The following is a 121,896-nucleotide window of genomic DNA, read 5'->3' on the forward strand; positions in this document are numbered from 1 at the left end:
CTGAAGAAGAGAAGCCAAATGGTAGGTCACTGGATGCCACTTCTCCCATAAGAAATTTTCTAAGGTTGCCTAACCAATTTTTTTCACCAGTTGTCAGCTGTTCTGCAGAACCTTGCCATGTAAACTCAAGCAGCGTTCATACAGAGACAGCATGAATGCATGGGCTGATGCAGAGATGTATTGGACAGAAATATGATGTAAATCTATGCTATTTTTTTAGTTTTTTTACTTAATAGTAGGTTATCCTGACCAAAAAAAAATGAAAATGAAGCACAACATTAGAATGAAACTAAAATAATGAAAAAACTTGAGCTGCAATGGAAGGAACGGGGGAATGATTTCAGAACTTTCTCATTGTTGAGGATGTTGGAGCAGAGAGTTAAGAAACTAAAGGCTGTGTACTGTACCTGGGGGTGGGAATGGAGAAAAAATGTGAAGGAACAGATGAGGGTAAGATGGGGAAGTGGGGAATGGAGACAGCAGAAGTTTCAATGATGTGTTACTTGCAGTATCTCCCAATGTATTTACTGTTGCTCATTTCAATCTGATACTGGGAATTTTCAGAGTGATTTGCAGGGTGTGGTTGAAGGTCTGTAAAAAGTCCAGATCCAGAGTTTTTGAGGAAGTAGCCTATTGTTAGTTCCCAAGGGCAGTATGCATGCAGATATGATCAAGGTGTAAACATAGTGAGTAATTTCCTAGAGAAACAGTGGGCTTCTGTTCAGTTATAAAAATTTCCATTTAGAATTTATTTATAAGTCTCACCTTTAAAGCCCTAAATACTAAAGGGTTTGAATACAAACTAACAAGCAGAACAGGATCTGTCCAATCATTCGATTTGCTTTTCCTCTTTGGGGGCTCATAGCAGTATGACAATGTGAAATGTTTCTGACAAAAAGGAACAACAGATAGTTTTGCATTGAAAAGGGAGAGTAATATTTTCTACCACAAAAAGTACAAGAAAGTTCTTATTTGATGAGATTTTTTCACAAATAAATATCAACAGGGAGAAAATCAACAAGAATCAAACAGAAAAATGCAGTTCAAAGGTTATAAAGCATACTGTACTAGTTACTGCAGCAGCTTGATATTGCCCTCACTCCTTCAGCTGCCTGGCTCCTTGTGTCTCTGACATACAGCCCAACTTTGTCAGTGAGTGCATGGAACAATATCTCCTCAAACACTTCAGCACTACTGTTAGGCAGAACCTCAACTGTGATATAACGTTCAACACATTCTTACCAATGTACCTCAATGACAGGGAATTGTTTGATCTTTGAAAAGGAAGGGAGCTGATGGAATAGTCTCATAGCTGTCTGAAATAAATTAAAAACCCAAATCATCACACTGCCCATCCTGTATTCCCTGTACAGTACAGTAAACCCTTTGTTTAATAGACTAATAGTGGGTAAGGGGAGTCTGATAAATCATGAATAACTATTTTTTACCCCAAAGACACACTATTATATGAGAACAAATATATATATGAAATATATTATATGCTTTCTGGATCTTTTGACTTATTTACACAGCAATTGTAATTAACACAGTCAATGAAAAGTATTCCTGTGCCTTTTTTATCATAAATGTACAAGCTTTTTGTAAACATTCAACAGGAAGAATGTGTCATGGAAACACATTCTTTTCTTTTTTCAGTGTCAAAATTTAATTTTTCTTCTTTGCATCTTAAGTAGCCACTCCTGCTCCAACTAGGGATTAAATGTAAGTAATCTGAGAGAGTCAACTTGGGAAATGTCAGTGTGGATCATAATTAACGAAATAGTGTGTAAGTTAAAAGGTACAGTACATACTTAAAGAGATAACTTGAAAAAGATTTTGAATCTATGATTTCAAAGTATTGAAATTTGGCTAATATTATTCAATTCAAGGTGAGTTTCATGTATGTATGAAGTGGAAGTACTTGATGGACTCCTATTTAAATTTAGGCAATATTTTTTCCCCAGTAACAAAGAAAGCGAGCATGATTAGTATAATTTACATTTCTTCCAGGGCAAAACAAAAAGATGAATCATAGGTATTAGAGACCAAATTCAAAGTCAAAGAGGAATAAATAATATTTTCAATAAAAAATGCATACATAGCAGCTGCTAAGCAACAGAAATTATATCTTTAATAGATCACCACCAACCTCCCACTCTTCCCACTTTTTTCCGAACAGCAACAAGAGCAAAAATAGGAAGCCTGCATCTAAAACTCCCTTCCAAGGTACAGTAACAGCTAGAAACCCCGCAAGTACACACACATCCCCTCCTCCTATGGAATGTGTAGACACCAAACCGATCTCTGACCATTACTCTGTCATGACTTCAACCACCAGTATCGATGACTCTTGAACTATTATTGCAATGATTCCCTCTATCTCTATGTGGCTCTGACACCATCCTGACATGGAGCCCTCCCCTCATCTCATTTTAGTCAAAATGGAGTTTACAGCGAAAGCTCATGAGTGATGTGTGTATTCTAGTTCAAGCCTCTCCCTGACCCTGGCTCAAGTACCCACTACCCAGCTTCTGCATCTTAACGAGGTGTTGTTATTATATTGTAACAGACACTTCAGGTTCAGCATTGGCAGCTTTGGGAATGATTGCCTGGAGATGATTTTAGAGGCTCACAGTTTTATTGTCTGTTTCATTACAGCAGGTTGTGTTTATCTTGGAGGCAGAGAGAGTAAGTGCAAGCTGGGCACAGAGAAGGGACTCATGTTGTTTATTTTTACTGATTACTATACATTTGTGTTTACTTTTGTTTCTTTTAGTTATTCAATTGTGACCGCCACAGTTCAGTGCGGGCTCATGCCCTAGCCACTCCACCCCGCCAGTTCATCCCACAACACCTGGGCGTGAACCTGGGTTTCCAGTGTAATGCAACAGGGAATCAGCCAAATGAGCTTAAGGAGACCTCCCTCAGCCCGAGTGGCTGAGGTCCCTGCTACGTGCAGGGAGGGCGATGAATTCACCGTGTCCAAACTAGCTCCGCTACACAGTGTTATTTTAAATAACTTAATGCTTATGCATTAGTACTTTAATTATCATAAAAGACTGGGTGACTTATGTCTTTCAAGCATATACATTATACTATATATTTTAGTACATTATACATGGTATAGGAGTGAACTTGGTTATATCTGATTTTGGCTAGTCACAATGGTTCTCTGCACCGAACTCTTGTGACCCTACCATATATGTAAGGCCTTTCCTTCTTCTACATTCTCCTTTTGCATGGAGTTCCAACTCTGCATTTCCCTACCAGCTTCGCTGGCATTGTTTTTTCAGTTTTTCCATGGACATTCAGATTTCCCCTCATACAGTTGTAGTGTGCTCTCACAAGGCACCAGTTCTGTAGGGGTTTGGGCATTTACTGGGACAATTATTAATTGTGGCAGTAAATCACAAAATTGATTCTTTTAATGGTCTTAGAATCCAACCATGCGATATAACTCAAACAACGCACACACACAGGTACTTATACACGAGGATACATTTATTAATACATAGAATATGCATGTAAACCTAACAGATCTTATCGTGAGGGTTATCAGAATACAAAAGATATATATTCATTCAGTTACGAAAAGTTACACATATCAAGAGGACATACGTTCGGTATATCATTCATTTAGACCGTTTCGTAAATGAACTTGGTTATAACTTCTACATTGGATACTCAAAACAAGTACATAACTCTTAGGAATTAAATTGATATCAACTGGTTGGGATAACAATTGAATTCTTGAGCTGTAATGCAGTGAAGTTGAATACTCATCCAATCTCTGGGGATTCAGATCTCCTGCGGGCTCTCTGGCTCCGTGCCAGGCTGTGCTGTGCGGCTTGCGACGGTGCGCTGCTGATGCTCACTGACCGGCTAGTTAGTGTTGGCTTTAACTAGCAAAGTTTGTGCACAGGAGAAAAGATGACTGTGGGTCCCAGCAAGTCAGGAAGAGGACCGGTTCGTTCCTGATGAAGCGCTAGTTCTGAATAGTGATTCAGCTGTCCACAGTTCCGACCTGTTCACGAGGCTTGCTGCTGGTGCTAACCTCGGGTGGATCCTCTGGTTACTCTCTGGCAACCTCTGCTCTAGACTCTTAGAACAGAGGAAAGTTCTGGCTCTCGGACACACTGGCCGTTCCGTGGTGGTCCGGGCTGAGTCTCAGGATGGTCAGGAGGCGCGCTGCGAGAATGTCCTGCCCTTGGGAGCCTTCTGCTCCTGGGCCGTCCTGGCCTGGAATTGTCTCGCACCCCTGGAATTCTCCTTAGAATTCTCTTTTAGAATAGTCCTTAGAATAGTCTCAGAGCTCTGTGTTGCCTGTTTTTACCTGGAGGAACTTCAGCTCGTTCATTGGCTGAAAGTTTCATGGGCATCAGAATTCCACGTGGGTTACTCAGCCCTACCAGTCCCTGATTGGTTGATCAAGGTGAGATATGAGTCACTTACTCCTGACACCTAGGAATGCAGTCCAGATGTCCATCTGGCAATCCCTAGACAGATAGGCGCCAATGGATGACCATTGATCATGATAGCCAGGCTTAGCTAAGTGCATCCCCATTTGGGAGCTGTCCCTTATCAAAAGAAAACATCTTTAAATCAGCCTACATGAATAGTTTCTCTATGGCTGCACCACAGAGATGAAGAGAGAGATGGGGCCTCATTTGGGAAAGCACAGCAACACTTAATTCTGTCTTATTAATAAGCCTCACCACTACACAGTACATTGCACTGTATCAGTTACCTACATATATTATCTCAATAAGAGCAAACCACTCAGTTCAACTCCAGCACCCACAGTATACTGTATATACTATTTCAAAATACAACCTTACATTGGTCTTTTACTCCACTAACTGCAGCTTCTAATCTCTCAGGAGCATTTCTCTTTCATCCATGAAGTTCAAACAAAAAGTCTGGATTTGTAGCCAATCAATTCACTGGCCATTATTTCCGAATTGCAGCTGCCTCCTCAGGAGCTTATGAAGGTACAGTATTTCTAAATTTCATTTAGCAACTCGACCTCTGGTCATCAGAGGCCTATCTTGCCCATATTAAAACTAATACGCCTACCTGAAAAGAGCATTGCTCCAGGTTTCTATTTAACTGCTGAATCAGCTCAACAGTTCAAGACATTGTCAAAGAACTTTTTTCTCACCTTCTACATGCTTTTCCTTCAGTTCAGTTTTGATGGTTTGAGGTCCCGCTTGATTCCTTTGGGGGGTCATAGCCTCCTTGTCCAGCAGCCAGGAGGCTGGTCCTCAGTCAAGTGGGTTAAGCCAAATTTACTATGACTAAACACCCAATAAACATTTGTTGTTCTGCTTTTAGTGTCCACTTTTTAAATACACGTGACACATGATCTGCCTCAAAAATAATTTCAGAACTGTTTTAAAACATTTGATCCCCTTGAATGCTGAATTGTTATATATGAAAGCAAATTAACAGTGATTCAAAGGGACATCAACACACCACACAAGCACCTCACACAATAAACACATAAACCGTCAGTTTTATTAGAACTGATCTTCCTAAATATGCTCTTATAACAAAATCTCATTTGTTCTATCCCAAGTATATGGCTGAACTACCATAAGTAACTTCTGTTACTTAAGAGCAAAATGATTCAGCAGTGAAAGTATGTTTTGATAAGCCTTTCATCTCACACATGCCAGCAGCTGTAAAAAGCAACACCTCTTGTCTTTTGTTATTAAATGTTATACTTATCTCTTTGTTCCTTGTGGGTATTGTAAGAGATCAGGACTATTTCAGTGGTGGAAACCTACCATAAGCCATTAGTGTACCAATGTCTTCTTCTCCTTCCCAATCGCTCTCATTGTGTGAAATACAAAAAATCTGTTGTTACACCTACAGAGCCTATGTGTTTTCTCACAATGATCTACATGAGTGACATGCTGGCCCTTTCAGGAGGAATACAGAAAAGAGACAACGGCCTTTTTTTAGTTTTTCACTTTTGATTTGCTTCAAAACATCTTTTAAAACATTACTTTAAGTAATTGAGTCTCAGCCCATTAATTCTTATCAGCATATTGATAAAAATAAAAAAGTGTTCTACATTTGCTGATGATTTTCTCCTGCAGTACCTGTTATTTAATTTTTTAAAGTTTTAACTATGAAAGTACAAAGCTATGACTATATTTAACTATAAAACTATAGAAGTATAAAAGTTACTTTAAAAGCCTTCAGGAACTTTCTCAGGAGTTCTGTCATCTGCCAAGGGATACTTCAAAGAGCAATTTAAACAAACAAATATATATACCAAATAACATGAACTCTGGAACTGAACACAAAAGCAGAACAATCTTCATTTAGGAAAGTTTTTACAAGGCCAAAAGGTAAAATCTTGAACATCTTATACTCAGGATATACAGTATATTTATATTATAAAAAATGCAATATTAGCTGACTCAGAAGAAAATAAGACTCAGTGACAGACAGCCTCTGCTGATTTATTTTTTTAAAACAAATTAAAATAACCCCTTATTGTTACACCCACCCAATTTGAGATTGACAGTCATTTGTTTCCATGTCTCAGATGGTAACTCTGAACGGCATGACCACACTCAGGGGAGAATGAAGAAGCACAGGCTAGATAGATAGATACTTTATTGATCCCGTGAGGGAAATTGCAGAAATTTGCAGGCCACAATAACGCTGATTCCTCTAACACACCCACCTTCATGGAGCTTGCAAGAGTCACTGTGTCCATGGGAGCTGAGAGAGTCCCTAGATCTCTAATCCCACCTATTAGTGCGAAACTGATTGGGCAATCCCAGTCACAGCTGGCAGATGACCAACTACATTGGTCGTCTGTTACCATCGTGCAGGGACATGGCCAAGGCATGAGTATGTGACACCTTGATCATAGAGCTGAGCCAGTGCTTGACAAGGACCTGCTCGAGATTAGTCAATAGGCCACAATAACATTAGTTGATTTCTTACTTCCCAAACGTCTCTCCAAACTTGATGCATTTTCAGAATGTCTCTGTTGTTCTGCTGTCTCGGTGATTTGGATGGGACAATGCCAAGGAGTACAGTCTTGCAGTAACCCAGGCAGACCTTGCTGTCCTCAGCCTCACCCGGCCTTCTGTACATTCTAGATGTTATTTTAAGATTTTAGAAATTGTTCGGATACCAGGAAACGTTTGACCCAAATTAAGAAGTAATTCAAGTGAAGATATTTAATTCTTTTTCAATATTTGACTGTTTTTTATTGCTTTAATCTGAAGCAATCTGAGATATGCTAGGTGTAAACCCTGAGTTTATAAACATCATTAATCTGAAGGCGCCAGAGTGATGCACTAATGGCAGGAATCTGTCAAGGCATGCATTTCCTTCTCTTTCTTAAAATCCTTTTTGTGTTTATCGTGTGAGATTCTTTCTTAATTGCAGCTTTTAAAATGTACGGACCACAGTCCTCATAAAGATATGCACCGGCATGAACTGCTGAACTGGTATGTACTGAAACCATTGTGAAGAAACAAATAGGTCCAGGAATCAGAATATCAAGCCAAAATCGAAACCTTGAGTGAGGGGATGTTGTCATCTCTGTTATGTGATGGAAGGACATTCAAATCTAAGAATAGGAGGCACTTTTTACCCAAAGCATTTTGGGAGTCAGGACCCATATCGTTGAACCCTGGTTTCTTTCAAGAAATGGCTAGATGAGATCCTGAAATCAATTAACTACGAACAACCAAGCATGTTAGAATTAAGTGTTGCTTCTGTTTTTGTCAGTTTTTATGTGTGTGGTAAAATCAAATCATGTTGTGTATTTAAGAGATGAAATGAAGACATTTTTTAAAGAAATTCATTTTCTATTTAATTTTAAATTCAGATCTCATTTTTTAAATTCGTTATATATTCATCAAAAACTAGAACACAAGTCATTATAATCCAAGAAGATATTAGGGTTCTTTTATTTAGGGTTCTTGTTCTCATATTTCATATCAGAGTTGTTCCTTAATTGTATGAAACTTTATTACGAGCTAGTGAATAATTATATATGAACAACGAACATTTGCTTTATTTAAATTATGAATATGAATATCATTTGAACTAAAATTTAACATGAATCTATGAGAAACTAATCTGTAACCTAAACTTGCATATTGACAAGATATTTTGATATAGAAAAAAATATACATGCTGTACAAGCAAAGCTTTTTGTTGTCTCACAACATTGTACTCTAGGATATGTACTGTAACACACATTTATGAAGAAGAAAATACAATCTAATAATAATGTTTTAAGAATTAACAACCATTTAAGCTCCAATGGCCTAAATCCTTCATATATCATTGCTATGTTTAATGAAACATCCATTCAGTGAAGCTGATTCTTTCCTGATTAACTGTTAAAATGGTTAAAATCCCTCTTCCAGAAAGTGAAAAGCATGGCCAAATTGAAAAAAGGTGTTACTCTGCTTCAGCAAGTCTGGATCCATAGTAATATAAAGCCCTGTGTGTAGCGTAGTGACATTTTGCATTGAGGCTTCCTTGAAAGTCTACAGAGATTAGAGAGAACAGCACCTAATAATGCTTCTGCATTACTGTTCCTATTCTTTCAAGTACAGTAGGTAGCTGTGTCAGCATGCGTAGGCTGCCAAGGAACAAGTAAAGGTTTATTCCATGTTGAAAAGAGAAGACAAACGCAACGTTTCGGCTATGGGGACTTCTTCGAGTGTCACACCTGTTCTTGTTTATTTTGTCTGTTCAGTGGTATTTTTTGCAAATACTGGGAAGTCTAAATTACCCTGATTTGTGCCATATAAATCAACACATTTGGAGTCTTGTAGCAGAAACTCAGATTCTGGAGATATATTTGACCCCTGCGTGCTCTCTCACTACTCAGTCAAGTGTGCTCTAAGACACTGGTGTCAATAGTGGGTTGCAGAAGGAATTTTGAACCAATTGTTGATAGACCTGGGTTGTGGGAACTTTCGTACGAGCTGCAATCCACAAAACAGCTTATATCTTCAACCCTGTTGAAGACAGTGGAAGAAGATTTCACCTTCATAAATAAGTATCTCCAGAATGAGGTGGCCAACACTGAATGTGTCTCAGCTACAGCAGATGTTTGGATCATGTAGCAGTAAACGCTTTCTAGGAGTCACCATCCACTGGATTGATACGATATCTCTAGCAGTTCAGTAAGCAGCTTTGACCTTTTAACAAGTTTCAGAACATCACACTTAAGCTGTTTTTGCTCCAGTGCTAGAAGCCATCCATGTGGAATCCTTACCTAGAACAAGGTCAAAATGGCAACAGTCAATGTCCCCAACTTCATAAAGGAGTTCCACTTGTTTTCAGGGAAAAGAATAAGGGCGATGAAAAGGGTGAACATCATTTTGAAAAGCTGTTGTTTCAGAATATAAGAAATGTCTTTTATGACACTAATACAGAGGCACAAGATAAATGTGCAAAATCACCATCAATGTGCCTATTACTCTCAATCTTATTGCCACCACTGATGTAGAGGAAGCTTTAATTTAATCATATCTCAAGGGCAGCATTGGGAAAGTTTCCAGGCACTGTGGAACAAACAGCAGAACTGTATCAGTGCCAGGCTTGGGCGTACTTTCCGACTACCATGTATTAAATGTAACACTATGTTTAATATATTATAGAACAATGGAGAGCAGCTACTGCACTTCATTTGCTTAACCCACTATGGATTGAATGTATGATATTTGTAAAAATATGGTGCTACTATACTGTAAGAATCTTGTTTTACAAGTTTTATTAGTAAACCTTTCTTGTTTTAAACCTTGTTGTATACATAAGGTTCAGTTTTATTTTTCAAGGATGTGGAAGGTGGGAGATGAACTGTGGCCTGTGTCCACCCTAGGTTAATAGTCTGATATCTTTTGACTATTAATTCATTGACTTTTTCTACTGGTCGAACCTTCAAGTCCCAACAAGCATTTTAAATGTAATTATATTTTGATATGTTTGTAAATGTAGCTTAAAAAAGACCAAGCTATTTTTTGAGCAGCAGTATAACTACAGTGAGCTACTTTTTCAAAGTAGCTGGTGACAAGGACATAAGTTAAATCTCTGGTGAATCATCCAGCACCAGGGATGGGGTGGTACGTGGAGTTGCCACAAGGCTCTATAATCCCTGGATACTGTTCAGTACTGTGGTAAACTGGAATAAATGTAATGTAAATGGAAATTGAGTGTTCCTCTAATCAGCGGAAGTGTGGCCTTAGTCCAGAAGATTAGGGCAACACTCAAAGAGCACCACCCAGATAGCAGTCCTAGTGTCTGCAGTACATTGTCTGACCAGTGTCTGGCATATGATGGTGATGCACACTTTGTAAGTGTACATGTATTGTATGTGCACGTGTCTCTTTGTACGTAGATATGCAAGTGTGCACCATTAATTTGCCAATAAATGAAGCATATATTTCTTTAAAATGTGTAGATTGATTTTTAATGGAAGCTGTAATTTTCCCATTGACATGTTATGCTGGATAAGATGTATTCTGTGATTTAACTTAAAATAAACAAGCTATATATTAGTATTGTTGGTCATTGAGAAGGTGGTCTGACAGATTTGTATGCAGGACTGAATGACAGGTCTTTACAATTCAGAGGGATATTGTTCAGTCAAGACAATGTAATAGCTTGTAAAATTTAGTGAGTGTTGATATTTTGTTCATTTCCTCTATTAAAAAAGATGTCTGTAAATAGTTTTGTGTTATATTCATTTTGTATTTAATAATAGATTTGAGGTATTTCTTTCTGATATATTTATATTGTAATGGTCCTGCCCCCAGGCCTGGACACTTGGGTCACAGAGATACTGGAGATGGGCTGGTAATATGGATGCTAAAATGCATGAAGCGAACAAGTCGCTCACCAGAAGGTATCTCTCAAGTCATCTGACACCATCTCACCTTGTAAACTTTAAAATCCTGCGTGCAAGTACCTTTTGTGTCTTAGGTTCATTAATTTTTCTTGGATTTTCACATTCTATCCACAGCCAAGGAGCCCCGATAGTCTCAGATTACTTAAAACTTCCTGAGAACACTCTGAAACTAATAATTTCAGTATAATATGGAGTTTATTAACATATACTGGGAAGGATTCTAATCTTTCCATCTTCTGTTCTCCTACCTATATATATCACCTCCTGGTCTTACTATCTCTCTTCCACCCTCCCTCCATCCCCTCTTCATTCTTGCAGCAGCTACCTGGCTCATTCCTTACGAAAGTCATTATAGTCTCAGCTAGGAGACTTACACTAATAATAATAATCATTACTTACATTTATATAGCACTTTTCTGGACGCTCCACTCAAAGCACTTTACAGGTAATGGGGACTCCCCTCCACCACCACCAATGTGCAGCATCCACCTGGATGATCTGATGGCAGCCATAGTGCACCAGAATGCTCACCACACATCAGCTATCAGTGGGGAGCAGAATAATGAAGCCAATTCATAGAGGGGGATTATTAGGAGGCCATGATTGGCAAGGGTTAATGGGAAATTTGGCCAGGACACCAGGGTTACACCCTTACTCTTTTCAAGGAACACACTGGGATGTTTAATGACCACAGAGAGTCAGGACCTCGGCTTTACATCTCATCCGAAGGACAGCATCTGTTTACAGTATAGAGTAGTGTCCCCATCACTATACTGGGGCTTTAGGGTCCACATGGACCACAGGGTGAGCAGCCCCTGCTGGCCCCACTTACACCTCTTCCAGCAGCAACCTTAGTTTTTCCCAGGAGGTCTCCCATCCACGTACTGACCAGGCTCACACCTGCTTAGGTTCAGTGGGTGACCAGTTGAGAGTTGCAGGGTGATATGGCTGCTGGCTAGGTGACAAACAACCTCCAATACATGTTGCCTCTGTGAGGGAAACTGCATTCCTGACAGGACTGTCCCTGCTGAAGCTGAAGTGTCCTTACCTAGCTACCACATATGCTGAATGGCCTGTTATTCTTCTCCTCTCTTGTAATCACTGTAAAAAAGTTTCATAATAAAATATTTTATGTGCTGTTCTGTCTATTGGAGAAAAGAGGTGGAAGACACCATCACAGATTAGGATGTGAGTTTCAAACACTTGGATTTTCCTAGCTAAAATGAAACTGGTTTAGAAAACTTTTGACTTCTTTTAAATGTTTGTATTCTCAGTAGCAGCAATCAATTTGTCAACAGCATCTTTTTGTCTGAGAGGAAAAGCAGCAACTGTTTCATTTTCCCAGAACGCTGACTCAGGGCATTAGTTCGTCTCTCCAGCACTACAGCATGTTTTCCCTATCTATAACATCTATTCCGCTTAAAGGCATACAGTTACAACTACATGCTGTTGCTCCACTATTTCACCTCTTAAAGAGCAAACAATTATTTTTACCATAACACGTCAGGTTTTACAATTTCTTCATATTGCCTATAAAACTTTGGTTTTAATGTAATTTCTTATTATTGCTACTACAAATAATCAAGCCATCTGTGTGTTGGTGGTATGGCAGCGTGGTGGTTACCCAAGGGCTAACAACAGTATCCCAAATGGTTCAAGAAATCGATTATGAAAAAAACCTAATTGGGAAAAGAACATAAAATGTATTAAAAAACAAGATCCATTTACATAATATAGAATAGGATACAGTATATCTGAAATCAGATTCTGTCTATTTAGTTTGGTATCTATTTTCGATACCAACAGTTTAAACAGATTACATTTGAAACAGAGAACACATTTATCAGATAAGTGAATAAATCAAAAACTAAAAACACTTCCCAAGCAGTTCAACAAATACATTAAGAAAAATATAAGGGGAAAGAAAGTGCTTTACAAAATTATTACAAAAATAAGAATCTAGTGAAAAAGTAGTACAGTGAATTACAAGCACAGGTGAAAAAGATTTTAGAAAGCCAAAAGCTTACTGCAACAGAAAAAGATACATCAAGGTTTCATCGAAAGTGTTGCCAGTTGTATTATTTGGTATTAGATAGTATCAGAATAAAAGAGGGGGAAGATTTTGGTCCTAAAAGCTCTCAGGATTAATCAGTCCAGAGGGCATGACGTATCTTCATTCATCCTATTCAGAATAGGAGTAATTTAGAAGACATGCAACTCTTCCAACAGTCTCTTAAGATAATGGTCGTACCCATGGACTGGAAAATTACTAAAGTTTTACCCATCCCAAAATAGTTGAGAAAATTGAACCAATTTAGATACAATTTGGGTCAACGTTGTAGACAAGATATTATTGCTCTGGAATCTGTCCAGAGAAGAGCAACCAGATACATTCTGGGCTTAAGGGAATGTCCTACACTGACAAGCTGAAGGAAAAAAAACCCTTTAGTTTTGTACAGATTGGACCTAGTACTGGGGAACTAAAACAAGTTTACAAAATCTTCAAAGGCATTGATAAAGCCAACCCTGCAGATTTTTTCAGAATCAACAGCAAGAGACAAACCAGAGGACTCAAGAGGAAACTATGTGGAAGTGCATTTAAAACCAAGAACAAGAGACATGTCTTTACTTTGGATCAATTACAGTAACTACCAAACATATACAGTAGATGTCCTAAATGTCTCTCTCTCATTTGTAACTTTTTTATGTTCTAATGTTCTAGGTCTAATGTCAAAGCAGCAGCACCTGAAGAGTTGGGAGAAGATGTAATATAACAGGTGGTCCATATAAGAGGTGTAATATAACAATTGGTCCATTTTAGCCAGTTACCAGCTGGTTTAGGTCATTGAGCTGAGCTGGAATGAAAACAACAGTCCACCGGGATCAGGATGGGACATGCTTGTTTTAAGCCTTGAGACAGTGCAAGGGCTTGGAAGCAGGGCCTAGAATTTCTGGAGGTTTCAAATGATACCTAGATATCACTTTCTAAAGAATCGTAGCTTGATTACCATATCAAGGCTTTGTTTGAAAGTACTAAAAAATGTAATTTTCATTTCTGTTTTCCCTGTGTGCTGCACGTGCAAGGCACTGTTAGAAATAACTAGCTAGGGTCAATTATCTTTATCTTTCTTCTCTAAGGATATTGATACCCTCAGTGAAGATCACTGTCAACACCCTGAAGCTATCAGTTGAAGAGGTGGCATGAAACCTACAGTATAACACGCTGAACTTCCAATAGGCATTTCCTAAGACATTAAGGAGATGTCCAGGACATAGTACAGCTTTGTCTCAACACCTCACCTCTACTCAACCACATGTCTAGTGTGCTGTCTGTCTTTCTAGGGAAGTTTAAATATAGTTGGTATATGAAGAGGGAAATACTATAAAAATAGTTATTTCAAACATCTGTTGCTTTGGGGTTCTTGAAAAGCTCAGATATTAAACTTTTTTATTTTTAAAAAGGGAGATGAACAACAATACATGTTTCCCTGACAGATTTGTTTAGTCAAGACAAGAAGATCAACACAGGAAATAATTCAGTTCTAATCTCAGAGCTAACAGAACAAAGGGAGGACATTGTGTCAGATGAGATATGGTACTTTTGTAAAACCCCTAAAAGCAAGCTTTGCCCTCATATTTAAGATGTATGTTTTTAAAAGTTGTATGTGAAGAATGTATTTTGCAGGTTACTTCAGATGGCCATATTGATTCTACTTTCAAAGAATTTCAAAATCACATGAGACTGTAATAATAAACACTGGGCATACATTTACTAGAAGAGGAGTCCATAGGTGTGTCAGTGTTTTAAAGTTTGGATAATGAATATGTTATGTCTTTAGCATGTCAGGGCTGAAATAAGAAAGACTTGGAGGGTCAGATCCTTTTGTTAGGTGAACTTGAATAGAGCATTAAGTCAGTTTTAACTACTCACAAACAAAAGATGTGTACTGTAGAAAATACAGCACAGGCATACTGTACATAATAGGTTCATAACAGATTAATACAGTTTTCCTTCCTTGCACCACCATGTCTAGGACAGGTGTTGGATTGATTATAAGGGGTGGTAAAAGATCAACTGATAGACAGCTGGAGAGGAAACTGAGAGGCTTAAGGAAATTTTAGTTTCTTATGTTTTTCTTTCTATTCTCCCCACTCATCTTAGTAGCCCCCTGATTTTGGCAACATTGACCATCCTGGTCTGCAGCTGTGAATGGTTTATTACTGTGTGTCTGTGTGCTTCTTGATTTTCTCACATATCAAGCCCGTGCGCCAGAAATTTCCCCTGTGCATTACTTTGTTAGTGGAAGAAAGAGAAACAATAGTCTCCAGGAAGAAACATTGATTTGTGAATTCACACCAGAAGTATACTGAGGAATGAGCTCCATCATTGGAGAGTTTTCTTTGCTCATTAATGTGTATCTCTTAATGCTAAATGATGGCAAATGTTATTCCAAATTATAGCCATGCAACTCTGATACCACAAAAAGAACCAAGAAGCTTGTTAGTACTCATTTTAATCCACTTTACATTGTGTACGCTTGTAATGAGAAGCTAGGCATTTTGGCTCACGTGGCTACAGAACAAAGAAGTCAGGATCCCCATGCAGACTGAGGAGTTAACCAAGGGCCGGTGAAGATGTGGAGATGGGGAGGATGAATAAAAGGAAGGAAGAGGGGTTCACTGAGGATTTTCTGTCTTTTTGGGAAGGGATGTGACAAAGTACTGTACTGTACTGTAAGTTAGGCTAGTAGGGGTGAAGGGGTACTTGATTCCTGTTTTCCTTCCCAAAGTTTGTTAAACACTTGATGATGTACCCATTTCATCCGGCATACTTACATGCACAGTAACCCTTTACCGGAATGAGACCACTTTATAATGCATTTGTTGAAAATTTAAAGGATTGTAGATGTAGAATCTACAGACACAACCAGTCGAAAAGTGAGACATCATTTCTTTTTTTTTTCTGGATAAATCATCAAGGATTTTTTTTATCAAGTTGAAACAATAGGAACTTTCACAGAGAGTCTGTTGAGCATTACATTTCCAATAATTAAACCAGTATCTGAGTTACTGATAAAGGAGTAACGCTGGGAAGCTTGAGATTGTTATGCATTCCACACGTGTCTCTTTCCCGTCTCGCATTCCCACGCGCGCCGTGTTTGACAAACGCTCACGCCGCAAGTAATACACCTATCACCGTTTACTCCCATCACTATTTTCGTTTCCCTCTTTCCTCACTTCCTCGCTCACTCTTGCGGATTCTCCTAGAGCGCGTTATTTCATTACTACTTTATTTTCGGTTTTTGATTTTCTAGCTTGCTCCTCGGGAGTGAGATTAGTTGACGGCATCTGGTATAAGCAGTCCAGTTACATGCGTCTCTTCGCCAGCAGGAAGCCTGACTTGCGTTTTGGATGGTTACTCTCTGGTTTTCTTTCTCGTTTCCCGACTTTCTTGCTTGTTTCCTGGTATACATTTTTGCTTAGTGATTTCGATTGGTATTCTCTCTCTTCCCCACCCCCCCCCATACCTCCTACCTGCCCATTGTTACACTGCTGATGTGAGTGTGTACAGGTGTGTGTGGGGTCCATGGAGCAGGAAAGTCGAGAAGGAGTTCCATTAAGCAACACATAGTTTCAGCTTTAGTATTTCAGATTTTTTTTTCATTTCAGTGTGGGATGATTTAAGTGCCCTTAATGTAGTAAGAGAAGAGCACAACCTGGTAAATTATTCTCTTATCTCAGATGGTTTGGTGGGAGTGGAAAAGCAGGGCAGTGGGCTTTGTGTTTTGCAATGAAGGCTTTGTGTTGAAATGAAGTGCTTTTTGTTTCTATAATATTGGAGCCTTCTCCGACTGCAAAGCCTGGGACAGGAATCACGCTTTCAAAATACAGAGGTCATAGTCCAGCAGCGTCAGCAGGTCTCTGATACAGTAGTCTATCACAGGCCACAAGGCTGGAAGACACTCTGGACAGGATGCCAGCCCATAGCAGGGTGCACACACATACACAATACAGTGAGACACCAACAAATCTGGCTAAGTGGGGGAAAATTTGAAAGTGGTGGTAAATCAGAGCACCCAGAGAATACCCATATGAATGCGGGGAGAACATGCAAACTGCACACATAAAGAATCTGAGTCTGCAATGACTCAAGAGCTGTGAGGCAGCAGAGAAACACACTGTAACACTGTACAATTCTTGACCAGATTTATTTCTCAAAATGGTTCAGTGAGTTTGTCACACTTAAAAAATAAAGCGTGGTGTATATAACATTGCCAATATAGTATATGCTGTCAGACACTAGTGCAGAATAGTTGTTTGAAGAGCCAATACTGAGCAATGGAGACGAGAGAAAGTGAGGAAAAGCAGCACTCCTCCCTCCCATCTGACTCACCTGCCCTTTTCAGGCTGTTTTTTTAGTTAAGAAGATAAAGCTTAGTTTTTATTGACACTTCAACATTGTCCTACTCACACAGTAAGCAGACTATTCAGAGAACCAAGCACAGATTTGGGTCTGAACCAGTCTTGGAATTACAGCGTAAAGGGTGTAGGCTGTATGGGAGAGTGAGATTAGCTGACGGCATCTGGTATAAGCAGTCCAGTTACAAGAGTCTCTTCGCCAGCAGGAAGCCAGCAAGCCCTCCTCCAGTCATCCCAACGAGCAGACTCCCAGCTACAGCGCCTGGAAGCGGAGACGACTGGCTCCCAGTCTGCTCTTCTGGTTCTGTGAGAAAAAGTGTATCTCAGCTCATCCTGTGCTCAGACTGAAATCTTTCTTTACAGAACCCCGGCACCTCCTACAACACATTAAAACTATAGTGTCCTTCATGGACACACTGTGCATTTCACTAATGAGAACTTTCAGCCTGAGAAAAGCCCAGTTTTTCCATGATGCTGAGCCGTTGTCAGGGTTTAAACCGAGTTCTGCATGACCATACAAGGGTGCTAGAGTTTGTGCTTAATTGGTGTAAGGTGTGCCCATTTATAAAGGGACATTTACTAATTGTATGCATTGTAGCTGAAAAAAACATTACGTACGCCCTGTCAAAGGATCAAACTGTCTCAGTGGCTGGGTGGAGGTCAGGAGACATTTCTAGCACATTCCCTAGCCAGAGCCATTCCCGGGTCTCAATTCTATTGACTACGGCTGGAACAGCTGGAATGCACAGTTCAATCCCATGAGATATTACTCTTATGGGTCTGGAATGTTATATGTCAAAATCTCCTCCTTTAAGCTGTTACTGCTGCTTACAGGGTCTCAACAAGAAAATGAGTCATTGTGGGTTAAGATTTCACTGGTGAGTCTTTACTGACAGCACATTGCCAAACCTAAACAGTGAAGTCTTCATGAAGAAAAGATTTTCACTTAGACATGTGTTGGTATATTCTGTATGTTACGTCATGGGCCTGAAGTATCTGTAGTCAAACAAAACTCCCAAGTACAATGTATATCACATTAAAATGTATGTTTAGCTGCTCTTCTGATCAAAAGTAAATATGTTTTATTGACTATAATGACATCTAAATCTGTTTCATGATATTTTCAAAGTATTTCAAAGTTTCTGAGCACTGCAGCATGAAAAATAATCTTTCAGAATATTCTCCTTTGCACAAAAATGAGGATATGGAATAAGATTTTAAACCAATAAACATTGAGTTAAGAAAGTGCTTCAGGCATTGACTGTACAGTATGTCCCCTCTCTTAGCAAACAAAGGCTTTAGAAAATGAAATTCCCCAAAACAAAGGAACAGTGAGCAAGGAAACACATGGTTCTGTGCCTCCAAGAAGGTTTTAAAAGAACTGCATTGCAATTATTCATAGTCCTGACATTAAAAAAGTAGAGTAATTGTTTAATTTTCCCATGTTATGACTAAGGTACAAATTGTAAACTGTGAAAAGTGGAATAAGGCATTTCTTCTTCTGATGAACTAGAGTTCTGCACCACATGTACCAAAGTCTTACCTTTAAGGATGGCATTAAAGTAAACCCTCTCAGTTCTACCACGCTGGTGCACGACTTCACATTCATAAATCCCCTCATGATGTTTCTGGAAGCTATTTATAATTAAATAACTGTTGTTCTGAGTCACATCCTTGGGCACAGCCTGTGCAGGGATCTTCTTCCACTTGTACTGCTGGACTGCAGGATAACTGTCTGTTACACAGGTCAAATTCAATAACTCTCTGGTTCGAATGCTTGTTTCTGAGGCATGTATGGAAGTGTTCCTGGGACCATCTGCAGAAGGAGAAAGAGAGATGAAACATGCAACTGGAGTACCACACATCCATAGCGGGGCTTTAACACTATGACACTGAATACAAGTGTCTTTGTATTCACAATCGCCTTTGAATGTAATTCAAATTATCACCTTTTTGTAAACTTTCTGGTTTTGACAGGATGTGGCTGTTTAAAGGGAAATAGCAACTCTATTTTTACATTTGGGGTTATAAAAAATCGGCACTGATTAATGCATTTCAAACCACAAAGAAAGTACAAAGTACACATTAACCTGTAAAACCTTCAATTTACATCACAAAACAGATGAAATGTCCAGGTACTGTATGCTAAGCGCCATATTGCCATCATCATCTGTGATTCAGAACGAGGAAACAAATCTTCTGGTGACATGAAGCAGTCCTATTACATTGTTAACAAGCACACTTGTGAATACACTTTTAATCCAATTGAAATATTTTTTTATCAGGCACTGATATCACCCTCTCACTGTGTTCACTTCTCATTGGTTGCTTTTTAATAAGCAAAATGATTGGAAAGGCACCAGGTTTGAGCACAAGTTTTGGTTCAGTATCTGAAATTAATATATATTTCATATTAAGAACTGTCAGGCTTATTATGTAAACTCCATGCAGAGAAAAGTTCAATACACGTCCAATCTCAAATTGACAATATTTGAAAATCAATCTACTGTATAACTGTTGAAATAAAGCACATTCTTTAGACTAAGCTAATTTTGCTACTGTATTAATTTATATATAATCTTATAAAACCGACACATACAGAGTTACATGTTTTTAGCTATTTTATCTAGACTGCTGATTTGAATGAGAGCAATTTAATTGAATATATCATATCAACTTCAATACAGTTTTGCCAACAAATGCTACTTAGTAACTCTACATGCAGATCACATTGAAACATTTCTGATTTGAAACATCTGCTGCATAACCTGTAATTCGCTCGTACATTGTGCTGAATCTCGAGAAATTTGTTGATGAGACCCACATCAGTGTCTATGTTTGTTTTCCATCTCTTGGCTAGTTGAATATCTCTTGGAAAAGGAAACTGACTTTCTGCCGATTTGAACCTCTGTTATGAGTTGGACCTATGTGTTGCGCTAAATGCTTGACACTGAGGCATTGTTTAAAACATATATTTTTGAGAAAGCCAAAAAAGGATTAACATTGTTTGGAGACCAATTTCACTGTTTGCTTACAGGTACTAGTGAGCAGGAAGGGCCATTTTACATCACAATTTGTGTCAATGTGCGCTCTCGCCCACTGAGTCCAGTGGTTTGCAACATGGCAAGGCAACAATACAGTACTTTTACAAATTTAATGCTTTTGTGCTTAATTTGTAAAATTATGTTATTCTGTCGATGGATTTATTTTGTTGTCTGAAAAACTGGGACTGCAGTTCCCCTTTAAAACTGAGTGAAATCATCTATAGATGATGCATCCCAGCTTTGAGACCCAACATTTTCAGAACAAAGGAGCAAAGTGAGAATGTCAAAGAGGCTTCACCATGACTGGCTGTGCAGTGTAATACCTGATATCTCTGAGGCATAGCACCTGTTCCACCTGCCAGAGAGTGTTTGGATCTTTTAGAATCCTTATGAATCTCCATTGGGTAAATGAAAGCCATTCATCCTTGACTATGAGGAACAGCCAATGAGTGTCAACTACTGTCATAAAAGCTTGGTCAATAACTCCAACCACAAACTGTGCTTCTTAGTAATTGTTTAGGTGATTTTGTATCAATAAGTGGACATTTCATAAAATTGTAACTATTTTATGGAGTTTAAGATGCAAGTTTAAAAGTTTATTTTAAAATATTCCAGGACTATGAGAACTAACTACAGGTATGTGTCTTGCATTGTAATGCTATCTCATCTTATTCATTTAGTCTACTAAGCCATCTTGCTTCAAAGTTTCTGGGGTAATTGGACCAGATGATCACCCTACTGTGAAGGTTTACATGTCTTTCAGTCTCTCTTGTACAGTGACAATTTTCCATTTTCCAAACAGCAAACCTATGGGTGGCACAATGGTGCAGTGGTTAGCATTGCTGTCTTGCAGCTCAGGGGCCCTGGGTTAAATTCCCAGGGTGCTACTTTTGTGGAGTTTGTATTTTCATGCAGGTTTCCTCCGGGTGCTCCAGTATCCTACCACAGTCCAGTGAAATGCTGTTAGGTTAATTGGTTTCTAGGAAAATAAACCCTGGTATGAGTGTGTGTGTGAATGTATCTGAGTGTGCCCCGTGATGGAATGTTGTCCCATCCATAGTATATCCTTACAGCCTTATGCCCGTTGGTTGCTGGGATAGGCTCGGGTTCCCCCATAATTGTATATTGGATAAAGCTGTTTGAAAATGGATGGATGGAGTAAACTTACACTCCACTTCCAAAGAAATCTGTTTTCTGTTTTGTCCCATGGTGTTATTAGCAATGCATTCATACAAGCCACTGTTTTCTGGGGAAAGCAGGCCAGTCACTGTGCCATTGGAGTGCCTCTGCAGGTTTGAAGGCCAGGGTAGGTTGATCCTGTTCCAGCTGATGTCAGGAGACAGATGCCCTTCGCTGGAGCATTTCATAAACACTTCTTGACCCTCCAATAGGGGAGCAGACACATTAATCTGCACATTTGAAGGTGCCTCTGAAACTTCAGAACAGACATTACAGAAATTACTTCAGTTGCTATTGATGATGTGATGATGATAGGCAAAAAAACGATTGAACTAAGTTCAATTGCATTCTGATCTGCAGAAAGACGTTAACTGTGATGCTTAAGTAAATAATTTGTTCATCAATTATTTTAATTAAGATTAAAACCCTTGAGAGCTGGCATTGTAGTGCCTGGCAGAACAAATTAGTGACTGGAAATTTTAGGTAGCTACTTCAGGAAATGGAGTACACCTAGAGAAGTTTCTCCCGTGAAATTGGGCATAACTTCCTGGAAGAGATTTCTTTGCATTTAAAATAGCAATAAAAAACAGCCTTTAGCAATTGGCATTATGAAATACTTGCACTCGTCAAACCTTTTCATTGTGATTAATGTACACAATAGCCTGTCTGAATCAAGTGTGAAGACCTTTGGAGTTATTTTTAAATTCTAGGCAGCCAGTTAAGTCTATTTTCAACCAGATGGAGGAGTCTAGAACCCTTCACCTGTACAACACTGTTCATCGTTTCTCTTGCCTACCTCCCTCCACAAATAGATCTGTTCTAGGGTAATCTCTCGTCTCCTCCTGTTGGACACACTCAGAAAACTCTTTTCAAGTTGTAATGAGTTGAGGACACAGCAGAGGTCCTGTCCACTCACTCAAGACACTAGATGTTAACCCACATCTTGGCTTTCAGTTAAGGTTGATTTTAACATTTTCTGTTTGGCACATAATGTCTTCACAATCTAGAGCCCTCTTATCTGTCAGAGTAGTTAGTCACTTCTGCTCACACTGCCTTAGTTCCAGGAGATGTCTGGACTTGTATTTGTAAATCATTAAGCTCCTTTTGTAGTGTATGTGCACAACATTTATGGAACTCACTACCTTCTGACATCAGATGTGCTCCTTTTCTAACTTTTTTAAGATCTAAGTTAGAAACATACTTTTAAGCAGACCTTTATTGAATGTTTTGAATGCACTGTTGTATTGTTTTAGTACTGTCACTGTAATAACTGCTCTGTGTTGATCATTCCAAGATGTTTCCTTTCTCACTTTGTGAAATGCGTGGAGAATGTCTTTCCATCATGAATCTTGCTTTCTAAATAAAAATGAGACTAAAAAGGGGACTGTCATGTTCAGGAAAAGATTGGCCTGAGTGAGCATATAGGAGTAGGGTGGCAATAACAGGGTCCATGAAAACCCTTTTCTTATTTTCCCAAAATGCCAGCTTTTCAATACATTCTGTGATGACTCTTTAAAAATACAGCTGGCCTGAATAGAAGAGCACTTTTTTGTTTCACCTGCAATCTTTACAGACATGTGAAAGATTTCTGGTTTGGGTCGCATGGCTCAGGGACATTTGCACATGAAAACTATTACTATGCAGATGTAAATCAAGGTTTATTAATATGTTACTAAATAAAACAAAGACATTGTCAAAATACATGGTCTACAGGACATTCAGCACAACATTCTACCACCATAAACCCAACTGCCCAAACTCTCCCTGGTCTACTTACACCAGCCTTTATTTAACCAAAAAACACACTAATTAAACCCATGTGAGTAGTGCATTTTTATTATTCAATTATACAATTAGTGAGAGTACACCCAAATGAACTTTGAGGCCCTGTTTGGTGGCTGACCCATGAAAATTACAGCCCTTCCTTGGGACAACCTGGCACAACAACCACAAAAAAAAAACATTTTCACACAAAAAACAATTCTTCCAATTGTTTCCATCTTTGATTTGAAAACAATTAGTGTTTCTGTGTTTGTTATTTGTAACAACAGACGTGTCTACATACTCATTGTATTTGCTTTATGTGCCATGGTGCTAATGGGTTAATAAATTCTCAGTCCAAACACTCGGATTTCCCTGAATGCCTGCTATTTGCAAACTGAGAATTCATCTTTTATGTAGAATTTATTAAAATCCTTCTGAAAATCTAAATATACCATCTCATATGCCTAATGTGAATTCATTACTGCTGTTACTTGTCCAGAAAACTCAGAAGTATTAATTTTTTTTTTGTATTAAGTACAGCCAGAATAACACACTTATTTCAGAGCATTTTGTCACTGACAGACAACTGATATGATTTTGCTATGTTGACAACAGCTGGATAGGGAGGAAATGGGACAACGCTGTTAGTGTACATGCCTCAGGAGTGTCAATAGAGTGATACTCACAGTTTAGTTTCTGAGATTGTTCTGTACTGAAATTGCAATCAGTCCTTCTTGCAATGCAGATGAACTTTTTTCCTTGATCTTCCCTTCTCAGACTCAAAGTATGTATCACAGACATGTGGTCTAAAGTGTCTAGTGTTTCGTTTCTCAGAAGCTTGTTTCCAAGGTACAGTTCAACATTTACAAATCCATCAGGATAAACGTTACTCACGTGACACGTAACATTAATTGTGTCATTTCCATTCAGATTAGACTGCGTTATTTCAGGGATACCAAGTGCTGTTCCCAAAGGAGAGAGAAAACACAAACTTTTCAATTGATTATTCACCGAAACTGTCACATCTTACAAAACTTGCTGGTTTACTTACATGCATATGAAAGCTAAGCAACATAAGAAGAAGAACATAGAAAAGATAACAAATGAAATGTTAATTTAGAACTTTGAGACGAACAAAAAAACAGATAGTTTTCCTCCTCATTCTTCAGAATGAAGCATCACACTCATAGACATCCTATCTACATTTCCTTTCAAACCTTGTCGCATTTTACGACACTCTGATAATTGTCACAAAAGGGTCAAAGTTTACAAAAAAACTAATAAAATACAAAAAGTATATTTTGGGGTCCTGCAGTAAGGGGGTGAGAATGTAGAGGCAGTGAAGAGCCAGCTGTACTACGGTTTTCACTTTGTCAATAGACGACAACACTGCACTTAACATACACCTAAATTCCAAAACTGCCTCCTCAGTTGAGGATTCCTACAATGATCCTGCTGTTCTAATCCTCTCAAAAACATGAGAAGTTCAGTACTCCTGAACCTCTGGCTATAACATGATCCTCAGACTTTGGCCAGATGGTATTGGTAAAAAAAAACACTCCACAGAAGAACAACAAAGAAGATCACAGAACTAAAAATGCTGTCCTAGTGTACACAACACAACTGACAAAAAATAATAATGTAATCTAGAGCAGGGCAAAACTTGGCCTATCTGATGTTTGAGAGTGGTAGGTACATGGAGCATATTGACCAATGTGAATGGAACCTTTTACCAACAGCACAATGGATGGTAGAGAGATTAATGTATATCAAGCGGACCGGTCTCCTCTCATTCAGGTTTCCTTTCAAGCTTTGTCACACTTACATTTAATTGTAAAAAATGTTGCTATTCCAAGATCTGAAATACTTACAGAAAACATGAAGTTTGACTTGGCTCTTCTCTGTTTTACCACCACATGTAACTTCACACCTGTATAAGCCTTCATCAGAAGTTTTCAAATCTGGAAAAGTGAACATGCTGTTCCTGCTGGATCTGGAGTTATCATCAGTACTTTCAGCTTTGTACCAGGTGTACTGCACCGCAGGACATGGCTCATGAAAGTTACAGGTCAGGGTGAATGAAGTGCCGAGTTTTACCCAGAGTGGGTTGTCTGCTGGAGTAATCTGGATGACAGCCCTGTTCTGGTAACCGGCTAGTGAAAGCAAAGAACCTGTTACAAAAATACTAAAAGAACTTCTCTGAGGAACTGCATGACCTGCTTAGACACAATTTGAGATATTATCCAGTGCAAAACAAGAAAAGCTGCTACACAATGCAAAATGCTAGACATATTTTATTGTAGACAAAAAAACAGATGATTTGGACCTTATCTGAACACTACATTGAGAAAACAGCTGCATGGACTACTTATATACACTAGCAAATGCACCTAATTAATTGCTAACCTGTATTCTCTAAGTACATCCATTGGTAATGACACTTCTAATCAGTCTATTCACATTAAAAATGTTAATAGTCCTTTCCTGACTATATAGAGATATACACTGTATAAACACTGTGTTTTCTTTTTTCTTTTTTCAGCATGGAAGAAACCCATTACTTGTTCCTACACTGTATAAGTTAACCAAAAAGAACAAATTCCTTCAAAACCAGGGGATACTTCAAATCTCTCACAGACATTACATCAAAAGAAATATTCCTATTCAAATTCCTTACAATACTCTTACTCCAACACTACTGATCCAATTTAATAAAAACTCAATGTGATCATATCATGATGTTGATTTGAAACAAAACTATAAATGTGCGGTCTCTGATGTTTTGTACAAACAAAAAATGATATTCGCGAATCCTGTTGTAGCTTTTGAATTGAAATTGCTTTAAACTATGTTTTAATCGTATCAAATTACACTGAGTTACAGTTACCACATCTGTAATTGCAGTTAGTCAAAGGACTTGATCTTGTTTGTTTAAAATCATTTGTTTATAATAAAATTGCGTGAACTATTTTATTCTTTAAATTACAAATATGTTTAATCATCACGAGAAGTCCTTCAACCGAAGACATACTGTATAATTCTTGGCGTAAAACCGTCGGTGTGATTTCAATGATATGGTACAGAAAAAACCTTCCGTAGATATGCATATGATCCCAATAGTTTTTGCGCTTTTAGTAAGACAAGTGGAATGTTTACCTGAGCTTTGGAGGATAAAACACAGTCCTAGAACAGCGAGATGCTCTAGATCCATCTTTAAATTGCCTTTTGATGGAAAAAACACCCCCTTTGCAATGCTTACGGAAGAAGACTACTCAATAATAATTCAGAACGACTAAAATGCTTTCGGTGGACAGGAAACTCCCAGTGTACACCGTACCCTTCCTGTTATTACGGTCCAAGTTGCATAATGAGTAAAAGTATGATCATCGCGAATCCTAGTTAAGTCCCAGAACAGAGGCCATGACTTCGGCGAAAATAAGTGACCTCGAAAGTAATACTACAGCATAAATACAAAAGTACTTTAAATACACCAGCTTCAAATCAGTTCGAATTTTACTATGATTTGCAGGTATCCAATCACAATATAAAATATTTTCCACCTGTGTTCTCTGGTTCTTTTTGCACGGTTCCTACAGTTCCTTCTGAAGAAATCCCGTGGGTGTCTATGTCAGTGACTTTGAGGATTCTGAATTCTTGTATCATGTCCCCTCTTTTTCTGCTCTGTTACAGGCCGAAAAGGTTCAGCTCCTTCAGCCTGTTGGTGTAAAACACTCTTTGAAGCCCCAGAATGATTTTGGCTGCTGTTGTGTGGACTGATTCCACAGTAGCAATATATTTTCTATAACGTGTAAAATTGTATATAGTATTCTAAATGAGGTCTTACTAGTGTGATATAAAGTTTTAACTTAACATCCTTTTATATAAATTGTATACTTATAACTATAATGTATTTTATATATTTGTGCTAATTGTATTGTTTCCCCACATTGTCTGGAAGGTGCACAGTAAATTGTGTGTCAACAAAAATAATTAAGACTCTTTCATTAACAGCTTCTTCAGAGTCACTATTTCACATTTCATATCTATAGTTTTTATTTTTGCAGGTAATTCTTTTCATGAATCTACATTGAACTGTCATTACCTGCAAGGTGTTTTCCCAGTCTTGAATTAGATCTATTTTTTGTGAATTCTCTCAATTCACTTTCACCTTTAACTGGAATTGTAAACAACATGGAGATCTGGAGACCTTCTGTTACTGGGACATCTGATAGGGTTCCCAGCCCTCTGCGTGTATCCAGCATAAAAACATCTGGAAAACCTTGTCTAACAAATCAAATTCATTTATTAAAGCTGCTAAAACTCTAGTAAAAGTTATTCAAAGTAATGGGACAAAAGCAAATCTTACTCAAATGCTGGTAAGTGTGGCAGCAACCCTGTTCTAAACTACAACATAACAGCTTCACTGGCATCATACTTCAAGTGCAACTGTGAAACAGATGGAAGAACTGGATTGGAGATGCCGGGCTCTGTTTCACTGATGAGATGGTGTTCTTTAGAACATCTGCTGTTCCTTTCATTCTCCACACATTAACCCTCTCATTATTTTGATAAATGTGTATCTTGGCCTTATTTGTCCATAAAGCTTTGTTCATTCCAGCATCCAGCAATACACTTAGGAGGGTCACTTACAGGATAATAGTGGGATTGCATGATCAAGATCCCTAAATGAATAACACAGACCCAAAATAACATGTTAAATGCCCACTTATATCTAACCAGAAACTTTTTCAAACCATTAAAAGCACAGAAGGATGGAGGAGGTGGGTTTGAATAGATTAAGGATGCCGTTGGTTTGCTGAACAGTGTGAAAATCCTCTTTAAAGGATCATTTATTCCTTCTGTTGATTATCTACATGTGTATCAGGGACCTCAAACAGACACTGTCACACAGTGACAGGTAATGCACGATTTTTTGAGGAGCACGGACTCGACTTCTGTCACCTTGCTTTGCAGGAATGTTATGGTCATCTTCCCTCCTCTAGAGGACGCGTCTACCTTCTTTGGTATTGATTTTAGTTTCATTATCCCCAGCTGCGTCTTGTTTCTTTTGTGTTATTTAAACCGGGTGTCTCTGTAGTTCTGGGCTCAGCATTGGAAGATGGATGTCCAAAGGCCTGTCGATCACCAGGCCTGGAGTAGCCTGAGGGCATAGGCCTTCACCACGGTGTCCTGAACTACTGAGTCCGGGGCTCGGAGCGCCTGGTCCCGTTAAGGTTTTATTTCTCTGTGTTCTTGGTCTTGGTTCCCCTTTTTAACTGTCTTCATCCCGGAAGGATCTCCCTTTTCATGGAATATGGACTGTATCCTGACAACCCTTTTAGACCTCCCTGAACTTGGTTGCTTTTGCTTTTCACCGTGCACCGGATCACTACCGTCACCGTCTCCTGTCTGTCAACTCGTCCTAACCCTGCTGTTTCTTCCCCGATGTCCGTCTCCAGATTTTACCGTCACGCATGGGGTCTTTACTACACACTTCACGGGAGTCTGACCCGGCTCCTTTGACAAGGACGTAGTGCAAGAATGCCCAGTTCAATCCCACAAACCACAACCTCAATTAGATTGTGCTGGATGAATGAGACTAAGATGAAAATGTTTCAGAACCTTGTGGAATACTTGTAACATACTGTACATCCTGTACAAACTTCTTGCTTTGAAAGCCTGATCACATTATTTGTGGAAGTTCCTAGCATTTTTGTCAATGAATGCTTATCTTTACATACTGTAGGAGCACACATCTTTGTGTGTCCTGGTATTGTGTAGCCTCCATCATTTTCATCTTAGTTTATTTTAATTGTATTGTATTTTCATTGTTTTTTTTCCCAGGTGTGGCAAATCATTCCTGGGAGAGCTGCGTTATGAATTATTATAGGACAATGGGTTTGCTGGCTTTGGTCAGACAGCTTTTGATCACACAACAAATATTACATTTAGTGTGTGTCATGCATGGTGTGTGGTGGGGGCAGAGAGTGTGTCTGTTTTCAGTTGTCTGTTTTCAGCATGGGGGACAGCTCATTTTGTTCATTAAAAATAATAGTCTAATGTTCTTGGCACAGTCAGGCAGGTGTCAGTGTCTTGCTGGGGGAACAGACATGGTGTGCAGATGTTAGACTTCCCACACAACCCAAGTCCAGTCAGATAATCGCAATTCTGGCCTAGGCAAAGGGCATCAATACAAATTCACCCTCATTAATGTTATTACAGTGCTTTCTTGTCCCAGAGTCAAGAGGTATTCTTAAGGCATGCTTGGGAATATGTTGGTCCATGCATAATCTCTTTAATTTGCCATCAAATTTAAGAAATAGCATGATGAAAAGAGATCTGGCCACACAATATGATACAATGTTAACTATACTACAGTTTGCTAAACTTTATTGAATAATGAACGAAATAAACAATTATGTATGATTAGAAGAACTACCAATGGTCACATTTTGACAAAAAAATTGCACTATATTGAATTTATTCTATATTTTATTTTTATGAAATATCATGGATTTGTGAGCAGCAATGTGGCAGAGTGATTAGCATTACTTTTTCACAGCACTGGGGCCCTGGGTTCAAACCCTGGTATCTTCTCAGATAGAGTGTTCACATGGGACTTTGCTGGATGCAACTGTTTCTTCCCACAGCACAAAGACATGCTGCTACTGTAGGTTTATTGGCTTATGAGAAGAATGATTGTGTGCGTCTTTGTGTCTGTATGTGCCCTACGATGGACTGAGGTGCGGGCCAGGCCGTATCTCGCCTTGCGCCTGTTGCTTGCTGGAACAGGCTCCGGCTCCTCCACGATTTGGATAAAGTTGTTAGAAAATAGATTGATCATTAATTTGTGCTGCAATGTGAATTCCACGTTATCCTTTCTTTCGCCAGTTCAGTTCCACATTTGACTAGAATTAAGACCTACAGTAGCTGCTCGTATTGCAGGTTCCGACTTTGTTTCTAAGTTTCGGTAAAAACGCAATCTAACATTTATATTCGTTACACTATTTAAAAATATCTATAATAACGAAACAAAAAGAGAAATTTCGTGACTTCGTTGTACCACCATAATACGCCGTGTTTGCTTTGCTAAATAAAACAAATTGCGAGTTCAAAAGAACGTGTAACACATTTTGAAAAAAACATTGTTTACATTCATAGTTCTGCGTTATACAGTTACACAGGTAAATGTGTCATTTGATCTCCACAATGGTGCTTATAAAATAGTTTCAGTTAATTTCTCCCGAGAAGGCTGCTCTGTTGCTTTGTTTTGGAAAGGACTGAGAGACGGTGTGTATCGCCACAGGCTCAACACCCACAGTGGAACCTCTCCATACCTCCCGCCTCATCACAGACCTGAAGGACTTGCGAAACTCTTCGTTTTTCCATGTGTACAGAAACGGGTTCACAACAAAGAGAGCAGCAAAGATCATCCAGGATACCGTGTGAGCCACCTTGGGGACTGCCCCAAAGAGCCCGAGAAATAGGACCCAGAACAGGGGCTGAGTGGCGAGGACAAAGATACAACATACAGCCAGCACGTAAAAACCCAGGCGCTTGTCTTTTCGTGAGAAAGAATAAGGGAGATTGTTCACAATCTGAAAATTTAAAATGCTGACTCTTTTCACACTGATTTGCACTTTTCGAAATATTTTAAAATAACAGTAAAGAATCACAATTGTCTGTGCCAAGATAGTTAAGGCTAATGTCCCGCCAGCATATGGGTTCGAGAGCATAGATTTTCTCCTGGCGAAAGGAGCTAAAGAAACCTGTGGCGCTGCGCATCCTGGATCCGGGAACCGCGCCGCTGTGAGCCACGGCAGGAGGATGATCACCGCTGCCAGCCAGGACACCACTATCATCCATTCGGTGTTTCGTTTTTGATAGATGGACAGGTAGGTAGCTGGGACTTTTGTTATTAAGACGTACCTGTTCACAGCGATTAAAGAATGGGAAAGAAGTGAGACAGCAACCCCGAGGAAGAGAAGAGCTTCTTTGAACGTATGGTATCCCCGTGAGAGAGGGATATCTGTGGATATCAGGATCGCTTCATGTGACATCCAGAAAGCGCACACCAGGAGGTCCGCCAGGCATCCGTTCACAATGAATGCGTTGCTGGCCGTCCTCAGTTTTTTAAACGACAAGACCAGGTAAATGACCAGGAGGTTGGAAGCAGTCCCGGACAAGCACATTAAGGAATAGACTATAGCGAGGGATATTTTCGAACTGTACTCCTCTTCACATTCAAACAGTTGGTTTGATGCGTTTTTCATTTTTTTTCGGATCAGTTTATTTAAAAGAGTAAAATATAATCAACGCTCCTTCAGCGCCGGAGAGCCACGCACTTTCATCTTAACAAAATGCTGACAAGCTTTGCGATGTTGCGGAAGGAATGAGCAGACCGCAGCGCAGCTCCACCAAGGCGTCTGTTCAGTGACGACTCGAGCCAGCGAGAGAGCAATATCCATCTATTACACCTGCTGTATGCTACTATACCCGAATTCATGAATAATTCAGAGGAAAACAAATAAACCCTACTTAGCAATCAGTGAGCCTGGGGCTAAAGAATATCGTACCGTTGTCATCCATCTATTGAAAATATCAACGTAGATAAAATGCATCGCAAGGAACTGACGATGCGCTGACAGTTTATACTTTACTGAACCCCACTCTGAATTTGTTTCAGTACAAGAGATTTTCATTTTAAAACTTCACCAGAAGTAATAAAATGTAGCTGCGTTTCTTATCTATTCTACCATTCTAGAAAAATGTGACCCATTCAAAAGGCTTTTTCATCCGAACTCTGCATAACTCACTTTTTCCCAACCGCTGGTTTTCCTGTTGCACTCAAAAAACAGCTTTATCAAGCAAATGGTCCGAAATCCAGCGCCAACAACGTATCAGCCCTTTTGAGCAAGAAGAGAACTTTAAAGGATGAAATAAATATACCTATCAAAAACCAGATTTTCTGACAGTGCACTCTTATGTCGCAGTGGACACACTGACACCCTGTCTGTCCAGCCCCGAGCTTGTACAGGCACAATCCAAGCCCAACCTTATTCACGTTCAACACCATAACTTTCTTTTTTGTATTATTATTCAACAACCCTTTTCTTTTCTTTGCCCTCAGTGTCTAGAGGCCGTAGTATTGCACTTCTGGAGTTTATAATGAAACTTTGCGCGGGATGACAGGAGTCAAGTTCAATCGACCTCACTTATCCCAAATTGTAATGATTCCAGACGTAATTTCCTCAAGTTAAAAAACACGATACGTAAGCCCCTTCTAATCTTCGCTTAAGCCAAATTTAAGATAATTAAAACAATCAATACATATTTTCAATATACCTAATTCCTGGGTCTTGTTATTCCTAGTAACCTGGTCTTTGTTGAACGGAAGAGTAGAAGTTCATACGTTAAAGACCTGAGGGTATCATAAGATCTCCAAGAGATACAGAGCACCCTGAACCTGAGTGCTGAAAAGATGGAAATAATGTAACCAAGGCCAGCACCCCACTCAGCTACTGGAGAGAAAGCAGAGCTTCCCAACGAAATGCCAATTATTATCTGTGTTGAATCATTATATAACGAGCAGCAGGCAATAATAGGTAATGTTCTTGTTTAGACCAGTGCACATCGAGAACATCTCTAAAACGTAACCGCTGCTGGGCTGTGCTGGAGCACGTGTCAAAAAATTCCTACATCTCTCTCTGAACAGAGTGTATATAAGTGACCAGGGACAGCTGTTCTAAAATAGTGTGTATCCCAATCGGTCTCTAAAAATTAAAGTGAATCGATACATGTTGTTCCAGACATTTTTCCTGGTAAAACAAAATCACCATTTTCTGCAGACTGGAGACAATTTCATTTCAATGATTTCATAAATCTGTACTGGTGGTGAGTTGACCAGAAGAGGAGTTGCTTTTTCAGTTCAAAAAATCTTGAGATCATTAGTATGGACCAACATTTTTGTGAAAATTGACAATTGACATTGACAGATTTATAATTTTGCTGGGGCCCAGGGACCCACAGACTGTGGCTTTCCAAAAGCATGGTTCAGCAACCCTGATACAGACAGTGCACCTCACTTTCCAGTGCACTCTGGCTCCATGGCATCTACAAATATATCAAGACCCTAACTGAACAGGAGCACCGCCCAGTGGTGGGACAGGGCACCATGGGCAATGGGACATGAATAAATGGAGACTATAGAAATAAAATAAAAGACTTTGTGGATGTGAGAAATTGGAGACTGGAGTGGATCTTGGCTACAAGTAAGGTTTTTGGCATCTCTGTGGAGTTTGCATGTTTTCCATTGAATCTGGAGAGCTGTGCTGCCTGTCAGATGTTAAAAGATGTGTGGCTTTAATGTGAACATGAGAAGTCTGCCTGCTCTTCATCATTCTCCCCTATCCTGTCTGTGGCTGCGGAGTTCATAACTGCATGTCAAGATGTTAAAAACATGCAAATGATAATTTCCCTGTAGAACTAAATGGTGGAAACCCACATGAATATGGGGAACAAATACAAACTCTATGTAGACAGAACCCCAGATTTAGAAATGAACATGGGGCCCCAGCACTGCAAGGCAGTAATGTTAACCTTTGTGCCTCCATGCTACACCTTTCTAGCTCCTTCATGGTTTATTTCATGATATTTTGTTTTTGTATTTTCTAAATATTTGACTACAATTGACTACACATGGTTTGTGAAAACTTGACTAGAGTATATGTGACATCTTTTATATTTACCCTAAATATGTAAAGTATTTATCCCTTAAACTACCACTGAAAAACAAGCGTGCTGAGTCCCAAAGCATTACTAGACCCTTTAGCTAATGAACACAATTCCTAAATGTGCATGTTAGCAATTGCTACTATGAAGAAGCAATTAGGACAAAAAACCATTAACATTTCAATGATTTACTGAATTTATTAGCTTAGTCTTACCACTGGCTGATAGTCCTTTCAGCCTCCCACAGATAAACATTGTCAAACGGTAGGAGCAAAAAAGATTGCAGTTCTGTGCAGCATTAAAATGGAAGTGGCCTTTTGCACTAAACAAAACATTATTATTTAAAGATCTGCAAGAAAAAAGGCAGATTTACTATTATTACAAAGACAAAGGAAGACAGGGTTTTTAAACACTGAACAGGACAGAAATACATGAAGACATTGTTATAAGAGTCACTTACTGTAAGCTGTGGTTCTACATGTAGGAGTAAGTGAAAGCTCCGCTGATCTCTGCACTACGATGTGGGAATTGTCTATTGAAGGGCTAGAAAGTCAATGCTCACTGGTTGTGCAGAAGTGACCATCTGTGCTGGAAAAATATGTATTTAATGGAAACAATATTATACTCTCAATTATTAGGAATCAAAGAAACCATAGACGTAATGTAATGACACCAGGAATGGTTTTGCTGTCTTTAGATAAAGTTTAAAAGCCAGGAAGAAGAACAATGCAGTGCAATCAAAACCAAATCACTAACAGCAGATTTATAGCCTTAGTGCAAGCTGGCCAAGTAAGGATGCACATAGCCAGACTGGCACCAAGGTGTGTCAGTGATACTCTATTGTTTCTTTCAAAGTTAAGACTTTAAAAAATGAAACTAATCCAGTGCACGTGACATTTGAAATTTAGTACATACAGCATCTCCGGGTAGCCTGCATTGGTCATTTAAATGATTACAACTAAAGGCAAGATGAAAAACAAGAGATGTAAGTACTGTAGCACGGAGAGAACACAAAATGCAGTATGTGATTTGCAAACATCTGTACAGCACATTCCAATTGCTGCTGCAATAAACATTTAAGACCGCAAGATGGGCTACAAATGTCAGGAGGGCATTCACTTCTTTTTGCTCATTTAGTTGCAAATCATGTGTTGATCCCAGAACCTCTTCAAAATGCTTCTTGAAAGATCCCTGTAAATCAGATTTCACAGTGCTCTGTACTCAGACCTGTAACTCTGTAACAAAGTGCCAGATATCTTCTAAATTCTCTTGCAATTAAATTCCTTTGTGTCTGTCACGATCGTTACTCCTTCTCTGAAAGGCGCTCCAGCCCTTCCTCATTCTGTCCCATTCCCCACACCTGTTCCTTATTCCAGCCCCTCTTTAGTTCCACCTTTAAAGCCAGACGCAGGCGTTTGCCTGAGGCTTCTCATTGATTTCCGCATTGTGAGAGCCCAGGGTCCTGCCGCGTCTGGCTCCGTTATGGTTTTAGTTTCCTGTTCCTGATTCCCGATTCCCTGCCCCGATGGTCCCGACCCGGTTCTGGTTTTAACTTTGGATGGATCCCCTGGTCTTGGACTAAACCTCCCGTCTTGGATTCCCCCTCTGTATTTACGCTTGGATTGTTTGCCTTGGATTCACTCCCCCCGGACACCTGCACTCCTCGGACACGCCCCCCTGTCTCCTGACCCTTCTCCTGCATGACTATTTTCCCAATTGTATCCTCACCTTCCGGATCGTGTCGTCCGCATAGGGCCCGGAAAGAACTGTTCGTGACAGTGTCCCTTGATCCTCTTGTAAGTTCAGATTAAATGAAAACTTTGACTCACTCACTACACAGTTATAAAAAGTCCATTACTTGGGGATGCATATTCATGAATGGTTTTTAGCTATTAAAAAGTTTTTTCTTTATAATATAAAAGTACAAGAATAAAGGTGAAAGTTTTATCAGTTTTTTTTCCTGTACTGTAAAGAACAGTTTCAGACTATTAAGCCTGTTTTTTCTAACCTTAAATGGGGTTCTTCTGACTTCTCAGTTTGTGTCAAAACTTGCAGTCTGAGACTTATTCTGGATGCTCTTTAAAAAAATATATTCACTGAATATATTTAATACTTTTAAATAGATGAGACTGAGATGTTGTCTAAGCAATTTTACCTTTAGAGAAGTGAATATTTTGAGCAATTGATCTTATGAAAAAACCCACCTATGTTTAAGTAAGAAAATAATGAGGTGAATTTTGACTCAAGTACTGAAGCTGGAATAAAAAACCAAAACACACCAGACCCTCGATGAATTGGGTCTGAGGCATCTGTACTAAAGCCCAGTGAATTCTGCCAGCTATTAGTGTGAGAACTGAGCTTGTATTTAGATCTCTATCAAAATTAAATATAATTTTGCATGTTCCACCGCTTTCACTAAATTACAGCTTGTCCATCTGTTTTGCATGTCCTTGAAATGTCCTTGCATTTGTTATTCCAATCTTTGGTCATTTCAATGATACAGACACAATGAAAACTATTATTCTAAAGGAGCTTTGCACATCATTATGACAAAATATAAAACCCCAAAATGAATTTATGCTAATTCACTTGGTTAAAAAATATCAATCACTTTCATTCTTTTTTTCCCCAGAGGATGCTGATTAATCAGTGTTCATTCCAGCTCTCCAGTTTAATGCCCTTTGGCAGGGTAACTTTCAATCCCATGCTCAAAAACCTTATGTATAATAATATGTATCACCTCTCCAAATTATCTAGTCAATGACTCTCACACCAGGTCTTTTAGTGGCTTGTGGACACAAGACTGGCAAAGGTTTGTGAAACACAACTTTCCAGCTGCACCACACTGGTTCTCATTGAGCCAAATCCCAGACGTCTGCCCATCCTGAATGGAGTAATTAAGGAAAACCGATCAGGCGGTTACAGTATTAAAAATCAAATAATTCAATGATTGTGTACCACTCACATGTGGCCTGCATTGCCTTCAAGAATGAGGGGAAGCCCAAAACTGAACTGACAAATACCTTTATGGATTAGTGCTGAATGGATCAGTGAACATGATCAAAGAACAACACAATACAGTTGTGTTACACTGAGAAAAAACATCTGGTCTTTGAGTATTTCAATAAATAGTGCTCCTTCAGAGTCCACTGCTTTTAAAATAGTTTTCTACAGAGGATGAAGTCAGTTCATAAGAAAATTTAAAAACAATAAGAGGCCCTTCAAATCATCTGGCTCATGTGGTTGTTAGCAGGTCATTGATCCAAGGAACTCATCCAGCTGTTTCTTGAGGGAAGCTAGTGTCAGATTTGACAACACTGTCACCATTGAACAAGCTGGGTAGCTTGTTCTATAACCCCACATCCTTTTGTGTAAAGAAGTGTAACCTGTTCTTGGTTCTAAAATCCACTTCCACATAGTTTCCACTTGGGGGCTCTGGATCATCTTTCATTGTTCACCCTGAAGAAATCAATTGGGATGACATTGTCAAGGTCTGTGAAGACTTTGAAAACTTGTATCACAGCCCTTCTTGTTATCTCAGTACAAGTCTAAAAAGACTTTCTTTCCAGATAAAGAATCCAGAGCAACAATATTTTGTCTACAATATGTTGACCAGAACTTTAGCTAAATGTTTTAAATTTCATTTCTAGTTTCATTTCATACAGTGTATGCTAATCCTTTTAATTTGGTATCATCTGCAAACTTTACTATCTTTTTATTCCAGAATTTAAACCATTGCTATCAAGTAAGAGCAGTGGTCCTTGTACAGATCTCTGCAGTACGCGCTAATTACTTCACCCCAATTCACGATCTGTATCCTGTTTTCTGTTGAATAAATTATTGATCCAAACACCTGGGAATGTATGTAGTTACTCTTGTCTGGATTAATTCAAGAACGGCATTATATTTCTGTAACGTGGTGGCTACATTTGTGCACAATATTCTAAATGAAGCCTTACTCGTGCCTTATACAATTCTAAATGTAGCAACCCTTGATTTTAAGGTTTTGAATTCCATTGCTTTCCCACATGATCTAACAGTCTTGGTCTCTGCTTTCCTTTAAAAGGGCCTGGAACAGTGCTGTTAAATCATTTCTTCAGAACTGAACACTTGTTTTTCAGCTCCTCCTCACCTTTAAGCCATTTGTCTTTGATCCCATCACAGGCAGCACCTCAGTCACTGCTGACTGGAGAAGAGTGCCCCTCCCCGACAGCACTACCTGCCTGCAACCACTCAGGAAACCACAGGGGGCACTGTGGAACTGAAGGCCAAGAGCGCCCTTTTCCACTAAGCACACCCTACATTTGGCCGTTGTCAGCCAGCTGTGTACAGGGGTGTTTAATTGCTTCAGGATGACTCCAGACAGCTGGAATTTAACTCAGTTTGTATATCCCATTTTGAACATAATTTCCATCAACTGGAAATGGTAATTGCTTTTTGAAAGACTACGAGAAGCACTACTTATGTTTCTCGCTGTTCACCTTTCAATGTCCTGGTATCAACATGAGGGTGAAGGTGACACATGAATATGGGAGCTTTTAGGAAAACCCAACAGACACCACAAGTCTTACAGAAATTGCTTCTGAATTAAGCTTAACAGATGCAGTTCAATTCAGTTTATTTATTTTGCAAACTCTTTACATTTTATGCAAACTCTTTACATTGTTTATATAAAAGAACAGCAAAATACTGATCTACAGTAATGAAGTTATATTTTTTTATACACACCTCAGCAAAAATAAGTATTTTACAGCTATTCTCTGTATGGTTCAAGAGGTAGAGTTACCTTTTCGGTAAGATACTCCCATAGCTTTATATACATAGAAATCCATTCCAATAATAGGAATGTACAGTTCTACAAGTACAATACATGTCAAACAATGATTCTGATCAGCAGCTGGACACAGAAAAGATTCTGTCTTTAGATTTAAAACATTACAAATGATCAAAAGAAAGTAAAACAATTCTAGTCAAACATTAACACTTTTATCGTTGTCAGTCTAGTTAAAAAGTTCAAAATGAAAGAATTTGTTGATAGATGACGAGTCTTCACTGGGGAGGTGAGAACAGTTATTTCTTCCCCATTATGATCAGCTAAAAAAAAATCCCCAGATCCATTCAACCACACCTCTTGCTTCTGCCTGAACACATAACAATGCCTCCAATAACTTTCATAATCACCAAAAGTTAAAAATAAAACTGGTGTTAATGCACATAGACATAATCAGTAAATTAAAACACAAATAAAAACCGTAGCGTAATGTATTATACTGTTGCTACACATACAACAGCAATCAAGCCAATTAAAGCAAGGGAAGGTGCATAGAAAGATGACTAGATCAGATGTCCAGGACGCACCAGCAGGTTTTGTGCATGCGGACTGTGGATCATTGTCAAGGACTTTGGACAAGAGCAGAGCCACTACCATGGTAAATTATACATTTTAAAAGAGAAGGCTGGAATTGAATTGTGTCAGCCTCATGGCTAAAATAGTATGTGGCATCAGTGTTAAGCCACAGAGTGCCTGTCTGTGTGAGGAATACGAAAGGTGAGGAATTTTCACTGGATATAATTGGTTAATAAGCAGAAATTAACTGGTTCAGTAATGGCTCTGTATAAAATCAGATGATGGTGTAAGAGATTCCTAAAATAATAAGAGACACGCAAGGAAGTCCACCGCCACAATGTGCTGCAAAGTTCTAACTTCTAACATCAGGTCTGAAACTCTCCTTTCAACAAATGACAACACCTTTAGTTACATCGGCTTCAAAGGATTATTGGTCACATAGCAAAATGGGTTCCCTCCCAAAAATAGCACATTAAACATTAACATAACATTTAAATGCACAGTCTCTTCAGCGTGTGCTTGAAAATACTTCATGTTCAAAAATAGTTTGAGGATGCATTATTCTTCCTAAAAAGAAACACAAGTGGCTCCATGAAGCACACTCATGAAAAAAAACTCAAAACCTCTGTTTATATATGTATGTAAATGATATAAAACCATTTAAAAAATATCCTCTCTTCATATAAAAACATTCGTACCCCAGGCTTGGTGAAGTGAGCCCGGGGTGGTACTGTAAAGATGCACTGATTAAGTAAACGGAGCTACAGCAGCAAGCCCACAGTGCCAAGGGGGGCAGGGGCAGGGACTGGAGCCTGCACCTGGGCTTCCTGTGCTCCCACAGACAAGTCCACCCACATATTGGCTTGCACTGCTTTTATTCTCTACAGCAGTGTTCCACACATGGAGGCAGAAGGAGGAGGGGAGCTGTCCAGGCTCGCAGGGTCTCCGATGGGTCCCTGTCCGACGGCACTGTCAGGGTCACTGCAGTACGGCTGTTTTAGTATTGAACATATTCAGACTGAAGGGACTAAAAGGAAAAAAATGGAAAAGCAGAAAAGAGCAGTGTAAAATTGGAGAAGCCAACTGAAAATGTAAAGGCAGACAGATGAAGTGGGTGCAAAATTCTGCTGAAAAGTCTGTAAACTATCTTCATGTCAGGGGGAAAATATTGCAGTTGTGGGTAGATGTATTCTGATTCACCATTTACATGTTTGAATAATCCTGTAATTGTGGCCAATAATACCCAGATTTACACAATAGATTTGTACCATACTTGAGGGTAATATTAGAATCACACAGAAATGGTGGTTTATCACATTCAGACTAGAAAATAAAGTTTATCTGTCAATGGCAAGTTATTCTCACAGTATATATATTTAGAAAACAAATAGTAAGTTCCCAATACTTCTCTTTTCTTCCCTGCTTTTGACAAGAGCCAAGGCTTGTATGCCCAATCTTCAAGTTAAAAAGCCATGTAAACTTCAAGTTTTCACTTGGTCAAGCCCATTTTTAAAATAGTAAACAGTCACTTAATATTTCCGGACTAGAAAAGTAAATGGAACAAGGACAGCCTTGTGTCTGGCTCTCCAGCAGCTGCGGGGGGTTAGAAAGGAAGAGGATTAGTTTGATGGGTTCCAGCAGATGTTGGCACAAAATGGAACTGGCAATTTCTACAGTACATGAGAAAAAAGGAGATGGACATGGACTGAACAGCACAGAGCATTCATACAACACTCCCTGACATATTCCAGGCTACTGCTTTTGTTCCCTCTTTCGCTGTCTAAGCTGAAAAGTAAAAGGTAAAGATCTGATAAAGGAACCTAAATGCTTTCCTATATTTGCCTATACTCCTATACTTTCCAGGGTACAGGAGCCTCCAAGGGTCAGTTTAGATCAGGGACTCTTCACAATCTATAGCACACTGCCCACAGGGCCTCTCATGGTTCAGAAGATGCAGCCAGAGTAATCGCACTATACTGCAGCTTCCCTCACTACCCAGTTGACATTTTACCACATCTTTACTGATCCTTCCTCTAACCTTTATCATCAGCAATGAATGCTAACTGATAAACTACCTGCCTTTACCAGTGCTCATCCTGTGCTCTGTCTGCACCCCTTTTCTAGATAGAATGTTTCAGTACATGCGACCTTGAGGTGCGGAGGCCTGGGACCTTGACTTTAATCAAACTGTCCAGCAATCTGGTATGGATCAGCTGACCAGCTCCATTACTTCATTCAGAATGGTGAAAGTAGCAGCCACTAAAACCTCAAGATCATGGTCTGCAAGAAGTCCAAAGTAACTAATTCACAAACATATACAGTACATGTGCAAACTCACCTATATGAGGTACTAAGAGGTGGCATTGTGAACAAGCCGCCTGTTGATTGGAAAAATTAGTCATAGCTGGTCTGAGTAATTAGTACTCAGAGGGAGTGAATACGAAGGAAGAGAGCTGCTGGGATAGGCTGTGCATGGAATTAACCACATCTCCAGTCTAATTAAGAGTCTTATAAGAATATTTTGGAGGAAAACAGTTTCAGTCTGAGTCTAGTCTCCATCCTGGAAGGATGGAGAGTCAGAGCACCAGAAGAGAGTTCTCATTAGTAACAGACTGGGCTGGCTTACAGGCCTGTGAGACTTAGTGAGCGAGAGATGCTTGAGAAATCACAACTTCAGGTGCCTAGTCTGCAGGTACTAGACAGGCAGGCTGTGTCGTAGTTTGACAGGCACAATGTGTTGAAATATGCTGCAAAGGAACAGGGTTGGCCATCTGTATAAAGACACACTAACGTACTAATCTGAATGAAAATGACTGTGCAGTCTTCCATAGGAGGGGAATACTGAAAGAGCTAGAATCCCAGAAAGAGGACCGAAAAACAAAGACAGACCTCTTAAAGGTCAAATGTCAATGTCAAGGTAATATGCTGCCATTGTTGGGATAGAGATGACATGTGTGATGCCATGCATCTCAAACCATACAACTCAGGCCCTTTTTATAGAAGGATAAGCCTGAATGTCGTCCTTCAGCAACATACTATCTATAACTGGGAAAGCTGATGATTGAAAACATCTGTAGTAGTCAGCTGAACTAGTAATGAAACACACTTCTAGTGCTGTGAAAGTCTGCCTTTCCCAGTGATAAAGAGCAACACTGGAGCTGTGATTGTCCACCTGTGGTTGAAAAAATGACTAGACTACTCCACTCACTCCTCTGTAGCTAGGCCAGGCACCATAGGTATGCAAGACATTTCAAGTCCTTCCTGGGCTCTGCTGCCACTGTCCTCGTGAAACATGGAACAAAGTAGGTACTGAGGGCTGTACAAATGTTCATGATCTCTGGCCAATATGCTGCCAAAAACGGTTACAATTTTCATCTTAAAAAACTGCACCAACAAAGAAATATTAGCAGCAGAACAGTGACTAAAATAATAATGCGATACCACAGAAGCACTTAAACTTTCAGTTTGATATCAAAGCAATTACTGTCATGGAGTCCTTCTCCACAAGAAAACAATTTATTCACATGTCATTTCTTAAGTGCTGCACTGCATTAATGGCTGCCAGGTGGAAAACAATGACAATGACACTAAGTTTTTTTTAGACTAACATACAAAGAAACTAGTCTTTGAAAAGATTAGATTTTCGACCCGAACCAAATCAAGAAGCCTGTGAAAACGGAAGATAAATCAGAAAAGAGAGAATAAAAAAACAGGCAGCAACCAGAGGTCGTTCAACAAGCAGCTGCAGCCATACCAAACACTGCTCAGTGTTCTATGGTTTTGCCACTTGAACCCATTCACATTCGTCTAGAGCTAGTGAGCTCTTCAGTTCTGTCTGTCCACGAGATAGACATCTGTCTTTCACATGGCGATAGCCCTGTTCTAGGGCATTCACAGGAAGACCTCCTGTGGAAGTTTGAGCTTGTTTACAAATAATGTCCTGCAGAAGAGAGGTGCCCTTACATCCCGGGACATGATGGCAGGCCTGTCATCCATGTGGATAGCGAGAGTGAATTACAGAGAGTAGGCGTTTAAAATGCACTAAAAAAATGTGGTCCTAAAAACCTTCAGAAAGAACATTTATACGATATTATTGGCCAAACCATAACTTTCAAAAATCTTTCTAATTACATGCAATTAGTAATTAATATATACTGCATATTTCCCAGATGTCTTTTTAGTTTCTGGAGACCGAGAATAACTTGTGTAAATTCATGATCAAATCTATTACCATTTTTAGCCCTTTTAAAATATTATGGGTTTTATTGTGATAAAATTTAAAGAAACAGTTTAAGTGTAATACAAAAGGTGGATAATACACCTACAGTATTTACAGGTGTTTCCAAAAGAAGCTTTTACAAGAAAGGTAGCCATCTCACTCAAGGTCCAAACACTCCTAGTCTGTCCTTTCTCATTAAGAGTCTGAGCTTTAATAAAGCTAACTGTTCATCTGAGAACATTCCTACTGCTTGAGCGGTATTTCCTGTACAGTTAACAGCAGCAACGGAACAGACATGTTAGTAGCTTTTAGTGTTAAAACACAAGAATGAGAGCAGAACATGATGTTCCTGCATCGACAGCTGAAGAACGGTCTTTTAGCATAGAGCATCACAGAAAGTCCAAGGGCAGAGAGCTGCAGGGCAGCAGCGTCACCACCAGCAAGACACCTCTCTTCTCCAAGTCCACAGCAAAAGAAAAGCTCATCTCTGTCCAATTTATGTAGTAACTATTATTTATTGCCTTGTTTTCTGTTCCACATCCTATGATCTGTGATTTAAACCATGTGCACTACCTGGAAAATTGATTTGCAAGCTCCACTACCATACGAGTTAACAGGCTCTACTACTCTGATGTCATATCAGTCAACAAGCTCCACTACTGTGATGTCATACCAGTCAACTCTGCTTCTCAGTAGGCATACTAGTCAACAAGTTTCACTACTCTGATGTCATACCACTGAACAGGCTCCACTACTCTGATATCATACTAGTCAACAGGCGCCACTATTTTTGATGTACAGTAATACTGCTCAATAGGCTCCACTACTGTGGTGTCCATCCAACAGACTGATCTACCTAAGAATCACCAGAAACATGAGCTCTTTGCTCTCTCGCATTCCCCTGGTTGCCTGCTCTGAGACATCAGAAATCCTTGTACTGCTTTATCACTTTATGTCTATAGCAACTTATCTCACTTTCACGAACCCTTTCTAAGGTATCTGCAATGTTTAGAATTCTGGAATGATTTAGTATAAATTCCCAAATTTCGTAGAGTTTTTGCTTTTTCTAAATCTGGTCCCAGACATGATTCATGCTGGAGAACACATACTGTATAACCCAGTTTGAAATGTTTCAGGCAGATGATATGAAAATTCATGAAGCCGCAGCTAAAGTGTATATATGTGCCTCTTTCCTGATGTGGTCTATCTATTATTGAGGTCCGTTTAACTGGAAGTGCAGTCCAAAAGAGAACAAATCTATATATTATAGATTATTATGTTCCAATACCACAATGTAATAAAGGGATAACTGTATAGGTTCAATGATAAACAAGAAACTGAAAAAGTAATGTTCAAAATAAAAACATCAGTTCAAAATCAGTTCAAAAATAAGAGTTAAGACATCCGGGAACTGACAAAATGAAATCTGTACTTGTGAAAGAATTACAGAGCAGGGAGTTAGGGGTCATTTCCTGATAGAACATAGTTCTTTCTTGAGCTCACAAGTGGGGAGGGTAACTTGTGGCAGAAAGTGCAAATGGAATTCAAACACTTTTTTTTACACATGCCCTAGAGCAGGGGTTTCTAATTCTGGTCCAGGACATGATTCATCATGTTTTGTAGACGTTTTCAGACAGTGTCTGAGCTAATTAAACATGGATATACACTTACTGTAGTTCTCCAATGTTAAGATCAAATTATGACAGCTATGTATACCAACATACACAATCTGCAGCATTTTTTACATTGTGAAGATGCAAACCTTGTAATAATTTAAGAAATACTTTTCTGTTCTTTTCTTCTGAAATTTCTCACAGCACTTTTTTCTTTATATTACTAGATAAAGCACAGGGTAAGGTACCCTGAAATTGAACACATTAACCTGCAATTACAAAGCCAATAATGTAAGCATTTGAACTCAAATAAAACTATACTACTTCACAGGGAATATATTTAAATGCTAAATAGAAAACTATTTTAAATGGCTTGATTTCACTTAAGAAGGGAACGTCAAAGAAATCTAATCATTTTAGCAGACAAATCCATGAATTTTGCAAAGAAAAATCAACACCAAAAAAATCCCCCCAAAGAGGAAATTAATGAAACCACATATACACCATTTCTGAATCATTAGGAATAGTCTGAAAAGTTTATTTTGGAAAATGGGAAAGTTTGTGTGGGCCAGGAGGTGGTGGGTGGGTGGAATAAGGCAGGTTGTTGCAACACAAAGGCAAAGGACAGGATCCAGTTCTGTGTCACGTCACGAGCACTGAGACTGTTAGAAAGGGAAAGGCAGCAGCCGCAGGAGAAGTAGTCATAATAGTTGTAGTGATAATGGTAGCAACGTCAAAATTGTAATAGTAGCAGAAGCAGCACCTGCAATGGTAGCGTTAGCAATTTATTTTAGTAAAGAAATTATTAATTGGGAAAAGGGGAGGAAAGTGCAAACAGCTGTCCAGGAATTAAAATAAGAGATAGATGCTGCTTGGAGAACTTACAGGAATGGACCGGCTCAAGTACCGTGCTGTTGAAGAGCTGAGGCCACTGTAGGAAGGTCTGTAGCTGCCGTAATCATCTGCCAGTCGGGTGGGGTAACTGGCGAGGCCATTGTGGTGGAAGGCACTTTTGTTGGTACTGCTGCTGTTGGTTGTGGTGGTGCGGTTATACTGATTGTTGTTCAGCTCATGATAATTTCTAGCAGCGAGTTGGGTGCTGCCATTTAAGTAACGGGAGGAAGGGCTGAGGCCGAAGCCCGTCCTCGCGGGGGACGGAGAGGAGTAGGAGGGCGGCTTCCCTTTGCTCTCTGTGTCATCGACAGCCGCATACAGGTTACCTAGGGAACTGGCTAGCCTGGAGTTTACGGAGAAGCTGAATTGAACACAAACAGGGGAGGGAAGGTCAAAAAACAAAAACTAGACAAAGAACACACAAGATGTGGACACACTGAGGATCAGGCCTGAGCTAGCAGCAGCAGCATGTCATGGTGCCCTACAGGGAACGGAGGGGAAACACAGTAGGGATGTGGGTAAGCAGGGTTTAACTCATGTTTTATTTAAGGCACAGAGCTTTATATAACATTGTTGCAGAAGTAAACCAGCTTGTCTTCATCATAACACACTTTATTTCAGCTGGGTATCACACACCATAAATCACAGGTGTAGAGCTGCCACTCTACTAACATCATTTTAGCAATCTAGGGCTTAACTTTATGAGACTGAAAAAGCAATCTGCACCTGTTAACTTCCTTTTATCTGTGATGGGAAAGACTGAAAAGGAGGAAACAAAACAACTTACTCTTCCTTTGAGGCTAATTAAAAGATTGCGATTTTGCTGAATGAGCGGTGTTAAAAATGACATCCAAAAATGTGAAAATAAAAAAAAATGGTAATGGTTTAAAAGGAAACTACATGCCTGCTTACCAGGTATAAGTGATCCATGTTTCTACACTTATGTTCAAGCAGTATCACACAGCATTACAGCAGGAAGCCAGCATTTCCATAAAATCCCTTTTAGTTTAGTGCATTTGTGACCGTGACAAGCACATCTTTAACAGCAGACTGCGGAAAGCAAGACACAGAGAAAGGCACAGTAGGAGATGGAGGCAGAGGAAGACAAAGAGGGACCATGGGTACAGGAGGAACATGGAGATGAAGAGAGGAAAAGCAAAGGCAGGAAAGAAGAGCGAGGTGGCGGGTAGAAGGAGCAGTGCAGTGGGCGTGCTCACCTCTTCAGGTTGGAAGTGGAAGAGGTGGAGCTTCTGCCAATTCTCCTGGCCGTGGCCGAGCTGGAGGGGGGGACTTTGGAAGACTTGAGAGGAGACATGGATCCCTGGCCACTCACTGTGGGGGTAATCCTGTTTTAACACAAACAGCCACCACAAAGGAGTCAGCATTTTATATTTCCACAGTGACCTATAGGGCAAGATCCATGAATGTACTGTTTTACAGGTCAGGAATGACCTACAGCAGAGTCAAAGGTTAAAAACAAGGGTGGGGAGCATCACAGATTACCAAAACAGAGCCCCAGCCATTTTGTGCTTGAAAAAAATAATTTACAACACTTAGCCAAACAGAAAATATTATTCCTCTGGGCAATGTGATACCACTGAGAATCTCTGGAAGGGCCCAGTAATATTCAAATTTTAACTTCATCTTCTGCATAAAACTACAGATGACTACGCTAGCAGTAATTGGAGGGACAATTCTCTTATTTTAGGCCAAGAACAGCACAGGGCATTTATCTGCTTTCAGACTCCACTGTGTAACTCGTTGCACCAGGATTCAAACTTTAGTTAGAACACTCTTTTTCACGTGCTTTTGAATGCACTTACCAAGTGTTTCTATTGCCCCTTACAGGTAATACAATTGCAATAGATCTGGATGACGACCTAGTCCTTAACAAAATCAACTGATTGAAATGCTTTTAAATAATACATAGGCTCACACGTATTAAAAACGAACACCAGACTATACTACTTCACTGGAGATCACAAACAGAAGATGGGAGAAGAGGGTCACCAGCTGTATTCCCTCTAAGCTGTATGCATTTGCAACTGTGCAGTAACCTTGAACGTCCCCTGCACAAAATGTTTTGGGGTGTGCAACTGTTTAGGAAGTAACACCTTCAATACAGCATATATCATATTGGCTAAGAGAACAATGCAGTTCATTCTTTTTGATTAAATCAGTGGTTCTCAAACTTTTTATCAACTGGTCTCGCTGGCCGCATATATTAATCACTACTAGGCCTACCTTATCTGCGTGCGTAATAGCTATTAACCATGTGCATGCATCTATACAGAAAGGTTGGAAAAGTTATGGTGTAGTACACAAGGTTTTTTGAGAAACAGGACATTTCGGACAGAAGTCATTCATCATCTGTGCAACTTCAGAAGCACTTTACTTGCACAGCTGATGAAGGACTTCCGTCCGAAATGTCCTGTTTCAAAAGAAACCTTTTTTACTACTGAAGTTCACTGCAGTTACTCCCTGGATTTTCTTTTGTATATATATAATATATATATATTCTTAACTCTGACAGTATAGTACTCACATTAATGGGACACTTGATGCTGTCTGGAGGAGGCCAGATCCACGTAGTTGGGCTCTAATTGTGTGACTACACAATGAAGTTGAGATTCCAGGTGAAGGTCTCTCAAATGTGCACGGAAGCGTGACTTGATTGCGGAGAAGTATTAGCTGTAAACTTTTTATCCTATGAATTATCTCGCTTTTGTTGCTCAAGTCCTCAAAGAGACATTGTGATTCAAGAAACAGTTCTTCACTAGTTCACCATCACTGATTGGTTTGCCATGTTTAGCAAGTAGCCATGAAATTATGAACATGGCTAGTGTCACCGCCTGGGACACTTTTAAAATCGCTTGCATGATTTTCTGCTCAGCAATAGCAGTCTTTTTTAGATTACTTATCTTGAGAGACCTGTCACTTGAATCAGGTGGGTGTTGCTCGTCAAAATGCTATCCAAATTGTACCCAAATGTGTTTTTAGTGGGGCTGTGAGTTTAACCTATTTTTTATTTTTATTATTTTATTATCAAAGGAATGGACTGCAAACAAATATAATTTATGAAAAAGGGTTTGGACGTTGCGGGGCGCACTTTCGTGTGTGGCGGGCTGCAGGTTGAGAACCACTGGATTAAATCAATGCAGTGAATCAAATAAATTGAATTACGAGTCACGTGATAATTGTTTTATGTGATTCACCAAGTAACTGGGGCTCAGTGAGATGTATTGAGCACAGAAAAAAGCAAGTCAACAAAGGTAGTACTATATAGTAAACCCTTGATTTAAAAGGGTGAAAGGGGTGTCCACTATTGCCAATTATACATTGTATCACAAATGATGTTTTTTACCAGCATGTCTTTGGACCTTGGGAAGATACCAGAGCACCCAGAAGAAATCCATGCAAACAGCATGTTCTCCCTGTAACTTCACACAGATAGCATTTTGTGGACAAAACACCCCTTTACCAGAGTTTGTCTGTTAAATCCAAAGTCTGTTAAAGTGAAATCCATCAAAGCGATGGTTTACTGTAGTCTTCATCTTAGAACTCAGAGAATGAAGGGGATGACCTGGAAACTCAAGTTAACTGCAATACTGTAACTATTAAACCAACAAAAATGTTCAGATTTAATAAAATCACACTCTCATATTGTTTGTAAGGCTCTAAGGGGATGAGCATGTAGAATCTATTGTGTTCTATTTGTGTTGATAGACTGCTGAATTGTTTTGATTTCCCCAAATTACATCAGACTAAAACAATACATTGGAAATATCCACTACAAGAGGAATGCAGTATTTTGGATGTGTTTTAAAGTTTCAATAATGTATATGTAATGTCTTCCAGTGTAAATGCAAATAATTCCTTAGAACAGGTAACTGATTTGTAATGGAACAAGTAAAAGGTTTATTCCATGCTGAAAAAAAGAAGAAAGAAAACACAACGTTTCGGCAGTGGAGCCTTCCTTCAGGTGCTCATGCTGACGCAGCTACCCACCTGAACTACTGATTTGTAATGTCATGTTGTGGTTTAATTTCCATTCCACTGTTAAATATCTGATAACTATGATATATAAAATATCTGACAACCACAATAAATATGATGAAATTAACAATTTAAAAAATTAACATTTTTCATTATTTTCTATTAGTTACCAATTTATTACAATGAGATGTTTGTTTCCAAATAATAAATCTGAATTTGATATTGTTGATGTTTCATTATCGAATCATCAGTTACTGTAGCAATCATAGTAATCGGTTACTATTATGGGTTAGTGATAAAGTTAGTATAATAAAATGAGTGTAGTTATTGCAATATTTTTACTTATGGTTTATTTTGCTGCTTTTACCCTGCAAAAGATGATTTCCTCTACTTATTCAATACGGTATTCAGTGGCACTATGTCATTGGCCTAAATCTGCTACAGGGAAACTTCAAACTAAAGTTGTTTTGTTGTTTGAACCTTACAACAAAATAAGGTTGTTCTACCAGTCTAACACAACTAAATGTAAGGCAAACATTACAGCATTTCAACAAACTTAAATGGCTAGTTCCTAGCTACAATTTGACACATTCTTACTGACGTTTATGCTCACGAGACACCTCAGTTTGCTCAGTGTGTACAATTGGTCATCAGGCCAGACATTATTCCAGAGCCGTGGAGTGAAGCAGATAGAGAGCATGAGACCATCCATGGGTGGGCACTTAACCTCTGTTGGGCTGCCCCACAGTGAAACAGCTGGGTGATCTAGGACACAAAGAGCCTCATGCAGGGAACCTGAGCCCTTTGCCACAACCCTGACCACTCCCCTACTCTGTCTGCAGCTCCAGGTAAGGAAAATGAACATTCAAAGCCATGTCCATAGCAGCACTTTTCTTCAAGCTGCAGTTTGAGATTGGCAACAGTGGAAACAAGTGTAATGGCAGTGAGATTTAGACACAAATGCCATTTCTGATAATGAAACAATTTATCTGAAGGAAAAACCATACTGTGATAAACTCTAGGCTTTGGAAAGAAACTTGCCTGATGGGTGAGAACAGAAGTGTCAGTAAACAAAGAGAACAGATGGAAAGTACACAAGAGATGGTTTTTGAAAATCTAATATGATAAGATCTAACTGAAGCAGGAAGAAAGGGTTTACTGCCTGTCCCTCACAAAAAGTCCTTTCAGGCTAAAGTATTGGTCTTCGTAATGATGCACTTGGGGAAACTCTCTCCAAGAAGGAGAAAGAAAATCACCTAGTCTTTCTACAACAGCAGACTCCATTTGTGGGCTCGTCTGACAAGTTACTGAGGGTCATAGAACCTACAGGCACTTCTATCCCTCTTCCTTTGTCGCCACAGGATCATGTCAAAGGTGACAGAAACAGCCAAACCACAACCCTATACATCTTATCCCTCCAGAGCTTTCACATTCTTGTTTCCCTCTGTGCAATGCATACACTTTCCTGCTTACTTAACCTAGTTAAAATAACATATATATGTTTCGAGTGCTTCCGATCTCCTGATCTGTTCTACCTACAGATTGTTTCCAGTCTGTTTTATCTCTAGTCACATCCATGGGAACAGTGCAGGGGTGAACAGGGGTTACGTTTCGTAGAACTTGGTCACCTCCGAATTGATAACGGTTATCACTGGCACATTAGCCGTTTTAACATCTGAGCTGCAAGTTATCAAGTCCCAGCTGACACACTGGAAAAGAGTTAACCCTCTGCAAGGCCTGCTGAGTAATATAAGCAAAATGAAAAAAGACCATGAAAGTACTAATAGCCTGAATTTTAAAATCAGTCATCCACATTAGATTCCTCTTTTCCCTGTGTTTCGTTTGACTAAGCTATGGAAAGTAAAATAGCCATACCTGAAAGGCTGAGATGGGGATCTTGTGTGCATTTTCAAGTCTTCTAGTCTGAAAGAGAGAACCCTACTGGGGTTAAAGAAATCCACTAGAAACTTTACACTCTTATTCCACTGAGAACGGGGAATTCTTTAAGCAAAGTTTGACTTCAGTCTAAGGATGAAGATTTGTAAGAAATGCATCTTCTGCTCAACAGCAGGTCATTTCTCATTTAGCTGGTGTGAAGTAAAATTTCTGAGTATAATCTCTTTGGATCTACTAAGAATCAGTTGTAGTAAGTAATTTATTCTTCTTTAAATGCTTAACAAGACTTTGTATGGCTGCCACTTGAAGGACTGGCACTGCCACATAGGACATCCCAGTCATAAATGTGTATTAAGTAACTCACGACCCCACTTGGAGCTGACCTTATTGCCTCACTGTTGTAAATGAAAACTGAATACAGTTTATCGTGATCAAATTGCAGTCAGCCAAATGAGTCGGATATTTAAGGACTCATATAAAATGGATTCTCTCATTATTGTGAGGTTGAAGGCTCACAGTGTCTCATTACTGTCACATTCAGAACTATGTCAACTTAGTTGCTCAATAAAGCAGCAACTAAGCACTGCTTGGCATGTTCTATATGTCTTACTCTAACTTCACATTTCTTAAATGGAAAGTGAGAAAGCAATTTAATATTTTTCTGATGTCTATCTTAAAAATCCTTTCTGACTGACCAAATGCAGTGGTTCATGCATTTAGTGTTCACATCTTCAGAGAGAGCATTGCTTTGCCATAGTCTTGTTTTTATAGCCTGTTTTTCATCACTTAAACAAGCTCTCATCTGAATCTCACTTTGCTTTCACAATGTACTTCTTCAATTGATTACTGTCAGCTTGTTCCATACTCACAACACCCTTCTCTGGAGTTCATTATTCCCCATATCTTGAAAAGAGCTCAAATCAACACCAAAACAAAACAGATTCCCCTTCATATTTCACAGTTAGCAAGAATGCCAACATTAGCTTCACCGTTTTTATGTCAAACATACACTGAGCATGTCCAAAAAGCATAATTTTCATGATATGCTTCCCCATGCCTTTAAAGTATAGTTCTGCAAGTTCAAGTTGCCTCTTTCAGTGGTCTGCCCTTGAATGCCACATTCAAGCAGGCAATGTTCAAAGGTAGTTCTTGACATTTTGTGCTCTGAGTTTGTGCCAGTTTGTGTTGGAAACCTCCAACTGTTGCCTTTGCATTTACAGTTGCCTCCCAAACCGCTTGTCTCATGATATGCACTTGTGTCATTTTCCAGGCAGGACTACCAGTACACCAGTAGCTTTGCAGTTAATATTAATAATAGAAACTGTAGTAAAAAGTGGTAGATTTAGCTTGTTGTGGATTCTTTTATAGTTATCCCCAAAATTCGGGTAGTTAGTGAATACTGGCCTGCAGTTTTCAAAGAGCTCCCTATCCTCTGCCTTCTGTGTTACCTCTATTTGTACTCCAGTGAAACAAGGACCATTAATAACCAACCTCTTTATAATCCCTTAAGCTTCTTTAACACTTCTTAAAAAGCATAATGTTGTAGATTTATTGTTGTTGTATTTAATTTAAAGCAATAGAGGTGTGAATAAATGTTATCCTAGTGTTTTTCAGCTATTCAATTAAAATAAATGTAAGATTTTGCTCTGTGCGGTGCTTTTATAATTAGTATAATGTTTTTAGATTTATTTTGAGCAAGTAACATATTGTAATCTGTAAATCATTCTGTCATGTATTTTTCTTGCTATGCTTTAACTAGGGCAATGAATAAATCTACAGGGCACTGTATATGACTTTTGTTAGGCAAATGTCTTTATCATTGCAGCTGCCATTTTAATCCAAGACAGCAGTTTGGAGAGTCTGCCCATCCAAATATTAGGAAATTAAAGGAAATTGTGCAGCGTCAGTAAAATGCACTGCTATCTTACACTCCCTGGCTACACGGAACAGACTGTGCTGCAGTCAAAAAACCTATTTGCTTTTCCATTAAAGTCTGATTAATCTTATCGGTGCCTGTGCCCCCAAACTTCAGGTCTCAATAAACAGTGAACTGACCCCCACTTCTCCAACTCCCCCATTTCAACTCCGTAGAAAAACAACTGGTGGAAGGCAACAGTTTAAGTGTTTTTGGGGAGAGAAAAATGTGGTATGTGAACCTCCTAGAAAATTATACTGTAGAGCTTGTGTGTTTTGTCTTAAAAATACAAAAAACAAAACATGTTAAATTTATGCATATAACATAGCATTATATATAACATGAATGGTAAATGTTTTCAAAATTGTTTCTAATGCAGTTTCTAATGTTTTACACCTTTGCACATGTGAAACAAAATATTTTAATGATTCATACAATGCAATCGGGAAACATTTCTTCCAGTTTTGTTGGATTTCTAATGCCTGCATGTAAGACGTGGGAGTGGGTTACACTGTAGGAATGCTACAGATGATCCTAAACTCTACTGCGAGAAAAAAGAATAACCTGGCTGACTCAGACTGTGCTGCAGTTGCCTGTGTTTTTTCTGCTTTTCTTGTTATGTAACCAGCATGTCACAAAAATCTTATATAACTGAAAAGTGGCTTATGGAATAAGACAAGTTAATTTACTCCTGGAAGCAGAAAGACGGCTAAAAGGAGCTACTTCTGTTTCAAAAGAACAACTGCAACCCCAGCAGTGTGCATGTTAACACTAAGCACCCTGCACAACCCCTGTTTCTATGACTACCAGGTCCAGTTTTGTCATGCCTTTTCTGAACAGGCTTTATAACTATGGCCTGAAACACTCAGGGCCTATCACAGGAGGAAACACCAATAACCATTGCAGCTAGAGCTACTTATAGCAATAGTGAGTGTACTCAAAACAATTATCACAATATTCTATGAGGTTTTGTTCCCTGTTCTTGCTGCTAAAAAACAGCATTGACCTCAGGTAGAGACGTGAGATGCGATTCTCCTCTCCTTTAAGTCATCAGGTGACCTGCAGTGACGTCAGGGAGAGACTCGATTCTCCTCTCCTGTAAGTCATCAGCTGACCTGCAGTGACGCGAGGGAGAGACGCGATTCTCCTCTCCTGTAAGTCATCAGGTGACCTGCAGTGACGTGAGGGAGACATGCGATTCTCCTCTCCTGTAAGTCATCAGGTGACCTGCAGTGACGTGAGGGAGACATGCGATTCTCCTCTCCTGTAAGTCATCAGGTGACCTGCAGTGACGTGAGGGAGACATGTGATTCTCCTCTCCTGTAAGTCACTGGACATCTTGCAGTACCCAGAGATGAAGAGCAGGATGGGAGGGCAGGCTGGAGGAGCTTGCACTCCCATCCTCACTCTCTCTGTACTATAGGAGTTGGTGAAGAGAGCTGTGGCATCCCAAAAACACCAATAATTCCAGGCTGAGTGGAAATAAAGGGTAAAATCCAAAACCACGTCGTAAAAGGGGCAAAAAGCATAAATAAATGACCACACAATCCCCCACCTGGACTACAGGTGGCCGAACCTCTATAGTTGTGGTGTTCTGTCTATATTAGGCAGAAAGACTTTTCAACTTTTTTTCAGAACACAACATTTCAATGTAGCCCTGATAAGAGCATTTGTGATGCAGATATAGACAATTATAGTGTTGGCAAATACGCTAAATGTTTTAGTATTTTTTTCCACAAAGCTGGCATTATCAGAAATGATTCAAATAACATTTAAAATGTTTCACAAAGCTAATATATTAAAATATTCAATTTTTATCACATATTCCAATTAACTGGTGAATGAACTGTTGTTAGATAGAAGACTGTCAAGGACTAGCAGTTAGTGTGCTCTGAATACAACAAAATTAGAACCAAATTACTGTTTGTCACAGTGGCATATGTGACAATAACACATTTGTGTTACGACTGCCAGATGTAAAAAATTAGTTACTCAGCCTAAGAAAAAGTATTTAGCCTGTCACTTGTTTCTAAACTTATTTGAGGACTTGAAAGACTTTCATTTTTCAAAAACATAACAAGTCTCCTTGGTTTTCTGAGTCACCTCCCTGTGACATTTGCGTAACTGGGCTGCAACATTAGTCTGACCTCAAAGCTCCAGTGGTGGCCGAACGCGGCTGTCTTCTGCTCTTTAAGGCACGAAGTTTGTCTCCCTGAGTAAGAGAAATTCCATCCTCCCCAAATTCATTCTGCAAAGAGAAAGGTGTAATATTTCCATAAGTTATTACATATATACAGTACAAGTGAATGCTTTTTTCAGTCCCCCAGTCAGTGAAGATTTTGTCTCACTATGCTAGAGACCAATGTGTCAGACACAGCTAACCGTTTCTTTTTTCATTTTTCTGAACACTACAGGTAATGTCTGTAATGATTTTGTCTTTTAAAGCAATCAAATATAGTGAAGAACAAACGGTTAGGGAACTGTTAGAGATCACAATATGGTATGTTTTGAAGTCTCAAAACCCAAGATAAATATTTACCATTTCAGGAGATAAGACTTAAATAAATGTTACTTAGCTTAGGAAATGTGAAATGGGACATGGAAATTGTACAGATATATGGCAATATTTTAAAGAGATTCTGTTTGATAATAAGAATAAGAAAATCAAAGACTAGAAAGCAGTGGCAGAAATGGTTTAACCAGATCAATAATGGAAAATATAAGAAGAAATAAAGCACTTTATAAAATGATTACAAAACAGCAACATCCATTTAAAGAGATGGAGTACAATACATTGCAAGAAGAGGTACAAAATTAAGTCAGGAGAGAGAAACATTACAAAATTACATCAGCAGAGTAACAGTAGATGAAGTTGGGTGTACATAATAGGAAACTTTAAGAGAAGGAACAGGAAATTGTTAATTTAACTCAGGTGTTCACTATGGGAGAAACAGGGAACATGCCTCATGCCTCATGCCTCAACATGCCTTCCATATTAAATAATTTAGCATAAAAGAGACCTTACAAGTACTAGAAACACTTAAAATAAATGTCCGGGGCCTGAGGGTGTTCTACTGAAAATGAGAAATGTTATTCATAGACCATCGACAAAACTCTTCCAACAGTCATCTGGAATTTATTCCTCAGATTTTCATGTCCTGCTCATTCTCGCAAGCTCCTTTATCTGATCTGCCTACCCAGACCTCAGCTTCATACTCCTGCTCCTTTCCCCTTCCTTTCTCACACCTCAAGAAATGTTGTTTATTCTTTTGCCTTTTGGGAGTACTTAATTAGACTAACGGACCAGGAAAAGCAGAGATTGAGAGTTTTACAGATAACTAAGTGAGATATGCTGCTGTCCATACCAGTAAGGCTCTAAAGCAGTGGTTCTCAAACTTTTTATCAACTGGGCCACAACCGTGGCTAAAGGCAAGGCTCGTGGGCAGCATATATTAATCACTACTAGGCTTACTTTATTTGCGTGCATAATAGCTATTAACCATGTGTATGTACGGTATATATAGAGAGAGGTTGGAAAAGTATTGTTGTAATACACAAGGTTTCTTGTGAAGGACGTTTCGGAAGGAAGTCATTCATCACCTGTGCAACTTCAGAAGCACTTTGCTTGCACAGCTGATGAAGGACTTCCATCTGAAACGTCCTGTTTCTCAAGAAACCTTGTGTACCACACCATAACTTTTCCAACCTCTACATTTACTGCTGAAGAACACTAAAATGTGATCTGATCTTCATCTAAGTCAAAATAATAAATAAAGACAGTCTCATTTAACAAACAACAAACACAACATTTTACATTGCCATATCTTTATTGAACATATGGTTTAAACAATCAAGGTCATTGATGGAAAAAGGATGTGCTCCCTTATATTTAGCAACTAGTGGAAACTCCTTTATTGGCAGTAACCTCAACCAAATGCTTTCTGTAGCTGCTGATCAGACCTGCGCAGCAGTTAGGAGGTATTTTGGCCCATTCCTCTATACAAAACTGTTTCAGTTCATGTATATTTTTGGGATGTGTTGCTTGAACAGCCTGCTTCAGATCTCACCTCAGCATTTCAATGGGATTGAGGTCAGGACTCCGACTTGTTCTAAAGTGTGGAATTTCTTCTGTTTGAGCCACTCTTGTTGATTACTCCTGTGTTTTAGACCATTGTCATGTTGCATTACCCAGCTCGTTTTGAGTTTTAGATCACAGACGCCCTGACATTCTGCTGTAGAATTTCCTGACACAACTTGGAATTCATTGGTCCCTCAGTGATTGCAAGCCATCCAGGCCCTGAGGCAGCAAAGCAGCCCCACACCATTATACTCCCTCCACCATGTTTCACAGTTGGGATGAGGTTTTGGTGTTGGTATGCAGTGTTTTGTTTTCTCCAAACATAACGCTGTGTACATTTACCAAAAAGTTCAACTTTTGTCTCGTCTGTCCACAAAACATTGTTCCAGCAGTGCTGTGGAACATCCAGGTGGTCTTTAGAAAACTTAAGACGGGCAGCAATGTTTTTTTTTAGAAGCAGTGGTTTCCTCCGTAGTAACCTCCCATGAACACCATTCTTGTTCAGTGTTTTTCTTATGGTAGACCCATGAACACAGACATTACCAAGTGCAAGAGATGCCTGCAGATCCTTAGCTGTCACCCTAGGTTTTTTTGTCACCTGTTTGAGGACTGTACGGTGTGCCCTTGTACTGATCTTTGTAGGACGCCCACTCCTAGGGAGAGTAGCAATGGTGCTGAATTTCTTCCATTTGTAAACTATATGCCTTACTGTGGACTGATGGAGGCCCAAGTATTTAGAAATCCTTTTGTAACCCTTTCCAATCTTATGAGCTTCAACAACTCTTCTTCTGAAGTCATCTGAAATCTCTTTTGATCGGGCCATATTGCACTTCAACAGAATTCTGTTGTGAAGAGTAGGTAAACAAAATTGTGTGATTTTTTATTCTGCAGGGCAGGTCAAACCCCTTAGTCAGTTTTCTGTGCATTCCATAATGCCTCGAATGTCACCAGAAGCAAGAGAGAGGGCCACTGGCATGCTGCAGGCAGGCATGTCATGTGCCAGCATTGCCAGACACTATCTACTCTCTACTGTGTCCCGACTGCAGAGAAGGTTTCAGCAGATTGGCAGGACAGATGACCATCCAAGATCCAGTTGCTATTGAGTGACCACACCAGAGCCAGACCGACACATCAGACTGGTCATTCTGAGAGATCGTTTCAGATTTGCCACCTGTACTGCTGCTGAAACTGCTGGCAGACACAATGCCCGCATCAGTGACAGTACAGTGAGGCTCCATGCTGCTGGCTTAGACCAAGGCGACCTATCAGAGGCCCTCTGCTCACACCTCCTAGATGTCACACCCAACTGGCTTGGACCAGACTGATGATGCAATGGACTTGTCAGCAGTGGTATCAGGTCCTCTTCACGGATGAGTCACTCTTCAGCCTGTTCCACACAGACGGGAAGGCCAGAGTGTGGAGGAGGAGGTGTTGCGCTTCTTATACTGTATATATTCTTAACATTCATAACTCTGACAGTATGGTACTCACATTAATGGGACACTTGATGCTGTCTGGAGGAGACCAATGAGGAGCACAACGAAGTTGAGATTCCAGGTGAAGGTCTCTCAAACATGCACGGAATTATTACGGAGTATTAGCTGTAAACTTTTTATCCTATGAATTATTTCGCTTTTGTTGCTCAAGTCCTCAAAGAGACATTGTGATTTAAGAAAACAGTTCTTTACTAGTTCACCATCACTGAATGGTTTGCCATGTTTAGCAAGCAGCCATGAAATTTTGAATGTGGCTAGCGTCACCACCTGGGACACTTTTAAAGTTGCTTGCATGATTTTCTGCTCAGCAATAGAAGTTTTTTCGAGATTACTTATCTTAAGAGACCTGTCACTTGAATCAAGTGGATATTGCTTGTCACAATTCTTGCGAGTAGTATCAAAATGTCTTTTTACACTGTTACATTTTGACAATAATTTTATTACAAAGCAAAGAGAAAGGCTGCCCATCTCTATCAATCAAGGCAAATTTGCTCCTCCATTCTTCCAGTACTTTCCTGCCCTCATCGCTGATGCTCCGACTCTTTTTTCCGTTTCCACGTTTCAGTGTCTGTATTTGTTTTGTTGACATTTTCTTCCTCTGGCCCTTGTCGTTTTTCACCTCTTACAACAAACTTACCACAATCCATTTTCTTTCTTTTTTTAATGCAAACTAGCAGGCTACTAGGCTGGGCAACCCTGCTGTGAGTGGGCTAGTCTTTGCGCTCAGACGTATGACGCACGACGGTGAAGGCAATATGAAAGCGTGTTCTAGTGATGTGCGTTATAACCTAAATGCAGCACATTAATGAAATTAAAAATTAATGAAAATGAATCTGATCACCTGCAAATCTATTCAGAAACGGTTTTACGTGACTAGAACACACTCTTAGTGGGGCTGCCTATTTTTTTTTAATCGAAAGAATCGACTGCAAACAAATGTAATTTATTAAAAAGAGGTCAGACGTTGCGGGCCGCAGGTTGAGAACCATTGCTCTAAGGCCAGACTATGGCCAGCAGCCATATCATCCAGCAACTAACAACTTGCAACCCACTGGAGCTAAGCAGGTGTGAGCCTGGTCAGTAGCTAGATAGGAAACCTCCTGGGAAAAACTAAGGTTGCTGCTGGAAGAGGTACTGTATTAGAGGGGCCAGCAGGGGACGTATAGCAAGGACGCTATACTGTAAATAGGGACAGTCCTTCATGTGATGTAAAACCAAGGTTCTGACTCTGTGGTCATAAAAAAACCCAGGGTGCTTCTTGAAAAAAAGTAGCGCTGTTACCCTGGTGTCTCGGCCATTTTCCCATTGGCCTTTACCAATTAATCCCCATAATCCCCATCTTTGAATTGGCTTCATCAGTCTGTTTTCCTTCCCGCTGATAGCTCATGAGTGGTGAGTGTACTGGTGCACTATGGCTGCCGTCACGTCATCCAGGTGGATGCTACACATCAGTGTGGTGGAGGGGACTGTCCAGAAAAGCACTATATATGTGTAAGGAATTATGAATTATTATTAAGCACAAGGAGCTGTAGTTTTTCTGTTTGTTTTCACCATAGTGACCAGACATTAAAGAAATAAAGCTTTCATGTTATAGCTACATACTCTATTGGTGATAACCATTTTTGCAACAAAAGACATGGAGATAAAAAAAGCCTCAGAGACTCTCACCGGATGACTGACTTTGGTCTTGGGTATGCCCTCTAGTCAAAGCATTAGATTAATTTTGCAAATGACTCACACTTCCTGAACACAACTGCAAGAACAATAAACATTCAGTAAAAATGTGCCAGGTAAGGAATAAGGCAGACTAATACAGTATCATCGGAATTGTAAACCACATAGTTTACCTCTATTGCTCGGTTTGTAAGAAAGAACAATCCTACAGGCTTTTCCTAGAAACACACATAATGAGCATAAGTTATTTAACTTTTAACCATGTGTTCATTATATTCATTATTTACTTGAATTATCTTTAGGCAATTTAATCAGCAGACTTGAAGGCTCACAAGGGTGGTTTAAAGGGAAAAATCTGACTAGGGCAACAACGTGGAAACTGACATTACCATAGGCACCTGTCACCATGAAACACAACAGGTCTGTGTGTGCAACTGAAACAGTTTCTTTAGAGATTTTTGAAAGTTCAGATTCCTCTCAGATTCAAAATCATAAGTCCACAGATTGAGGATTATATTAGAAGAGATACGTGCAGTCCACTGTAACCTATCCAAGTACATCAGAGTACTATGTTTTCTAATTTACATGATTCTAGAAATAGTTTCTTTTATAGTTTACAGCTCGACAATGTACAAGATTCCTTTATGCTGACAGAATATCACATTGCAACTTGGTTTGTACAGAATGTTTATGTCGAGTTCCATCACACTCATAACCCTCCTGAAGACCCTTTAAAGCTGATTTGTCTTGATGTTTATGTATCTGCTGGTCTCACAAAATGAACTCAGCTCCTGGGTCTCCTTGCTCTAAGGTTAGGGAGACCTAGATAAATGTGATGGTGCACTCCTGTGTATGACTTAAGTGCTAAATGTTAAATGCTTTCTAATGTGACCAAATTAAATTTAGTATTGAGTAGAGCTCTTATTCTCACTTTTTCCAATACTTCAACCCACTGTTCATGTCACTTATTTGCAAGCAAATACACTACAATATTGAATTAGTAGAAAATTACCTTTTGCCTAATTTACACCTCAAGTTTTACACTTCCTAAACTCCAACAGGCCCAGGAGGACTATGTTAAAACAGATATGTGAAGAGCAGGGGGCATAGTCACATAACCACATTACCATTAAGAAAAGGTGACATAAGTGCTTCACTATCCAACTGGTAAATCCAGTGAATGCCTAATTGCCATTCTGAATATACAGTAGCCTTTCTAGGAAACAGGGCTTTTTAGGTAATGATACTTGTATACAATAAATTATTTTAAAATCAGCAAAATCTGAAGCCCTCTGTATGGTGCTGGAGCTCTCTTTGGAGCCCAGTTTTCAAGTCCACATTTAGGAAAGGAGAGTGCGCTGCCAGCTTTGAATTCACACCTGCTCATGATGTCTAGCTTGAAAACTCATGGGTTCTCAGATCCGAGGTTGGTTGTACAATGCAGAAGGTCTTATCAAGCTTTCTTCTTTTCCTCAGGAAAGCAATTTATTTTTGGTTGCTACCAGAATCAACAGGTTTTGACAGTGAGCCCAAGTACACTATTGTACATTCTAATAAAAAAAGATGAGAAAAATACACAGGATAAATAAGTTAAAACCTACAGCTAATAGATCCTTGTGCTTTATTTATAAGAAGTTGTTCTTCTGTAGACCAACAAGACCACTGTGGGGCTACGCTGAATGTATCTGAGCTGACTGTCAGTAGTGCGGATCACTGCAGTCAACCTGGCCCAGGCAGGCTAGTTCTGAGGATCACTGGTTTCACACTAGTCTTTACACAGGCAGGAGGTTTGGATGCTTCTATCAGAGCTTTCCATGTTAAATATCCTCAAAGACCATCCAGGGATTCCCAGAAACATTTAATCTCAAAGAGTGTATAAAATCACTGTGACAGAGAACACAGTTTTATTATTGAATTGTATCATTGAATGGAATTTGACACAGGTTGACTTGAAAGTAATGCTAGATGATTTAGATAGCATCATCATGTAGATCATTTAATTCCAATAACAAGGCTGTGTTTTACGTCCTTTTAGATCTAAGATGTGGATCTTTATGAGAAGTGATTGAATCAAAAGTACTCACTAGGACAGGAAAGATTGAGATCTCTATTCTAAGGCAAAAGGGACACCTTGGTGACACCACGATAACCATACAGTATATATAAACTACAAGAAATGTTATTAAGCCATGACAAAAGTGCTGAAGACCCTTAGAAATCTTTGATTAAGGTTGCAATGTGTATCAGCACTTTTTATAGTTATGATTCATAGAAACAAGGCAAAGAGACTGAGTAAAACAACTAGACTGAAACTCAGAGATTAGAGTTCTGAGAATGGCTGGCCACCAAAGTGGGAATAAGGACAACAAAGGATCCGAGAGGCACAGGACAAGGTGCTATAGAGCACATCATCAGTCGGCTGGCACCAAGCCGCTGATTTCAAGGAAAAGCAGAACAAAACTTAGAAACACAACTTCTTCCGTGCATTTCAACACAGAGCAGACTGGTCAAGAAAGCTCCAGTTTGTCAGTAGGATAATCTGAGCCAAAAACTGTCCAGCAATACCTTTATCCCAACCCTTCCTTTTCCTGCTGTTCTAAACATCCAGTCACCCTATTAAACCTCACCACTGAATGTCTGAAGTACAGAACGCACTTTTACAACCATATGGACACTGTTGTCTTTAGCTACCAAGAGACACAAAAGGCACGTGTAGTGCAGCCGTGAAGAGAGTTCAGAGAAGAGCAACCAGTTTTGTATCCACCCTGAAACGTCTATCAAATTCATTGAAGATAAACATTTGAAAGGAAATGTTATCTTTTAACTTAAAGATTAAAAGATTGTTTTTTTTAAGGTTTGACAGCTCTGTGGAGATCTCGCTGAAGATTTTAAGATCCTGAAAATAAGTGGGAAATGTAATATAAATGATTGCTGTTTAGCAAAATCACCAAGGATACCAGAACTTGAAAATTGGAACAGGAAGTGAATAGAGGACAGAAATAAAAGAGTCAACACCTTCGACCATCTTGTAACGGACCAATATTGTGGGGGCTAGATCATCAGGGTGGATTCACCCAATGAATTCCAAAAAAACCTGAAACCTGTATGAAACTAGGCTCAGCCCTGCAAGCTGCATACCTCAGGCACATGGTCCCCCCCATGCGATTTGTAAATGCCGGTGCTGATGGACAGGTCATCCATGCTGGAGATGATGTGGGACACTCCCATGTCACTCATATGTCTCTGCTTGTGTTTGGACCGGTGGATGTCACCCTGCACCCATAGGCTGGCCTGCTTCCTGGTAGGGATGAAGGAGAGGGCAGGTTGATCAGGATCATGATTTTACATCTGCTGAAAAAGCATGAGCCCAAATTTATATTAACAGACAAGATTCATGGCTTCACAAGCTGCAGATACAGAGAGAGACTATAATTTGCATTTCGGCCTGAAAGCAGATATATGGCAGTCATAACTGTTGAGAGATAAAGGATAAGAGCTGACGGAAAAGTATAACACCTGACCGAGTAATCTCTAGCTTATTTGAGAAAGTCAGTGATATAGGATATTAGATAAATCTCTGATGGAGCCACAAAAATTTCCTTTGAGGACTTACTAGGGAAGAGAACAATTGTACGAAACAGGCTGAACTAGGTCATCTACAGATTTGCTCACATGAGTATTGGCACTTTAAAATAACTTACAAGTACATCTCAACTACAAGATGCTAGATTGAGGGGGTACTTAATAACACTCCCTTTCAATGATTTGTAATTCAACAAAATGACGATGTATTAGCATTTCAAAATGGAAAATAATTAAAGGAGGTTAAATAGTTCTGCAAGGCAATGTGTATATACTGTATAGACATTAAGTAGAATCATATGAAACACTAATGTAAAAGTACAGCAGTGTATCTATCTAAAACCTCCAACTTCTGTAACTTAAATTACTGATCCAATCAAGCTGCTGTTGAAAATTGTACTGAAGAACCACTGCTATAAAAAACAATGTCACTGCGAAAGGGTCTGTGTAAAGGCACTCCTCAGTGAGGGAGACTCCAGCACAGAATCCAGGCCTATGTACTCTAAGTACCCTCAAAAAGTGTACAAGGATTATGCAAACAAACGCATTACTAGCAGAACAAATCTGTTATTTTTCAAAGCTGAAAGACTCCACGTTTTGTCTCAGATGTTATTTTTCTGACAAGAGAAAGACACAGCTGGCCAGGATCCAAAGCTTTCCAGAGCAGCTTGCTCTTCACTTCCCTTAGCCCTTCAGGGAGGACTTACAACTCACTGCACAATGCCAGGGTCTCATCTCTGCTTGTACAGGCAGAAGCAAAGAAAATCATTGTGACCTTTAAAAGACACTGACTTAGCCCATGGCCGGGTATACACCTGGTGAAAAATAAAGCACTTGTTTTGTTGCTGTTGTCCATATTAAAAGTGTAATTATGAGGCCTGCAGCTGTCCCCAGGCTAAAGGTTTTCTAAGTATTAGTGGCTTAAACAGATTTCAGTGAGCAGCAGACATATCAACAAGGTATTCACAGGTTTACCCGCAGGTTACATTTCTCAATGAGAACAGTGGACCATTTTTTTTCTATGAAGCAGGCAATGATATCTTTACTGTCCTCCCATTAAGAGCTGCTGTTGTGGCACTTCAAATTCTAATACGAAACTACTGTAGATGTCTTTGAACAAAGTCTAAATGGAGACTGAAAAATAGATGCTTATTTTCCCACAATGACAACAAAAACATGAGAAAGGAAAGTTCAAGTGGAACTCTACATTGTGGATTCAAAAAGCAGAGTGTCGCAAGGTGTCACTACTCATGATTCCACAGCAAAGTCTGTCTGTCTGTCTGCTGTCCCTTTAACACATACGCTGTGCTCTGGCAGTTTCACTACAGGCAGAGAACTGAGTTCAGGTTATCTACGAAAGTCCACTGCCACTGGAAAGGCATAGCAGCTTGTTAGTTTGAATGGCATCAGTCAATTTAAAAATAACACGTGAGGCAGATGTGGCTCACTCAGTCAAGGCCCTGCTAGAAGAGAGGACAGAGCTGCTCAGATCCAGGAACACACAAGTAGGCAACATGCAACTCATTGCCATGTGGGTAGGTTGGGCAGGTGGAGCAAGTTTAGTTGCTGCAGAACAGCTGCTGTTGAAAGGTGCTGTGAAGCTGCATTTGTACTTTCAGAAACTTCAATGACACAAATCATAGGCCACATGTGAGAAGTCTTAGTCTCTCTCAGGCTGGTTTGGGACCTTAATGAGTATACGGATTAAACTATGACAATTTAGATGGGGATTAAAAAGTGGGATAACAAGGCAACCTATGTACATATGTACATATATATAATCTGCTTTATACTTATTAACAAGAAAAACACGCAGAAGGTTTTCAAAATATATGGTGAAACGTTTTTGCACTACAGGCTGTGAGTGACTAGTGAGTCTAAGAGTTTTCCAGACCAGGGTGACAGCCTTTGTCAAGTCTCAACCCCAAACCTACCTTTGGCCAAACCTACCTTAATGCCAGCAGCCATATCACCCTGCAACTCACAACTGGCAACCTACTAAAACTAAGCAGATGTGAGCCTGCTCAGTACCTGAATGGGAGACCTCCTGGGAAAATCTAAGGATGCTGCTGGAAATGTTAAAAGGGCCAGTAGTGGGCACTCACCCCGTGGTCTGTGTGGGTCCTAATGTATGCTAAATGTGACGGGGACACTATACTATAAGAAGGTGTCGTCCTTTGGATGAGACATAAAACCTCTGTGACTCTCTGTGGTCATTAAAAATCCCAGGGCGTTTCTCGAAAAGAGTGGGGGTGTTACCCCCGGCATCCATTGGCCTTTGTCTATCATGGCCTCCTTATAATCCCCATCTATGAATTGGCTTTCTCACTCTGCTCTCCTCCCCACTGATAGCTCATGTGTGGTGAGTGTTCTGATACACTATGGCTGCCGTCGCATCATCCAGGTGGATGCTGCACATTGGTGGTGGTGGAGGGGATCCCCATTACCTGTAAAGTGCTTTGAGTGGAGTGTCCAGAAAAGCACTATATAAGTGTAAGCAATTATTATTATTCAGCATACAGAACCAAAGCGTGAACACTCACTCTTCCAGGAAGTGCTGCTGGGGCCCGATGATGGAGCCGGGCCGGCAGATCCTGATCCAGGCAATGGCTTCAGAGGCAGTGAACCTGTAGTGCTTCATCAGGTAACAGCCAATCAAGGTCCCAGTCCTGCCCAGGCCGGCTGCTCACGACAGCAATCAATCAATCAATTAATCAATCAGGTCAGTCTGCCCTGATTTTCTCTCTTAGATTCCAGTCAGCCTGAGATTCAGAAAGAGCATAATCCCATCTATGGTAATGCTCTTTTGGACTCCCTATAGCTTGAACCTCCCTGTGTCTGCCTGGCTCTTAACCCAGATGGATCATATGACTGTGGAGCCTGGATATAATCTTTTGGTGTAGTCCAAGCTTCTGTGGCACCCTGGCTGGGGGTTGTACCGCATCTGTCTGTGTGCGTGACTGCTTGGCGCACTCTGGCTGGTGCCCAGGCTTCCTGCCCGTCTTGGTCTGCTCTGGAACTCGGTTGGCTGGGCAGTCATGTGTGCGGGTGGGTGTGGTGCCGCTGCCAGCTGGGACACATCAATTGGGTTCTTTCTCATTCCTCGACTGTGCTCCGAGTTCTGCCTCAGTAACAAATTATAATATTTATATATCGAATTATTAAACCTCTGTGTAAAACAACTGAATTACACTGTAATTATGAGATATGAATATCAGCTCTGACAATTTGCCACACTACAAAGAACTGTCTATAGGAAGTATTCTAAATTCCTAACTTAAAATTTGCTATTAAAAAACATCTAATAAGGGTTGAACACATGTACATACCCACTTGATTTGATTTAATACATACAAAAGAGAATTTGAAATGTTTTGTTGCATCTGCTTATGGTCAAAGTCGATATCCACAAATCCCATAATCCATATACTGTAAGTATCCAACTTCTGCTTGTTCCTGAACACTATAACCCTAAAGGTTTATGCTGCAGAAAACAGGTATTACGGAGGATTGAATAAGGCCAACACTGCCCCCTAGTGAAAAGAGACCCCATTTATAGTCTTTTCTGAATTTTAAGGCTCTCATATAAATATTATACATATATTTGTTTTTATTCTTATATTCTTACATCTTACATCATTGTATTAAATATATTATACATTCTTTATTTATATTTACATAAAAATGTTTTTATTTTACATTACTTTATTATGTTAAGTATAAGTAATCCCTGTTCAATGGCTGGGATATTTTACCAGTTCTTACAGTCATTTGTTGTCAGGTACTATTATAACTCCATTCTCATCTTACAGGGTCAAAGTGGGTTAAACCAAAAGGGAGAGATGTGATGAATATCTTCAATTTAAGTTTGAACCCAAGCTGCCGAGTGGCAGGTCATCAGTCACATTAAGAAATTGTGTAGTACTGATTCAACAAAGTCAATTCAGGATTTTGGCATTAATGTTTCTGCTTCTGTGATGTCACCCTCAATACATGTCTAAATTTACACAGCTCGAGTTAGAATTGGCTCACATACTGCAATGCTACAGCAACTCACTCTACTGTCGGAATAGAAATCTCAGGACTTCAAAGACTACCTTAAAATATTTAAAGGCTTAAACCCTTTTCTTGGCTGAAACCAGAGAATGTATCAGCAGCTCTATGTCCTCGATAAGTGTGCAAACAGGCTTGGGAGAACATTTGTTAAATCTTCTTTTCTACCTTTACAGTGCACAGCGATGGCGCCCTCTGTGCTCTCGCAGATGTGCAGGAACCGGCGCACAATGGCATCGCCGGGTGTGCTCCCGTCCACAAAGAACAGGTCGTAGTGGTCGAAGCCAGCGTCCGTGAAGCGCTTGGCATCATAGATCTTCTTGTTGAGGCGAATGATGGTGCTGACGTTGTGCTTGCGGAAGTAGGGGAAGTAGGCTTCTGGGGCATGAAGAGGGTATCCTGCAGAGGGAGGCAGAAAAACACGTCTTGTTTTTACATAACCAGAAAAGTATAAGTGTACTATATCAGGCGCACTGTTGCTTAGTTCCCAACAACAACCGTCCTGGTTCGTAAATGGAGACATTTCGCCATCTGCTGTCAAAGGACAAGCACAGCATTTGATAACTAGAATCACAAAATTAAACTTTGAAAGATAAAAGAAGAATATAATATGACACAAAATATGACAGACCAGGGGATTAAATCACGGTGTAAAAATACACCTAGGAACAACCCTATAAGGTAATTTAGGATCACTTACAGGACGTCTTTAAAAGCTTTTGGCTCCAAACCAAAAGCCGCTCAACTTTCCTTAAAAATAAGTTTTAGCTAAATTGTGTTATCAAGATACTGTGAATTATTTTGCTTTCACTTTCACAGCCTTCAGCATTTAATTTTTATCTGCAGGTTCTCAAACATTATTGACTGTTCCTCACGGTGACGCTGTCTTCAGTATTAATCAACTGCTTCAGCTCAAAGACTTCTGAAAAGACTTCAATCAAGGGGGTATTACAAAAAGCTCACAACAGTAATACTCTTACTATCAATTTACTTTGAGAAGTCTTAAAGAGAACACCTTGCTGGTGGAAAAAAACAACACTGGACACTATATGAAACAGCTGACCAATGATTAACTGAAATACCTAAAACTGGGCAGAAACTGATATACCTAAAACTATGATCTATCTTAAGATTTTCCTTCTTGTGTATGAAATACAAATGAGACTGTCCCAGCAGGTCTTTTGCAGTCCTAAAACACTGGGTGTAGCTGAAAACATCTGAACCTGCCACAGTGGTGTAATGCAAAGACCTCAAAGGGAAACAGGAACACAAATCCTGCCTTACCATTCTCAATTTTACTTTTAGGATGCGGTCCACTGAAAGCCAAGAACTTTCCTGGAACAATCCAGTTAAAATCTCCATTTTCTACTCGCTGCAGAGAGTAAAGGGGAAAAGGTAGAAAGGAAATATTTTAAATTCATGTACAAAAAGTTACAGTACATACAGGAGCAGGAAATTTGACTCATTTCACTGGTATTATCTTGAAGATCCGAGAATTCAGTGTATCTGTCTTTCAAAGGATCCTGCAACTAGTACACCTTCAGGATGACATTTTTTTTCAGCATACATTTTTCCAGCTCAAAATAAATCCTGCTATTATAGAACAAGTTAAATGAATAGAACAGAATTTCTTTGGCACACCTAGGATTCTCTAGAGCAGTGGTTCTCAACCTCTGGCCCGACACGAAAGTGTGGCCCGCAAAGTCCTACCCCTTTTTAATAACTTAGATGTGTTTGCAGTCGATTCCTTCGATAAAATAATAACAAAAAAATAAAAAATAGGTAAAACCTGCAGCCCCACTAAGAGTGTTTTCTAGTCATGTAAAACCGTTTCTGAATAGATTCGCTTGTGATCAGATGAATTTTCATTAATCTTTAATTTAATTAATGTGCTGCACGTAGGATATAACGCGCATCACTAGAACACACTTTCATATTGCCTTCACTGTCGCGCCCGTCATACTGTATGGCTGAGCGCAAGAACTAGACCGCTCGTAGCAGGTTGCCTAGCCTAGTAGCCTGCTAGATCGTATAAAAAAAAGACAGAAAAATGGATTGTGGTAGATTTCTTGTAAGAGGTGAAAAATGACATGGGTCAGAGGAAGAAAATGTCGATGAAACAAATACGGATACTGAAACATGTGCAAACAGAAAAAAGAGTCGGAACATCAGCGATGAGGGCAGGAAAGTACTGGAAGATGGGCAGCCTTTCTGTTTGCTTTGTAATAAAATTGTCGATAACAAAATGTACAGTGTAAAAAGACATTTTAATACTACTCAAGAATTTTACAAGCAATACCTACCTGATTCAAGCAACAGGTCTCTTAAGATAAGTAATCTCAAAAAAACTGTTATTGCTGAGCAGAAAATCATGCGAGCGACTTTAAAAGCGTCCCAGGTGTTGACGCTAGCCACGTTCAAAATTTCATGGCTACTCGCTAAACATGGCAAACCATTCAGTGATGGTGATATATATAGAGAGAGGTTGGAAAAATTATGGTGTAGTACACAAGGTCTCTTGAGAAACAGGACGTTTCTGATGTAAGTCCTTCATCAGCTGTGCAACTTCAGAAGCACTTTGGTTATACATATATATACATACACATGAACAAGTAATAGGTTTATTCCATGCTGAAAAAAAGGAGAGAAAACACAACGTTTCGGCCGTGGAGCCTTCTTCAGGTTCTTCAGGTTCACCTGAAGAAGGCTCCACGGCCGAAACGTTGTGTTTTCTCTCTTCTTTTTTTCAGCATGGAATAAACCTATTACTTGTTCCTTTGCAGCCTACGCATGCTGACGCAGCTACCCACCTGAACTATACATACACATGCTTAATAGCTATTATAATATTATATATTACTATTATAATATTATATATATATTATAACATAATATTATAGTAGCTTTTACGCATATTACATTATAGTAGCTATTATAATATATTAATCATTAATTTATGCGGCCTGCGAGATTTGCTTTTAGCCATGGTTTTTATTATTATTATTGGGTTTTAGCCCATTTGATAAAAAGGTTGAGAACCACTGTTCTAGAGTAATGTGCTTTTAATCTTCTTCAATGATTCTGGACTTTTTTTTCTGAAAAAATATTAAAATTGACAATGACTACTTGCATTTCTGAAGGAAAACACCACATACTGCTGAATACATACTTCAGGTTGAGTTTTTTTAACGACAAATATCTTTCCACAGTGGAGACAACCTGAAGCATACAGGACATCCACAAAAACCATTTAGTTTTTAATCATTCACTAAAAGTGAAAAGAGTTAGCATAATGGATGAGGAGTGCATGAAAGATGAGTAGGAAATTGTGTGTACACACAACAGAACAGGAACCCTAAACTTCATGACAAGCCTAAAACACAAAGGACTTGTGTGAGAAAAGCACAGGAAAATGTCAGTTGGGCTGCAATTGAGCCTGGGTAACTTAATCCTTTTTAAATAAAGTCAAGAGGAAGAACTCAAACACAGCTTTTGCCTTTATACCCAGGCTGATGATCAAGACACTTTAAAATATAGTGACACTGGTGATCCTTATGGATTAGTCTGGTGATTCAGACTACTATTAATTGCTAGTCAAATGAAAAAAGGTCACATTTTGTCTGGCATTCTATCAACAAAACATTTTCACAGGACATTATGTTTGATTATTAGGTTCCATATCTGTAGTAAATTACTATTTAACAGTTGTGGTGACTACATTTTTTAACAATAGACACATATTCTGACATATACTGGGTCCAAATGCTCATAAGAAACCTGCTCTCAGTCCAAAACTTCAAGCAAAACAAAATGGAAGCAGTTTACAGTGTTGGAGGTTATGTGGAGATAAAGTAGCAGCTCGTTCACCCATATTCTGGTCATGCCGAAAACACAACAATATTGGAAATTCATACATTCATTTGTTTACATACATAATTCTCTGTTATTTATCTGGGTAATTTTACTTTTCATTACATGGAACTAAAGGACAGGTATATACAAGGAATTCTATCACAAGAAAATGGTTTACTAAAGAACTCCCAACACCGGAACAGTGGATCAATGTTGTGAAGGAGATTCATAGAACAGAAAAGATCACCTTATCTCTTAGGTTACAAGCAGAAAGGTTTGACAAATACTGGCAAGCCTGGATTGGGCTTGTGGCCCCATTGAGGCCTGATTTTGTTCTGTGAAAGAGGATGAAACAGTATTTTGTTGTGTTTTTGATAAATATTTTTCTAGAACCTCGCACCCATGCTGGCTTAATGTAACTAGTTAATTATATAACAAATAATCAAAGATGAAAGATGACAGCTATACATTAATTTACTTCATACTGTATTTGTAAATCCTTTCATCTTTAAATAAAAAATTAAAAAAAGAAACAAAAACATGAAGAACACCGTAAATCAGGCTCGTGTAGAAGAGTTAGCGTAGCCAATACAGAGGAAATGTTATCAATACAGGCAAGTAATGCAAAATATACATGGGAACATGCAAAAAGCCATGCCAAACTCTGGCTTATTTCAAGAAATTGCTGGCATCAACAGGCAAAAGGGTTTGTATCATTCATGTGCAAAGCACTGATGTGTCTCACAAATAAAGTGAAGGCTGGGTGGGTGCATGACCTGGATTATGTTTGTGATGAGTGGAAGACAATCTGTGAAAAACGACAATTCCCTTTTAATAGTAGGTATACAGTAAGTTTTTACAATTTAACCCATTGGACTTATTACTTATTACTTATTACTTATATACTCTAAAATATGCCCAAGGTGCAAGAGAGAAACGTGTTCCCATATACATATGTTTTGGTCCTGCTCTCACTTAGAGAGATACTGGAGGCAGGTGAAAAGGATTATAGAACTACAGTAGTAGCTGGAACGGAAATTCCAATGAATCCTAGGCTGACATTATTGGGACCTCTGACCAATGACATCAATTTAAGGTGTATTAAAATGGCATTAAATGCTGCCAACAAATGCACAGCCCAGAACTGGAAAAACAGCATTTAAGATAAGAGTTGGATTTCTGATTTGAAACATATTTGAAAAAATCTGGGGGAAATTTGTTATTTTCATGTCAACCGTTCCTTCTGTGATCAATTCAAGTAATTGATTACTATTATATATTGAACATGTTTTATCACAATTACAAGGGCTACAACCTGGATGTTAAAATATACTGTATATTGTATGTCTTGTAACATACTTACTTAATCTTGTAATTATTTCATTTTATTGTTTTTTTTCTTTCTTTCTTTCAGAAGGAACTTTACTTAATGTCTGATTATTAATGTGAAATCCCTTTCTTTCTTTTGGACTGAGAATGGGAGGCATGAGTACTATATGTTTAGAAGTACAATAATTTAGCATCTTATTGTTATATGCATGCAAGATCTTGTACCTTAATAAAAACAATACACACATTGTTCAAAAAATAAAAAAATGGCTTGATAAGGCCCTCTGATTAATTAGCTACTAACTACCAAACTGGAGAAATAAGCTGCATGTTCTCCTCTTGTTTGGAATCTTTTTTAAGTTCTTATTAAGGGGTGTATTTGATACCATCCTCCTTATTCATGAAACTTCGTCCCCTTATGGCTTTGTAAGATGAAAGCAAAAATAGTAAATAGTAAATAGCAAATAAAATAATATTCTGTTATTAATAAGGCAATTATATATTTAATCTCAATAATGTTTTCCCTGAAAAACACAGGACCCAGTCTTTGGATTGTACCACACAGAGTTTTATAGTGACAGGCAGAAAGTCTGCCGAAGAGCAGCAATATCAGAGACATGTCTGGGAATATGACAGGACATGAGGATGGTATCCTGCCTCCTGACAGAGCATCAGATAAATTGCTCAGACACAACAGAAAATACCAGTCCTTCTTTGGCTGGGTAGTCATTGCTCAAACAATTAAAAAATTTAAAAAATTGTCATAGGCCTAACACTTCTGAGCTTTTCATCAGTTTTACTTAGGATTTTCCCCAGTACTTTTAGATTTATTTTAAGGAGCAGGTGTGTATCTCATTAAAGGGAGCAGCATCTCTTTTGTGCCTACTTTTATTTCCTAAAAAATCAAAGCCTTATACCTTGAGCAAACACTTTAATTAGATGAACATCTAATGTGCCCCCCTCAGTCTGACAGGACCGTACAGACAATATAATTACCATGTCTCAAAGCACACAGTAATCACTCCTTCTCTGAGAGCAGGAGGAGAGAAGAGAAGAACAAACTCACTTCGTAGTGTTCATACTCATCCACGTCGAAAGACTCAAAGTCAAAGAAGCCATGTTGCAGGGCCTGAAAGACAGGTTAAGTAGAACACAGGTTAAGTTAAGTACAAGCTATTCTTAGGTCACTCAAGGTAACACCTCAAGATGTAACAAGAAGGCTTAAAAAGAAAAACAAGTAAAGCCAGTGTTACAAGCACAAGCACAAAATCTGGTGCATAGCTTAGATACTTATTCATACAATAGAAATGAAATGTAACAAGACCTGTAAAAGCGTTTTGTTATGGAATGTATTGTTGTCTGACATGAAGCTCTGCTCAGTTACATGATCTTTCATGAACTTACAAACTCTTCATTTCAAAACACCGTGGTGGTTAAGTACTTTCACAACATTTTCTTGTTGATGTGAAGACCACACCGGGAAAGCAGTAAAAGGTCTATTAACACAAAGTAAATTTAAATATATGTAAAGAGTTACATATAACATAAATGCAAACAGCAGATCCTAAATTGTCAGCCTAAAATAATTAACAAATATCACAGATTTTAATTTTTTATTTTAGCAATCACGAAAGCAAGGCTTGATCGGTGAACACACTTTTGTTTCTTAATTATGAAAGCAGGGCTTGATCGGTGAACACACTGTTGTTACTTTAGAGCTGGTGATTAAGACAATGAATGTGTCCATCTCAGGACGACCTCTCCCGTCGGATAAGCACTGAACTACACAATCTAAACACATGAAATCTGAACGCACAGCTCCTCTGGCATAGACATAAAACTTGCAGCATGTCACACCTCCCTATGCGTCCATCAGTGACTTCATTGTGCACCCCTGTGACTCCAGTGGGACAGCAGGAGCCTCTCAACACTGCAGATGATCTGATGTGTGGGAGGCTTGAAATGCAAGATCTCCTTGTTTAAATAAAATGGTCTGAAACCATGTGGGGGATATTATCACCATCAGTAGCTATAATAAAAAATGTCCACATAGATACTGCCAATAACCTCAGCAAAACCTTTTAAGAACTGGCCACACTGTCTAGTAGGGCCATACTGAATCTCTAGACTGCCTGTGCAGCCCAGGAGTCTCCTGTGATGACAGCTGGTTCTGAGGGCCCTCAGCATCAGCTGTGCACTCTTAGATGTTGGTTATGTAACATACTCCAGCTTAACCCTTTTCCTGTGCTAAGAATTTCAAGCCCAATGAATCCAGTCAAAGACAGGATTGAACAACCCAGGTCCTGGAGAATGGGTATATCTGTGAGTTTTCAGACCAATTCAGTTTAATGAGTGAAACCAGCTGGATACCAATAAAACCAATTTAACACGTTCTCCCAGCTCTTCTGGTGGAAAGGACTGGATCAGCCCTGTACTAAGACATTAATCTCAAAATAAACTCCTCTTCCCAATCTTAAATCCACCCAATTTGAGAGAAGCCTCAATTAACTCTTATTAAAGAATCATACAAAAGCTGTTGTGCAACACTACAGGCTACTATACAGCTGATATTTCAATCCAGTTCCTGTTGGTTTGCACACAGAAAATAAGATGAACTACAGACAGGAAAAGTGTTGCTTTTCACTAAGAGATCTAATGTGCCCTACATACTTACACCAGCTGCTTTCCAAATGCAGTTCTGTTTTTTTTTATTGGATTTATTTCAAGGAATCTTCATGAAAAGCCTAGGCTCAGTCCATTGAGTAATGTGCGCTGGGCAAAACATACAGTACTGCTGTGCCTACTGAATTTACCACATTTATAAAGACTTACATCTACTAAGGACTATTTCTTCCAAATGACAATAGAAAGCTAATCTAAGTGGGATTTGTCAAGAATAAACCAGTGACACAGTGCTGGTATCCAGGGAATACTCTGGTCATGATACCAGCACCACACTCCTGCTGAGCAGCAGAGAGACTAAGAGCAAGGACAGCTGGCAGTACAGGTACAGCACCATGCCCAAGAGTGGAACACAAAGGGTGATGTGAGGGGGGCTCTCAGAGTAAGGGTGAATAAATGTGTATAAATGGGTGTATAATGACTACTGACATTACACAAGCGGTCAGGGGATTTGAAAAAAAAATCCCAAAATTACATGATTGTTGAATGAAAAATTGTTGGTATTTTTTTTACACCACCACTGGCTATATTTCACAAGAAGATGCAAAATATTCTTGCTTTAAGGGTCGAAGAGTATTGCCACCTTCTTACCTCTCTGAGGTATACTAAAGTTATCTCTCAAACTGAAAATGGTTCTCAGCAGACACTGACTGACACTTTGGTGCTAGCTACATTAGATGCCTATGAATTATTAACTATGAATTACTCTTGGCAGTGACATTATCTTCCATAATAGAACTAAGAGACTGAGTTTGATCAGGCTTATACTAACTTAAGTCAATAAGTAATAGTGAATTCATTATATACAAAACACGCAGGGAACACGTAAAACAGTTATGGGCATGAGAATAAAACAATGTGGGTTGGTCTTTCAGCCACTCCTGTTGGTCTGTTGGACCTCCTCATCGTCCCAGGAAGAGCTTTCTATATGGAGTCGAACAGTAAGACTGACTCCCTGGTCATCGCATACTAAGGAGCATTGCTGCAAATGGTAATTCAGCCTTTACAACAAGGACATGATGAATAGTGGGGAGTACCAAAGAGGAAACTGACTCCAGAACATAGTTAAGCGCAAGAGCTTCTATTTTTCTTAGGAATTTGTGTGTTCTTTCTAAAGCTGTAAAAGCTGCAGAGAAAAGCAGGTGCTCTGGGTAAACTGTGGACTAATGTGAGGAGGAATATGCAGATCACCTGCAATTTGACCATTTTTGTTTGTTGTGTCCATCCACAAAGAGATCACAAAAGGAGATTGACATGGATTTAAACAGGTTACATATTTATAGAGGTTTAGCAGCACTGCAAGCAAACCTAATGCCTTCTTTTTGCTACCATTTAGCAGAACTATATTAAAATTGTCAAGAAAGTAAAAACAATGCTGATGATGAAACATACCTTACTGAAGAATAAGCAAAATAAACTTTTTACTAATTGTAGACATAGGATCTTGGAGATGATTGCGATTCACTGATAGGACTACAGTCACTAACCACAGAACTGTAATACAATTTTGAATTTAAAAACACATACACCATTTACAAATGACCTTAGCCTTCTCTTAAATAATTTCCAATGCAAATAGTTTTAATGGTATGTCCGATGAATTACGGTGTTGCCAAAGCAGATATAATAAACACATTTACAGTACAAACATTTATTGGACATTTCCATAAAAATATAAAACATTATTATGAGACAGGCTCATTACCTGTCCTCATGTTGTAATAGGAGATCACATACTGTGCTACCAGCTCTATTGAGTTCCCCCCTCAAGTAGAACTGGAAGCTGTTCTGTTTCTAGCAGGGGTGGGAATTCTGGGATAAGATCCGTTATTTTATGGAAGAATGTTTGTCTAATCCCAGAATATTTCTCACACTGCAGCAGGAAGTATATCTCTTTCTCTGCTTATCCCCAATGGCAGTGGAAGCACTCCCTCCCCTCTCTGGGCAGCCAGGTCCGCCCATGTTGCCCAGTTTCTATGGCTAAACCACGGTCATTGAGCCTGTACTTTGTCAAGGTTGGTTTCTTTTTGCTGTCTCATACCCTGGTCATATACTCAGCTAGCCTTTTTATGTGTCCATGTGGGTAATGTAGTGATGTTTGGCTTGTGCTGCGATTTGTGTTTTTTTTGTTGTGCTTTTCTGATGATGATGGTGTCAGTGACTTAATATCAACCTAATTTGGCCCTGCATGCACTGTTAGGTTTTTTTTCTCTGCACATAGAGAATGTTTTTACAGAACTCTGCATGCAGGGCTTCTATGGGGTGTTTGTCCCATTTATTGTTATCCTGGTCTGTGATTGGACCCCATACTTCTCTGCCATATAGGGCAATTGGTACACTTTCAAATATTCTAATGGCATAGAAAGCCCTGCATGCTTTCTCCTTCAGTGTCTTCACTGCCAGGTCAAAACTCTCAGATGAACCGATTGTCATTCTGAGGTATGTATAGCTGATTGTGTCTGCCAGTGTGTTGTTCAGTGTGAAATGGTACTGGTTTCCCTGAGATCTGTTTTTTTTTCTGGAAAATCATAACTCTTCTCTTGGTCATCAGACATGTCATCAGAGTAGAGAAGAAACAATCTCTATTTTTTGTACTGTGAGGCCAGGCATTGCAGACCTTTCTTTCACATATGCTGCTAGATATTGAACAGTGTTGACCTCAGCCTGCAGCCCTGTATCACCCCATGACCCTGACTGAAGGATTCTGTTACTGATTTTCACTGCGCACTTGTTCTCTGAATATACTGACTCAACTACATCATAGACTTTTCCTCATACACCACTTTGTAAAACAGAACTTTATGCCAAATTGAATCTAATACTTTTTGGAAAAGCAGGCAATTACTGTTCCATTGTTTTTTTGGTGGACATTTTTGGTTATAAGTGTGTGTTGGGTGTAAATGTGATCGGATTGTGGCAGTTTGGTAGGAAGCCAATCTCAGTCTGTCTCCACTTTTATAGATGATGGCCTCAGGGAAACACCTAGCTATCAGCAGAAAATAGCCAAGATAAATAATACAAGTTAACCCCCTCCCCCCAAAAAATTATACTTTCAGAAAGCCACATAAACTAATTTTTTCCTCCTAGACACACTTAGATGGTACCAACTCACTTATGAACACCCCGACTCACATACTCTGCTCAAGGTCAACTGTTCAAATGTGCCAGAACTCAGAAACTCAGTGTGGGATGGCATTGCCTCTAGCAGGAAACTGGTTTTCAAGTCTTTACTTCTTCAGATCTTTGCCAAAACTGGAAGCGCAGCAGCTTTCTCTTTCTCCTGTACCAGCAGCACACTGCACAGCATGATCATCAGGGATCAACCTACCTGGGAGTGGTTTTGGTACGCAGTACTCGGAGCTCATCTTCCCCCTTTTTTACTAATAGCTTTGGACTCACCTGGTACTAAAAGGTGGTGGGTCAGTCTCACCAGTTTCATAAACAATTTCTAGACATGTGTGAACATCTCCATATAAGAGAACAACAAAGTTAAAGGGTGTTACAATGTTAGAGCCCTTTAAACCTCATAATGCATACTTGGACTTTGAATCATTAAGAGTTTGTTTTTGCATTTTCGGAAATGTGAGGCAGACTTCAGAGGTGTGTAAAAAGACTCAGTGTTCACTTTCTCCTCATCTAAATTTGTGCCGTCTTGTTCACCCACATTGGAGCGTGCTTCAGTGGCAGATGAGGATCAAAATTAATGGAACTTCACAGAAGTCCGGATCAATAACAGACACAGATAAATTATGACTGGAATGCTACTGTATGTATATTACATTAAATAGCAAACAAAAATAATGTTTAGTCTCCCTTACCTTTCTGATGCCTTGTAAACAATCGAGAATTGTCAGATTGTATGTGCAATTTCCAAATGAAGCATCCCTGAAAATTGAAAGAAAACTCCATTATTCAGACTGAATATTTCTTAGGACTGATAGCTGCAGGCATGGACTTCAGCCTGGGGAACCATTTCAACTGATGGCAAACCCACCTGAGCGCCGCCACTCAGACTCCACAGTTGGGATTAATAGCCTCTATGAAGATGTACTGTTGCCCCAGGGCCTCACACCATGCTGTTCCTGTGTATTTACTTTTCTTTGCCAGTGATTCATACAGACCACAAGACATTTTACCACGCTGGACGTTTGCATACCAAGCTTTCAGCAAAAGTTTTCTTTTCTTTTACCGCCGATTTACCATTTAAAGTAAAATACACTACTACTGGACAAAATTCCAGTGATATTCAATAAAATATATATTCATGCATTACTTGGGCACTGAACAATTGTTACATGCACATCACACCTAACGCCTTCCCGGGAGAGATTCGGTTGCCACATCACTGCCGAGTGCTGGGCTCTGGGCGCTGGGCTCACGGACTATCAACAGTCCTACACAATATCTAACCATGCATGTGTCTTCTCTTTGGTTCCCACTGGCTCCAAAGCAGCTGTTCAAACAACACATCCTCACTTTCTTTTGGAATTAAAAAATGAAGGCATGAGCACGGTCATTATCCTGTGTAGCACAAAGAAAACACCATGATGTTTATGTGTCAGCAGGTTTCACCCTTGGTGAAAGGTTTAATCACAGACTAAGAGATCATCTGGAAATGACCATGGTATTTATAAAAGAACAGAAGGTGACCCTTAACTCAATCTAATTTCTCAACAGTCAAAAGTTAAGTAATATTCCTTGGGATTAAAAATGGAGTGGGACTTGAATTTCAATATGTGCCAAAGGAACAAAAGCTTCCTGGTACTTAAGTTAACTTCTCATCTGTGAGAATTCCTTCCTGACCATCATATTCAAGAACATGAATCCACACTTCAGAGAAGAATGCTACTTATAATTTACTGCCTACATTTAAATAAACTGGCACATTTCTAACTTAGTTAACTTTATGTTTGTCAGAAAGTGAACTTTTAGAAATTCCTACTTCTTCACACTCTACAGGATATGATCACTCTGAAGTTCATTCAAGTGTAGTTATTGCCTTGTCTTTTGAAGAGCTACAGTTATAGCTTCAGGAATTACATTTCCCTTACACAATATGCTTTAGGACAGACAGCTCAGGAATGTAAACTTACAATCCACTCTAAAAATCACGGGACTTTCTCACCTTTTTTTAGTTGTTTTAGGCAGCTTGTGCCAATTTATTAAGGAGTACTTTTCTAACCCCAGAAAAAGTTCCCTAACAGGACATTAGTGGAGTGAGGTCTGCAGTCCTGGAGATAAAGGTCCACCTGTGGGGTCTCTAAGGAAAGAAGTTTGGGTGCTATAAGCTTAGGATGTTCAACACAAAACAACTAAAAACAACAAGATTCCAGGCTGATAGAGGCTGATAACCTGCCCTGCGGTATAAAAAAAAAATCACACAATTTTGGTTACTTGCTCTTCACAACAGAATTCTGTTGAAGTGCAATATGGCCCGATCAAAAGAGATCTCGGTGGATCTCAGAAGAAGAGCTGTTGAAGCTCATAAGACTGGAAAGGGTTACAAAAGGATTTCTGAAGACATGGGCCTCCATCAGTCCACAGTCAGGCAGATAGATTACAAATGGAAGAAATTCAGCACCGTTGCTACTCTCCCTAGGAGTGGGCGTCCTACAAAGATCAGTGCAAGGGCACACCGTGCAATCCTTAAACAAGTGACAAAGAACCCTAGGGTGACAGCTAAGGATCTGCAGGCATCTCTTGCAATTGATAATGTCTGTGTTCATGGGTCTACCATAAGAAAAACACTGAACAAGAATGGTGTTCATGTGAGGTTACCATGGAGGAAACTGACTGCTTTAAAAAAAAATTGCTGCCTGTCTTAAGTTTTCTAAAGACCACCTGGATGTTCCACAGCACTACTGGAACAATGTTTTGTGGACAGATGAGACAGAAGTTGAACTTTTTGGTAAATGTACACAGCATTATGTTTGGAGAAAACAAAACACTGCATACCAACACCAAAACCTCATCCCAACTGTGAAGCATGGTGGAGGGAGTATAATGGTGTGGGGCTGCTTTGCTGCCTCAGGGCCTGGACAGTTCGCAATCATTGAGGGACCAATGAATTCCAAGTTGTATCAGAAAATTCTACAGCAGAATGTCAGGGCGTCTGTCAGTGATCCAAAACTCAAAACGAGCTGGGTAATGCAACATGACAATGGTCTAAAACACAGGAGTAAATCAACAACAGAGTGGCTCAAACAGAAGAAATTCCATATTTTAGAACAAGTCGGAGTCCTGACCTCAATCCCATTGAAATGCTGTGGTGTGATCTGAAGCAGGCCGTTCAAGCAAGACATCCCAAAAATATACATGAACTGAAACAGTTTTGTATAGAAGAATGGGCCAAAATACCTCCTAACTGCTGCACAGGTCTGATCAGCAGCTACAGAAAGCATTTGGTTGAGGTTATTGCCAATAAAGGAGTTTCCACTAGTTACTAAATATAAGGGAGCACATCCTTTTTCCATCAATGACCTTGATTGTTTAAACCATATGTTCAATAAAGATATGGGAATGTAAAATGTCGTGTTTGTTGTTTGTTAAATGAGACTTTATTTATTATGATGACTTAGATGAAGATCAGATCACATTTTAGGAGCCATTCATGCAGAAATCCATATAATTCCCAAGGGTTCACAAATGTTTTCTCACAACTGTATGCACATTATGTTTCTTGAGTTGTTGATCTGGTTATTGTAGTGTGCTATGTCTTATTATTATTCATACAATCTTAGAAAATAGGACAGACTTCAAAAGATACCCACTGTGATTCCCAATCTTGCTCTAGGTTATTACCACATGAATATGTGCTGCTTTCAGGATTTAGCACCTCCCCCCTGACCTCCCTCTATAGTTCAGGCCATGTGCAGGGCTTTCAGCACTTGTCAGGAGATCCCCGTCCCTCTTCAGTACTGTTGTGGACTCCACACCCCTCCCTTTGTGCCCTTCAGCGTTGTGGCACCATGCATTGCCCTTTTTCCAGGGCATTAGAACTCAGAGATTTGAGGATATTAATTGAACCCAGCTTTCTAAAAAATACAGAGGTACTAAATTTTGATTACCCCACACATCTAATTCCAGCAGTAGAAAAAGAAAAAAAATAACATCACAGTACTGGTTTAAGTGCACTTATTTAACACTCTGTAGAGAAAAATCAGGGCTCAATACAGAATTCAGTTTGAATGAAATACATTTGACCCTGCCCTGGTCACTCTGGAGCACGTTTAAGTCAGAGCTGCATGTACTGTGGGAAAAAAAGAAATACTAATACCATAAACAAAAAAAATGCCTGATTATGCCTGATAATTATAATTAGTTTATTTAGTGCTTTAAACATTTAATAGGGAGACCCACTCTGTCCACCTAGGTGATACCTTTCAGGGATCAGGTAGAGAAGTGAGTAATTACCAGTTGAAAGGGAACATTTGGTACATCTCTGGTTTTACAAACAATGCCAACATTATCTTAATGGCCAAGTAGTCAGGATATCAAATCTCATCCAAAGAACAGTACAGTGTCCACATCCACTGTATACTGACTCTGGTTTGGAAGTCCTGTTCCAGTGGGAAGAGTGTCACTTAGAAGTCCACCAACCACAAACTGGGTTTTCCACTTAGATATCCCATCCCAGTACTGATCAGGCCAAGCCATTCTTAGCATCTGAGATCTGACAAGATCAGGCTACTAGGAAGAAATGCTGTAATATATAACTGGTATTATGTCACAGCTGACACTGACAGAAAGAGTCTCTTCAGTCCACTAAAGAGCATCACACTGTTGAAGACCTGCTTGAAACAACAGGCTTGTGAAATCTGTTCTGCTACAACTGCAAGGTCTTGACTTGGGCTGCAAATGCACTGACTCATCTCTTCCTAATAAAAGAGTGCTTTTAATACACATGGACTTTCTAGAACTTAGAACAGGGGACCGGGTCTGGGTGCGAGCTCTTGTTCACAAGTACCTTAACCATGCACAGCCACAGTCAAGTCCAGGCTAATGTTCGGTACATATTCACAAGAACAAGATCATTATTCCTTTAATACAAGTACACGTTTAAAATGTCCATGGACATCAGACATAAAATATTAAATTCAAAATGTATTAGGCTAATTAATCTTACTTTAATTAAATTCTGAACTGAGCTGAAATGAAATAACCCAGCCCATAAAATACAAAATACCTAAAAACTTTTCACTGCATCGCCCCAACAAATATTATATCTTCAGTAAACCCAGGTAAGTGTTTTGTCAAGCTACACAAAAGGCTTCTCAAAAAGAGCACAATTCTTCTTAAAAAAATAAAAAGTGTTTTAGAGAGAGTGGCTACCACCACCCCTCAACTGCTACAATAGATGACTACCACCCAATCTCGCCATCCCCAGAGAGAAATACTACTTCATCCACTCAGGGATAACCTTACATACACAACCCACCAATTCAATCCATGTGAAATTGCGCACTCCACCAAATTACACCCATGAGAGAATACGTACTGGCCAATTGTTCAATTATATAATTAATAAGATTACACTAAAGAGAACTACAAGTCTCGGGTACCCTAATGTGCGCCTTCTACTGGCAGACCTATGAAAATGACAGCCATGCCACATTATCAATTATACGGGTCTGGACATTCTAAAAAAGGCCATCTTTTATTAAACTCACTTTATTTAAAAACTGCCATGGCTGTCACAGACTGTTAAAAGCACAGCACATGTCAACTTTACACTACAGAATGAAAGTTTCATCACTGCAGAAGACTCATGACCACGGTGGCCCCAAAAGACTTTGACTTTGTTAAGTGCTGGGGATTCTGCAAAGTCTGTACTCAGTTGTTCTTTTTCTCTGACAGGAGCTGCAGTATTAAATACACAGCTCCCAGCGGTAAAGGATAACAAGGGAAGACTTCAGGTCGTAGGGCATTTCAGAGCAATTACAGTTACTTCAAGGCCATTTACACCAATCCTCTCCCTGCCTAAAGGAAAGTATTACCCAACGCACATGACAGCACTGTTTTCAGGACAGGCGTCAGCTCAGGCGAATAAGAATGTGCTACCCAAGTTCATTTTTATTTCTATTATTCAGTACATCAAGTAACATTTTGTTTTTAACAGCTTTTAATCTTTGTTATATTACATGTTATCACAGATGTATGTGAATGCAGCTTGATTAAATCCAGAAACTGAAAGGACCAACCAAGTCTGCCTTGCCCGTCCCTTTTCTCCAGAGATCCCTCTGTCTGGAGCCTATTTGTTCCATCCATTTGCCAGAGTACTTAAGATTTCACAGCTATGTTGAATTAAATTCCAAAGAATGTGACCCGAAGCAAGTGCTAAATTTGTATATCCGATAAGATTTTGAAATGCAAATTAAAAATGGTACTTTTACATTTAAAAGATAATGCTGTTTGGCTCCATCAAATTAATCAGATTCTGTGCTCACATTGCGCCATTTTATTTAGGCTGCCTGTCTTACTGCCAATCTACAACATTAAGACCTTTCAAGCAAAATGTGAAGAAGCACATCCGAGAGCAATTTGTAATATGGAAATAGTTAAAAGTAAATGCGTGTCCCCAGGAGTGTTTTATAATTTACACTTGCCGTTTCATTGTTTTGCCAGCTTTTTGCTTTCTGTGGTGGGGCCTCTCGCATCATATTTTAATAGAGGTACCCACCACCCCTCCCTCCTTTAGTTTGGCAACTACCAGAACTGGAAACAAACCACAGGAAACAACACCAGAGTGGGTGGATGGCATAATCACAAGAGACCTACTACAAAGAAAGCGCATCATTTAAGATCCAGGTCTACCAACATTAAAAAGCATAAACTCCCAACATCTTTTTACTTTCTATTCCATTTAATTGTTATAACAAATTCATCCCTTATTTTACCGTATTCATTTCAAGAATAGAAGAAATGGACTGGCAGGAAATGAGCTGGAAGGTGCTACTGAGTTTGTGAAATTGCTTCAAAAGCTGTTGAGTGCTGCTGTCAAGCAGGGAGTGCTAACAGTCTCTCGCCTCTTACCTAATCACTCCATAAAAAAAAACCTGGGATTAGCAAGAGCAAACAACTCTTGCTGGCCTTGAAAATGACTGGCATGTTTAATCATGACCAGATCAGTTTTAATTCTAACACCAGGCTATTGCTCTCCACCCTAGCCTTTCCTCCGGGCATCTCAGGCCACAGCAGCCCAATATAGGCCATAGGCTATAAAGAGCAGAACTTCTAAACTTGATTTCTAATCTTTCCAAACCCAGATTAAGACTCACAGATCACCTGAGGTAAAGCATGTCTACAAAACAAAAGCTCTAACACAAGAATCGGGGCTCTATCTACAGTAGATATGGGACATCGGTAGAAAAACAAAAAATATAGATTTTTTCAGAAACACTATGTAAACATTACATCTCAGTGCAGATTACCAGCCCATAAAATACAAAATACCTAAAAAAAAAGTCACTGTGTTGCCCCAACAAATAATATATCTTTGGTAAACCCAGGTGGGTGTTTTTGTCAAGCAACATCTCATACTTTCTGCAACATTTTTAATAAATTATTTAACTTAAAGGCTCATTCTGCAGTAAAGATCTTCCTGCTCTTCCAGAGCCTCATAAAAACATGTTCTAACCATTAAGTACAACATAAATGACCACAGGCTTACAACAGAATTATAGGAAAAATGAGAAAATATAATGACCTATTTAGACCATCTAGCTTGCTTGGGTTTTGCTACAGAAAAGTATAAAAGGAATACTGCAGACTTTCTTAAGGAAAATTACAATACATACACAATATTACAAGAACATCGTAACTCTTTTTGTGGTAAATTACTACATCAACTTAATGTGACTAGGATGTCCCTTAGCAAACTATCAAAGAACTTGATGTGAAGGAAATGGATTATCCTAATAATAAAAAAGAGGCTTATAACATTACAGGATAAAAATCCAAAGGCCTGACTGTTCACTCTTCACAAACTTAACATACAGCAGTTCGAGGAGACTGCAGGCCCTGCAGTGGATATTCCCCATAGTGTCCACCCTGCCCAACTCCAGGCAGGCTGTCCACTGAGATGCAAAACAACCAAGAGCAGAGGCCTGGTTGCCAGGGAAACCTTGAGAAAGTCCTGAAACCCGAAGAGACAATGTGCTCACTGTAGTGAGAGCCACGATCGGCCACTACTTCCACAGAGAGAGAATAATGAGACATTGTTGCCCAAGAATATGACCAAAGCAGCAAATTTTCACAGCCCCAGTAACTGGCTCTCTCGGCCACTGTGATTTCCAAAGTATGAAGGCAGAGAAATGAAAAGCTATACGTCAGTGGACCTAGAAATCCCAGAGATCAAGAAACTCATAAGGCATAGGAATAAGTCACTTTTGACACAACTCAACACTGAAATATTTATTTGGCCTAAAAAGTTTAAATCCACTGACAACGAATTTTGAGAGTAACTGTTTGGTCTGAAATGTATCACTGTCTCCTGTAAAAATGTATCAGCTTCATGTCATTTTTGCATTTAGTTGTTAGAAGTGTGTCACTCTTAGAATTAGGCAAAGCCTACTGTCAGCAGTAGCAATCGAGTGAGAGTAGTTCCCTTTGGTTCCACTTAAAAGAAGGCTAAAAACGTTTCCCTCCTACATTACAAACCAATCACTTTTTGTTCTTCGAAGACATTCATCCAAAACTGGCTCCTGAGTGTAGAAGGTAGAAGGACGGAAAAGTAAAACCACCATCCTTTAAACAATATCACTGCAGAACCTTTGTAATCACATATGGTTAGATCACAGCCCTGTGCAACACTTCAGCAACCTCCCAGAGGGGTGAAGGGAGTGAAGAGGGAATGAACACAACAAAGGTAACATTCCCAGCAGAAGTATGTGCAAGACTGCCTTGACAATCTAGAGCACTAGCGTCACAGATTCCTAACACAGGTTTGTCCAGAGAGACTGATTTCCTCATTTGTGCTGAACAGTTCTTAATCGGTTGACTTCCACATTCCACCTGTTTGCCAAGCCCAGCTTCTGTGTACTTTGTAAAAACTCAGTATTCTGCAGTTTCATAGTTCAATTGGCGCAGAACTAGTTACAATCATTCTGTTGACTTTCTAACCAAAGACTATACCAGTACTAGTCTTCACCAATGTTTCTGTATACAGACTACTGATCGATAGATAGATAGTACACAAATCAAAATTCAGACTATATAAGTATCTATTTCTATTACCGCTGCTCTTCCAATGAAATTTGTTTACAATATAATCAATAGTTTTCAAAGAAGTCATTGGATGATCACTATAATATTTCGCAGAACCCTGGTTTGGTGTTCTTTGGTGTATTTTATTTTAAAATATTTTACATTGTATTTCACCAAAACATGTTATTTATTGACTTATTACAGACCGCAAGCTGCTCCGCTCATGTGTGTAGACCGCCTTTCAGTCTGTCACAATAGCTGCCTGCTCCTCTTCTAAAAACACCTGTTCAACAACCTCCCTCTCCTTTGTTATACATTTTTAATTAAACATTATGAAATTAGTGCCAGGCTTCACTAACCTCGAGTTCAAATGATGGCAGTCATTTTCAGCAGACATACTAGGAAGAAACACATTGTTTCTTTCACTGGATATCTGCCGAGTGCAGTCCTTCCTACTTCAAACTCATTTACTCCCCGGTAACAGGTCGATAATTACTAGGAGAAGAGTATCAACAGCACAGATCTCTACTAATCCCATGCCAGTGAAAACATGATGAAGAGCTGGCATTCGATACTGCTTTTCTCTGAGATGAGACAACTGTACTCCTCTGCACAGATTAAAGCCACCAACTAAAATAAGAATAAGAATAAGAAGAGGCAAGTACGGGGGCAAGTGGATAGTGAGACATTAAGGAGGTGTTCTATGATGCAGACACAAGAAAGCTCTTCCCAGTTTGTGAAACATCGGGTATTTGGTTCCTCCACATTGGCACAAAGGACAAGAATGATCACAAGAGGGAGCAGAGTGACAACAAGGAATATAACAAAAGAGTCTAGTAGAGGTACTGGAGCTAATGAATGGGATGAAGTATGATATCAAGTAAATGGTACTGGTTGCCATTGAAGAGCATAAAGAATTGAGGCAGAGTTATGGGCAAAGTCGGAAAAGTAACGCAGCTAGGAGTGAACAGCAGAGTCCCAGCATTGAGAGAGCAAATACTTGGCCCAGAAGCTGATGGCTGATAAACGTCACATCCATTAGATACTGTTTATGTTAAACTCTTCACCCGGGGATCCAGGGGCATCAAATGCAGGTCAGATTTAACAAAGGTGTATCATTATTCAGGCTTTTCATATGCCAGTCTAAATATAAATATGGTCTGCATAAAGGAAAGGAGAACTGAGCTAGTCAATTAAGCGTATATTCCAAACTCTCACAATTAAAGAAGATAGGAGGGGGAAACCTATTTAATGCTATTTAATCACATTTCTCTGTATTATTAGCAGATAAGTCCCACAGAAGAGTGAGCTGCTAGTTGAACTACAACAATCACGTGGCTCAAACAGAGTGAGTGGAACACTGTGTACGGATCGCTTCAGACATTGGAGACGTCGCTAAGATTGCAAATGCAGGTTTAACAATGACAAAGACAGCAGGTTGAGACTTGCCCAAACAGCGATTATGAATAGCCTGTGTTGCAACTCTAGTCCACAGTGTGTTGTAAATCTCAAAACAATGAAAAGCAGAGATGGGCATCTGTTTGGTTACAATGCATTGCCAGAAAAAAAAAAAACATACAAAGGTCTCAAGGACATTCTTGTGAAAAGCTACTCTAAAACCTATAGAATGCCTCCCTGACAGCTTGAACGTCCCACTGTAGGCTTTTTATTTTCAGCATCGTTTGTTACCCATCATTAATAAACCTGATATTCACAATAAAGTAAGATTCGCAAACAAAAACTGAAATGCTTTTTTGTACATTTTTGGGGAGGAGAGGTGGCACTGTGGCTAAGGATCTGCGTCTGTGGCTGGAAGGTTGCCGGTTCAAATCCCGCAGAGGACGGCAGAGGAATCCTACTCCTTTGGGCCCCTGAGCCCCAACTGCTCCAGGGGTGGTGTACAATGGCTGACCCTGCGCTCTGACCCCAAGCTCCTCTCCCTGTCTGTGTCTCTCATGGAGAGCAAGCTGAGGTATGTGAAAAAGATGAATTCCTAATGCAAGAAATTGTATATGGCTTATAAAGTTATCTTATCTTATCTTACTCATAGATCATTAGAATCAAAGACATAGAGCTAAATTACAAATATAAATAAAAATATTAGAACAGGATGACTTAATCTCAAAATCTTCTCCACTTCCTTTCTTACTAAAAGGAGATGAACTATGATTCCCAAAGCCCTGTGAGAAAACAAAAACAAATAGTTTCTTTTAGGCCCTGCAGGTGGTTCTTGGTTCTGTGTGGAAGAAGAGAGTGTCTGAGTATTGTGGTATGAAAGAGGCACATTTTTTTCTCACACTAGGGGGCTTAGGAAGGCTAATCTTCCTGTACGTCAGAGGTCTTTAATATGTGCCAACACATAGATTTGTTTCAGCTCAGAGTCTTCAGGCCTTCGGGAGTCACTGAGGTGGCCAGCCTACCACTGTAGAGTCTGTGAAGAAGTTTTTTTCTTCTTACATCTTTCTGACTGAAGCTATAGGTTTGAACTTGTTGTCCAAATTTGAAGCTCCTTGCCTGCTTCCACCTTGATTTACTTTATATATATATAACTTCCCTCTGCGATTCAGGATTTCTAGACCATTGTTTAATGTGGTCATGCCGAGAACTGGGTATGTGAATATGCTTAGCTCTAATCTGTAAAGTTTACAAATTCAAAATTGTTAAATTCAAACATTAAACTGTAAATATCGCCCAGACCTTCAGAATGTGCATCTGTATTTGCTTTAGTTTTGTTCTATGTTTGTTCTTAGTTACCCACCAACTAATGTTTTCAGAAGAGGACATCTACCTCTATAATGGCTCTTCAATTATTAGAGGGTAATATAAGCACTAAGGCTTATTTTAGCACTACTAATGTAGCACAGGGAGAAATAAATGGGAACGAATCCTGTATTCTGCAAACAATAATGGTCCCACAACTGAGATACGGTCAGTTTTAATGATGAGAGCATCCCTGGTATTTTAACAGAGGGATTAAAATATGAGGAAGCTTGTGAGAATAACCTTTATAGACCTGAGCTCCTACTGCTCAGCATACTGTCATCAACATGTGGCATCTCGCCACTGAGATACAGAAGGGCTCTGAGTGACCTGTGATGGTGTATTCCAGTGTACTCAGAGATTAAGTATGACTGCAACCAAGATGACAATTTCAAAGGCAGGATCCTAGTGTGCAGCCTCAGAGAATTCCCACTTCTCACATTCCTATTGCAGAGCAATTGAGAAATTTCAGTTTCAGGTGTCAGACATGTTAATCTGCTACCTTACTGTATTCATTCAGAATAAATTCCTAAAAAATAGCAGAACTGAGATGAAATATAGTTAATTTTCCACTTCATTGGCACAGATTTGACAAGAGCACATAAAAATCCTGGAAAGAATCAATTGAAGTGTTATCGGTTTCTCTGTGCAAGGCTCCATCCAGCCCCATTATACCCCAGAAAATGCAGACAACCCCTTGAAACTGACCTCAGTACCTCCAAACAAAATCGTTCTCATTCAAACAACAACTGACATGCACCTTCATAACCTGTTTCAATTAGTGGTATATTGAAAGGAACCTACTGTTAGATCACAGTGATTCAATAAAAAACCTGCGAGCAAGATTTTAAATCAGATTTCAACTGCTGATTTATTTAGAGAAAGTGATTTATTTAGAGAATGTTCTTTGAACATTTTCCTGCCTTCTTCAGGAACTGTAAAAGCGAAGAGCAGCTTATTTTGGGCAGAATAAATAAATCATACCATAGTTTATCCATAATAATTCAGCTCTGCTAGTGTAGGGTTCATATCATTTATTTATTACAAGTGCCTGCTAGAGGAATGTACCACATCATATCAAGCGAGGCACTCCCCTTCTCAGATTAAGGCCGCCTAATGAAACCGACTCAAGGACCCAATTAGAGCAGCAACGCCTTTCCACACAGCAGCAAAGTCATTCACTCCCACACAAGCACTGACACAGCCCTTAGTACATTTCCAAGCTTACGCAACAAGAAGCGCAAATCCAACGTGTTAAAAGAGCGTGGTAAAATTGGCCGTGGAAGTGGGGTAAATGACTAGACTTTGCTGTGAAAAGTACTGAATATGCAAAACAGCATTTTTTAATTTTGAAAGCACAGTAGAATTCAATTATTTTTTTCTGTGCAAAGTTTTTCCAAGAAATCTGGGATCAATTCACAATTACTATACTACAAAGGCAGAAAAAACCCAGGGAAAAAGAGAGTGAAGACGCTGCTTTCCCTGCACAATAAATGCCACCCTGTGAAATGGGACTGGCTGCCCAGCATGCCCTGCTGCTCACCCAGGTGAGGCAGAAAGTGTGTGTCAGCACTTACTGTTGCCATACTTGTAGATTTTCCTCACCATATCAAGTCATGTTTTAATTTGGCCCTGCACCCGCTTTGCAAAGGTTAGAATAAAATAGAGAATCAAAACAACATGGCACAGGTTTTCTCCTGCTAAACTTTGCCCATTGGCCCTGCGTTTCTTCATGAATTCTTAAATTACTCAGGGATCATCATCTTCCCCTCCGCACATGCAGCACTTTCAAATGAGAACACGAGATCCAAGAGACGTTTTGTAGTGTTCATTTAGTGACCAAGTTGCATTTTTGCCTTTTGAACTATAATAAACCATACCCCATTTGTAATAAATGTCATTGCCATGCACTTTCTACACAAGCACAAATTACTAACAAAATGTTAGTGCTTTAGCCATATTTAAACATATATACAGTAGTACCCCTCCATCTCTACATTACTCCACATCTGTACCTCTGGAACAGTACTGCTGTCTGATGTACTTGTTGCATTCAAACTGGTGCAGGATGTATTTTAGTCAATGAAAGAAATTAAACCACTGGCCTTCCTTTGGACAACTGTACTTAATTTAAAAAAAACAGAAGCAGCTGGCTAGAATCCCCAAATCAGTCTCAAACAGATCTGGTGTGAAGTGCGCCCACAGAAACATGACACAGCAAGAGCTGCAGTTCCTGTGTGGGTGAAGATTACTGGCAAAGTCACACACCAAAATGATCAACCACCAGAGGTGTTCACCCTGTTCTATTATCCAAAAAACCCCACACTCAAGAAAAAAAAGGTAGCTTGTTGGATCAGATAAAAATGGTTCAAGGCTTGATGAACCTTTGCAACTTCAGAGGCACATTTGGAGGAATTAGATTTACACTGGAGCTTGTATCCTCAGTCAGCAACAGCACACCCCCACCCCGTGGTTTTATGCCCTGTATTTGCTAATTTTTCTACAGATGATGGGCATCATGCCTCACACTGCAACTTAAACCACTTCGTGGAGACCATGCCCATGTGCACAAGCTGCTCGCCCCCTGAGATACTGGTGCCACTTTGACCTGGATAAACATAGAACATTCAGCACCAATCTAAAGAACATAATTTTTCTTACTTATTTGGTATTTTAGTACCCGATTTAATCTAAAGTTTTGTTCAATCTTTTCTTAAAGTGCCCAGAATTGGGGCCTTAACCACTTGTTGAAAAAACTTTATGTGCAAGAAGTGTTTCCTATTTTCAGCCCTAAACGAATCACCTTTTAGTTTAAGTGACCCTTTGTTCTTGATTTACTACTAAGTGCAAAACAGCTTCCTTGGTTGAGGCTCTACCCCTTAAGAGTTTTATTAACTTGTATCAAGCCTCCTTTAAATCTTCATTGTTTTACATTACAGATATTTATCTCCTTACTGTGTCATTTATACAACAATACCATGAGATCAGTAATCCCTCTGATTGCTTTTGGAACACGTCTGAAGTCATAGAGTTCTTGTGATATGGTGACTGACACTGAACACAATAGTTTTAATGAGATCTCATTGGTGTATTATAAAGCTTGAGCCGAACACCCCTTGATTTATACTCTATACTTTTTGCTCTGTACACAAGCATTCTGTTCCAGATCCTTTTCACATGCATTTTCAAGCAGAGTAAAACAACCCCATAGGAAAAAGTGTAATGTTCCTACTTCCTGCTCGGCTTACTTTTAACTTTTTTTACTTTCACTTTCAATCTTCCCAAATATCTCCCCAATCCAAGATTATGTGTCTGTGTATAATTCCCTTGTCATATTTCTCTCTTCCTGATACCCTCTTGTATCACCTGCAAACTTAGTTTGCTAACTATATCATAATCTAATTTGCTGATATACTGTGGATCAGAAGGATCTTTAACTGTTCTTTTACTGACATTGTACTAAACAACTCTTTGCATTTCCAATATCTTTTCAGTGTATTGCTTTTACATTTTTGAATTTCAGGCCTATTTATGCAGTCTATGAAATACTATTCCATCGTAATTTTTTATTTATTTTTGTGAATCAAATTATTCTTTATTTCATGAACAGAACAATTTTTAAGCATCGCCCCATGGTCATCAGTAGTCTTCCACACCAAATGACCTAACAATGGACCCCTAACATAACTATTTTGTTAATTATATTATGTGTATTATGTGTTTTAGACCAGGTAGCACCCTCTACCTGTCCCACCTCTGTACTAAGCCTATCAAGACAGCTCAAAGTCAGGGGTCACACCAACACATTATATCAGTTTCTGTTGCTACACAAGGCTCAGTCTGGAGCCCTTATTTAACAAGAGCACCAGACAAGACCAAGGAACACCCTTGTGTAGAACAGTGGACAAAGAATGAGAAAATGTTCCAAAACTTAACCACTCTTGGACACAGCCACTTTTAGAACATGCTTAAAGTATACTACAGAGTGCACACAGGAGGCAAACTTCATGTCACAGCACCTAAAGGAGTCTTTGTGAAGAAAGTTTTAGTTTTACTTCACCCCTCAGGGGACATATAGGCTTACATTTCAAAATGAAAGGAATTTTGTATCAAGATTGCAAATCCTGCTATAAGCAAAGGATATAAAATAAAAAATTTCCACTAGAAATTGAATCGCTTTATCATCCAAGAAGAGACAGAGAAACAGGAATTACCAGCAAAGAGTTGATGATGATGGAACACAGGAGAGGGCAAATGCTATGCTTTCTTACAATTCATGAATCGTTTCACTAAAAGCCCAAGTTTAACTACAGTATGTGATTATTGGTCCAAAATGGAATCTACAGTGTCTAAAAGTGATACAAGTTTACATTAAATCTTGACATCTATGTGGTCAAAATGGACTTTCTTCAAGTGGAAACTAAGATACAGCATTTTTGTTTGCAAAATGAAGGAGTCAAAATAAAATGTGATAGAGCTAAGCCCCCTTCAGATTTCTTTCTGCATATTGGGGAATTTAATATGAGGTCACATTCTTTTCTCTATAAATTTAGAAATTTGATTCTGTAAACAAGGTCAATAATTCTAAAGAGGGAGAAAAGGGAATCATAGATGTAAAAAGAAATAAAGCAAGAAAACACATTTTATTATGGAGACATGACCTTGTCCAAGACCACTTGTGAAACGAAATTGTTGTTTCCTGTGATGGCGAACTGTGTGTACATCTCAATACCACTATCTCAGATGTTAGCCTAGCTCATCAGATTGCACCATGAGCACCATGATAATCAAAAACATCTAGCAGATGAGGCAGGTAGAGGGAATACTCTATATACTGTATAACAAAGTATCATCCCTATAGACTGAAGCAATGCTGACCATGTATGTGGACAGTAACAGGAATAGAAACAGTAGATTGGACAACTTCAGTCAGTTCCCAACACAGGGCACAAAGCAGATGGGAATGTCGGCACCCCCAAAAAGTGCCCCTGGCAACAGCGAACTGTGAATAGCACATGCAGTTTAACACCATGACTGTTGGGGCATGTAAAATTTGAACTGTACTGAAGAAATCTGAACCCAATCCCATGTGATCTAAACAGGAACTCAGTTAAAAGCCTTGGCAGTGCAAGACAATGCAGAGTGGCAGTGAGAAGATGTGTGTATAAGGTGAAGGTGCCAGTGGACAGTATCACAAACAACAGGTCCTTTACGAGCACCTTAGCAAATAGTTTGAGGTCAGGGGAAAATCACAGAGATAGAGAAATAACAAAGCGTGGGATCTTTGTCTTTTTTAAATAAGGCTTTAATGGCAGCATTAATATCCCTCTGAAATGAGCCCTTCTGAAAGGGACTGGTATCATTTCAAGCAGAACTGGACCCAAAATAGGCTAAAAAAGCCAGGTAAAATGCAGGAGGTTTCTTTCCACTTTGATATTTGAGAATGAAACTGTACCTCACTTGATAGTACATTTGCAATGGAAAGATCCCCAAGGAGCAGAATTAATGTGTACTCACAAGACTGTGTGGCTAAGAAAGTTGCTTTATCATACAACAATCCACAGCTCTAGGAAAGAAATTATAGCTCTATCCCATTCACCATCTATATTCTAAACTAGAGAGAGCACATCTACAAACCTTTTAAATGTATGTCTGTAAGTGAAGTATAATGCTAATCACAATTACATCTCCAACCAAGTGAGTGTGCATACAAACACAGCTCAATCCCATTAAAGTGAATGAATCACAGCAGGACAGGTATTTTATTTCAGTCCAGAAAGACGGATTATGTGAATGTCACAAGGATAAGAGGAGTGAGACTGTGACATTCAGCACCCCTGAGAATACAGCCTGCTCGTTTTAAACTCCAACAAACAGATCCCAGTGGTCAAGGGGGAAAGCTGACAGGTAAATCATGTTGTTCGTAGAGCAAGTGACATTAACAAGCACCTGGTCAATCAGGGACCAGGCTATGCAGCTGTAGACTTTACCTTCACAGAAGGCTCAGATCCCAGGAAGTAGGCTCTGCGATGGCCTACCAAACACACACACAGTCTGCCATCTCCAAACACTTCACCCAGCAACACAGAAAGGAGAATGATCATCTGGGATTGTTAACACTGCATCTCTTTGGCACAGTGGCTTTTTTCACATTTTCAGTTTTGCTCCACTTCAAAGACATTTGCTCCAGTTTTTCTATCCCTAAACAACATTCAAATGATTTATCTGCCAAAAATGACATTTCATTTAATCTGATTTAATAATATAATAATCTGTATCGGCTGATGTTACATTTGTTCTTTGTACCTTCGAGCATTAACGGTTAATTTCAGAAAATAAAATTCAAATTTTGCTCAAAAGCAAAAACCTTTGAAAATCACCTTGGTTCTCACACTCAGGCTAGGCGGGATACATGTTTGTTATGGTTATAATGTTGTAATTTAAAATAACATTTTCCATTACCTTTTTTCCCCATGAGGAGCATAGGTCAACCACTTTAACAATGCCTTCTTGGATGATAAGAAAAAAATCAAACTCAAATGTACAGTGAAGCTGCGAGTTTAATCAAGAGCAGATATTGGTTATGAACTACGAGATCAATTATCCCAAAAGCAAGATCAGATATAAAGTTGTATCTGGCTCCGATCTTGTATGACCTGTTACCTGCTAGCATTGTCTGGCCGAGGAGCCACAGACCTATAGAGGTTCAATAGCAGGTTTGCAGCCTTCAAGGCCAGGGATGAGGGACTTGGGACTGGTGTGTAGACCTGGGCAGAAAGCGTGGCATATTTTGCATAAGCTGAGAGTTGCATTGTCCCACCAGTCTTGTATTTCCATTTTTTTTCCAATATATCAAAGTTGTATCCAACAATAAACTGTTTAGGGTGCAACCTTGTAATCCTTCCTGGGTCAGAGCTTCAGAGCGGTTCAACCAGGGAACGAGCTTGCCCAAGTGTAGGTTCGACTCTCAAACATGTCTCCAGCTGACCATAATGGGCAATAGCACTTAGCACTTAGCTGAGCAGCTTGAAAGTGGTCAGAGGAGTCTACCTATACATTCTCATTCTTGCTGGGTGTCTTTCCAATTTGTGAGCTGAGATTTGAACATGCAATTGTATACCAGAGGACTCTAGCTAGTTAAAATGACATTACAGACCAGCTGAACACACAGCAGTAAAACAGATTTACGGGACTCTTTTTCCTCTCCTAGTGAATCTCATCATAAGTCCAATCCGCACAATAATAAAGTGAAGAGGACTGCATCTCCCACCGTACCTGTTCCTGACAGAACCTTGCATATTCCTTTTAGGCTGCCTTCACATTTTTCACAGCCAGAAGTTTCAGGATTTAATAGTATTGTGGTACGGTGGCTCAGTGGCTAAGGATCTGCACCTGTGGCTGGAAGGTTGCCGGTTCGTATCCTGTGGCCGGCAGAGGAATCCTACTCTGTTTGGCCCCTGAGCAAGGCCCTTAACCCCATCTGTTCCAGGGGCGCCATATAAATGGCTGATCCTGTGCTCTGACCCCAAGCTTCTCTTCCTGTCTGTGTGTCTCATGGAGAGCAAGTTGGGGTATGCGAAAAGAAATTCCTTATACAAGAAACTGTATACAGGCAATAAAGTGATCTTATCTTATTACAAAGCAAAAAGCCTTCAGATTCTTACCTAAATGGTAGGTATGATGGATTGGACCCAGAGACAAGGGCTCTGTATGCCTCTTCTGGAGTTTTCTTTAGGTAGATAACCTAAAACCAACAAGAATGAACAACAAGCATTAGCATACTTCTCACAGTCCACTGATCCAAGAGAACCCACAGTAATGATACAGCATAGTTGGGAACACACTGCACACTGAAGGATTCTGCAGACAAGAAGACATAATTAATGATGCAGAACTGATGTAACTGCAGTTGACTGATTTTAAACAGTGGTAGAAAATGTTACTTTAATTTACCTATCAAATGTAATGTCTTCTCCTAAAATTGAGATTTTATTTCAAAAGGACATGGTACACTGGTGTCAGAATTGTTTTAAATATAACACTACAAGACACACTGCAGAATGTGATCCGAGTTGTGAAAGATCACTGCAGTGGGTGACAGCTGTTAAGAAGCAGGTCAGTGTTTTCTGGTTAACCAAATTCCACCAGTTGGGTTGGGAGATAGTGATGACCCATGACAATAAAAGCTCAAAAGTAAGGTTTGTGGGAAGCCTGAAAGACTACAGCACAAAAAATAATTACTAAGTAAAAAATGAATTTCTGAGACAACCCTGAAGAAGCAGCAGCCCTAGCAAACTTCTCCTACATAGGCGAGATCAGATCTGTACCACATCCATACTACTTAGGACTGACAAACTATAAAAACCCTGCATCTTCAACACACGGCAGAACACTGGAATCCATTCCACACACAATCATGAGGCTTTTTACACAGCGCACCATTTCTGGTCAGAGTCAACAACAAACACCCATTCTCAGAAATGAAACCCATATGTGAGCACACTCATCAATGTAAATAAATAAAAATAATAATAATAATAATAATAATAATAATAATAATAATAATAATTGCTTACACATATATAGCGCTTTTCTGGACACTCCACTCAAAGCACTTTACAGGTAATGGGGACTCCCCTCCGCCACCACCAACATGCAGCATCTACCTGGATGATGCCATAGTGCGCCAGAACGCTTACCACACATCAGCTATCAGTGGGGAGGAGAGCAGAGTAATGAAGCCAATTCATAGATGGGGATTATTAGGAGGCCATGATTGGTAAGGGCCAATGGGAAATTTTGCCAGGACGCCGGGGTTACACCCCTACTCTTTTCGAGAAACGCCCTGGGATTTTTAATGACCACAGAGAGTCAGGACCTTGGTTTTATGTCTCATCCGAAGGACGGCACCTGTTTACAGTATAGTGTCCCTGTCACTATACTGGGGCATTAGGACCCGTACAGACCGCAGGGTGAGCGCCCCCTGCTGGCCCCACTAACACCTCTTTCAGCAGCAACCTTAGTTTTTCCCAGGAGGTAAAGGATATTCAGGTGGCATATTTCGCCAAAGACTAACATAAATGCACTGAGAAAGACCTAGATCAATCACAAAGTGTTCCTAGTACTACATTTTAAAATCTAAAACCACTAGCGCTTGAAAATGAGCAGTGGAAAACAGTCTGAACCCATCATTATCATTTCAAATCATTTTCACATTCCTGTTTTCTTTGAGTTAAAGCAATGAGACAGACTGCAGTTCCACTATTTATCCCACATCTATGTTCATTTGTTTAATCACAGAATTTGAACACTTGTTCATTTTTAAACCTACAGACACAATAACTTCAAACTTCATTACTATGGGCTCACTGAATTCCAATGTCTTTCCATGATCTAAAGCACAGCTGAACTTTAGACCTTAAATTAAGTGGAAATAAACCTACCAGAACCAAAAACAAATTGTTTGTATTTACCCAAAACACCTGTGGCCCAATATCAGATATTATTTTCAACGGGGCTCAGTGACTCATATGTTTTGCAAGCCACAGCCCATATCATTTGACCCCCTTGTAAACAACTTAAGCTAACAACAGAGAAAAAGCTCTATGATCATCATTTCTTTTTCCATGCATCTTGTAAAAGTTTGCCTTGAGAGCAGAGCAGAATACGTGAAACAGTGCATGAAGAATGTTCTGTCATGGAAAGAGGAGAGCTTTGTTATTTCTGTCTTGCTCATAAAATATTTACCATTGCAATATCAGATCCTGCTGAATAGGACTGTATTAAAACGCTGTGCCTGGAATGCAGGGGAGCTATTCAGATTGTCTGGACTGCACGTGACCCAGAGGAAATGTGGGATTCCAGTGCCAGATGCTCAATAAAAGTTGAATAATCCCCTTTCTAAACCAGGGCAGTGGTAAAAAACAAAACTAAAAACAAATACGCATGGAGGTATCAATCTTTAATAAACCTCAGCACAGCCTGATGTCCATCTGGACGTAACACCAAAGCCCTCTAAATGGACAGTGGGAGAGTGATTGCTTCACAAGTCACTTCCACATTTGCATAAGCAAAGTACCATACCTATACCTCCACAAGGTCCAGCTTCTTAAAGTTTTTTTACACAGCCACAGGATTCATAGAAAGCCAAAAGGCACCACTCTGCTTAATGGATCACTCTCTATTAAGTAGCCAACATCCATAAAATAATAAGGGAAGTGGTGAACAATCACTGCGCTCTTCAAGTCATTCCTGATCGGGGAAAGAGAAAAGAGACCGAGCCTTCCTCTTATAAGTTCAAATGCACAAACAGCACAGCAAATCACTTCAGCAGCGTGGGACGTACGAGACACAGTTGTGAATCTCAGTCACAGGAGGGTCTTTTAGTTTGCAGGTTAGAGCCTACCAGCCTTACAGCCAACAGAGAGACTATGCAGTAACAAAGACCAAATGACTTTTCTAGGTCAAAGCCAGTTTTTGATGAAGGATTAGGGCTTGTTTATGTATTACAGTACATATTAAGTTTTAATTATGGACTTCTTCCTCTTTCAGAGAAAAAGATTTATTCCTGCACTCTGATATGAATGCTGATCTCTCAGATAGCCCTCCTCCCTTCAGTAGAAGATAATACCTCAGAGATTAATTTTACCAGCTTCCCCAACTCAGATTAAACCATTCCCCAGTGACCATTAAATCCTCTGTAATGTAAATACTGGAGGGCACAGTTTCTTACTGGTATTCTATACATGGAACATCATAGGTTTATTGTACAAGTAAGAAGCAGCCTAACTAACAAAGGCTGTCTAGTTTGCACAGGCTACTACTGGACGTGAAGAGTCATTTTCAGTGACACAGCAACTACTAGAATTAATTTCTGCACCTAATTTATTTCTGTAATCTCCAACGACTTCCTCACTGAACCAGTCTGAAATAGCTGACCCTAGAATTAAACTAGCATATGCATGAGAACTAGATGCTTAACTTTTTCTATTGGTTAAATAAGGTCATTTAAGGCAATTCCTCCACTGTACAGGCACTCACAGTTGTTTCTAGCTGGGCATTCTTTCTGGGAAAAGCCCTAAGGCAGGGTATCAGCTGAGCAGTTTGTTCCATACTCCCACAACCCTTTAGGTAAATAAGTGCCTCCTGTTCTCAGTTTTAAATGTACTTTCATGTAGTTTCCAAATTCACTGCCTGGTTCATATTTCACTGACCCTTCTGAAGAAATTCGCTGTCTTTAAAGATATCAAATGCTTGCCGCCTTGTAATCTTAACTGTTCAAAACTAAAAAGGTGCAGTTCCTTCAGTCTGTCAGTGTAGTGCATTCCTTTAAACTCCATAATTTATATGGTTGCTCTTGTATGGATTGATTCAAGTGTAGAAAAATCTCTTCTGCTACATGGTGACCAAACTGTATAGACTATTCTAAAGTATGCCTTACTAATGCATTACAATTACATTCACATGTGTGGATCCTGCTGTTTTGGTATGATCTGCAAACATGTGTAAGTTATTAACTATACCAGCATCTAGAGCAGTGTTCTAAATGGTGAACATTGTCCCTAGTACAGATTGCTGTGGTGCTCCACTGATTACATCAGATCAGTTAGAGCTATTTTCCTTGAATTGCCAAGAACTTTGCCATTATTGTTATGGACACATTTGACTGTATAATTAACTTCATCTCTCTTGGCCTCATCCTTTTTTTACCTGCACTTGCAATTCATTGTACTCCCTTTCAACAGTCTCTTCAGCGGTTTGATTTATTCTGAAATCGATTCTGCTCCACTACAAAGGAGGTCACTACTGTATACCAAAAACAACGGAAGAAGCAAAAAGACCAAGCACTCCTGGGCTGTAGTCTACCGCAGACTGGGAACAGATGTTAATATGAGTGTTTTCACAGCATTACAGGGAGTCAGGCCATTCAAACACCCCGCTGGAAGAAACAGGAACCATCCTACAGAATAATTTTAAAAGTGCCCTCTCTCTCTCTGCACCTAATGGTGTCTCATATTGTATAGGCTTCTGGTGCACACTGTCACTTCAAAGAACACAGTCACATACAGTATAGCAACCACAGTAAAAAGTAAACACTCAGTGGCAATGTTCCACCAGGGAGCCATGAGGAATGAAAGGGGGGAATGGAATGCATGGGAAATGAGAGTCATATCTTGTAAAAAGATCCTTTTGAGAATTGCTACCCACAGACACCTCAGGAGAAACTCAAGGGCAGTTTTACAATCCTCCAGTTCCATACATCACCTCTGACAAGAAGCCACCTATAATGAGATATTATGGTTCCATGTTGTGACAACCTTAAAGTGTTTTCCTGCTGCAACAGGAAGATACAACATTTCAACTGTTCCTCTAAACCCTCTATTTTTCAAGTTAAACTGGATTTGTCATGCATACCAAACACAGCTCTAACAAGAACATTTTTTTCCTACGGACATCACGCCACTGTGCTAGAGCCACAGGGAAGGAATAGATACAGCAAATAATTAAATGTAAATTTATACTCAGCGATAGACCCTCATCATGAAATCAGAAGAATGCTGAAAGGAACCTCTCTAACAATGAGTATGGTGATATTTAACTTTTAATGAAGGCAGGCCATTTAAAAGAACAGAGGACACAAAGAGACATGTTCACTCCCCATTCCTTTGTGGAGGGAGAACTTGATTACAGTAGAGCCATTTCACAGGATCAGCTCAGCTGTTTAGACTGCGTATTATAGAAGAACCAGAGTAAAGATCTTTATCACTCTTCCTAAAATGATAGTACAAGCATATTCAGCTGTTCCTCATTGTAACCTAGAAGGATTACACAACACCACAAGCACTGCACAACACAGATGAAAGGGGAGGAACAAGAGATATACTCACCGCGTAGGCACCGATTAAAACAGCTGCATCTGCCCTTTTCCGTTGGTCGAAGCTGGTATAATGGACAATCCTTTTCCTTGACAGTGTGAAAGACTTAAAGAAAAACAAAGTTAGAAGTTTGGATGTGCATTGCAGTTCAAATATAACTATTCCCCATCTGTCAACCTCCCATCATGCAGCAGGAATGACCTGTGGCTGTATTACCCCAATAATGAAACGTGAAGCCCTTTAATTGCAAAAATCCTGCAGCATTGGACGTTTAAAAACAGAGAATGAAGTCACCGTGCCCTGAAAAGCAATATGATGATCGTTTTCTTTTTATGATAAACAGGAACATTCTTTTCATGTTTTAAAACACACTAGTTAAAATACAGACATATTTTATACATATCCTTATATAAAAAATGCATCTGAATTTCAACATTAAGGAAGTCCGATATAGACATATTTACTGGTTATTTTAATACATGTCTTATATATGGTGTTTATGCTGGAACTTAACATGATTTCAAGAAGTGTCAACATTTAGTTTCAAGCTTTTCAAAAACCCTTATATGTATATTTTATACAAGTATATCAACATATCTAGTATATACAAGTATATACTAGATCCAGTATATCAACATATCTAGCTCCAAGAATGACTGCAGCTCATTTTCATCCTGTACCTGTGATGCCTCAGCTTCAGATAGTCATTTAGTCACCCTTAAAATCCAGAAGGAAGTCTGACAACACCTATGCCAGTGTATATTTCAGCATTACAGTGTCCCAGCATAAATGCCACCCTCTTGTAAAGACAGGAGTCAGTAGTTCAATGAGCACCAAGAAAATGATAAAAGAATCCTGATTAGGATTAGATGTGGTCCAATTTTTAAAGGCATTATTTCTCTTTTATATTATAATATATTATACTATTCTCTATTATATCTAGTAGTACTGGAATATGAATAAAAAGAGGAGGAAAGAAAAGCTGAATTTTGTCGAGGATCATGGTGGTAACAGGCTGAGCAGATGAGACCAGACTTCGCTTTGCCCAACAACAGTCTCCTGGGGGATTCCCAAGCGCTCCCAAGCCTGGGTCAGCCCAGGGGTCTCTTCCCTGTGGGTCGTGTCTGGTGCACCGCCAGTAGGAGGCACCTGGGGACATCCTTATCAGATACCCAAACCACCTCACCTGGCTCCTTTTGATCCAAAAGAGCAGTTTCTCTATGCCAAGGTCCTCCCAGATTGCCGAGCTCCTCACCTGGTCACGGAGAGTAAGCCCAACACCCCTACCTCATTTCTTCTGCTTGTACCCGCAATCTCATTCCTTTAGGTGACTACCCAAAACCCATGACCATAGGTGAGGGTAAGGACATAAATCTACTAGAAAAATGCGATTGCAAACTCAGCTCCCACTTCTCCACCATGGTAATGTGCTGGTCAATCTCATGATCCCTCACTTCTTCACTCATGAATAAGACGCTGGTGTACTTAAACTCCTCCATCTGGAGCAGCTATTCCCCCCTCACATGGAGAGGATTCCAAGACCTCAGATTTGGAGATGCTGATCTTCAATCGGGCCGCACCACACTCAGCTGATGGATGTACAGATGGTCTTACTCACTGACTTGAAAAAGGCTTCATTCAGATTGGTTGCTCTGTATCCCTGTATTATTTATAATTCACACAAAGGGGTGTGGGAGTATGGAACAAGCTACCCAGCTATGTTGTTGAAACACATATCCTGGTTTCTTTCAAGAAACAGCTGGATAAAAGCCTTGGATCAATTAACTACTACCAAATGGGTTAAATAAGCCAAACGGATTGCTCTCATGTTATTCAAGTTATTGAATGCATTCTACCCTTATAAGCAATTCTTGAATGAAGCCTTCCAGTACATTCTTTATAAACATGATTCATTCATAATATTTCCTTACACTTATACAGCACTTTACTGTAAACTCCATTCAAAGAGCTTTACAGGTAATGGGGACTCCCCTCCACCACCACCAATGTGCAGCCGCCACCTGGATGATGCGAGGGCAGCCTTAGTGTGCCAGTACGCTCACCACACATCAGCTATTAGTGGGGAGGAGAGCAGAGTGATGAAGCCAATTCATAGATGGGGATTATTAGGAGGCCATGATTGGTAAGGGCCAATGGGAAATTTGGCCGGGATGCTGGGGTAACACTCCTACTCTTTTCGAGAAACATCCTGGGATTTTTAACGACCACGAGTCAGTACAGTGTCCCCATTACTATACTGGGGCATTAAGACCCACACAGACTGAAGGGTGAGCGCCCCCTGCTGGCCCCTCTAATACCTCTTTCAGCAGCAACTTTAGTTTTTTCCAGGAGGTCTCCCATTCAAGTACTGACCAGGCTCACATCTGCTTAGCTCCAGTGGGTTGCCAGTTGGGAGCTGCAGGGTGATATGGCTGCTGTACATGATTAGTATTTGGCAAATGTCTTTAAACACAATGTCTTTGCCTTCATGAAGTTGATGGCACCAGTGCAAAACAGCCACAGCCTCTGAATAGGTTACAACCAAAAGGAGAATGTTGTCAGGATATCTGAGCTTCAATAAAAACGATTTAAGTTAAATTCCAGCTTTAAAAGAAGGGGTGAACAGGTGCAAGTCTACAGGTAGCAGCTTGAAAAAATTCTAAGTTATTTCCTTTATCCATGCATGACATAGCAGGAAGCCAGCTGTCATTCCTGTCCACCCAGGTATTTCTGTACCTTTATTTTAGTAAAACTTTTGCAGCCTTTGGTAGTGCCTAATAAAAACACTCTGTTAATTAATTGGTATGAATCCATAAATATATGCATGAAGGCTTTGTAAAAGTGTACCTGGCAAACAGAAGGATCATCAAAACATCTGAAGAAAGCAGCTGCTACTCTGTTTGCAACCAGGTTTGTCTTTGCATGTAGCTGACTTTATCCCAGACCTTCTGTTGGCCCTGATGCAGTCTGTTAAATGGCTGGGAGGCCAGTGGTCTGAAGCTTGACTAGAAAGATCTGAGAGGGGAATCTGACAGCTATGAAGCAACGTTAACACACCTTTGCTACGAGGAGAGTTACCACGTGGAGAAGGCAAGTGGTAACAGAGCAGGTCTGACACTGCATAATGAGCAAAAGATTTATGGGCTTGATCAAACTCTACCAGACAAGTATGTCACAGGACAATGCAATGCAGGGATCAGCCCATATAGGGCATCACACTTCTTAGTTTGATAGTCTGGGTTTAATTGAAACCCAGCAGATGTGAACAACTTTATAACACACAGCGCTCCGTGCACATGCACTGTAAACCTTGTCCATTCCCAGTAGGGAACTGAACAGGGATTGGACGGACAGACACTCTATCAGACAGAATTAGGGTCACCTCTTAGTAAAGCTCTACTATTTGCCAGATTGCAGATTCCACCTTCCAGTTAGTCCTTTCAACTCAGCAGCTCACAGTATATCTGCTTATGTATATCCAGCCCTCGCCTCATGTGATGCTGATGTGTTGTGAGTGTACTAGTGCACTTTGGCTGCCGTTGCATCATCCAGGTGGGTGCAAGACATTGGTTGTGGTGGAGGGAACTCCAAATTAATTGTAAAGTGCTGTGAGTGGAGGGTCAGAAAAGTGTAAGGAATTATTACTGCATAATGCCACGATCACAGTTGATTTAGTGCTGGTTTTGCACATTTCTTGTGGACAAATTAGATCTGCTTGTTAATAGTGAGTATTGCCATATTATACTTCAGTAACAACATGTCAAGAACACCTCTTTCTTGCTTCTTTTAACTACAATGCAAATGACGTTTTCCAGGGAAAAGGCAATTTCTGAATACCTGTTCTCAGTGTTTAATGAGAAGTGCCAGTGAGAGGACTAAGTTTACCCACTGTCTGTCTACAACACTCAAGTCCTTTCCTCAGTCCAATTCCCAGTAACCAGACTTTCAGAAACTGTTTTTCACTAAAGGTATTCGAACAGCAAAAACAACATGGCATCGTGCATTCTGACATCAGCAAATCAAAGGTATTTTGCTACCCATTTAAAAGTATTAAAGACATGCAAAACACGGGGGAAAAAACCTTTTGTTCATTTTTGCAGTGGCTGCATTTTGAAGCACGATTTGGAGATAATACATAAGAAATTCCCTCCAAACACCCCCTTGGAACATGCTTTGTGAAGCAGAGAAGTGCAGCTGCTACACACCAAACTCTGCATCTGGACAAACCACCACCGTCAAAGGGCAAAGAGTTACAATTTCAGCCTTCTCTTTGTCACTGGGAGGCTCATTTGAATATTTGTAAAAAATTCCCCAAACAAAGGAAATTAAAGTAAGCTGAAAGTTCATATTGTTCATTTTATAAGAGTGTGACAGCAGCCAGTAAAACCTCGCCTTTAGTGAAAGAAACAGCAGAACAAGCTCTACCAGCATGGGCAGTTTCAACTCAAGCCCTTCAGAGTCCAGCCAGCGCTGTGCACAGACCCAATGTTCTTCACTTCTCCTGGCAGCAGTCCAGAGCTGAAGAACTGGACACAGAGTTGCATTTGCAAAGATGGAGAAAGCAGCACTCCTGTGCTGTGCCGAACCTGTGCCTGGCTCTTCCCTGACCCTACAGTAAGTCTCCCTCAGGTTTCAGTAGCAGTGAAGTCCCCTCATTGTGATATTCTGAAATGAAATACTTCGGTTTTCAGTTTATGTTTATTAACACTGCATTAGTATCTAGACACATGCTTTCTTGACATATTCAGCTTGCCTTGATCCAGACTGAAGCAGTGAGTATTTTATAGATAAACAGTTGAGGTTCATTCATTGTGCTGTATTGGGAGCAGTGACTGCAGCACTGTTTGGAGGTCATCTTACAGTTCCAGGATTTCATTACCCTGCATTATTTTTCAGGAATTCTTGGTTTTTCTGAAACATACATAGGGAAAATAAATGTGTCTTCATCCATTGTCTTGTAAATTTCAATGCTGGTGGTGCTATTTTGCGAAGGTCATGAGTGTTATGGACAGCGTTAAGTCCTCAGACCACTAAAACTTGGCAAGATTGACAAAGACATGGGCAGGGATCTCTAAACATGATAAATTGAACTTGAGAAAATAACAATAATTGCTAAAGCCAAAAACAGCACAACAGAAAAATATTAATTCTACAGCAAGAGATTTCAACAGTACCGCAAAGCACTGTTCCATCTTTTAAATATAATGTATGGGTTCATAAGGGGACATTTTAATTCTTTGAAGCAGAAAACTTTGCATTCTTCTCCGTCACCAGACGGACATCATCATCACCAGAATGGACTTCTCTCACTTGTAGCCTTTCTCACCAGTGAGTTACCAAACTAGTAACCACATTAATTGGTACTGGTACAATTAATGGCACAAACTATTTAAGAAATTATATCTCTGAAACACTTCCCTCCAGTGCAAAGAGAGAAAAACACTCTCAGTAGTTGCAGAATTACAGTGGCCTCTGCAGTCTTAGAGAAAAAAGGAAATGGAAATACAAGAGGTGTACAAATGGGCTTTTCTGGCATATCTTTAGTTGTAAAACTGGTCAGTAAATCAGAATTACCAGCCCATTATTTTTTAAATGGATGAAAAAGTAATGAACCACATTTCCCTCTGTCCTCGCTTTAGGTCTAACTCCTCTTCAGGAGCACACAAAGAAAAAAAATAAAATGGGAAACAATATAGCAGATATTATCCACATAGATGACTCAAACTCCCTTTTTCTAAAAAAAAAAAATCAAAAAATATTTTTCACACTGCTGCATTTTCAAAACAACACAGATCTTATGATATGGCTGAACACACTACTAATTACTTTTACTATTATTAACTGCTTTTAGGTGACCCTCAGACCTATACAATAAATAAGTCAAGCACTGAGAGAAGTGCTTAGCTGGGCAACCAACATGCAAGCAAGAAGCAGGAAACCCATCAAAATACACATCTTAAGCAGCAGCCTTGTCCATGGTTACAGTGTTTGCTTAACATTGCCTTCATTAAGCAAGACTGGCATTATCAGCACAGCAGCGTGACTTGATGCTCTCAAATACAGTGCACTATCACATGTGATCAATCAGTGCTGGAGTCACTACCTCCCCTTTATCAAAAAAAGAAACACCGACATGCAAACCCAAGCAGTGACATTACAGGAATGCTCTCTCCATGGCAACTTATACAAAACAATGCAGATGCAGTGGGTGCAGCTCCACCAATACAACTCCATGCTCTTGCGTTTTTACCTTCAATATTCTCAAACAAGTATACACCAAAGAACTACACATCTGCTGTCAGACAAAAGAAAAGCTGCTGTTAATGCAATATACTTTGTTTTGCATTTCTCACAGTAAGAAAATAGAACAGAGCTAAAGGAGTCAAGTCTTGATTCTCAGTATTTCCAATCTCTTAGTTTAACAAGGATAAAGAAATGTCTCAGCAACCTATAGCCTGGGAAGAATTATTTCATAATGTCAGTTTGTACAAATCAGCTTAACAGCTTTTGTGATCTTAAAAGGGAACGATCATCATCTGGTCTCTCTTACTCGAGTACATTCACATGATGAGCATGCTGACATTACATGGGCTAAGGTCTGCCCTGAGTGGTTTCTAGGGAAGGAGAAACAACCACAAAGATAGCGGAGCAGAGGTGTCACTACTACAATGGCACATTAATTAGTACCGGTCCAATTAATGGTACATACTATTTCTATTACTAATTATATACTATTTAACTAATCTAACTATTGTGTATACTATTTAATCCCACCCATGGTACAGCTGACGTTTCATTGAGCTATGAGATTCTCAGCAGTTTACTTCATGCTCTAAAAGCAACTCTGCGTTTACTAGTCAGTGTGCTGTGTCCTGCTTTGTTTGTGTTAATTGATGGATTCATAGTAAATGGGCCTTAAAGAGAGTCCAGGAGCTGCAGGAAGAAATGACTTTCATCAGAAGACTTGATGAATCCCTGTGCCATGTCTTTTCATGCACCTGGTTGTGAGCTTGGAGAACTGTTCTAAAACCGATTTAAGCTCAACTTATTTAGGTAAAATCCAATATACACCATAGCAGGTAATGAGTTTCATATCTACGATATCTTTCTGCACCTATAAATAAAAGTATAACCAGGGTTACATATGATAAGAGGCCACTCAGCACAACACAGTAGCTTAAGAGAGAAAATAAGATCAGGACCCTAAATTATATTTTCTATCATCTTAATGCACCTGAAGAAAAAACTATTTCTGTGCATGGAAATGTAAAGTCTGACTCCATAATGAAGCTCACCCTGTCGCTAAACTGCTCTAATGTACCATCAACACCAGCATGCACAAGGGAAAAAGAGTGCTCCTCATCTGGTCCTGGAGAGCCCCAGTCACTTAGTATTTCTGGAGACGTGTATCCTGGTAGCTACTGACAAATTCAACCAGTAATCTGTTCAATTAAGAGTACGCTTGAAGGCTGCAGGATACTTACGGTTTTGATCCAAAATGATATCTCAATTAAGGTACCAAATCACCTGCTTTACAGGTCACACACAAATTGCTCCTAATCTTTAGATCACTTAATGATGATCTCTGAAGCTTGCTGCATTGGGGCTCTACATGGCCTCCTCTAAAACTTCATCTAAAGCTCCTAAAGTCACTACTTCTGGACAAATCAGATCTGCTTGTTAATAGTGAATATTGCCACGTTATACTTCAGTGACAACATGTCAAGAACACCTCTTTCTTGCTCACAATTATTAACTGACCCTTTCATGTGGGATGGGAATGGCTTTCTCTTTCCCAATTTATTATTAAATTAGACAAATCAACTAATTAGAAAGTATTCTTGCAAGTAATCTCAAAGCACTTAGATGCATCTGCACACTGTTAGGAGAAAGGATTTATTCCATTTATGATAATTCTTCAATAGATAGCTTTATGTCTCTTTAAATGTTCTTATAAAAGCAAATGTTAGAAAAGTCAAAAGTACAGAATTTAAATCAACATACTTGTACAAAACTGTACAGTGTACTAGTGACACCTCATTTAGAAATATTATGTACAACTTTGCTCACCATGTTACAAAAAATATATATTTCTGCTGTGAAATAAGTCTAGAGAAGGAGGAGAGAAACCAGATTCATTTTTAAATTTAAGGAAATATCACCCACTGACTGACTGGAGGAGCTGAATCTCTCTACCTGAAGAGTAGGAAGGCTATGAGGGGAATAAAATATTCAAAAACTTCAAATACAATGACAAGTTCAACCCAACAGAGGTCTTCAGACTCGACAGTGAAATACAAACCAGAGGACATGAAAGAAAACCACATTTAAGAATGTAGTAGTTCAGGTGGGTAGCTGTGTCAGCATGCGTAGGCTGCAAAGGAACAAGTAATACGTTTATGCCATGCTGAAAAGAGAAGAAAGGAAACAACGTGTTGTGTTTTCTTTCTTCTCTTTTCAGCATGGAATAAACCTGTTACTTGTCCATTTAAGAATGACAACAGGAGGTATAGTATTTCCACACAAAGGGCTGTGGAAGAATGCAGGAGAAGCTATGTTTTTGAAACTAGTACCCAGACTTCCTTCCACAAATGGATGTATGAAACCCTTGGAATTAGTTTGAGCAACCTAATGTTGCTCTGTTTTGTAAACTTTCCTGTGCTCTTAATATGTACCTCCTAAGAGGTACCCTGTTGAAAATGAAAATGGGTTGCTTTCATCGAAATACCGTATATGAAAAATTGGTCAAAAGGGCTTGTGCCAACAATTCATCCAAAGCTAACACAAACAGATTTTCATGCCCGAATACAAGAAGGCCTGAGTATAAGAATACTCCTCCTGCAGATCAGGTATTACAGCATACAGTAGTTATTTTTAAACGGAGGAATGAGATTAACCTTTGTGAGATGAAAAGACTAAATTTTATTATAACAGATACTAATGAGGAGGCTGATCCAGGTCTGCCTCTGTGCCTGGGTCTTTGTACAAGCTTGAGACACAAGTGAATCAGTGGATTAAGAGAGAAAGGCGATTACTTCACCACAAAAATACGGAGGATTTAAGGGACACAAGGCACCTGCATGAGTACAATGAGGATTTCCCAGTTCTTATGTACAAATTTGAGAGTCTCAACTACAACAAAACAGTTTTAATTTTTATGCTTGTAAGTGAAAGATATTTCTCACAAATGAAATCACAACATTTAAACAGCCTAATAATCCTCATTAAAGGGGGGTAACTTATCTCATGGGAAATTAATATCTAAGCCTATTCATTTTTACATTTGGTAATGAAACAAGATTCCATGTCCTTGATCAATAAAGAAATGATAAAATTTTAAAACTTCCCACTAGATACATTTCACTATTACTTTGTGTGAACAGGTAAGATTTCATTCACTCGCTTTAACAGGCAATAAGAAGCAAGTGCCCAAGTCACAAAGGGGAACTGGGGAAGCCACAGAGCTCCAGGCCTTCCCTCCCTCAGTGACTGAAACAGATCCAGTGACGGATTCTAAAAGTTCTCGTTGCTCCTTTGACACATCGACTCTCACAGCTCTGAACACGAGTCTATATCGTAGTGGAAGAATTAGCACTCCTTGTCGATGTATTGTTGGTTCTCAAGGTGCAATTTATTGCTTTTATAAAGAAAAACTTGCATGGGGTTCAATTTAAAACATCCTGGTGCTTTTTAAATGATATTTTCATGAACTGGAAAAACACCCTTCTTCATAAATACCATTTATTACAAAATAGCTTAATGTATTTGTTCGTGCATGCAGTCACTATTGTGCCAACTTAAGCAAGAGTTCAAACCCAAAAAATATCCATGTCACAACTGCTGCTTTCATCACGCAATCAGTGAGGGACAAAAATTCTTGACATGCTGTTGTACAGCACATCCTGAGCCAGCAGGAGAGGTGTGAACCATACACATGACTGAAACTTACCTTCAGTTTTTTGTTCAGTTTACAGCAGTATCTGTACAACATAGCCAGGTTGAGAGGGCCGAAGTCCGCATAAAAGCTGGAATGAAACAAGAGCAGTTAGAGGAGACTCCAGGACATGCTTGCTACCATCACTAAGACAGTATGCAACCAATCTTCACCTTTTGACAGGATAAAAGTGCAAGTACACAGAGAAACTTAAACACAAGAAAGTGGTGCAGTTTTGTAAGATAATCTTTTTTTCTTAAATTAAGAACATAGTGTTTCTTTAACCTTTAAAAGTTAAAATGTAGTGAGGATACAATCCTTCAGCTGAGCATTTAAAATGCAAACTAATACCCCTCAGCGTGATCTGCATTTTGTTAAATGAAGCGTTAAAACCCATCCATTGAAAGAGGTTACATAATGTCCGAGTTCAGCAAAGAGAGACACTTGTTGGCTGCTGTCAGAACGAGTTCACGGGGGGGGGAGAAAAAGAACTTACTTTTCATAGACGAATTCGTCATCCGTGCAGAAGTAGTGCGTGTTCACGGTGCTTTTTGGCTTGTTTCTCAGGGTGGCGAAATACAATCGATCTAGGAAACACAAGAAACTCAGCTGCAGGGTGCGTGCAGTCAAAATACAGTTCACAAGCTGCTTCCAGAACAACATGAGCCTCACGCCGGGAGAGGGTCCGCGGAGACTCCTCGGCCTCTGGGGTCAAAACACAGCGCAAACGGGAAGGGTGCATTAACTCCCACACTCTACATTTTAGGATCTCACACCTGTGTTTGGTTTTAAGGGTTAGTCCAAGAGCCCACGAAATCTTAGTTTTTCCATTATTATTAAACCTCTTCGTATCTCAAAAGTCCGCCTGCCTGAGCAAAGAGATGTTTTAGGGTTAGACGCAACTTTGGCGCATCGTAATCGTCAAATAGTCAAATCTGATCTACAGTATGACCGAAATATGTGTACAGGATAAAATGTGATGTGGGAAAGGCTGTAGTACTCCTAACCACTATACAGCCACAGCAGGATAAATTCATTTTCCCTCTGAGGACTCAGCTACAACCCTTCTACTGGAGGAAAAAAACAAAGATCAAGTATACCTTACATTTAATAACATTTTACCAAAGAAGAGAGAGGGAAAAAAAGCATTATATATATTTGAGGAAAAGTCACCGTTCTCGTAATTAACCAATAAAAACAAATTAGTTACAAAGGAAAGTTACTGTACAAACAAAACAACCAGCGTTTCCACTTCTATAAAAGTGAAGTTAAAAAGACAAAATGTGTGCCCATCCGAAATCCGGATTTATTGTGGATACACTGTGTGGCAACGGTACAACGCAAGCGCTGACCACGGTAGCTATTTAAATCACAGTAATCTCCCCGCAGAAGCTCCGAGAGCCTCCAGGACTTACCTTTAATAAACTCTGAAGCTCCGAGAAGTTCACTATCATCTGCCATTTTAAACAAAGTCGAAAGAATTGTGGAATGTTTAAGACTATCGAGATTCATGGACAGTAATCGCAAGACGCAGAACGAAAACGCAATTTAAAAAAAAAGACAATACGCTCAATGTCCAGGAAAGCAAAACTGGAAGCTCTCCTCGGACAGTCGCTAATAATAGCGGAGCTGTAGTAGCGCAATCACGGAGGGGTCACCGCGCATTCCACAACAAGTTCCATGGCGAAAGGAAACCACTCGGAAAAGTGAAGAGCAAGATTCGCTGCGGTTCTCCCCCTCCCCAACGAAGGGTGTGGTAAATATCTCCGCTTCCTCGGGAGGCTTTTACTTCTCTCCGAGCCAAGTCTTCAGCGCAAATCAAGTCTCCTCCATGGCTGCACACAGTGGCCACTGCGAGCAACATCTTAAAGTGGCATCACATGGTTACCAGGCGCCAATCGCTACACTAAGGAGCGTTGCTAGGGCTTGGTCTCCTCTAACCTATCAGCGTGCGAGGCGCTGCGGGTGGGAACGCCTCTCGGGCTGGCCGAGCTCAGTGTGCGGAGAGCGGTGCAGCGAGTGTTTCTTATCAAGCTGGGGAGCACAGACAGTGACAGGCCGAGCAACTAGCGAGCTGGAGCGTTATGTGTGTTTCTGATACCTGGAATTAAGACAAAATATAAGGTTTATTTTTATGTACCATTAGGTTTATTTTGTGTGTACTGTGTGTACCATCCTGAAACAGAACGACTGGGCTAGGCCGGTGCTGGGATACGGGACCTTCAGGTCTCTGCTATGATGAGTAGTGTTTGTGTACCTTTAAACTTGCTTCTCTGGCCCACAATTTCCAAACGCGTGTGGAGTATGGATCAGGCATCCGCTGTAGGAGGCACCAGACTTCGATTTTACACTGAGGTCATGACTACTCAGTCATTAGTGATCCCATGCATCTAGGCTGTTCAAAAGTGTTTTGGTGGTACTGACGGTGTCCTGGCTGAATTCCACTGTGGGTTTTACAATCCGATCTTCTGAAAGTTCCCATTTATTTTAACAGGTGAAGCCCTCCCTCTTCTCCCTTACCTGCTATGCACTGGGACTGTGTTGTGTCAGCCAGGTGGAGATTCAGCAATTGATGAAGTGGATCCCTGCTTGTTTGTAAAGCTCTTTGGAATTTTTTAGAACAAAAAGCTTTATAATAAGGACAGTTATTTATCCATTATATGGTCTCCAGGCAGGACTACAACCAGGGCTGGACTCATATACAGTACTCCACACAATCTGGAAAAACTGCTGTGATTCTTATTTTCAGTCACCACAGTATTGGTTACGACAAGCATCACATTTTGTTCTGTAATAACAAGACACCAATCAGCTTAGCCATGCTAGAAGGAGGAAGGAAGCCAAAGCACCCAGGGAAAGCCCACCCAACCACAGGGAGAACATGCAAACTCCACACAGAAGGCACCCTGGGTCAGAGTTCCAATACATTTCTACATCATTCTACCTGTGAAATATGTGCACTCCTTCCTCAGAAACACACTTACATTTCCACTCGGGCTGTGAGTGTACTCTGGCAGACTTATGTTTGGAAACACCAGTCGTGACCTCTTGCATGTTGAAAGTTGGCATACTCCATGAATGATGCCCAGAATAAAATGCTTAATTGTACAAACATCTTCATTACCCAAGTCACTTAGGAGCCCCTATATTTACCCAGAGTTTGATGAGAACTGAATATCAAACAAACTCTACAAGATAAGCTTGTTGTTTTATGGTTTGCTTCAATAATCATTGCTGTTAGGTAATGTGAAATGATATGGGAACACCACCAAATATCTGTCCTGTTTCTAACCTCTAATAATCTATACAGTTATATCTTAACAGTGCAGTGAGTTCAGATATTTGATATCGGGACTGTGTAGCTGGGTCTGATCCTGAAGGATGATGCAGATGCAGATTTGACTCACAGAGAAGCTGCTATCTCATTGATACCCATTAATAAGGTTTTACTGGGATCAGTGTTTTCCCTGGAAGCTAAGAACTATTCAAGCTCATACATACAGTGCCTTGCAAAAGTATTCACCCCCTTTGGACTTTTTCCACATTTTAAGTTTTGCCACTCATCAACACAAAGTACTCTATAATGTCAAAGTAAAAAAATCCTACTAAATTTTACTAAATTCACCCCCCAGAGTTAATACTTGGTAGGACCACCTTTGGCAGCAATTACAGCTGTGAGTCCCTTTGGGTAAGTCTCTATCAGCATTGCACATCTTGACACTGGAATTTTTGCCCATTCTTCTTGGCAAACTTGCTCAACCTCCATCAAGTTGGATGGGGACAGTTTGTGAACAGCAATACTTAAGTCATTCCACAGATGCTCGATGGGATTGAGGTCTGGGCTTTGACTGGGCCACTAACAGGACATTAACATTTTTGGTTTTAAGCCACTCCAGTGTGGCTTTTGCTGTATGTTTCGGCTGATTGTCCTGTTGGAAGATGAATCGTCTTCCAAGTCCCAGTGCTCTTACGGATTGCAGCACGTTTTCCTCTAGGATTTTTCTCTACTTAGCTCCATCCATTTTTCCTTCTATCTTTATGAGTTTTCCAGTCCCTGCTACAGAGAAGCATCCCCAAAGCATGATGCTGCCACCACAATGTTTCACTGTAGGGATGGTGTTCTCCATGTGATGTGCTGTGTTAGGTTTGCGCTAAACATAAAGTTCAATTTTGGTCTCATCAGACCATAGAATCTTCCTCAAAATTGTTGAGACTCTCACATGCCTTTGGGCAAACTCTAGCTGAGATGCGATATAAGTTTTTTTCAACAAAGGCTTTCTTCTTGCCACCCTTACGTACAAGCCAAATTTATGAAGCGTTATTGTTGCCTCATGCACAGTTTCTCCCTTCTCTGTCATGGAGGACTGTAACTCATTTAGAGTTACTGTAGGCCTCGTGGAGGCCTCCCTTACTATGACTCTTCTTGTCCTGACACTAATTTTGGAGGATGGCCAGTTCTGGGCAGGTTCACAGTTGTTCCATATTTTCTCACCTTTTAAATGATGGACTTCACTCTGCCTCGAGGTATATTCAATGCCTTGAAAATTTTCTTATATCCTTGTTCTGACTGGTATGTTTCAAGAACCTTGTCTCAGATCTGGTTGGAATGTTCCTTGGAAATACGCTAAGTGGCAAAGCTCCCAGACACAGGTGTATGTATTCTGAAATCATGTGAAACACCTCAACTGCACACAGATGGGCTCTAGTCAAGTAATAATGTTACTTGGAGTTGGTTACTTCAGAGGTAATTTAGGTGTGTCAAAGCAAAGGAGGTGAATACTTATGCATTCAATTAGTTTCTGTTTTTTTTATTTCGAATTAATTTAGTAAAATGTCTGGATTTTTTTTCACTTTGACAATATAGAGTACTTTGTGTTGGGGAGTGGCAAAAATTCTCAATTAAATACATCATGGTTCATGCTGTAACAATAAAATGTGAAAAAGTCCAAGGGGGGTGAATACTTTTGCAAGGCACTGTAAGCTATATACACGGTATATAAGACAGGTTAAGCTGTCTCTTATCACTAGACTGTTCAGGATTTTGGTAAGATTTACACAATAAACAAATTGATCTATGGGCATACTCAGTATTTTCTTTGAATGTGTGTTTAAATTCAAACAACACAAGGTTTCAACAGGATTTGGCACGGGAATAGAGGTTTTATTGTACTCACTCAGAACGTTGTCTACATTATTGGAACATTTTAAGCAACCAGAACTGAGTGATGATGACACAGCCAACTGCTCTAAATTATCTGATCTTAATCCACTTTGTGTATTTTCCATCTTTGCAACACACACTGACTGGTCAATGGTTTGACATGGTAAAGCTAGTAAAAATAATAATACTGTATAATCAACTTATGGACAACAGCTGACATACAAATAAAATACAGAAAATCGCATCTTCAAATCAAGAAAGGACAAAAGAGATTTTTAGAAGGCCGAAAGAGGTGTGAAAAGAAATTAATGAATAAATAAATAAAAACTGAAAAACGTCAAATGCACATTGTCATGCTTTTGTTCCATTTTCACAACAAGAAATGCAGAACTGCTCCAAAACAAAAAAAATGCAAGATTTTATAACGCAGGTTGCATTATTTTATCAATGTTTTTTTTTTAAGTATAAAACCATTTTTCTTGACAGGTTTTGTGCTTTAGGCAAAATGTATTCCTCATGTGTCCTTCAGTATTTACATTCTAAATCTCATTCGCAGATCTGGGCATCAGTTCCTCATGACCTGCAAATGTGCTGATGCAACTGCTTTATGAACCACAGTCTTCAGTTTCACCACTGTATGACATCGTTAGAGCACAAAGACTTACTCCTGCGGCCACTGTGGAAGTGTCAAAACTAGGAGAAAATCAATCGACTGAGTAACAGAAGCTAAATGACCACCACAAATACATTATGAAGTCTAAAGGATTTCCAGTGAATTCCAGCCCACTTCAGTGCACTAGTACCTTCAGCAGAGTCAGGGCTCTCATTTACAGTAGTGCTCAGTATCAGAATCAGGTATTTCTTCGGTATATATTTATAAACAACCACACTCCAGAAAGAGTGCTGAGGTGCTATTCCATAGGAGAGGGTTTGATTTAAAAATAAGAACCAAGGCAGCAGTTTCTCACTCCGTTAACTGAAAAATGACCATACAGTGGTTTGTTCTTTATTTGTTGTCTCTCCACTGGCTACGTTCTCAGTGTCCTATGAAAGCCTAGAAATGCTGGACTCAGAGCATAAGTGCCTACCTGCTATGAGGGAGATCCACACCCGAGCTGCTGCTGAGGGAGGATGGAGGGCTGAGCCAGAGGCCCACCCGCTGTGATGCTCACCTTCGCTCTTCCAGGACGGGGTGTCTGACATGCCTTCATGGGGGGGGGTGGGGGAGGGGTCGGGGGAGTAGTCAGTGAAGGCCACTCACACTTGCCCACAGCAATTCCAGCATCCCTGAGTGGGCATTTTGGGCTAAATGTGCTGGATTTGCTCCCAGGGTGTCCCGTGCATGTAGATCCTTCAGTACTTGAGAGGGGAATGCAGAGCAGGGCTGCAGCCTCAGGCAGAGCAGACTCAGGTTACAGCAGGTGAGATCCAGCCCTTCGAGCGTGCTGGGTTACTGTGACGCAGGTAAGAATTTCAGCATCATTGAGCTGCTTTTTATAGCTTGCTCACGTGCTGGATTTCACATTTAAAATCTAGACCAAAATTTGAGATGTATTGATTTCTTTTTTTTAAATGCAATGAATGCAATGCAATGAATTGCAATGAACTGTTTTCTGTGTCTGATGAGCAAGGGCCTGACACCCCAGGGGTGACATCATGGAAAAGTCTGCACCCCACAGTCTCCTGTTCGCAATGCAGCTGACCTCCACAACACAGGCTGAGCCTTGCTGTTCTCCTATACAGAAAGAAACAGCAGCCAGATAGAATTACTTTAGTGCTGTTGTAACAGTGTCATTGCAGTGCTATACTCAACCATGATAACCCATCATGTAGTTGTTTAAATAGGTGTGACGGACCTAGGGCATCTGAAATATTCTACTGGCTGTGCTCTAGGAATTCTTTAAATATATCCTCAGTTTTAGTCAACTTTTAAATATGTAAGCTGTACCATCTTTAAACAGGCCTTTCAATGAATATTGCTATGCAATGTTTACAAGAGAAGGGAGATTTTTGTGGAAAAGTCATCTTGTGACAGAAGAGACTTATGCAACGTGGGTGGTGCTGAAACCAGGAAGATGTTGAGCAAGACCACAGAAATCAACATGAAGTACAAACGTATTGCATCTTTAGTGTTATCTGTATATTTGCAGATAAAACTGGTAACCCTTATCACAATCTCAATCTCATCCACAGTGTGGAAAGAACATTCAATGTAAAGAATCCTATACTAATGAGTATACTTGACAGATCACTTGTGACACAACACCAAGCACATAATGGAGCACACAGTAACACCTA

The 121,896-nt window shown here is 39.6% G+C and overlaps 3 protein-coding genes across 7 annotated transcripts; all 3 read right to left on the reverse strand.

The window, feature by feature from the left end:
* Positions 1-17,095: 17,095 nt before the first annotated feature.
* Positions 17,096-26,974, reverse strand: LOC148823697 (vascular cell adhesion protein 1-like). The gene is made up of 6 exons (XM_088927300.1): positions 26,464-26,974; positions 25,179-25,460; positions 23,994-24,269; positions 21,533-21,799; positions 18,864-19,136; positions 17,096-17,624 (listed from the first exon to the last, which is right to left on the reverse strand). Exons 1-6 carry the CDS (start codon positions 26,516-26,518, stop codon positions 17,503-17,505), a joined length of 1,275 nt encoding a protein of 424 aa, XP_088783426.1. The 5' UTR covers positions 26,519-26,974; the 3' UTR covers positions 17,096-17,502.
* Positions 26,975-30,536: 3,562 nt separating this feature from the next.
* gpr88 (G protein-coupled receptor 88) lies at positions 30,537-31,580 on the reverse strand. The gene has a single exon (XM_088926601.1). The coding sequence runs from the start codon at positions 31,578-31,580 to the stop codon at positions 30,537-30,539; it is 1,044 nt and encodes a 347-aa protein (XP_088782727.1).
* A 7,059-nt stretch (positions 31,581-38,639) lies between these two features.
* On the reverse strand, positions 38,640-116,300 carry cdc14ab (cell division cycle 14Ab). Of its 5 annotated transcripts, XM_088926655.1 has the most exons (17): positions 115,853-116,080; positions 114,934-115,024; positions 114,453-114,528; positions 110,754-110,795; positions 104,516-104,608; positions 99,293-99,372; positions 80,483-80,549; positions 75,049-75,111; positions 70,086-70,173; positions 68,970-69,200; positions 67,292-67,430; positions 64,305-64,464; positions 56,066-56,166; positions 51,983-52,030; positions 47,329-47,457; positions 46,103-46,472; positions 38,646-40,412 (listed from the first exon to the last, which is right to left on the reverse strand). In XM_088926655.1, exons 1-17 carry the CDS (start codon positions 115,947-115,949, stop codon positions 40,383-40,385), a joined length of 1,905 nt encoding a protein of 634 aa, XP_088782781.1. In that variant the 5' UTR covers positions 115,950-116,080; the 3' UTR covers positions 38,646-40,382. The 5 variants fall into 5 exon arrangements, with proteins under 5 accessions (XP_088782779.1, XP_088782778.1, XP_088782780.1 ...); XM_088926653.1 differs by lacking the exon at positions 110,754-110,795 and having other exon boundaries at positions 38,640-40,412; positions 46,125-46,472; positions 115,853-116,300; XM_088926652.1 differs by lacking the exon at positions 110,754-110,795 and having other exon boundaries at positions 38,640-40,412; positions 115,853-116,300.
* Between the last annotated feature and the right edge of the window lie 5,596 nt (positions 116,301-121,896).

This window comes from Atractosteus spatula, chromosome 11 (genome assembly GCF_055471065.1).
Source record: "Atractosteus spatula isolate fAtrSpa1 chromosome 11, fAtrSpa1.hap1, whole genome shotgun sequence".
Lineage (NCBI taxonomy): Eukaryota > Metazoa > Chordata > Actinopteri > Semionotiformes > Lepisosteidae > Atractosteus > Atractosteus spatula.

Coding starts and splice junctions, on each gene's coding strand:
- LOC148823697 (XM_088927300.1), bottom strand. CDS start 26,518: ATGGATCTAGAGCATCTCGCTGTTCTAGGACTGTGTTTTATCCTCCAA. Junction 24,270..25,178: donor AGTCAAACTTCATGTTTTCT/GTAAGTATTTCA, acceptor CTTTGGGAACAG/CACTTGGTATCCCTGAAATA. Junction 17,625..18,863: donor CTTTAATGCCATCCTTAAAG/GTAAGACTTTGG, acceptor TTTTTCTCACAG/AACCAGAAGAGCAGACTGGG.
- cdc14ab (XM_088926655.1), bottom strand. CDS start 115,949: ATGAATCTCGATAGTCTTAAACATTCCACAATTCTTTCGACTTTGTTT. Junction 99,373..104,515: donor TTTTAATCGGTGCCTACGCG/GTGAGTATATCT, acceptor TGTTGGTTTTAG/GTTATCTACCTAAAGAAAAC. Junction 46,473..47,328: donor TCCACTTCCAACCTGAAGAG/GTGAGCACGCCC, acceptor TGTTCAATTCAG/CTTCTCCGTAAACTCCAGGC.
- gpr88 (XM_088926601.1), bottom strand. CDS start 31,580: ATGAAAAACGCATCAAACCAACTGTTTGAATGTGAAGAGGAGTACAGT.